At 32.8% G+C, this 104,918-nt stretch overlaps 6 protein-coding genes across 8 annotated transcripts in view; all 6 read left to right on the top strand.

The window, feature by feature from the left end:
* Positions 1–26,949, top strand: part of LOC134716833 (uncharacterized) — a 31,291-nt gene extending 4,342 nt beyond the window's left edge. Inside the window, exons 3-8 of the mRNA XM_063579845.1 lie at positions 3,374–3,462; positions 17,115–17,976; positions 19,991–20,293; positions 21,831–22,085; positions 24,563–24,799; positions 26,858–26,949. Coding sequence (XP_063435915.1) covers positions 3,374–3,462; positions 17,115–17,976; positions 19,991–20,293; positions 21,831–22,085; positions 24,563–24,799; positions 26,858–26,949 — 1,838 coding nt within the window. The remainder of the gene's footprint in view (positions 1–3,373; positions 3,463–17,114; positions 17,977–19,990; positions 20,294–21,830; positions 22,086–24,562; positions 24,800–26,857) is intronic.
* A 5,311-nt stretch (positions 26,950–32,260) lies between these two features.
* On the top strand, positions 32,261–33,769 carry LOC134716832 (uncharacterized). The gene has a single exon (XM_063579844.1). It carries the CDS (start codon positions 32,261–32,263, stop codon positions 33,767–33,769), a length of 1,509 nt encoding a protein of 502 aa, XP_063435914.1.
* A 7,927-nt stretch (positions 33,770–41,696) lies between these two features.
* On the top strand, positions 41,697–82,954 carry LOC134716831 (uncharacterized). Its single transcript, XM_063579843.1, has 8 exons — positions 41,697–41,810; positions 43,044–44,139; positions 44,871–45,056; positions 50,200–50,499; positions 75,447–75,698; positions 78,905–79,118; positions 79,444–79,475; positions 81,502–82,954. The coding sequence occupies exons 2-8, from the start codon at positions 43,890–43,892 to the stop codon at positions 82,698–82,700; spliced, it is 2,433 nt and encodes an 810-aa protein (XP_063435913.1). The 5' UTR covers positions 41,697–41,810; positions 43,044–43,889; the 3' UTR covers positions 82,701–82,954.
* Positions 57,337–59,837, top strand: LOC134716064 (uncharacterized). Of its 2 annotated transcripts, none has more exons than XM_063578791.1 (4): positions 57,337–58,282; positions 58,466–58,555; positions 58,751–58,823; positions 59,343–59,837. In XM_063578791.1, the coding sequence occupies exons 1-4, from the start codon at positions 57,959–57,961 to the stop codon at positions 59,507–59,509; spliced, it is 654 nt and encodes a 217-aa protein (XP_063434861.1). In that variant the 5' UTR covers positions 57,337–57,958; the 3' UTR covers positions 59,510–59,837. The 2 variants fall into 2 exon arrangements, with proteins under 2 accessions (XP_063434861.1, XP_063434860.1); XM_063578790.1 differs by having other exon boundaries at positions 57,340–58,282; positions 59,129–59,483.
* Positions 60,930–64,401, top strand: LOC134716065 (histone H3.v1-like). The gene is made up of 4 exons (XM_063578792.1): positions 60,930–61,332; positions 61,975–62,172; positions 62,375–62,556; positions 63,246–64,401. The coding sequence occupies exons 1-3, from the start codon at positions 61,102–61,104 to the stop codon at positions 62,543–62,545; spliced, it is 600 nt and encodes a 199-aa protein (XP_063434862.1). The 5' UTR covers positions 60,930–61,101; the 3' UTR covers positions 62,546–62,556; positions 63,246–64,401.
* Positions 82,955–85,561: 2,607 nt separating the features above from the next.
* LOC134716063 (uncharacterized) lies at positions 85,562–89,278 on the top strand. Of its 2 annotated transcripts, none has more exons than XM_063578788.1 (2): positions 85,562–88,589; positions 89,098–89,278. In XM_063578788.1, exon 1 carries the CDS (start codon positions 86,112–86,114, stop codon positions 88,188–88,190), a length of 2,079 nt encoding a protein of 692 aa, XP_063434858.1. In that variant the 5' UTR covers positions 85,562–86,111; the 3' UTR covers positions 88,191–88,589; positions 89,098–89,278. The 2 variants fall into 2 exon arrangements, with proteins under 2 accessions (XP_063434858.1, XP_063434859.1); XM_063578789.1 differs by having other exon boundaries at positions 85,562–86,486; positions 89,098–89,197.
* Positions 89,279–104,918: the final 15,640 nt, after the last annotated feature.

The following is a 104,918-nucleotide window of genomic DNA, read 5'->3' as shown; positions in this document are numbered from 1 at the left end:
AGAATATTAACCTGTTTTTTGTTTGTGAATTATTTTAGAAAAGAGGCAAAGACTGGCGTCCAGAATATGAACCTGTTTTTTGTTTGTGAATTATTTTAGAAAGGAGGCAAAGACTGGCGTCCAGAATATGAACCTGTTTTTTGTTTGTGAATTATTTTAGAAAGGAGGCAAAGACTGGAGTCCAGAATATGAACCTGTTTTTTGTTTGTGAATTATTTTAGAAAGGAGGCAAAGACTGGCGTCCAGAATATTAACCTGTTTTTTGTTTGTGAATCATTTTAGAAAGGAGGCAAAGACTGGAGTCCAGAATATTAACCTGTTTTTTGTTTGTGAATTATTTTAGAAAGGAGGCAAAGACTGGCGTCCAGAATATTAACCTGTTTTTTGTTTGTGAATTATTTTAGAAAGGAGGCAAAGACTGGAGTCCAGAATATTAACCTGTTTTTTGTTTGTGAATTATTTTAGAAAGGAGGCAAAGACTGGCGTCCAGAATATTAACCTGTTTTTTGTTTGTGAATTATTTTAGAAAGGAGGCAAAGACTGGAGTCCAGAATATGAACCTGTTTTTTGTTTGTGAATTATTTTAGAAAGGAGGCAAAGACTGGAGTCCAGAATATTAACCTGTTTTTTGTTTGTGAATTATTTTAGAAAGGAGGCAAAGACTGGAGTCCAGAATATTAACCTGTTTTTTGTTTGTGAATTATTTTAGAAAGGAGGCAAAGACTGGCGTCCAGAATATTAACCTGTTTTTTGTTTGTGAATTATTTTAGAAAGGAGGCAAAGACTGGCGTCCAGAATATTAACCTGTTTTTTGTTTGTGAATTATTTTAGAAAGGAGGCAAAGACTGGAGTCCAGAATATTAACCTGTTTTTTGTTTGTGAATTATTTTAGAAAGGAAGCAAAGACTGGCGTCCAGAATATTAACCTGTTTTTTGTTTGTGAATTATTTTAGAAAGGAGGCAAAGACTGGAGTCCAGAATATGAACCTGTTTTTTGTTTGTGAATTATTTTAGAAAGGAGGCAAAGACTGGAGTCCAGAATATGAACCTGTTTTTTGTTTGTGAATTATTTTAGAAAGGAGGCAAAGACTGGCGTCCAGAATATTAACCTGTTTTTTTGTTTGTGAATTATTTTAGAAAGGAGGCAAAGACTGGAGTCCAGAATATTAACCTGTTTTTTGTTTGTGAATTATTTTAGAAAGGAGGCAAAGACTGGAGTCCAGAATATGAACCTGTTTTTTGTTTGTGAATTATTTTAGAAAGGAAGCAAAGACTGGCGTCCAGAATATGAACCTGTTTTTTGTTTGTGAATTATTTTAGAAAGGAGGCAAAGACTGGAGTCCAGAATATGAACCTGTTTTTTGTTTGTGAATTATTTTAGAAAGGAGGCAAAGACTGGAGTCCAGAATATGAACCTGTTTTTTGTTTGTGAATTATTTTAGAAAGGAGGCAAAGACTGGCGTCCAGAATATTAACCTGTCTTGAGGAAACGATGATAGTCCGTCGGACGGGGACGATAAATGGCTGACCCGTGTTAAGAGAGAGCCATATCTCTTGCACGTTAAAGACACCCTTGTAGATTTCGGAAAAGAGTAGGCTAATGCCGCTACAAGGCAGTACTCGCACCCGCAAAGTGGAAAGGGATTAATATAAGTTGTAAAAACTTGTTTCCCAATCCACTATAAAACAAATATGTTTAAACTAAATATTAACCTGTTTTTTTGTTTGTGAATTATTTTAGAAAGGAGGCAAAGACTGGAGTCCAGAATATTAACCTGTTTTTTGTTTGTGAATTATTTTAGAAAGGAGGCAAAGACTGGAGTCCAGAATATGAACCTGATTTTTGTTTGTGAATTATTTTAGAAAGGAGGCAAAGACTGGCGTCCAGAATATTAACCTGTGTTTTGTTTGTGAATTATTTTAGAAAGGAGGCAAAGACTGGCGTCCAGAATATTAACCTGTTTACAAGAAACAAAATACAAGTGCTGGAATGAGTAATTGACAACAATTGGTGTTCACAAACTGTAATAATAGAAATTAACAGAAATAAAGGCAAATTCAAAAATTCAAAAATAATCATAAAATACGACAAACTTCTAGATGATGTTATCTGAAATTTTAATGGGTGCTAATGAAATATATACAACTACTCTTTCTTTTCATAAATATTGAAAATTTAAAAAAGGGACACATTCATAAATTATTTACATAACCAATTTTTTGTATGTTCACATTAATATGTATGTTTTTTTACCTTTTGAAATGAATGCAGATAACTCAAACATATGAGTAAAAAGTGAAATATAGAACAATGTCAAAGGACAACTACAAAATGAATATCCTTGGAAAATATGGCGTTACTCAAAATAACATACACCGATAAATTTAAGTATAATAATTTTGTTGTAAGGAGAACGGAAATATTTCTAACAGAATAAACTATTTTGTTATTCATAGTACGAGAAAAGAAGTGAAAATCAATCGTCAAACTAAATGCTTATCAAAGGTGGTACATATTAAAAATAGTGAGAAGAGATATGATACTAAATTAGTTAAATTGAATTTAAAAAAAAGCTGCATTACAAGATGTGTCAACAATATTATATTAAGCTGAGAGCTACTTGAAAGTCAAAATCAATTAGCGTCAGAGACTAAAATCATCTAAACCACATCCCAGGAATTTAGTGTTTTAACACCATAGACAGTCAAAGAAGACATGACTTGTGCAATGATAAAATCAAAGTATCAACAGCCAGTAAGATAGTTAGGATTTTACCTTATAATGAATATTATATATAGTAAAAGCAATTTATATATAAAAAATGAACGTGTGTTTATATATACATAAAAGAAAACATTCGAAAAGAGTACACATTTAGTTATGTTGTAATTTGTTGATGGCTAAATTGATATTAGTGCCAATGAAAACAGTATTCAAAGCTATTGATACAATATTATTTAAATAAGTACGTGTGTCTAAAGGTTAGATGAACTGACATGGATCACCTAGTGATTTCCGCTCCTTTAGTACAATGTTACCGTAAAATGTAGGTACAGCCACATTTATTTATTAAATCAAGCTGCGATATAAAGACACCGTATGATGGAATAAATAGAACATCGCCGTTCAAAACAACAGATTATAGAAAATGCAAAATGATTCTGTTGTGCTAAATGTTACCATGGAGTTTCCCTTTAGAAATTGAAATATCCAACTATAGAAAAGGATTACTACTGCTGTTCTAGATTTATTTATAGTAAGTTCTTCTTGGTAAATGTCGAAAGTATATTTAGAGAACTCCGGATTGATCAACGGAAACAATATCATGCTTGGTGTTATGATCCAGTAATCATTTATTTGTATTCTTTACAGAGAATGAAATCTGTAATGAACAGATGATAATGCACGTAGCAGATGATAACTGTCTTTTGAGACCTTATGGTAATGACAGGTTTCAGTTGGTAAGTCCAAAACACTATTTGAGATATTGTTGATCCAAAAAATGCGAACTAGATGTTGTGTAAAAAAGTACATAGTTATATCAATCTAAGTTTTGTTTTCTTCCAAAATTGTTTGTTTATGTGTTTCATATTTGTTTTTCGTTCATTTTTTTATATAAATAAGGCCGTTAGTTTTCTCGTTTGACTTGTCATTTCGGGGTCTTTTATGGCTCACTATGCGGTATGGGCTTTGCTCATTGTTGAATGCCATACGGTGACCTATAATTGTTACCTTCTGTGTCATTTTGATCTCTTGTGGAGAGTTCTCTCATTGGCCATCATACCCCATCTTCTTATATATATATATCACCATCATTGATAACATTGTTGGGTTGATGTTTAGACGAGTTGTATATATATGTTGGGTTGATGTTTAGACGAGTTGTATATACATATAACATTGTTGGGTTGATGTTTAGACGAGTTGTATATACATTATGTACACCGCCATGTATCACCATCATTGATGGCGATCCGATGGATACATCTGTTGTAGGGTTGTCACTGACTCAGACGTACTTATGAATATAATTATTTTCTGTGACTGTATCTTACATTAATTTGTAGGATCCTTTACTATAGATAATTTAGCTGATCTGTAACAATAACATCTTCATGCCTAATATATCATGTACTGTAGTACGCCGCTAGATTAAAACTGACGTGGAAAGGTAACATATGGCCACCGAAAGCTCTTTTTATGAGAGCCCAGGTGGTCGTGTGGTCTAGCGGGACGGCTGCAGTGCAGGCGATTTGGTGTCACGATATCACAGTAGCATGGGTTCGAATCCCGGCGAGGGAAGAACCAAAAATTTGCGAAAGCAAATTTACAGATCTAACATTGTTGGGTTGATGTTTAGACGAGTTGCATATATATATATATATATACAACTCGTCTAAACATCAACCCAACAATGTTAGATCTGTAAATTTGCTTTCGCAAATTTTTGGTTCTTCCCTCGCCGGGATTCGAACCCATGCTACTGTGATATCGTGACACCAAATCGCCTGCACTGCAGCCGTCCCGCTAGACCACACGACCACCTGGGCTCTCAAAAAAAGAGCTTTCGGTGGCCATATGTTACCTTTCCACGTCAGTTTTAATCTAGCGGCGTACTACAGTACATGATATATAAGGCATGAAGATGTTATTGTTACAGATCAGCTAAATTATCTATAGTAAAGGATCCTACAAATTAATGTAAGATACAGTCACAGAAAATAATTATATTCATAAGTACGTCTGAGTCAGTGACAACCCTACAACAGATGTATCCATCGGATCGCCATCGATGATGGTGATACATGGCTGTGTACATAATGTATATACAACTCGTCTAAACATCAACCCAACAATGTTAGATCTGTAAATTTGCTATCGCAAATTTTTGGTTCTTCCCTCGCCGGGATTCGAACCCATGCTACTGTGATATCGTGACACCAAATCGCCTGCACTGCAGCCGTCCCGCTAGACCACACGACCACCTGGGCTCTCAAAAAAAGAGCTTTCGGTGGCCATATGTTACCTTTCCACGTCAGTTTTAATCTAGCGGCGTACTACAGTACATGATATATAAGGCATGAAGATGTTATTGTTACAGATCAGCTAAATTATCTATAGTAAAGGATCCTACAAATTAATGTAAGATACAGTCACAGAAAATAATTATATTCATAAGTACGTCTGAGTCAGTGACAACCCTACAACAGATGTATCCATCGGATCGCCATCGATGATGGTGATACATGGCTGTGTACATAATGTATATACAACTCGTCTAAACATCAACCCAACAATGTTAGATCTGTAAATTTGCTTTCGCAAATTTTTGGTTCTTCCCTCGCCGGGATTCGAACCCATGCTACTGTGATATCGTGACACCAAATCGCCTGCACTGCAGCCGTCCCGCTAGACCACACGACCACCTGGGCTCTCAAAAAAAGAGCTTTCGGTGGCCATATGTTACCTTTCCACGTCAGTTTTAATCTAGCGGCGTACTACAGTACATGATATATAAGGCATGAAGATGTTATTGTTACAGATCAGCTAAATTATCTATAGTAAAGGATCCTACAAATTAATGTAAGATACAGTCACAGAAAATAATTATATTCATAAGTACGTCTGAGTCAGTGACAACCCTACAACAGATGTATCCATCGGATCGCCATCGATGATGGTGATACATGGCTGTGTACATAATGTATATACAACTCGTCTAAACATCAACCCAACAATGTTAGATCTGTAAATTTGCTATCGCAAATTTTTGGTTCTTCCCTCGCCGGGATTCGAACCCATGCTACTGTGATATCGTGACACCAAATCGCCTGCACTGCAGCCGTCCCGCTAGACCACACGACCACCTGGGCTCTCAAAAAAAGAGCTTTCGGTGGCCATATGTTACCTTTCCACGTCAGTTTTAATCTAGCGGCGTACTACAGTACATGATATATAAGGCATGAAGATGTTATTGTTACAGATCAGCTAAATTATCTATAGTAAAGGATCCTACAAATTAATGTAAGATACAGTCACAGAAAATAATTATATTCATAAGTACGTCTGAGTCAGTGACAACCCTACAACAGATGTATCCATCGGATCGCCATCGATGATGGTGATACATGGCTGTGTACATAATGTATATACAACTCGTCTAAACATCAACCCAACAATGTTAGATCTGTAAATTTGCTTTCGCAAATTTTTGGTTCTTCCCTCGCCGGGATTCGAACCCATGCTACTGTGATATCGTGACACCAAATCGCCTGCACTGCAGCCGTCCCGCTAGACCACACGACCACCTGGGCTCTCAAAAAAAGAGCTTACGGTGGGCATGTGTTACCTTTCCACGTCAGTTTTAATCTAGCGACGTACTACAGCACATGATATATAAGGCATGAAGATGTTATTGTTACAGATCAGGTAAATTATCTATAGTAAAGGATCCTACAAATTAATGTAAGATACAGTCACAGAAAATAATTATATTCATAAGTACGTCTGAGTCAGTGACAACCCTACAACAGATGTATCTATCGGATCGCCATCAATAATGGTGATACATGGCTGTGTACATTATGTATATACAACTCGTCTAAACATCAACCCAACAATGTTCACTGACTCAGACGTACTTATGAATATAATTATTTTCTGTGACTGTATCTTACATTAATTTGTAGGATCCTTTACTATAGATAATTTAGCTGATCTGTAACAATAACATCTTCATGCCTTATATATCATGTACTGTTGTACGCCGCTAGATTAAAACTGACGTGGAAAGGTAACACATGCCCACCGTAAGCTCTTTTTTTGAGAGCCCAGGTGGTCGTGTGGTCTAGCGGGACGGCTGCAGTGCAGGCGATTTGGTGTCACGATATCACAGTAGCATGGGTTCGAATCCCGGCGAGGGAAGAACCAAAAATTTGCGAAAACAAATTTACAGATCTAACATTGTTGGGTTTATGTTTAGACGAGTTGTATATACATAATGTACACAGCCATGTATCACCATCATTGATGGCGATCCGATGGATACATCTGTTGTAGGGTTGTCACTGACTCAGACGTATATATATACGTCTGAGTCAGTGACAACCCTACAACAGATGTTATTCAAGAGTTAATCTAAAAATGAGGGTACTTTCTCTAAAAATGAGGGTGCTTTTTATATGGCCTTCCAAATACCGTTTCGATCCCTAACATCACTGAAGAGACATTTATTGTCGAAATCCGGATATGGTGTACTAAAGTAATATTGACACCGAATGTTTGTGGCACAACATCCTGTCCACAAGTTAACAATTTTTTTTTTTCTGTGACGTATTAAATTTATAATAAGATCCATTTTGTTACAACCTGTGATCAATTTTATTTGGCAATCGCCAATGGCAGTCAGCAGGGTTAAAGAACACCAGTTGTTCGACCTGTTAGTCAAATGCGTTTTGTTTAAATATACTTTTTCACTCTTTTGGTCTTTTGGAAAATGTTGTTTGTGCTGTTTTCAGACCCATCTACAACGAAATTTGTTTGACATGCACACGTATAAAAATTGCGGTTTTTATCCAACGCAGTCATAGGTTTGAACGTAGTTTTCAATTTAGACTGGTTTATATTTTTTGTTTGGGCATGTATCATATTTTCCCTCCGGTTTATATGATCCGTTCATCCTATATATTGAATCTTAAAATTCAAGAGTTAATCTAAAAATGAGGGTACTTTCTCTAAAAATGAGGGTGCTTTTTATATGGCCTTCCAAATACCGTTTCGATCCCTAACATCACTGAAGAGACATTTATTGTCGAAATCCGGATATGGTGTACTAAAGAAATATTGACACCGAATGTTTGTGGCACAAGATCCTGTCCACAAGTTAACAAAAAAAAAATTTCTGTGACGTATTAAATTTATAATAAGATCCATTTTGTTACAACCTGTGATCAATTTTATTTGGCAATCGCCAATGGCAGTCAGCAGGGTTGAAGAACATCAGTTGTTCGACCTGTTAGTCAAATGCGTTTTGTTTAAACATACTTTTTCACTCTTTTGGTCTTTGGAAAATGTTGTTTGTGCTGTTTTTAGACCCTTCTACAACGAAATTTGTTTGACATGCACACGTATAAAAATTGCGGTTTTTATCCAACGCAGTCATAGGTTTGAACGTAGTTTTCAATTTAGACTCGTTTATATTTTTTGTTTGGGCATGTATCATATTTTCCCTCCGGTTTATATGATCCGTTCATCCTATATATTGACTCTTAAAATTCAAGAGTTAATCTAAAAATGAGGGTACTTTCTCTAAAAATGAGGGTGCTTTCTCTAAAAATGAGGGTGCTTTTTATATGGCCTTCCAAATACCGTTTCGATCTCTAACATCACTGAAGAGACATTTATTGTCGAAATCCGGATATGGTGTACTAAAGAAATATTGACACCGAATGTTTGTGGCACAACATCCTGTCCACAAGTTAACAAATTTTTTTTTCTGTGACGTATTAAATTTATAATAAGATCCATTTTGTTACAACCTGTGATCAATTTTATTTGGCAATCGCCAATGGCAGTCAGCAGGGTTAAAGAACATCAGTTGTTCGACCTGTTAGTCAAATGCGTTTTGTTTAAATATACTTTTTCACTCTTTTGGTCTTTTGGAAAATGTTGTTTGTGCTGTTTTTAGACCCTTCTACAACGAAATTTGTTTGACATGCACACGTATAAAAATTGCGGTTTTTATCCAACGCAGTCATAGGTTTGAACGTAGTTTTCAATTTAGACTCGTTTATATTTTTTGTTTGGGCATGTATCATATTTTCCCTCCGGTTTATATGATCCGTTCATCCTATATATTGACTCTTAAAATTCAAGAGTTACTCTAAAAATGAGGGTACTTTCTCTAAAAATGAGGGTGCTTTTTATATGGCCTTCCAAATACCGTTTCGATCCCTAACATCACCGAAGAGACATTTATTGTCGAAATCCGGATATGGTGTACTAAAGAAATATTGACACCTAATGTTTGTGGCACAACATCCTGTCCACAAGTTAACAAATTTTTTTTTCTGTGACGTATTTAATTTATAATAAGATCCATTTTGTTACAACCTGTGATCAATTTTATTTGGCAATCGCCAATGGCAGTCAGCAGGGTTAGAGAACATCAGTTGTTCGACCTGTTAGTCAAATGCGTTTTGTTTAAATATACTTTTTCACTCTTTTGGTCTTTTGGAAAATGTTGTTTGTGCTGTTTTTAGACCCTTCTACAACGAAATTTGTTTGACATGCACACGTATAAAAATTGCGGTTTTTATCCAACGCAGTCATAGGTTTGAACGTAGTTTTCAATTTAGACTCGTTTATATTTTTTGTTTGGGCATGTATCATATTTTCCCTCCGGTTCATATGATCCGTTCATCCTATATATTGACTCTTAAAATTCAAGAGTTAATCTAAAAATGAGGGTACTTTCTCTAAAAATGAGGGTGCTTTTTATATGGCCTTCCAAATACCGTTTCGATCCCTAACATCACTGAAGAGACATTTATTGTCGAAATCCGGATATGGTGTACTAAAGAAATATTGACACCGAATGTTTGTGGCACAACATCCTGTCCACAAGTTAACAAATTTTTTTTTCTGTGACGTATTAAATTTATAATAAGATCCATTTTGTTACAACCTGTGATCAATTTTATTTGGCAATCGCCAATGGCAGTCAGCAGGGTTAAAGAACATCAGTTGTTCGACCTGTTAGTCAAATGCGTTTTGTTTAAATATACTTTTTCACTCTTTTGGTCTTTTGGATAATATTGTTTGTGCTGTTTTTAGACCCTTCTACAACGAAATTTGTTTGACATGCACACGTATAAAAATTGCGGTTTTTATCCAACGCAGTCATAGGTTTGAACGTAGTTTTTAATTTAGACTCGTTTATATTTTTTGTTTGGGCATGTATCATATTTTCCCTCCGGTTTATATGATCCGTTCATCCTATATATTGACTCTTAAAATTCAAGAGTTAATCTAAAAATGAGGGTACTTCCTCTAAAAATGAGGGTGCTTTTTATATGGCCTTCCAAATACCGTTTCGATCCCTAACATCACTGAAGAGACATTTATTGTCGAAATCCGGATATGGTGTACTAAAGAAATATTGACACCGAATGTTTGTGGCACAACATCCTGTCCACAAGTTAACAATTTTTTTTTTCTGTGACGTATTAAATTTATAATAAGATCCATTTTGTTACAACCTGTGATCAATTTTATTTGGCAATCGCCAATGGCAGTCAGCAGGGTTAAAGAACATCAGTTGTTCGACCTGTTAGTCAAATGCGTTTTGTTTAAATATACTTTTTCACTCTTTTGGTCTTTTGGAAAATGTTGTTTGTGCTGTTTTTAGACCCTTCTACAACGAAATTTGTTTGACATGCACACGTATAAAAATTGCGGTTTTTATCCAACGCAGTCATAGGTTTGAACGTAGTTTTCAATTTAGACTCGTTTATATTTTTTGTTTGGGCATGTATCATATTTTCCCTCCGGTTTATATGATCCGTTCATCCTATATATTGACTCTTAAAATTCAAGAGTTAATCTAAAAATGAGGGTACTTTCTCTAAAAATGAGGGTGCTTTTTATATGGCCTTCCAAATACCGTTTCGATCCCTAACATCACTGAAGAGACATTTATTGTCGAAATCCGGATATGGTGTACTAAGAAATATTGACACCGAATGTTTGTGGCACAACATCCTGTCCACAAGTTAACAATTTTTTTTTTCTGTGACGTATTAAATTTATAATAAGATCCATTTTGTTACAACCTGTGATCAATTTTATTTGGCAATCGCCAATGGCAGTCAGCAGGGTTAAAGAACATCAGTTGTTCGACCTGTTAGTCAAATGCGTTTTGTTTAAATATACTTTTTCACTCTTTTGGTCTTTTGGAAAATGTTGTTTGTGCTGTTTTTAGACCCTTCTACAACGAAATTTGTTTGACATGCACACGTATAAAAATTGCGGTTTTTATCCAACGCAGTCATAGGTTTGAACGTAGTTTTCAATTTAGACTCGTTTATATTTTTTGTTTGGGCATGTATCATATTTTCCCTCCGGTTTATATGATCCGTTCATCCTATATATTGACTCTTAAAATTCAAGAGTTAATCTAAAAATGAGGGTACTTTCTCTAAAAATGAGGGTGCTTTTTATATGGCCTTCCAAATACCGTTTCGATCCCTAACATCACTGAAGAGACATTTATTGTCGAAATCCGGATATGGTGTACTAAGAAATATTGACACCGAATGTTTGTGGCACAACATCCTGTCCACAAGTTAACAATTTTTTTTTTCTGTGACGTATTAAATTTATAATAAGATCCATTTTGTTACAACCTGTGATCAATTTTATTTGGCAATCGCCAATGGCAGTCAGCAGGGTTAAAGAACATCAGTTGTTCGACCTGTTAGTCAAATGCGTTTTGTTTAAATATACTTTTTCACTCTTTTGGTCTTTTGGAAAATGTTGTTTGTGCTGTTTTTAGACCCTTCTACAACGAAATTTGTTTGACATGCACACGTATAAAAATTGCGGTTTTTATCCAACGCAGTCATAGGTTTGAACGTAGTTTTCAATTTAGACTCGTTTATATTTTTTGTTTGGGCATGTATCATATTTTCCCTCCGGTTTATATGATCCGTTCATCCTATATATTGACTCTTAAAATTCAAGAGTTAATCTAAAAATGAGGGTACTTTCTCTAAAAATGATGGTGCTCTTTATATGGCCTTCCAAATACCGTTTCGATCCCTAACATCACTGAAGAGACATTTATTGTCGAAATCCGGATATGGTGTACTAAAGAAATATTGACACCGAATGTTTGTGGCACAACATCCTGTCCACAAGTTAACAATTTTTTTTTCTGTGACGTATTAAATTTATAATAAGATCCATTTTGTTACAACCTGTGATCAATTTTATTTGGCAATCGCCAATGGCAGTCAGCAGGGTTAAAGAACATCAGTTGTTCGACCTGTTAGTCAAATGCGTTTTGTTTAAATATACTTTTTCACTCTTTTGGTCTTTTGGAAAATGTTGTTTGTGCTGTTTTTAGACCCTTCTACAACGAAATTTGTTTGACATGCACACGTATAAAAATTGCGGTTTTTATCCAACGCAGTCATAGGTTTGAACGTAGTTTTCAATTTAGACTCGTTTATATTTTTTGTTTGGGCATGTATCATATTTTCCCTCCGGCTTATATGATCCATTCATCCTATATATTGACTCTTAAAATTCAAGAGTTAATCTAAAAATGAGGGTACTTTCTCTAAAAATGAGGGTGCTTTTTATATGGCCTTCCAAATACCGTTTCGATCCCTGACATCACTGAAGAGACATTTATTGTCGAAATCCGGATATGGTGTACTAAAGAAATATTGACACCGAATGTTTGTGGCACAACATCCTGTCCACAAGTTAACAATTTTTTTCTTTCTGTGACGTATTAAATTTATAATAAGATCCATTTTGTTACAACCTGTGATCAATTTTATTTGGCAATCGCCAATGGCAGTCAGCAGGGTTAAAGAACATCAGTTGTTCGACTTGTTAGTCAAATGCGTTTTGTTTAAATATACTTTTTCACTCTTTTGGTCTTTTGGAAAATGTTGTTTGTGCTGTTTTTAGACCCTTCTACAACGAAATTTGTTTGACATGCACACGTATAAAAATTGCGGTTTTTATCCAACGCAGTCATAGGTTTGAACGTAGTTTTCAATTTAGACTCGTTTATATTTTTTGTTTGGGCATGTATCATATTTTCCCTCCGGTTTATATGATCCGTTCATCCTATATATTGACTCTTAAAATTCAAGAGTTAATCTAAAAATGAGGGTACTTTCTCTAAAAATGATGGTGCTCTTTATATGGCCTTCCAAATACCGTTTCGATCCCTAACATCACTGAAGAGACATTTATTGTCGAAATCCGGATATGGTGTACTAAAGAAATATTGACACCGAATGTTTGTGGCACAACATCCTGTCCACAAGTTAACAATTTTTTTTTTTCTGTGACGTATTAAATTTATAATAAGATCCATTTTGTTACAACCTGTGATCAATTTTATTTGGCAATCGCCAATGGCAGTCAGCAGGGTTAAAGAACATCAGTTGTTCGACCTGTTAGTCAAATGCGTTTTGTTTAAATATACTTTTTCACTCTTTTGGTCTTTTGGAAAATGTTGTTTGTGCTGTTTTTAGACCCTTCTACAACGAAATTTGTTTGACATGCACACGTATAAAAATTGCGGTTTTTATCCAACGCAGTCATAGGTTTGAACGTAGTTTTCAATTTAGACTCGTTTATATTTTTTGTTTGGGCATGTATCATATTTTCCCTCCGGTTTATATGATTCGTTCATCCTATATATTGACTCTTAGAATTCAAGAGTTAATCTAAAAATGAGGATACTTTCTCTAAAAATGAGGGTGCTTTTTATATGGCCTTCCAAATACCGTTTCGATCCCTAACATCACTGAAGAGACATTTATTGTCGAAATCCGGATATGGTTTACTAAAGAAATATTGACACCGAATGTTTGTGGCACAACATCCTGTCCACAAGTTAACAAATTTTTTTTTCTGTGACGTATTAAATTTATAATAAGATCCATTTTGTTACAACCTGTGATCAATTTTATTTGGCAACCGCCAATGGCAGTCAGCAGGGTTAAAGAACATCAGTTGTTCGACCTGTTAGTCAAATGCGTTTTGTTTAAATATACTTTTTCACTCTTTTGGTCTTTTGGAAAATGTTGTTTGTGCTGTTTTTAGACCCTTCTACAACGACATTTGTTTGACATGCACACGTATAAAAATTGCGGTTTTTATCCAACCCAGTCATAGGTTTGAACGTAGTTTTCAATTTAGACTCGTATATATATAGCGGGACGGCTGCAGTGCAGGCGATTTGGTGTAACGATATCACAGTAGCATGGGTTCGAATCCCGGCGAGGGAAGAACCAAAAATTTGCGAAAGCAAATTTACATATCTAACATTGTTGGGTTGATGTTTAGACGAGTTGTATATATATATATATATATATATAAACGCCTAAAAAGTGTACATAACAACACCAATAACACAAAAAAGAACTATAAATGTAATTATTTATAAATATTTCGGATAACAGATATCCTTCGTCAGTCAGATTCTGATGTTAAATGAATCATCTTTAAGTCTTCTTAGATTATAAACTTTTACTAAATCTTGAAATTTATACAATAAAAAAGGCAAACCGAACATCAGTTAAGACGCTTGCATCATTGCAAAAATATGTTGAATATGAAATAGGTTATATGACTAATTACATCAGAGAGTTCAAATAAATGTTTTAAATAAAAATAATAATGTGCGATATGAACTAGCACAATTCTAAAGCTTTAACAGTGTCGATAATTATGATGTTACAAGAAAGATTGTGTCAATAAGAATTCCAAATAAACAGCATTGAACGGTCTTATTTCTAAATAAACAGCACTGAACGGTCTTATTTCTAAATAAACAGCACTGAACGGTCTAAATTCCTAAATATTTCAGTGCTGTTTATTTAGAAATAAGACCGTTCAGTGCTGTTTATTTAGAAATAAGACCGTTCAATGCTGTTTATTTGGAATTCTTATTGACACAATCTTTCTTGTAACATCATAATTATCGACACTGTTAAAGCTTTAGAATTGTGCTAGTTCATATCGCACATTATTATTTTTATTTAAAACATTTATTTGAACTCTCTGATGTAATTAGTCATATAACCTATTTCATATTCAACATATTTTTGCAATGATGCAAGCGTCTTAACTGATGTTCGGTTTGCCTTTTTTATTGTATAAATTTCAAGATTTAGTAAAAGTTTATAATCTAAGAAGACTTAAAGATGATTCATTTAACATCAGAATCTATCTGACGAAGGATATCTGTTATCCGAAATATTTATAAATAATTACATTTATAGTTCTTTTTTGTGTTATTGGTGTTGTTATGTACACTTTTTAGGCGTTTATATAATTTATTGTATTGTGTACATGTATCGTTACTTGTAACGATCCAGCGCCCTCGTGGGAAAAATCGTTGACTATTATTCAGACGTTTTATATATATATATATATATACCTTTTATAAAAATTGTGGAATGTTCAATTGCATTTACATTCTATGATAACCTTTACTAAGTAACAAGACAGAAGAGAGTTCCCTTTTTCAGCCACATTTACCAATTTATAGGACACAGTCAATATGTGTATCCACATATCTACAACGTGTCCTTTTGAAATCATGTACATCACATTTGATTTTAACGAAAGAAATATCTGTATTACTGAAAAAAATATTACATTAGGATTTTCGATATCTCAAACTTGTCATAGCTTTTACTAATGTTATCATCAGTGCAAAGACAGCATTCGTAAAATTAAATCAACAAACGCACATCTTATACATTAAGGTATTTCACATCCCTTCTTTTATGGTATTCTACACAAAGCACAACAATGTCGACTTTCACCTCAAAACTAACCAAGCTTTCAAACAGAAGGGATATTGCGACGATATTGTTACCAAAACATTAAAGACATATTTAAAAAAAAAAAATCAATTCTTCCATAGAATATTTGCCTCAGAAATAAAATGTTAATTATATTTATCATTATTAATTTGCTTAGTTTCTTTTGTAACATATTATAACATCGGACTTTGACTTCTTTAAAACTGATTCTCTAAGTATCACTGTGTGTTTTTTTTTAATTCCACAGGTATAGGGGAAGGTTGAAATTTCACAAAAAAAAAGTTTAACAACACCTCCCAAGTTCGAAACCTCTAACCTTTTTTATTCATGAAGTTGTGTGTTTTTAATAAAATTTTGAATCATTTATATATGTTTTCGTGCTGTCCGTTTTGATGAACTAGTATACATTATGGCTTAAGGCTAGATGAAACCCGCCTCCGGTTGCGGGATTTTTTTCGCTGCTTTGAAAATCCATTGGTGTTTTTGACCCGATACATTTCCTTATCCTCAATTCTATATGTGGTAAGATTGAAAAATTAATCTGATATACACACATACCTTAATGTATGAAAAATCTAAGATAATGTTAAAATTGATTTTTTTTTGCAGACGTTATTTATTTTTAAATTTAAATTTTGGAATTTTTGATAACATCACAATTTACATAAAGGTAGATAGTTTCTTTGGTTGATGACTCGGTGTATACCCTTATAGCTTGATGGATTTTCTGTGAAATTGGGTTCTGTCTCATGGATGAAAATCCCTTATTGATTTATGGCGAATTGAAGAAAATAATGTGAAACGTTTATCAGGAAATAATAATAACGCAATCTGAAGCATCAGTTTGCATGATGATATTTAATCATTTCAAAACTATCCTCATCACTTTATCTTAAGAAGTGCCTGATAAAGTTATCAGAACATGGAACTAAATATACAAGCATGTATTAGTATACGTTATGGTTCAGGGACCAGCTCTTGGTGTTGGAGTTTCTCGCTGCATTGAGGACCCGTTGGTGGCTTCGGCTGTTGTCTGCTTTTGGTCGGGTGCCTGTCTCATTGACACATTCCCAATTTCCATTCTCAATTTAAGTATCACTTATCTGTTTGTCTTTTTCATTTTTTAGCCATGGCGTTGTCAGTTTGTTTTAGATTTATGAGTTTGACTGTCCCTTTGGTATCTTTCGTCCCTCTTTTATCCGGTAAAGCGATACTTGTGACCATCAAATCAAAAATTGATGCCAATAAATCTTCAAAAAAATACTGTTAGTTCCATAAAATGCCTCTGCAAGAATATAGACGTATATTTCAATAAGACACACGAAGTTTAGACTTGTGTGCACAACTTTAGGCAATCAATCGTTTTAACTTGTATACTGAAATTTGAAGGTTATTCAAACCTATTTAAGGTTGCACTAGAATTAAAATATTAAAATTCCGTTATATTACTAAGAATTTTTATTGTGAAATCATGGAGATCCAAATATTCTTTTTAATCAGTGCAATTATTTCAACGTAGATGTATATTATAGGAAGAAAGTTCTGGGGACTCTTTTGAGATAACAGGAGCAACAAACCAACCAGAGGGAGCAACAATCAAACCACCAAATTATGATGATATATCTCCTTGTGAAAGTATGCCAATGCCAGGACCAACGTTTCAACAGCAACTTAAAGGTGACCAAGGTCAGCAGCCATATGGACCATACCCAGGACCAGGATATCTTAATCATAATCCACATCACCTACCACCATATGGAGGACACTCAACACAAACTGAAATACACAGACCACCTTCTCATCCAGATGACAAGATACCAAAATCTGAGCATGCGATGAATAGACCACCTGGTGAAAAAATGCCCAAAATAGAATATCCATATGGACCTGGAGTCTACAATCCACATGTACCAGGTGAATACAATCAACATAAACCTGGAGAATACATACCACCTGGAGCCTACATGCCACCTGGGCATTGGCCATATCAATATTATAGATTTCAGGAACAAAATACATGTGAGAAAAAAGGTCCAGATGATGTTCAAGGTCCCTCCGTTCAACCTTATCATAATCATAAACCTGTCTTTCCTGGGAATCCTGGATATCCAGTCTATCAAAATTATCCTTATCCATATGCAGGTGATATAGGAATACAACGACCAGGACAGGAACAAACTTGGCAACCACCAGAATACCAGGAGCTTACTACTATTGAAAGTCCTGGTCAGAACATCAAAATGATTAAAGTCTCTAACATACCTTCTGGTACTGCAGAAGATGCCATAAGATTTTTCTTTGAAAACAAGCGAAAATCTGGTGGTGGTGAAATTGAAGATTTGGATTATGATGAAGACAGTTATTCTGCTATCATTTCATTTGAAGAGGATGACGGTGAGTACAGATTGGCAGAAATATTCTTCTAGGTACAATAGATATAAATGTTAAACGAAATTGATTAATTGCGTGATCAGTTCAGGGTGGTAAATTACTATGTGTTAGAATTCGTTTGATAACATAGACGTTACGCACGGTAATGCGTTCGGATTAAAATTACGATATAATATGATTTTATAACAGCAACCTTTCACCAACATGCATATATCTACAGAAAGATATGATTTTCTTATTTAAAGTCAATTCTTTAATTTTTTGCACCATACATTTATTTTGTTGATCACATAAATCTTGCTCTTACGTTAATAATTGCATGTCCGGCGTAGCATTTCAGATTGAACAAAATGCATTTTCCAAAGCACCGTTGAATTTTGCACATAAAATCTGCATAATTCCTACTAGATCTATAGTAAAACTTCATAGCCGTTATTTGGCGTTGGCTGAAATTTGAAGGAAGTCCTCAACGAAGTATGGCAGCAGAGGCACCTGTCTTTATGTGCTATGCGGAAACTTACTCAAATTTCGAATTTTCTTATTATCACTATAATATAATCAAATCATATTAAAACTATATTCAATAAAAAGTTCTGAAAACGATAAGCATTTTCAAAGTTTCAAATGTAAAAAAAAAAATTTCATGAAGCAGAATTTAAAGAAATCGCATGTCTAGCCACAATGTCCAAACGTTACTTTTTTCCATTTCTTAGGTGAAATGTGTAATAGAAATAGAAACTGTCACTTTATAATACAAAACTAACATGTTTAAAAGATATAAACCATAAGTTCATACACATAGCTAAATGATTCGTGTGTTTTCACAAACATCATACCCTTACATTTTTTTTCGGAAAGCATTCCCTATGTGTAGCCATTATGTTCAAGGGCGTCATTTAGACGTTTCTGCACACTTTTCCGTCTAGGCAGTTAACATAATTTCGGGAAATGTTCTTCCAAAAAAGGTCTGCTGAATCAAAATTACTCTCAGATTAAAATCACACACATAAAGAATAGACCCTTAATAGACACAGGGAAACAGGGGAGATGGGCTAGGGATAATTTCTTTTTGACAAAAGTTTTCACGCAAATCAAGTTCCTTTATAGTTCAATGTTCTTGTGAATTTCAAAAAAATATACAAAGACTTATTTGTAAAATAAAACCGTCAGTGCTACAAAAATGAGAAAAATCATTTCAAATAGTCTTAAAAGCTCACACAAACACATACAGATACATGTATTAATCAAAAGTGACTTCAATCTCAATCAATCATTTCTACTAAAATCGTTATATAAAGAAATATGCAAAAATTATTATTAACGATTTTATTGAAATAAATAACATAAGTCTTTATGTTTAATTTGTCAAAGATAGAATCCTGACATTTATTGGTTTTCGTTTAATGCTGTTTTACATAAAATCATTTTCATAACAGCGTGAACATGACAATTGCTTGGCGGGCTGAGGTTATCAAATGACTGGGCAAGATTATAAAAACGTTCGTCTGTTGCGCCCAGTTGTCATATACTATGTGTTATAGACATTTAAAATGTTTTCTGAAACACCTGAATCAAAACTAAACTAAACTAAAACTGAACTTTGTGTGTTAATTTTAAAACTCTCTTTTTTTCTTCTCGTGCACTTGCATGTTCTTTACTGTTTTCTTCTATTCAAATCATAATGAAGGGGTCTGCTCGAGGTCCTCTGACCAACTGAGTGAGCGTAACTTAAAGCAGTGTAATATCTATAGCCGATGACAAACAAGTTAAAGGTAAGTGTTTCAGTAATATTACCACATAAGTATCGCGATTTACCTCACTGTTATGAAAATGATTCTATTTGTTTTTCGATCATTATTTTGTACAGCTGACTATGCGGCATATGATTTGCTCATGAAATAATCATTGAAGTTGAACCAATGCATGCACCAATCAGTGTTTTCTAGATGTCGACAATAAATAGTGTTTACAAATACTACTAATTTAGTAATATTTCTTTATTTCTTTCTTGGACCAGTTGCTGAACGTGTTATAAGCCGAATGCCATTGCTGTTTGAGAAGACGAAGATCGATGTCGAGATATTTGTTCCACGTCCAGCAACACCATACGTAGAGGATGATGCACAAATATCAGGGGATGAAGATACGACAGACATGCCCACTGAGTTTGTTATAGAAGTAAGGGGAATGAAACCAACCACTTCTGAAGATACCATAAGATATTATTTTGAAAGCCGCAAAGTTGCAAATGCTGACGTTGTAAAGATGCAATTTATTGAAGAGAAAGAAATGTACATGATCTGGTTTGAGGAGGAAAGTGGTATGTTGTACATTTGAATTACGATATAAAATAAAGTGTCTGGAAGCAGCAAATAATTCGTTCTGTGCATGCTTCGATAACGAAAATAAAGAAATCAATAATATTGAAATATTACATTGGTGATTGGGCTAAATGATACATTGCCCTCAAATATTGTCTATAATTGTACACTTTAAAATAAAATGACACTTTTCTGAAATACTGGTCAAAACAAAATTTAAATTAACAAAATTAATGAACTTACAGAAAAATTCTAAACGAAAACGTAGACGTAAAGTCTCTAAGCAAATAACAAAATCAAAAGCTCAAATACACCAAATGTATGGATAACAACTCTCATATTCCTGACTTGTTTCAGGTATTTTCTTATGTAGAAAGTATTTTGCCTAATTTGACATGAGTATGTAGTATACTCAAGGTGTCACGCATAAGCTCGCTACCACACGGCCAACGAGAAGCAGTTTCAACAAAAAAAAATACTCGTAAATGAAAAGTACCTTTTTTAAATTAATGTTATATTTGTTTGTTTATACGAAAATAAGACAAGAAGTGTATTCTGTTGAAAGAGGTATAGGAAACAGATAATATAAAATAGTTATCAAAAGTACCTTGATTATAATTTTATTCGCCAGACGCGCGTTTCGTCTACAAAAGACTCATCAGTGACGCTCAGATCAAAATAGTTAAAAAGCCAAACAATTACAAAGTTGAAGAGCATTGAGGACCCAAAATTGCAAACAGTTGTGCCAAATACGGCTAAGGTAATCTACTCCTGGGGTAAGAAAATCCTTAGTTTTTCGAAAAATTCAAAGTTTTATAAACAGAAAATATATAAAAATGACCATATAATTGATATTCATGTCAACACCGAAGTGCTGACTACTGGGCTGGTGATACCATCGGGGACAAAACGTCCACCAGCAGTGGCATCGACCCAGTGGTGTAAATAGTTATCAAAAGTACCTCCAAAGTAAATGCTTATAACAGGAAGCATATAAAACAGGACAAAATCTTACGCTTGACTATATAAACGAAAGTAATTGTCATATAACTAACATAGTATCGGCATTTTCTGATGAAATCAGTGGCTCAACTTTTTTTCTATAGCTAGCTAAAACCCCCACTTGTATGACAATTGGTTATAGGTCCGTTGCAATGTCACAGTGACTGAGCAACTCGAACAGACATAATTGGAATCCAGCAGCCAAAACTGTGCGTGTACGTACAAATATACACCACGTATATACAAAGACAACAGAACTAAAAAGTGAACATTCATACAAGTAAATCTGACAAAGATATCTTACTGGTTTTAGAAGATAGGAAGATATTTCTGATGTTGACTGTATTTCAACAATATACCTAATACACTATACTTTGTAAACTATACGTAGATTTAATTTATATTCTTTGAAACTAATGCTGCTTATTATTTTGTCTGTATTTTCTTTTCAGTTTGGTACATTTATTTGTCACAAACTGTATAAAAAAAAGTCACGATGAAAAATAAAACTGTCTTCAATTTTCTACATTTTAGCCATTGACTCAGTAATGGGAAAAAGCCGCCTTCGAATTGATGGAAGTACTGTGAATGTTAAACGTCACATCCCACCACATCCATCAAAATATGTTTCTAAATATGACAATAAAGTATATATAACTTGCATCAGCCCTACAACCACTAAAAATGGACTGGAAAACTTTCTTCAATTTAAATCTAAATGTATTTCAGTAGACCTAATATATGGTGAGACAGAAGGGACTGCAATAGTTACATTTGCACAACCACCAGGTAAAATGAAATAAAGCAATATATATTATTCTAAAGTATGAAAATTTGAGCCTTAAACGACTTAGAATGGCACGTCATTTTTATATCAGTTACAATTTACACTAACCGTAAAAGTGAATCTTTAGAATGCGATTAAATTGGTTTTTTTTTATATTTGATTTGGCTCAAGAATGATAATATATCATACACAAAGACGCAACTCAAATGATGGTTTGAATAAAACAAATGTATTTAAAGTAAAAGAATAAGAATTAAAGCAACATTGGGCATTCATTGCTTGAAACAAGACAAAAACAAATTGCCCATATGCTTGCTGTTTTAAATGTATAGCCACTAATGGTGCATGCATTATCAGGGCATGAAGACGTTAAAGCAATAAATATATTCCATACATGGTATCGGATCCATATACTATGTCCAATTTTTCATGGTAATTCAGAAGTTAAAATTAAACAAAAAGACCAATTACCATAAAAAAAGTCTAAAGCATATTATTCTGATTTTGAGACAATAACGTTTGCCTATAAACCTATACAACAATACTAAGTTGTCTTGTATTAGATAACCGAATATCAATTTCAAAGAAATGTCTTATGCCAAGCCAAACATTGAACATCTTACCATCATACCACCCACGTAACTTCATTTAAACATTGACACTGATTTTAGATGAAATTGATTTTGTTCCTTACGTCACGCGAAACATGCAACGAATTTCATGCATCTGTCTTCAGACACTATTTATAAGGTTATTATTTGTTTTTATATTTAAACTGCTTTTGTATTTGATTTAAAACACATTTTATTCATAAATATATGAAAAGGATTGGGCAACACAGGCACAACAAAAAAGTTAAGAGGGACTCATATAAGTTGCGATAACTTGTTTCCAAATCCACCATATAATAAATAAATGTATTTAAACTAAACAGGCAAGGTTTTAATCAAGTATAAATAACTGTATTTTAAACAATCAATATTGAGAAAAATGCATGTTACAGTAAAAGAGGGACCAAAGATACCAAAGGGACAGTCAAACTCATATATTTAGCGAAAGTTAACTGACAACGCCGTAGCTAAAAATTAAAAAGACAAATAGACAAACAAAAGTTCACATGACACAACATAGAAAACTAAAGAATAAACAAGAGGAACCCACCAAAATCTCATGTACTCTGGAAGGGTACGCAGATCCTGCTCCAGATGTGGCACCCGTCGTGTTGCTTATGTGATAATAAATCCGGTAAATAGTCTAATTCGGTAGGTCAGATTCATGAAAGGGAAGGAGATTATGTTTACGACGTAAGGAACATATTCGATATCATTTGTGAAAAGGTTATTCTATAACGGTCAACCAACTCGTGATGGCTTCCGTAAAATGAACGAAGGGATGATTTCAACTTTGCCATTTGGATGTCTTGGCTTAAAAGCTTCTTGTGAGCGGTAACCCTCTATCTACAAAGTAATGATAGGAAATGCAAGCACGGATATCGTATAAATTGGGAGGTATATACTCCGTATGTAACTTATGAGCACATATTAGCAAATGCATATTAACAATGTTAATTACTAAATGTAAAGTGTTTTTAGGTATGTATTTATCATCATTTATTCAAGTACCTTAATTAGCCATGCAAATATCTTTATTAGTCATGAGATATATATATAGGGAAGACACTAAGATTACGTAGTAGGACAATTAGTTAATTTTGAAGGGATTCAGAAAAGGAATGCTAAAGTAAATACACAAAAACAAAAACTTAGTAAATAAATATATAAATAAATAATTAAATTAATTAATGAAAGATAACTAAAACAAAAATTAAGAAAATCTCTAACAAAACAGTGAGTGTTACGGATATATTTCTGAACAGATATAAAATAGCAGTATTCATATCATTTATAGTTTAACTAATCGCCGTATTTTCATATCTAAAAATAAGACAACGCGTGACCGAACGACGCATGGATTAAACGAGTGCGCATCACGAGTTTAATCCATAGCGTCCTTCGGTCACAAGTTGTCTTATTTTTGATATTCAAATACGGCGATTAGTTATACTTTTTATTACATAGTCAAATGGCTTTTTTTATGAAATTAATGTAGAAATTGTAAGGAACTATATGTTTTTCCTACGCATTTACAATTTGTTTTGATCCGACGTTATTGACGTCTTGACAACGTCTATTGTTATATGACGTCAGAGAGCGAAATAACCACGTTTATTTCACATGTGAAATTATCGGTTTTTATTCAACTGGGAAATCAATGTAATTCATTGCAACCAAAGTAATAAATAAAAATAATCTGTTTCCTAAGAGTAATAAGTCAATATTAAGGTCAACATTTCAACAGAATAGTAAGTCAAATCAAATACAATCTGTCTTACATCATTGTACTGTGGGCCGAAAAAAAACCAACTGGTTAAACTTATTAAAAACATATAGAAGTTATCGTGTGTTAAAAATCATAATAGATATAGAGAAGTTACAGACAGCCTGTATGAAGAGACAATTGGATGGCAGCCATCTAAGCATACACACAGTACCTATAACAGACTGTATTGTTGTCACTGGATACAAAGACAATACATCATCAGACACAATGGAGTACTACTTTAATAATAAAAGGCGATCAGGGGTCGAAGGTGTAAGGGAAGTGAAGCTAGTGGAGGATGAAGGGAGATGTGTGGTTTACTTCACTAATCCTGACAGTAAGTTTGTTTATTGTATGAAAGAAAATGCTCACAATAGAAAAATTGTTATTTTTTTCAATACTCTAGTTGTTCACCACATAAAAAGGTTATTTATTAAGTTCCTTCTTTTATATTTTTTTTTGCATGATATGATAGTTTACGTGGAATTTCACTATATTTTACTACTTTTATTTCCATAAAAAAAAATATTCCAATTTGCTCAGTGTCAACGTCAACGAATATTTGTTCCTCGCAGAAGTTCCTTTAGAAACTTTGAAAAATATAAAAATGCATGTATTTTTTTTAAAAATGACGGCATTCACCTTAAAAGCTTAACACACATTTGAACAGACACATTCAGAAGGAATATAGTTTCGTTACTGTTGTCGTGTCATTAAAGATGGCTTATGTTGGCTTTCACTTATAGGGTCTTTGCATCAGAAATAAACACATTTATTCTAAAACCAGCTGGCATGACACGGGTTATGTTCTTCTCATATACTAGTACTTAATGATTGTTTGATGCTAAACCCTAACCGGATAGAATGTGCTTGATAATCATATGATGAAGACATAATCTTTCAATCGGTTTAATTTAGGTCTGGAGCTGGCATGTCAGTAACTGCTAGCAGTCATCTGTTAATTTATGCGTCATTGTCATTTTGCTTAGTTTCTTTTGTGACCAATTCTGACATCGAACTCGGAATTCTCTTTAACAAATTTTTTGTATGTGGTTTGTTTTTCTACATTGGCTAGAGGTATAGGAGGGTTCAGAACTCACAAAATATGTTAAACACCGACTCATTTTTGCGCCTTTCCAAACGCAAGAGCCTCTGGCCTTTTTGAGTCTTTTATTATAATTTTTGTGTTTCTTTTGTATATTTCGGAGTTTAGTATGAAGTCAACTATCACTGAACTAGTACATTATTGGTTAGGGCCAGGAAATAGACGCCCCCCGTTGCGGAATTTTCTCGCTGTATTGAAGACCCGTTGGAGGCCATCGGCTATTTTCTGTCACTAAGTCGGGTCATTGTCTCTATGACACATTCCCCCATTTCCCCTTCTCAATTTTATGTATATTATATATATAAAACGTCTGATAGTAGTCAACCATTTTCCCCACGAGGGCGCTGGATCGTTACGAGTAACGATACATGTATACAATAAATAAACTATATAAACGCCTAAAAAGATTCTGTCTAATCTAGAGAAGTATAATCTAAGAAGACTTAAAGCTGATTTATTCAACACCAGAATCTGACTGAGGAAGGATGTCTGTTATCCGAAATATTTATAAATAATTACGTTTATAATTACCTTCTTTGTATTTGGAGTTGTTGTGTACACTTTTTTAGGCGTTTATACAACACGTCTAAATTGAAAACTACGTTCAAACCTAGGATTACGTTGGATGAAAACCGCAATTTTTATACGTGTGCATGTGAAACAAATTTCGTTGTAGAAGTATCTAAATACAGCACAAACAACAATTCCCAGAAGACCATACAAAAAAAAATGAAAAAGTATATTTAAACAAAATGCATTTGACTAACAGGTCGAACAACTGATGTTTCTTTAACCCTGTTGACTGCCATTGGAGATTGCCAAATAAAATTGATCATAAGATGTAACAAAATGGATCTTAATATAAATATAATACTAAACAGAAAACAATTAACTTGTGGCCACGATGTCATGCCACAAACATAAGGTGTCAATATTTTTTTCTACACCAGATCCGGATTTCGACAATAAATGTCTCTTCAGTGATGTTAGGGATCGAAATGGTATTTGGAAGGCGATATAAAATTTACCCTCATTTTTAGATAGACTCTTGAATTTTAAGAGTCATTATAGGATGAACGGATCATATAAACCGGAGGGAAAATATGATACAAGCGCAAACGAAAAAATATAAACAATCCTAAAATTGAATAAAATCTTATTTTTATCTTTATGATTAGTAACCCACACCACATATTGCATTTTTTCAATAGCTATTATTTACATTCAAATTATCATGTTATAACTATTACGTGAACCTCCATATTGACTTGTTATGTGTTTTTGTTTTAGGTGCAGTGCAGGTATGTAACAGGCAACATAATCTTGAAGGTCGAACTCTTTCCGTACAGTTGTATTATGAATGTCTTAATAAGGACGCATAGATGATGACTTGATATAATTCATATCATTTAATTAAATGTGATAAAAATTATAAATCAGAGAAAAATTATTTCCTTCTTAATTCTGACACATATAAAATTGCATTTGAGAAATAACTTTTACGCTACTATGCAGAAGGTTGAATAGTTAGTCATAAAAAAGATAAAGGCTTCACTTGAAAACGAATGTACTCAGGAAGTCGGAAAAATCAGAAAATTGGCCAATACATTGGATAAAACATTAACAACGGAAACTGAGTGATTTTCAACATGCTAATTAAAAGAAATTCACACCGTGCATGCAGATAAAGAGGATGTATCAAAAGATGTCTAATACTGAACGTGTTACCGTCAATATTAAAAAGGACTGTAAGATAGTGTATCGTAGACGATAGTTTCACTGTAGATGAGATAGTAAACATAGTTGACATTATCATCAAGGTTGTTTCTACTGACAAAATTAGTCGTTAATCATGTTAGCTTTAGTATTGGATTATCTTTGTAACATTTATTTTAATTAAATGAAATAGAAATTGGAAATTAGAAACAAAGGGTAATATCTTTGGTCGTAATAAAACGCCGGGATTCGAACCCATGCTACTGTGATATCGTGACACCAAATCGCCTACACTGCAGCCGTCCCGCTAGACCACACGACCACCTGGGCTCTCAATAAAAGAGCTTTCGCTGGCCATGTGTTACCTTTCCACGTCAGTTTTAATCTAGCGGCGTACTGCAGTACATGATATATAAGGCATGAAGATGTTATTGTTACAGATCAGCTAAATTATCTATAGTAAAGGATCCTACAAATTAATGTAAGATACAGTCACAGAAAATAATTATATTCATAAGTACGTCTGAGTCAGTGACAACCCTACAACAGATGTATCCATCGGATCGCCATTAATGATGGTGATACATGGATGTGTACATAATGTATATAAATATACATATGACTTTTATATTAAGTTTGATTACATGTATGACTTATATCTTTACACGATTACTCTATAATTGTTCAAAGAACATCTGAAAATCTTTCCCCGTGATAATATATAAGTGATTTTTTATGAAAAGAAAAAAGGCCTGTTTTTTTTTATTCTGAATCATTAACCTGGTTTTAAACATCTTTTATATGTCGGTATAGTTAAAGATCATTTCAACCAGGATAAAAGACATGTTTTAAATATTTCCAAAATGGTTTATGTCTGAAACATTTTTTCGTGCGTTGCGTTTTTTTATTTCTCCTATTTAACATGTTTATGGTTCATGTTCAGTTTGTTTCAAACAAGTAACTAGTTTGAGTATAAAAAAAAACCAGACCTTATATATAATTTTTTTTTAGTAAATGCTTCTAATATGTGAGAAAACTGGTAACCCCAACATAATCTTTTGAATCAATGTACATTTACATGAATTAATAGAAATAGTTAGTTACACAAAATTCATCTGAAGATATATATTCTGTTATAAGAAAAGAAATTTCACCCTTATTGAAAAAAACAACACATACTTGGTTGCTAGGGACTTCTCTGTGAAAAGAAGACGATGGCTAACATAACACTGTCTCCAAAAATAAATAGGTTCTTAGGTAGACCGATAGCTTCTTTTGGTTAACAAAGGGTCACTTCCGGTGTCAGTCGATACGTAACTGCATAATTGTCCTTAAAAAAAATTACGGTTACTTAGTTGTTTTCACAAAAGTGGAACAAATTTCGGTTTTCACACATTTACTTCCGATTGATGTTTTTAAAGATCATACGTCATCTTATACTGGAAAAGACCACATGACTTTTCCATGTGTCATTATGAAGTTATAATCAATTAACGTAAACATTTAACAAAAAATAGATAAAAAAAAAAATTGGAAGAAAAAAGGAAGTAAAACCAAATGTGCTATAACCGGTTTCACCATAAATTTTTCTATATTATTGTAATGTGCCACATTTGGTTTACCCGAAGTTACTACTGACAGACATCAAAGATCTCTTTCGCTAACATATCAATCAATTAAAAAGCGGTGGTACATGTAGATACATTTTTGTTACTCCTGTAAAATCCCACCATAATGCATCGCCCCAAAATGCACCAAAGCTTAATGAGGATACACAAAAAAAATTATAACAAAGTTTTAATTCATACAAAGAAATGTTTTCAGTATAGTAGTATCAAACAAAAAATAGCACTTAAATTGTACGACAAAATATAAGTAATAAGTAATTTCTACATATTGCAAAACAAAGAATTACGCAAGAACAAACACACAAGAATAGAATTTAATGAAAAACTAAATATAAGATTAGAACAAAATCAGAAGGAATTTTAAAGGAAAAGTGGTAAGACTGATTTGAACTCACGATGTATATCATGATCAATATTTTGTACTCCAGATGCGCGTTTTGTCTAGGAAAGACTAATTAGTTACGATCAAATATGAAATAAAAAAGAGACAATGATTATCAAAGGTACAAGGATTATAATTTAGTACGCCAGAAGCGAGTGTCGTCTATACTAGACCCATCAGTGACGCCAAATGATGTTAGAAGTTGAAGAGCATGACTGATCTAAAAATCAGAAATGTTTCGGCAAATACAACTAAAGTAAAATATTTCTGCGGTAGAAAATTCTAAGTATTTCGAAACATTTGAAGTTCAATAATCGGCTAATTTATTATTATCACCCTACCCTCGATACTCTCGAGAGAAAATCTCTTCCAGCATAGACTACGACCTGTGGATGTAAAGTAATTCATCATATAAACTAGAATCAAAGTCTTGTACTTTGAACTCATCAGTGATGCTCGAATAAAAATAGTGAAAATGGAAAAAAAGTTCAAAGTTGAAGAACATTTACATGTATATACATTTTTGTATATAATTAATCTACTTTTGGTATACATATATATAAGCCAGATTATATCCTAGTCCTATGATAAAAAAAAGCAAATCGTTGCTTCTCCATTTATCTTTTGCTGTCCAAAAAGAGTAATTACCGGCTTAGAACTATGATTTATGAAACATTCATAATTCCGGATACAACCTTTGACATAGGGAATGAATATTACAATATGACCTTCTGCTGTTGTTTTTTTCTATGATCGGGTTGTTGTCTCTTTGACACATTACATTTTCCATTCTCAATTTCATAATGTTTTAACTAAAAAATGAACTATTTTGCAAAAGAAGACAAACATCAGACTTCAAAACATATCATATAAAACTTAAGATTGAGGAACACGAATCCCACCAAAAACAGGGGGTGATCAAATAATATCCAGAAGCGTAAAAAATCTCAGATCTTGTATGACAACAGTTGTTTGTTCATTTATATGTTAAAAAAAATCCATTCGGTGAGGACACAATCACGGAAAAGGAAAGGGGATTTTGTAACGAAAGAAACAGATATTCCTCAAAGCGTCTAGTTTTAGGGATGACTTATTTGAAACAAAAAAAAAGGAAATAAAAATACCCCAGAAATTATAAATGATAAGACAGTGACAACATTAGATAGCATTTACGTCCTTTTAACTTAATCGAAGTGGAAGTAAATAAATGCAACAGTAGTATACCTCTGTTCAAAATCATAAATCCATGGACAAAAAAACTAAATCGGGGTAACAAACTAAAACTGAGGTAAACGCATTAAATATAAAAGGAGTACAACGACACAACATGCAAATGTAACACACACAGAACGGACTAAGCATTAGACAAAATCCTATGAGAATAACAAATATAACATCAAAACCAGGAAGGCTTGATGTCCCTTATCAGCAAGTCAAAAGAATATATCCACCACAGATACCAGGATTGAAATAAAATATATCAGTTTGACCATACCAACGATAATGTAGGAAGACTAGTTGCAATGGTTTTATTGTGAACAGCAATCCTCTATTAAAGTCATCAGGATAGGATTTTCTAACTGTTTGGGAGTTTATATCAACTAAAAATATATATATTAAAATAATCTATATTAAAGGACTTAAATGGAGTGTTGATTAACAGTCTCTTTTATGAAACAAATGTGAAGTCAATCTGTCTTTTAAGTCTAGAATGAAGAATACTTTGCAATCAATACAATCAAATTTTTTTAAACGTGTGCACAGAAGAGACTTAGTTTTTTTTTACAGATCTTAACTAAATACAACAAACATAATTGCCATATATTTATCTTCTTAGCATTTGGAATACTTTGACTATTTGCTTTTATTAACCTCATATCTATCACGCACATTATTCTAAGAAAGAAAAACATAACTGTCTGTTGTCATTGTAATAGTATAAATGGACGTCGTAACGTTGAAAAATTATGTTTTCTTCATTTTCTTTTTGCCTACCTTTTATATACTACTGTTACTTCTATAATTAGTAGAAGTCTTTTACAAAAACATCATCTTTTTTTGGAAATAGATAAATTTGACAATGGATAGGGGGAATGTACCAAAAAAACAACAACTCGACCAAAATCAGAAAACATTAGAAGGCCACCAATAGGTCCTCAACACAGAAGGGGATTCAGCTGGTCTCTAAACAAAAATGTGAACTAGTTCAGTGCAATTGGTCGTAATTCTAAACTGCAAACACATATTTTTGAACTAAAAGTACTAATAAAGGTTAGAGGCCAATGGCCTTAATCGCTTTTTATCTCCATGTGATGAATTTGTTTAAGAATTTACAAGGGTGAAACCATTGCGCATGCGTGGCTGAATGAATGAACGACTTTTTTGGCTGGAGAAAGAAATTGTTTCTCTTAGAAATTACGAAACATCTAAGTATAAAAATTGCTCACAGTTCAAAAATCTACATTAGTAAAACACCACTGAGCTCAAAATCTGTTTAAATATCTCACAAAAAGTTTAAACAAAATTTTTCTTGAAACAAAGACTACTGCATATTCCAATGACAACATATAAACATCCGGTATAGAAACTTCCGGTCTATTTCCTGGCATTACTTTATACTGTTTTGCTACCTATACTTCATATTACTAACAGGCTATCTATATCTTACCCAAGCTGTGACCCTGAGGAGCCCAGGGTACGAAGATTATACAACCCCAGGTATTTTATGTTATCTGATTAAGTTGCACACTTCCAAACTCGTGCACTCTGTATCTATATAAAAATTATATGCACAAAAATCAAAAGGTTATAACTTAGTAAACAACTATGAATTTGCATATCACAATCTATGTGTTGATTTCATTGATGATTAGCATAAATATTTATATTACACCACACACAAACAAGCACTCAAATGAAAACTGTAGTATTCAGCATACACAGATAACATCAACATACTCCATCAACATGAGACTTGTACTGGAGAAACTTAAATACAAAGATATCAAACATACAAATACATACCTGCTTATTCTGCTCATAACAATAGCAGGAGACACCGAATTAAATCCAGGTCCACGTGCACCTAGGTGGCCCTGCGGGACATGTAACAAAGCTGTCACGTGGAAACACAAAGCAATTTGTTGTGATACATGTCAGACATGGTATCATATAGATTGTCAAGGAATAAATTCTGGCATGTACTCTTGTATGGACTCATCAAACATTTCTTGGGATTGCATCCAATGTGGAATGCCAAATTTCTCATCATCTCTATTTAATATGTCATCAATAGAAACAAGTAATCGATTCTCAAGCCTAAGTGAACATTCATGCATGAGCCCTGGAGAACCAAAAGCAACTTCATCTCCGAAAAAGAAATGTTATAAACCAGGGAGAAAAACACCCAAACATACACCACTTAGAGTACTTAACATAAATTTCCAATCAATAAAAAACAAAAAACCTGAACTAGAAGAGATCTTAGACTCTGTTAAGCCAAATATTATATTTGGAACTGAAACTTGGCTAGATAAAGAAACATCCTCATATGATTACTTTCCAATATCCGACTACAATGTATACAGGAAAGATCGCCCACCAAATGAAAAAAATCAAAGTCATGGTGGTGTCCTAATTGCCATACCAAAAGACATCATATCTAATGAAATCTCAGAACTTCAAACAAACTGCGAAAATGTATGGGCTGAAGTAAATATAGCCAACTCCAGAAAATTAATTCTTGGTTGCTACTACAGACCACCTTCAGACACAGGTTCTTCACTTGAAGAACTTAATACATCTCTAAGCCGTACAAATGGGAACTCAAAAGCAACTATAATCTTAGGGGGGGATTTCAACCTTGGTCATATAGACTGGCAAATACCATCAGTAATTCCTGGAAAGCCAGATAACAAACAACACCAAATTTTAATTGACATAATAAATGACCACTCCCTGGAGCAAATAGTAGACAAACCAACAAGAGGTGAAAGAATACTAGATCTTATCTTAACAAATGCACCAAACATAAAAAATAAACTGGAATTAATGCCACCTATTGGTAATGCAGATCATGACATCGTATTCACTGAATGTTCAATATCACTGAAAAGGAACAAAAAACCAGTAAGACAAATTTGCCAATTCAAAAAAGCAAACTGGGAAAACATTAAATCAGACATACAAGTACTAGAAAGAAAGATTAAAACTATATACAATACAAGTAACACCAATGAACTTTGGCAAACATTCAAAGAAGACCTTATAAAGACAATCAGTACTAACATACCACAAAAACAAATAACACATACAATGAAATTGCCTTGGATCACAGACCAACTAAGAATCAAGATTAATAAAACTAAACGTCTGCACAAAAAATCAAAGAAAAATCATCATCTGCAAATTAGATACAAACATATGAAAAAAACATTGCAGGCAGATATGCGTTCAGCCTATTGGCATTATTATTGAAAACATGATCCTAGACCTCCCAACAGAAAGCACACACCAAAAAACTTGTTTTCATACATCAAGAGCATGAGCAATGATAATTCAGGTGTAGCTGCACTAAAAAAGGATGGATTGCTCGTAACAAACACCAAAGATAAGGCAAACATCCTCAACCAGCAATTTCAAAAGGCATTCTCTACTGAATCATCTGCAGATCCAATACCAGTAAAAAAAACTTATCATCACATCCACAAATGAATGAAATTAAAATATCAGAAAAGGGCGTCAACAAACTTCTTCACAACATTAATCCGAATAAAGCCACAGGCCCTGATGAACTATGTGGAAAGGTATTAAAGGAAATGAAAGATCATCTCAGTCCTATCATCACACTCATATTTCAAAAATCTATTAACACTCATAAAATACCTACAGACTGGAAACATGCAAATGTCTGTCCTGCATTCAAAAAAGGCGACAAAAACAATGCCATAAATTACAGGCCTATTTCACTAACATGTATACTTTGCAAAATAATGGAGCATATCATAGCTAGTCAAGTAATGGAACATCTTGAAAAAAACAATATTTTATATGATTTACAACATGGCTTCCGATCAAAACGTTCTTGTGAAACACAACTATTATCTTTCATTCAGGACCTTGCAAGAGACAACAATATTAACATACAAACTGATGTCGTTGTGATGGACTTTGCCAAAGCTTTTGACAAAGTCCCTCACAAAAGATTACTTTACAAATTAAAATACTACGGCATAGACAATAATACCTTGGAATGGATTGGTGACTTTTTAAACAACCGTACACAAACAGTCATGCTAGATGGAGAACAATCAGAAAAAATTGGGGTAACATCTGGGGTGCCACAAGGCACTGTCCTTGGCCCAATTTTATTCCTCATTTACATAAACGATTTCCCAGAATACTTACAACACAGCACCTTAAGATTATTTGCCGATGACAGCATCATCTATAGAAACATCAAAAACACAGATGATGCTGCCAAACTACAACAGGATTTAAATTCAGCGGCACAATGGGAAAAAGACTGGTTAATGTCATTCCATCCAGACAAATACTCCATACTAAGAATTACACAAAAAAAGAAACCAGTCAACCATGACTACATCCTACATGGTCACATTCTCCAAACTGAAACAGCTACAAAATATTTAGGCATAACCATCCAATCTGATCTAAAATGGAATAAACACATCAATAATGTAACAGCTAATGCAAACAGACAACTGAATTTTCACAAACGTAACCTTAAAGTTTCATCACAAAAAATCAAAGAAAGGGCATACATGTCTTTAGTTAGACCTAAGCTTGAGTACAGTTCTTGCGTCTGGGACCCTCACACAAAAAGTCAAATCAACCAAATTGAGATGGTCCAACGCAGAGCTGCTCGCTTCAAATGTAATAAATATCACAATACCAGCTCTGTCTCAAACATGATTGATCACCTACAGTGGCCTACATTAGAACTGAGACGTATGCAAACAAGACTAGTGGTATTCTATAAGATCATACACCAACACATAGCAATTTACCCTAAAGATCTTCTAGTTAAATCAGACAGTAGAACAAGATATAAACATACAAACCACTTTAAACAAATTCAAACAAATAAAGATTCATACAAGTTTTCATTTTATACACATACAATAGTACAATGGAACCTACTTCCTACATCAGCAATCCTTTGTACAACAGTCGACGGCTTCAAAGAGCAGATTTCTATATCTGCTCTTTCACAAATATTCTAAAAAATACATAACATAAACATAGTTTTAACAAGAAATATACATAGGATAACAATCCACAAAAAAAAATTTAAACCACTGTTATATTTTTACTTTAATTATTTTTTCTAAGTACCAATGCAATGTAACGTAATATTACTGCAACTTTATTTCTTTTTAATCGTAAATAAGCCACGCATGCAACGGCACGTAATAGTCAGAGTTGTGACTGAGTGCGGAAATATGAAGATAGATAGATAAAAGAACCACAAAACAGCACTACCGAATGTCGAATATATATATTTTCTTCTTATAGTTGACGTGTTTCCCTCAGTTTTAGTTTGTAACCCGGATTTGTTTTTGTCTTAATCGATTTATGACTTTCGAACAGCGGTATATTACTGTTGCCTTTATTTATATATCAGGATTGTTCGAGACATTTTCATGATCTCGACAATTTCTTTAAATATTTGTCTATGAATTTGATTTAACCAGAATCACAAAGACGGAGAGTCATTATGGTTCCAAGAAGTATTAATTCAAAAGCTCTCAAAGTGACCCATGTTTGTGAAAAAAATATAATAAGCGTTCAGCAAAAGAATTTAGTTTTTTCCTTGTGAAAGGGAATCAATGATAAAGATCCATCAACATTCCAATTCAGATAGACATTGATCATACAATATATTACCCCATATACAAGGCGTACAATACAGTATTCCTGACAAGTGTATTATGCACAAAACATATTCAGTCTTGCTCAAATCATAACCGTTGGTAAGTCTAATCTGTTTCGAAATTTAGGTGTTTTGCAATTTGTTAACTATAGATGTCAATTATTGTTCAAAAATAATAGGCAGACCGCTGACTTTAAAAAAATTAGTAAATAGTAATTCTATAACTGACAGAAAAACAGTCGTGTATCAAAGATATCATGATTATCATTCAGTACACTTTACGCAAGTTTTGTCTTCATATGAATAACCAGTTGCGCGCGAATAAATACAGTTCGGTGAAAATTTCAACTACAAAGTTGAGTATTTTAAAAAACCTAAATTTGATAATTTTTTAACAAATGTGTGACTATTGAATAATATATGCCCTATGTTTATAGTTTAAATTGTCAAAACAAATGCATCGTTTGACTTTAATGTGAAAAAGATTTCAATTCGAAATAAAAATCGTACCATTTCCATTTGATAATAATCTATGATGGCAACAATATCGATTTATACTATAAAAGATGAAAGATTATGTCAAACACGAAGATGTGGTTTTGCTCGCAAGATAACATCTCTCCACGAGACACGTTTTGATATAGAATTAAACAAGAATAGCTCACTGTGTGGCCATCAAGAATGATCTAAACCCATTCAGCATAGTAAGTCATCAAAAGCCTAGAAATTACAAATATAAAGCAATTCAAATGAGAATACTAATAGAATTATTTGTGTACACCACTTCAACAATAACTTAAATACTTAAAGTCGCTCTTCGAACCAAACTGAAAGACATGTTCCCTTAGTTTCAATAGCTATTATAAAATGTTATTAACATAGCGATATCCAACACTCTGTCATTTGTCTGTTGTGAGAAAGTGACTTTGAATATTGCTAAAATAGGCCGACAAAATAAAGAGCTTTATTAATTAGGATAGGTAGAATATGTCAATCATGGTTTGGATATCAAGTATGGACATATCTGGTATATGAGACAGCAATTCGAAAAATTTAAATAAAGCAAGCTTACCAATTGAATTAGCTTATATTTTCTAAATTACTGTGCTAACCAAATATACGGTATATGTGTGTTCCGTCATCCGCCCTATCATACTTTACAAACAAACAAAAACATCGTACAGAATTGAGAATCACTGAAAGGTTGTTCAAAGCAAATGGCAACTAACATGCTGTATCTTAGATGTAATATCAATCACTAAAAGAACCTGTGGTTCATATGACACTTCACATATTTCAAATATTATTTTTTACATTAAATCCAGGGAAGATTTCAGAGCGCACACAATCAATCTATAGTGTCTATCAAGGCTGGGCATTCGTCTTATTTTATTATTATGCAATGTACATTAGATAATATGTATATTACATTGTAGACAAGTATTTGCTACTTTGAGAAGAAAAAATATTATTATCATTATTGTTATTCTATAAATTGTCATTCAAATTTATTTTTTTACCGCTCGGACGCTAGCGCTGCTGATATCCCGTTGATATCATCAGTTTGATAGTCAGTGTTTCCGTATTGATATGAGTTTAAATTACACTTCTTGAAAATCTCCGTGAATAAAAACCAATAAAAGTAGAGGCTCTCAATAGCCTGTGTCGCTCGCCTGTATCTACTGTGTTTTGGGAAATCATCTAAAATGAGGTTAAAGTCCTAATATAAGATACCATAAGGATGATTGAGGTCAAGTTCGGTTTTGTCCAAGCAGTTTACTTCAAAAGCAGAAGCTATTGAAAACAAGTTTACATGAATTATTACCAACCAATTGCTGAAAATTACTTTATAGGACAACAGCTCCAGAGTGAGTTAGAAGGCAATTGAAAATTTTGATCATGAAAGACTTATTTGTACATCTCTCTTTGCTGAACATTATTCCTGTTTACATTTATCTCTATCTATGATAATATTAAAGATAATAACAAAAAAAGCAAAATTGTCTTAAAACTACAAATTCTGGGGCAGCAACCAACCAACAGGTTGTCTGAATCGTCCGAAACTTATTTTTTTGGGTCGACTCAGTGGACCTTTGTTTCACTTTTGCAGTTGAACCTCTAGTTATTACCTGAACATACAGATTATCTTCAATGGAGGTATTAAATAATACGTTTGCCTTTATATCAATCTAAATAAGGTTGAACTAATGTCCAGTATCAGTAAAGTGTTAGTTTTTATTTTACCATTTTGTACCAAACTGAATGCTTATAACACATGTTTACTATTTAATTTTAAATTGTATATGTTCTTAATACATATCATGCTTTCGAATCGTATAAAATGCCCCTTAAACAAAAATATATGTATTGGTATTGTCATTGACTGACAAATTTGAAAATTACATCAAACAAAAAATCTCTTGAAAATGGAAGCAAAAAAGTCAATATAAATCATATTTTTTAAATTGTAAAATAAAGTAAAACTAAACCTCGGAGTTAATAGAACGGATGTGATATCGGGTATCCATACATGCCACAAACTATTCTCAAGCTGATAAGATATTAAAACAAGGTTGTAGGCAAAATTATATATTGATTACCTCCCTTGAATTGGCTGTACGATATAAGGTTACTACGTGAGTATTATTGACTTTTGAATTTTTGAAGTATTGTTTCAGTTATTGGGTTATCTATCATTTCCTAATATATTTGTATATTTTTTAACAATCAAAAGAACACTGAACTCAGTAATTATTGAGACAGGAGAGATAAACAGTTTTAGAAAATGTACTTTCGTTTTAGGTATATCACCATACAAATTAATTTTATGTGTGTTACACGTTAATGTTATGTTTCTTTAGTGTGGTAGTTCTCCTCTCAAATTTGATGTGTTTCCCTCAGTTTTGGTAACCCGGATTTGATTATTATCAATCGATTTATGAATTTCGAACGGCGGTATATTACTGTTGCCTTTTTGTGGTTATGCTTTGATTCTTCCTTTCATAATTAATCGATAGACATCCAAGTAAAACAAAGGATACATATTAATATATGTAGGGTGTGGTGAGTTGCAACATTAAGTTGACCTGGTTGCTGGCTACTCTTTGAGCTCAATTTTGTTTAAAGGAATTGGGAATCATTTTAGTACACAAGCGGAATATTGTAATTTCGTTTGAAATTTCACGACGTTATTTAACACAACCAAACAAAATTTTATACACAAAATTCGTCAAAGATACCAGGCTTGAAATTTGCCTTTGCTCCATATTCGCGTTTTGTCTACAAAAGACTCATCAGTGACGCTCGAATTTTACAAGCTAATTAATCCAAACAAAATACGAAGTCAAAGAGCATTATTGACTACTGGGCTGGTGATACCTTCGGGGGCGAAACGTCCACTAGCTTTGGCATTGACCCAGTGGTGTAAATAGTTATCAAAGAAACTAAGATTATAATTTAGTACGACAGACGCGCGTTTCGTCTACAGAACAATCTTCCAAATATTTATAAAGCCAAACAAATTGAAGAGCATTGATGATCCACAACTCTAAAAAATAGTGTCAAATACGGCTAAGGTAATATATGCCTGGGATAAGAAAATCCTTAGTTTTCCAAAAAATGCTAAATTTTGTAACCAGGAAATTTATGAAAATGACGACATTATTGATATTCATGTCAACATCGAAGTGTTGACTACTTGGCTGGTGATACCCTCGGGGACGACACGTCCACCAGTAGTGGCATCGACCAACGTTTTGCAAAATATAGCTACGGTAAATAAAGGTAATCTATTCCTGAGGTAGAAAAGCATTAGTAATTCAAAAATTCAAAGTTTATTAAAAACATTTAATGTATACTATATCAATGATTATTCATGTCAACACAGAGGTGATGACTACTGGGTTGGTGATACCCTCGGAGAATTAAACCTCAATCAGCAGTAAAAACGAATTTTTGGATGTAAACAAACTAAACATAGATACCAGGAATAAAAAAATTATTTTGACGCCTACCAAAGACTAATCAGTGACGCTTGTATATATATATCAAAAAGTTCTTTAGGTCAAATAAAGTGCGAAGTTGAAGAGCACCGAGGACGACTAATTCCTGAACATAATGCCAAATACCGCGAAGGAAATAAACACTCGAGGCATAAAAGCCATAGTTTTTCAAAAAAGGTTTTTATCAGTTATAATTCTTGTCAACACATAAGCGCTGATTAATGGGCGGGTTATACCCTCGGCAAATTCCACCAGCAGTGAAAACGATCTATTGGTTGTAAATAAACTCATCGTAGATACCAGAATTGACATTTTGTATTTGCGCTGAGGTAGAAACGCCTTATCAAACCGAGGAAAACATCCTCTATAAGAGGAAAACAACAGTTTAACATTCACCAAAAACTACGACCAAAAAATAAAAAGAAGAGAAATTGCCATCTTGTTAGAAACGCACACCATCGCCTAATGTTAGAAAAAAAGTGATTATCCTTCTCCAATTTTATAGTATTTAAATGCTCTTTCCGTTTTATGTTAAATATGTAATATGCTTGTGGTAGTTGCTCACTTAAATAAGTCGGGAAAAAATCGATAGATAACGGCAACAGTGGTATACGGCTGTTGACTAAATATTTGTTTCAAAGGATTTATTTTTGACTTTTAAAAAATACTTCAAAATAAGCTGAAAAAATATCTTTGTTGAATATGGTGTTGCCGCCTATCTAATGAAAGATCATCAAGTCCAAATAACATATATCATACTTCCGGTCTCGAAAATGTAGGCAAATGGGGTTATCAAGGGTAAAAAGCGAAAACTCTCCTAAGGTATATATATTTATTAAAGTTATTGGTCACATGACGTTGTAACGGTCAAGTGATTGTTTACTATAAACACGTGTGTGTGTTTATATCTAGCACATGGTGTGTGTTTACGTTCAATTTGATTGGATGGCATATACCTGTAGTGCCGGTTTTACGGGTATATGCACTCATGATTTTCGTGAAAAGCATGATTAAGTATTACTTAAGGGGTTAGTTTGAGAAAATAAAGTTATTCGAAGTTTGTAAATAGTTCAAAGTAGCAGCATTCGTTATTATGTTTACCCACCCACCCACCCTTTTATTAGATGGTTATCGTTAATGGGAGTATATGCATCATTTATTACATTATATTAATATGAACTTTTCCTCTTTTGTAGATAGTTTTTGATTGTGTAACTGTATATTACTGTGCTATTGTATGATAGGATTGGTAGTGTGCCTGAATTAAAGTGAAGGACTTTAGTTTGAGAATTATATTGAATGTAAAGTTAATATTAAAGGCTGCTACAGCTGTAGGCACACTTATCCTATATATGTGTTGTTTTATTGATTAAATAATTTATATTCGTTTGAGCTGGCGAATTAGAATATAAGCTTGTTGTGTATTATATGCAAAGTCGTACAAATTACATTACTTTTACAGGAAAGACCTTACATGTAAATTTGTTTTACAATCGAGATACTAGTATTTAACTGTTATCATATTACAACAGTTTTTTCTTCATTAAAGTATTATGTCGAGACCTGTCACAGACAGTGATGCATGTGGCACGGATTGGCGAAAAATGGATACCCCAGAACGGTAAAATATATCTTAATTCATTATATTGCTGATAAGTTGATCGTGGTCGACATTGAACATAACAAGTTTATACCTAATCTTGTTCAGTATTAATGTATGTACAATAAATCTGAGACTAGTATCTAATAAATCAGATAATCGAGGGTGCTTATGTGCAGAAGAGGTATCTTACCATATAAGAACTTCGCACAATGATCCATAGAATACTGTGAAATATGCGTCTTTATAAGTATACAGATATCACAGAGAAATGAACATAGCAAAAAGTAAAAACACAAAAATACAGAACTCCGAGGAAAATTCAAAAAAGGAAAATCAAAAATCAAAAGGCAAAATCAAAAGTCCAAACACATCAAACGAATGGATAACAACTGTCATATTCCTGACTTGGTACAGGCATTTTCTAATGTAGAAAATGGTGGATTGAACCTGGTTTTATAGCTAGCTAAACCTCTCACTTGTATGACAGTCGCATCAAATTCCATTACATTGTCATCGATGTATGAACAAAACAAACATACTCAAAGAGTAAAAATGTCAAAAATAGGGGTACAGCAGTCAATATTGTGTTATCATCTTAATATCACTATAAAAACAACAAATGTAACGAAGAATCACAAAAAGGCATACATCAAATTTAACATACTCATTTTGCTTTTCTTGTACCACTTAATTTATGTATATAAAGTCTACCCGTAATGGAAAGAAGGTTATCATTGCTGGTGTAAAAATGCGCGTTTGAAATTCGTACAGGTAGACATAAAAATAATTTTGTCGTTAAAAGTATGAACAAAACAAACATACTTGCAGCACTATAAAAACAACAAATGTAACGAAGAATCACAAAAAGGCATATATCAAATTTAAAATACTCATTTTGCTTTTCTTGTACCACTTAATTTATGTATATAAAGTCTACAAGGTATATTTGCATTTTTAGACTTGTTGATAAAATAATATTGGAACAGTCCTACATTTACACACAAATTGTACATAAGTCGAACTAAAATACGGATTTATGACTCTTTTCATACTTTGACTGTGCATTGATTCTGTTATACATGACTAATGAGCAAAATCAGTATCAACACATGATTTTATTGAAGGTAATAATTGATATAGATATTTGTTTATCAGGTAAATACAAATTATATGTATATATAAATCCATAACCTAAGAAACTACATGAAATGAAAATACCAGTTTGTAAATGTTTGAATTTTGATATTATAGATTCTTCAAAAGGAAACTGTAATTTTTCTTGGAGGCCTCCATGGAAAAACTTTCGTATCAAGTTATGCTCTCAAGACAACGAAGTTTTAGAAAATACTTCAGGATACCTTGTTCCATTAAAAATGCAATTTCTAATGACGTACCACATGCCAACCGTACAGAAAATTGTTTGCAATTCAGCGAGTTTAACAGTGGAAAGCATAAACTCGACAGAAGAACTTTTAGAAATAAAAGTAAAATCGTTAGAAGGTAGAAATTTCTTTACAGACATTGAGAGAGCGTTAGCTAGTGAAATTGATGACATTGTTATGAAACCAGTTCAAAGACTGGAGTTCACGTCAGGCTTAGCAGAGGAGCTATTCAAACATGATTTAAAAGAGAAAAACATCGACCTTATGCGAGATGAAACAAATATATTCATAGTAGGGTTTGACACAATGAGGTCGATCATCAATAAAAATATTGAAGAGATCAATCGTGCTACTGCCAGCAAGGTAGTACAACTTGAAGAAAAGTGGAAAATGACAGCTTTTAAATATTTTGGATTTGCTGAAACGCTCACCAGAGATTTTTCTGGAATGGATTTTCGTCTAGAGGAACATAGTTCTAGTATTTATTTGAGAGGGAGTGACGTCACTATTATCAAAGCAGAAGAAGAAGTACACATGTATCTGTCGGAATTGTTTGACGAGCAATTTGAAGTTAACCCACTGATCCTTAAACTTTTAGGCTGCAAAGAGGCTGCCGAACTGTTCAAAGACATTCTTCAAAAACAACATCTCCAAGTCATCTGGACAATTGACAAAACTCATTTCCATTGCGTTAGCAAGACAAAAATCAACACAGATGCCATACAATCAGCTATATATGACAATTTTTTTGACAGCAGGGTTTATAACATCCTCTAATCATATAAATCAGTTTTGTAATAGCAACGCCTACATTGAAATAACAAAGAAAGAAAACAATAAGCTTCTTTTTCTTGAGGAAACGACATCAAGTGTCAATGTTGGAGGAACGAAAAGTCTAATATTTTATCTTCTTCATCAGGAAATAGTATTCTACAAAGGTGTTGGAAACACAAATGAATTACAGGGTACGTGTTTTCCTAATATAACTTTTTATTGTCCTTTGTTCAAGGTGTTACCTTTTTTCGGTATGTTTAATTGGCTGAAAGTTAACTAAATGTCATACTTAAAAATTCTGCAATAAACATAAATGATCATGTAACAACAATGATAACATAAGAACTTAACAACAAATATGAAAATATAAAAACAAAGTTGCAAAAGAACCAAAATCAACAAATTCAAAACGGCATCGAGTGTGAAAGATTTTCAACTATTTTAGTGTCCTTCATTAATACAGCAATTTACCGATGTTTATATTTCATAATATGTTTAAAAAAAGAGACAAATAAGGGTAACAAATAAAAATTGAGGGAAACACTTGATCCCAACCCAACAAAATGAAAAGAAAATCTATATAAAACAAAAGAACCAAGCGTCTCCTAATTTGTTGGCTGCACCGGAACGCTTATCCACATTTAGTCAAAATTGCACTATATGGATCAAAACTGCAAATTAGTCGAATATAGTGATATCGAAAGCTCTTTTACTGCTAAAAGGTGCCATTAATGAGTTGCGAAATCGATGTTTCTTCGTTCAATTTCCGGGCTCCAAGATGTCAACATTCGGTAGAGCTGTGAATGCATCTCAAAGGGACAATAAAAAAAAATCCTTTCTACACCAAAAAAACTTGTCGGAAAGAAATAGGATGTGAATAGAAAACTTGCCTCACTTATATCTTTCTAACACCCCTTTACAGAGCTGCTTGGAAATAGTCATCATAGTATGAATATGATAAAAGTCTCTAACATACCTTCTGGTTCCTCAGAAGATTCAATCAGATTTTTCTTTGAAAACAAGCGAAAGTCTGGAGGTGGTGACATTAATGATCTTGATTATGATGAAGACAGTCATACTGCTATTATAACATTTGAAGAAGGGGGTGGTAAGTAAACTTTATAACAAGTAATGAAAACATTTTTTACAATATTTGTGAGTTGACCTTGCTTAATTTAAACATAATTTAAAATTCAATATTTTCAATGAGAACATTTACAGCATTAATCATCTTATCACACCTCCAGTAAGTCTATTTAGCATATTAACCTTTTTTGTTAGAGAAAATGGTTTTAAATGAGTTTCAGCAAATATAATTACATTCAGATTTAACAAACAAAGTAAAGTAAAGTAAAGTAAGGTAAAGTAATCTTTATTTAAAGTCGGGTTGCATATATATACATAATAACAATGAACATGAGTTCTTAAGAGCTCTTTAACCGACTGATATTAATAAACATAACATACATGTAATAACATCAGACACACATACAACACAAACATGCAAACAGACAGCACATATATATATTAATACATAGATAGCACATGCAGAATAAAAGCTAAGCAAGATAGATTAAAACAAATGTCTAATATCAGCACATATACAGTAGCACATAGTATTTATATAACAGTAGCACATGCAAACTTAAACACTTTAAGCACAAACAAAAGACTGCATGCAGCTATAGCAAAGGTAATGCATAAGCAAAAGAAATAAATGGCTAAATAAAAAATAAAAATAACTGCAAAAAAATAAAACATTAAAAAAAACCCAAACAAACAGCAGGCTTCGAGATCAAGTTATGGGGCAGCAAGTAAGTACATTATTTACAAGAACTGCATGTACATTTTTCTGAAAAACACAAGGTGGAGATAAAATTTTTGAACTGGCCAAAAGTTGATAAGCTCCTTGCCTCATTTGGCAAGGAGTTCCAGAGTTTTGCTGCCTCATAACTAAAGTTTTTCTTACCATACCTTGTTGTATTTGGCCGTGGTATATCTGCTATGCCTTTGTACCTGAAGTAATATGAATTTTCTTTAATATTTACTAAATTATGTAGGAATTCTGGACTTGATTTATTTATTATTTTATATGTCTCTAATGCCATGGTTCTCAATCTTCTGATTTTTAGTGCTGGTAGCTTAGATTGTTCAAGAAGTGTATTGTAAGAATTTGTGTAGTCGTCATAAATAAATCTGAGTGCTCTTTCTTGTATTTTGTCTATTTTCTTTGTGTTTTGTTCACTGCAGAAGTGCCATGTAAGAGGACAGTAGCTGAGGTTTGACATGATAAATGAGTGGTATATTGTAAGTTTTGAAAGTCTGGTGAGATGAGTGCCAATTCTTTTTAGAACGTTTAGTTGTCGTGCAGCTTTTTTGCAAATATTTGATATGTGAGTGTTAAAATCCAGTTTAAAGTCTATTGTTACACCGAGAAGTTTCACTTCGTCGTCACATTTTATGTTGAATCCATTTAGGTTGAAAGTAATATTTTGAGTGTGTGTTTTTTTACCTATGGAAATTGCCTGGAATTTTTCTGGGTTTGCCTGCATTTTGTTGAAAGAGAACCATGAGATTAGGGAATTACTGTCTTCCTCTAAGGGTTTAATAACTGATTCCAAAGTAGTACCTGTTTTTGAGAGGGTGTTATCATCAGCATAGTTGTATAAATCACAGTGTTTGACAAAAAGAAAAATATCATTTATAAAAACATTAAATAATACAGGGCCTAGTATAGATCCCTGAGGAACACCTTTATATATATCTTGCATTTGACTGATACTCTGGCCTATTTTTACACACTGTTTTCTTGCAGTCAGATAGCTTTTGAGTAATTCCAGAGCAGATGGACTAAGGCCATATTTTTCCAATTTCAAAAGAAGTAAATCATGTGGAAGACAGTCAAAGGCTTTACTTAGGTCCATTAATATAGCCGCTAAATATTTATTGTTATCCAGTGCCTTTTTCCAATCTTCCAAAATTTTGAGTAATGTTGACTGGCAGCCATAACCAGCTCGAAATGCCGCAAGAAAATGGTCGAAAATATCATCAAAGTATTTAGTGAGTTGATTTTCTATGGCTGTTTCAAAAATTTTAGATATAGCAGGTAAAACACTAACTGGTCTATAATTACCCTTTTCAAGAACACTGTTTTTTTTTGTGAACAGGTGCCACTTGGGCAATTTTTAATGAGTCTGGAAAAATGGAAGTGGATAATGATAAATTTACAAGCTGTGTGATAGGTTTAATCACTACAGGTTTAGCAGCGTGTAAAATTTTTGGTGATATACCATCTATACCAGTAGCCTTTTTAACATTTATTTTACCAATTCTTTTAGAAACAAATTCCTCATTTATAGGCTGAAAAATAAGTTTATTTGATGTTGACCCGTTTGAGTATTTATTACTTATAGCTTCTATACTTGGGTGTTTGTCATTCACCTGTACGTTGTTGTCACCAATGTTTTTTGCAACATTAACAAAAAAGTCATTAAAAATTTCAGATATTTCTTGTTGGTTCGTGATGATTTTGTTGTTTTCCTGCAGTATGGTTTCTTTTTGGCTGGTGCATCCTTTGTTTGTAAGGAATGGCTTAACTGTTAGCCAGAAATCTTTCGACTTAGGACCACCTGTGCAGCGTTCTATGAAGTATCTATTTATGGATTGTTTTTTAAGTTTAGTGACAAAATTTCTTTGTGTTTTGTATGCATCCCATGTCTTGGTGTTATTCATTTTTTAAAATTTGTTGTAAAGCATTTTCTTTTTATAAATTGCAGATTTTAACTGTTTGTTCATGTATGGTATCTGTTTAGATAGTATTTTTCTTTCTTTAAAGGATGCATGTTTATTTGCTGTTTCAATAAACTTCTTGTTGAAGTTTTCATACTCAGTATTTATGTTATTATGAAGGTCAACATCCCAATTTAACTCATTCAAATCAGATAAAAAATCATTTACATCAAAATTTTTAAAACTTCTACATTTTCTGTATTTTGGTTTGATATTAGGTCGTTCACATTTTATTTGAACCCCAATCAGGTTGTGAACATCACTTAAGCCACATCCAAAATTACATCTTTTACCACATTTATTTTCTTGATTAGTTAAAATTACATCAAGAAGAGTTGGTTTCGAATTTCTATTATAACATGTTGCTTTATTAATAATGTTTTTAATACAGAAAATATCACAAGAATCATTTAAAGTTGAGCTTTTATTGTCATCAAGCATATTGAAGTTTAAATCACCCATTATCAAAACATTATCATACTTTTTAATGACTTTGTCTGTTGTTAAGTTAAAGTCAGTACTTAATTTACTGTCTGGCATGCTAGGTTGTTTATAGGCACCAATAAATAGCCACTTATTGCCTTCTGTTGTTACCTCAAGTGCAATTGATTCAATGTCCTGAAATTCAGCTTGTTTGTTTCTATCTCCTGCTAGGTCAGATCTCATGTAGGCTTTTTATTTAAATAGAAAAACTTTTGTTTGATTAGATTATGTTGAAGTGGAAAGTAAAATGAGGTCGAAATTTTTATATTTGCTCAAAATTCAGATTTGTGTCCGTATTTTCTTTTTCGAAAGAAAGACATAACTTTTTTGTTTTAAAAGATAAACACAAATTGTTTTTTGTTAAATAATCGATAATTTCTGAATTTTATTAGTATTATTAAAAATTATGCAATTTTCATTCAGAAATAACTCATATCTATCAAATATTCACGAATAGAAAAAAAACGTCATTTTTTGGCTGCATGTTTATCAAAATTTAAAAAAAATTGCGCTGTTTACAGTTTTATAAATAAATTTGGTGTATTTACTGTTTTCTGATGGTTAAAATTATTAGTTTTATTTTCAATGTTGTCAATTTCAATGGCGACACGCCCACTCTGACGTTGAGTATTCATACGCAAACACGTGTGTACGTTGTTTTTGTTAATATAAATTATATAAAAAGTTCTTTGCGCCTTATTTTTGATAGAAATTTATTTATAATGAATGGCAATAATTTATTTTGATTTTATTGAACCATAAAAATAATTTTTGACTCTTCACATTTTACATAATCCGCTTCGCGGATTATTCAATGTGAAGAGTCAAAAATTAGTTTTATGGTTCAATAAATTCAAAATAAATAATAGCCATTCATTAAATAAAATTTGGGTCACATAATCTCCTTGCAGAATGAAACAAATTGCTGTTTTCAAAAATAGGGGTCCATGCACTCGTTTTCAAATTAAATCAGTTTGAATGATAAAAATCAGTCGAATAATGCATCTTTTCCCGATATGTCATAGTTTGACGTCGCGAAAATATCATATATCATTACCTTCCCTGTAAGTGTATCGTATGCTCTTAAGGATGTACACCTCTGAGTAGCCAAAAATTTCTAGAATTAAACTTTTTTTCTTAACCTGATTTTTGGGTTATTATAATGAATATAAAAAAAAATTGATGAAGAAAAAAATCACATGGTGGTGCACTTCTTTTTTTGCTACAGTTCTTTAAAAGTTCCCGTTGATGATTTTCCCATTTTTCATCAGTTTTTACCTATTTTTGGGCTATGATCGTACTTACAATAAAGATGAATTGGAACAATCTGAATAAATTTAAATGAACAACACCTACAGGTAAGTGTTGATACATATAGGAAAGTTTTATCATATTTTTAAATTTTTAAAATTTGTGATTTCTCTTTGTTTTAAGAACACAATGGGTATTTTTTCAACTTCTTTGTTATAATTGGTTGAACAAATACATATCTAAGTAATTTGAAAATAAAAAAGGGATTAGGATATACATGTTTGTAGTAAAATCATTTCTTGTATCCCTCACCTTTTTTCTCAAAAATTTGAGTAAAAGACGGACTTGATTGGTAATTAAATTTGAAAAATTGATTACTTATACACTACTAAATGAAAATACACAATATTTTCACACAGCTAGGTCTGATTATAAATTTTTTTGAATTAATTGATATTTTCCACTTTTATCACATATTTTGGAAACATTCCACAACGAGATTTCAACGAGACTGAAACGTCATAAGAATACATCTTTAAATGAAATACTGACAAGATTTTGACAATATCCAAATCAAAAGATTACTGATTTCAATATTTACATAATCAGTTAGGATCTTCAACAAAGACCTAAATGTCACGCCTTACTGCAAACCAAAGACAGTTCCTATGATTTATTTGGATATAATTCTTTGTTGACACCACTGCATCAATAAATATGTTTTCTAGTTGCTGAATGTGTTATAAGTCGACTTCCATTGCTGTTCGAGAAGGAAAGGATTGCTGTTGAAATATTTATACCGTGTCAACCTACATCAATCGTAGTTGAAGATGGTAAAGCAACAGTGAATGACGTTACGAGAGCCATGCCCACAGAATTTGCTATAGAAGTAAGGGGAGTAAAACCATCCACTTCTGCAGATACCATTAGATTATATTTTGAAAGCCGTAAAGGTGCAAATGCTGATGTTGTAAAGATGGAATTTAAAGCAAAAGGAATGTACATTATTTGGTTTAATAAGGAAAGTGGTATGTTATTAATTAGTTACAATAAAATTTCAAATTAAGACGTCAATAATTTTGAAAGTTCACATGGCCCAATTCACAATGATCACATATGCTGGAAAAGATCTATAATAAAGTCATGATAAATCGACTTTTAAATGGAATTTTAGAAAGTATATTACAGTTTAGATCTATATTTAAGTATAATTGCCGAAATCGTCATACGAGTGTTGTTGATTTTTTTTACATTTGTTTTATTAGTCAGTTCCCTTCAACTTCATAACTAATTTGATTTGATTTGCTCTTTTAGCTATTTATTTGTGGAATTTTCTTTAGACGAAATCGACGTCTGGAGTACCAAAGTATATTTCTGGTTTACTTTATGATATAACAAAGAAGATGTGGTGTAGTTGCCAATGTGCTAACTGTATACAAAAGACCAAATGAAACAACAGAAATTAACCACTATATGTCACTATACGGCCTACAACTATTAGCAAATCCCATACCGCATAGCCAGCTGTAAAAGGCATCGTTTGAAATGTTTTACATTGTTTTATCCGGGCCTTTTATAGCTGACTATGCGGTATGTGCTGTGCTCATTGTTGAAGGTCGTACGGTGACCTATATCTGTTAATGTCTGTGTCATTTTGGTCCTTGTGGACAGTTGTCTCATTGGCAATCATGCCACATTTTTTTTTTTTTTTTTATATCGAAAGGACAATTTTAAAACAATTCAAACGAAAAACTAATGGCCTAATTTATATACAAAAACATAAACTAAAAGTAAATGTGTAACACTGCAACAAACGACAACCAATACATTACAGGCTTCTGACTTTGGACAGGCACATACATACCGACAGGAAAAACTGAAGTACATAGATTACGTTCGTTAAAATAAAAAAAAACGTCACAACAGACACAGACATAGCGAACGAGTTCTAAAATTTAAATACCGGAAGATGGTGCCAAAGGAACATCAACTTCCAAAAATGAAAAATTTACAATACGGAACGAAAAATCGTATTTCTTGTCGTTTATCTTTGTAGGGAGTTTCCCGTGTTAAACCGAAATCAATCTATATAAGAAAAAAAATTGCCGTTTACATTTGATTTATTTAAAAGTAAGTTCCTTTGGGTAAATAACGGCAGTATATTTAGAACAATTCTTGATTATTAACGAAAATTATCATCAAGATAACGATAAGTCTTGTTGAGTTTGTCAATTAGATGCAATTTGGCTGGGTTCTGACTGATTTTGGTCATAAAATGTGAGTTTTACAGCACAAAAAAAAAAAATCCAATTTGTATCTTTCGCGAGGTGAAATTCGACCGAGTCTTTCAAGACTGCTTCCCAATTCTACCAAATGTAATCCGACAGAGATCAGACAGTGACCAGACAGTGAACTGATGCTGACGGAAGTAATCCGTTCAAAAACTGCCGGCATACTCGGGGTGATCAGGTACTGTCAGAACGTAATCCTATGACGATCCGCTCAATCGCAATGCAACCGGATTTCCCAGGTCTCAGTCGTATTGTATTCAGGAATTTTCAGGACTATGACGTGGGTATCATTGACGAATTTCGTATTAATAACGGGACTGTTCCGGAACGGTTTCAGCAAAAAACGGTTCGCGATCGACAAGATCTGGATGCAATCTGGACTCAATCGGCAGAAAAACAGCAAAGAAAATTTTCTCCAGACCATTCCCGTTCCACAGGACACCGTCCAGAATACACAGAACATTGTTCGGAATTTTGTCCGATACAGCAGAATCTGTCACGACATAGGCACGATTATAATCCGACTAGACAAAATCAGCTAAGTTTCCAGAATTTTACAGACGCACCTAAATGTCGGGTGCTTCGCCGAACTATTCGGACCCTTTCCGACCCGTAGAAATCTGTTACGAACTTAAACGACTGCGTTCAGACAATGATAGGACATTCCAGATAATGGAGGATAGTAATCCAACTTTTTCACTTCACTGTCTGATCTCAAACGCGAGTAATTATCGGCAATGTGTAAACCCCACATTATACCTGTAAAAATCCTCTTTGACAATATCTATTTACATTTCGTCATAAAGTTTTATCGAAAGGTTGTATGTATTTCTTCCATGTGCACCAATTACGCAATTTTATCACCAGACTTAGTAATGAACCTTCTTATATCAATACATTGATGATATTTTAGCGTACAATAATCAAGAACTATATGAATGTACAGCTAAATAAATTCATATGTTTTTGTTTCATATCGAAAAGCTACATACTAGTAAATAATTAGACACAACTGACTATTCTACATTTTCATTGTTTTTTTTAATACGTTGATGTGATTTTGTTCAATCTAAAGGTGTTTATATATTTCAACTTCCTCGCTATGTGCTAGTCTGTAGCAACGTTTTATATGTCAATGAACGGAGTCTGTGTATTACTGGTAGGTTACTAATTCAGGGATTTCGTTACCAAAATTTATAGGCCTAAAGAATTGGTTTGGAAATAAGTGTGTTAACGTAGAGATTTTTAGAAACGGGGTATCTAATCCTAATATTTACGATAATATTGTTTATAGAAACCGCTAATTCAGATAAGATAAGATACGATCCATGTAAGCGTATCGATTTGCTGATAAAACTTATTATCGCTATTTTGTTCATTTTTCCTTTGATCTTTTTTTGTGATAATTTTCATATCATGCTTCTCGCTTGATATGGAAAAAAATATCGCTTGAAACTAAGGAGGCCACGTGGTGTTGCTAACGAAATTGACATTGAAATTGACAACTTCGTCATAGGTAAAATAGCGATAAACAGATTATCATTGGTCATCTCAACTCGATTGCTTTTCTCACTTTCGCTGTACCAGCTCAAGCGAGAAAATCAATCTCGTTGAGATAGTCAACGATAATCTATAAGTATTCGTGTTATCAGATTTACCATTTTTACTGCACCAGATATGCATTTCGACATCAAATTCCTCTCCCGTGATGCTCTAAGACATAACAAAATCAAACTTCATACACAAATTTAAGAAAAGAAGAAAAAGTTAAGCCAAACCCGGAATGGAGTCTGTATATAAAAACATACATTTAAGCCTTTTTATGACTGTAATATTTTTTCTGTCTATGAAGAATTAACATTAAAAAATGTGGTGCACACTGAATAACGAGCATAGCGAGCTATTTAACAGTGTGTACCACATTTTTTTTATGTTATTTGGAATAGCGGAAAAAATTTTCTGAAGGATTCTACATGGAATTTTCCTATTTTGTATTTTAGCCAGAAAAATCGTACGGTGACCCTGTCTTTTCTTTTGATATTCTAAAAGCATTGTGTGAACGCTATCTTTTCCTTAAGTATTTAACAATTCTATCATTTTATTTCTTTTCTAATAACAAAATGGTGTTTTCCCTGTATAATCCATACAAAATGTGTCATTTTGTGACGTCCTGTAGCTTGAGAAAATGCGCGGTGACCTATCATTTTTATTACATTTTTCAACACATATCAATAGATACTACGTTTTGGCAAAGTATGAACAAATTCTTTCATTTTTATTTTAGACTCCCATACCACCTTAAACCGTAGAAAACCCTTAAAAAAACATTGATGACGTCACGGTTATATGACTAAATTATGTCCATGGGCTCATAACAAAATAATGTCAGCCAATCAGAAGACACGTTACATCCAATATTAAATTATTCATTAATATATAATAATCAAAAAGTATATAACAGCGATTTTAAATAAATTAGTAACCAGTTTTTCCTGCCAGTTCCGATGTCCAGGTAATTGGGCTGATGACACCCTATGGGTATTATAGTCCGCTAGCAGATGTATTGGTCAAGTGGTAGAACTATCATTACAAACGGTACCAATTTTACCAGATAAACATCTCGACAATAAATGACTCTTCATCTTCACAATCGTAGAAATGGAAGCCATTGTAGGGATGACGAGCTGCCAATTTTGCTCTTGAAAACCGATAAATTTGTCCGCAAAGCACCATTCCTGTCCTTATATATGTCAGTTGTACTTTAAAAGACAAATGTATCTTCTAGCTTATGAACATCAGTTAATTATTTTGTTTGCATTAATTCGACTAAAAACAATTGTCTAATTCGGCTGTCAGGATGAATTTTTGAAAATTCCTAAACATTTAAACAAAAAATCTAATTAAATATTTCGTGGAAGGGCAGACTAGATTTTGTTTAATGGTTGAAGACTTTAAACCTTAGTTATCACACACAATTTTTTTTTCTCGAAGATATACATTTTCATCATCCAACTTGAAAGACTGTCATAAAGTTCTTTTTAGTAAAAAAAATAGCTATTCGAACACACCTACTCTGCTTTTATGATTCACTAGATCGGTATTTCACTTGAAAAGAACTGCAATGTTTTTCTTATAAAGTCAACCTGTAGCTTTGACATATAAACATGATAGAATCTGAAGCGAGATGATGTATCAAATATTCTTGCTTTGTACGTTTTAAAGACAAAATATTCAACTCAAACACGCCCTAACATAAAAAGGTGCACTCGATTTTCGTTTCGATATAATCTTTACCCATTATGTAGAATTGTTTCTTGAGTCACATAATGGAAGGGCAGACACAACAATTACTGAACTAATAGATTGATATGTTCTCCGTCCGTGGTAAAAAAAAATTTAAAACCGGAGGTTACGCATTTTCTAAATCTTGATAGATACCCATGTTATCGTCTTGATAACTAATTTTTCTGCTTAAATATGTAATAGATAAATTGAAACCTTGTGCAAACGGTGTTTTTAAAATAGAGCACTTCGTAATTTAGAAAAAAACTGAGATTTTATTTGTTTCTATTAACTTTTAAATTTTTTGTTGCTACAGTAAACATTACAGTAAGCATTTATCGCCTTCTCTAACAAAGAGCTTCGATTCTTTTGTTCTATTTCAACCGGGTTTCCGCCTGTGTTATAAATAAACAAAACGCAAAAAAATAAATATTACCAAACAGTTATGAACACTCACGATCTACACCCTGTCGATACGCATATTTTGGCATTGCTTAGTGTGGTTTCTCAGACTACTAATGACGTATCAACACTAAATTTATTGAATGATTAATTGAATCAAATCAAGGAAATATGCTTAAGCTAATAGTAACTGCACGAGTACCCGTAGATCGGTATTTTGTGTCTTTATGTGTATTGTTAGTTCTTTTTTGCTTTGAGTCGATTCGATGAGTTAAACGGTTTTGAACTTATTTTTCATATTTTGTATTTACACCACTGTCCAAGGTTACGGGTAGGTTGAATGCCAATTTATATGTTTAAGGTAGATGGGGTGTCTAAATTATATAGAATTCCATAGAATTTTTTAATGATTTGCCCAAATGTAGTTTATATCATGCTTTTAAAAATAATAATAAAAGGATTGGTCACGGGGCTTATTTGCACGCTACGCAGTATTAAAAATTGAGGGATTTTGTATAGATTATGCATAGAAACCCCAATTTTCTGCAATAAAGCGTAAACTACACATAGAATATGAGATAACATATGAGAAGATATATTTAATAGTACCCGTTTTCTTGCTACATGATAAAATAGGTAAATTCCTAACACGTTCTATTGTAAAAGTACCTTTATCTGAAATATCTGCCGTTGCATTTGAGTTGCCTCCCCTAATGTGGCAAAGTTGGAAAAAAGGTAGTGTGTTTTTGGTAAAATACAACCATAAATATGATAACACATGTCATTTTCTAAATTGAAATGAAAGTTCTTACACATGAATTTCCTACTACTCTCAACATTTGCACATTCTATTAAAGATCTGGTATTTCCAATTCCAAGATGTCGGGAAGACACCCTATCTACCTTAAACCCTGTGCATGTCCGAGGAAAGGATACTGCTTACTATACGCTATGGGTTTTGCCAATGATTGAATGTTTTACGGCCATATACTATTATACTTCTTACACATGTGTTATTTGAACTCTGACTTTGTCTCATTAGCGATCATACTATGTAATAAGCACCCATTTAAACATCTATACTATTAAACGATTTTGGGTGTCGCTTCTCTTCTTTCCACAATAAATTAATCAACACACCTATGTGTCCTATTTGTACAGTGCATAGTGCCATTTGTCATCCATTCATATGATTATTCAGATTGAGTTATTTTTGGAGAAAAACGAGAAAAAAAGGCATCCGGATATTGTCCCGTCATCGGACGAAATTTTAAGTCAGATTAGATTTTCGGTTTGCGTTTTCCTGTATACTTTGAGGTGGCACGGTAGTATTTCCTGGGCCATAAGGGATAATGATAGCCTTTTTAGAATTTTCGCCACTTTCTAACACTGCAAAAAAATCTACATTCACAGTTAACTGAAGTACTTTCATTTTACCATTCAGAAATGAATTTGAATATGTATCATGACCGTTTACTTTTTTTGCTATTTTTAAAATCCTAAGGCCACTATTACTTTTGGGTCTTTTATGGTGCAGTGAATGCAAAATTAAAAAAAAATATCAAAAATTCATTTTCATCTGTATGTAAAATTATTTCATATTTTTCTACACCTGATTCATCACTCAGTTTGGCAAAGTATGTTCAGTTGATACTGTATTTTTTGTCCAATCACACTGTTTAGATACATTTACCTAAGTAGGGTACACAAAAGAGCAACCTTAATTCTGGAAAGCAAATACTACCGTGCCACCTTGAACATACATATACAAAAAATAAAGTGCATTTTCAGAATTCTATCTGCTATCATTTTCAAGTTTACTATCCTCGGCAGTCACAGAGTTTATTAAATAGAAAGGGTCTGTATACTATATCAGTAGTATATATTGTGTGGCAGCAGCAAATATTTTTGCCACGTTGACAAAAATTTGTTCCCGCTAGCAAAATTGTATAATATATTTGTTGAATAATATCAAAATATTGGATTTTAAAATTTGTAGAAATATAAAAGACTGTTTTGATTTTTTCACACGTTGAATTTTGCAGACGTCAAGAAAATTACATAATATAACTGTTGTATAATATTAAATGAAAATTTTGTTTTTTCACTTATAAAAGAATGTTTTGATTTATTTTCCATCGCATTTAACATATAGACAATTTAAATTGTTAATATTTTGGATAAAGAAGTTAAAAGTAAAACTGAAAAAATAGAAGATTAAATGACTTCGCGTTGAGAGAAGAAATTTTATAAAACTTTTAAGTTTCATTTGTAACAAAAAATGAATAAGAATTGAAAATATATTAATTAACCCTAACCCTAGCGTATATTGTAAAAACTATTATTATTATTTATTAAAACAATCCATACTCAAACATTAATTAAACCTTATCCATCTACCACTCTTATCCCAACCATATATCACGGAATTAATTACCCCTAATTCATTCCCTAATTAGACTATTGTTTTTATTTCTCATCCGGGTATTTAATTCCTCAAAATATTTGCAAAATGCCACCCATCAACACCATGTTTATATTCATCATCATTTGTTTCACAATGTCAGCTGTTTCATGCTCGCATGAATTGAGAGATGTATGCACAGTGGAGGGGGATACTCTCCATTGCAGATGGACTGGAGCAGGGCTCTACAACACCAGAATCCGACTAGATGTAAAGAAAGTCGTATTCGAAAGATTTTTTGTTGCCGGACAATTGGACCTTGCAAATAATAGAGACCTGCATTCAATTGAGATCAAACAAGGAAATTCTAAATGCAGCAATGTTTTAGCAGCACCAGAAACAATAACAATTGTTAATGGTATACATTGTGATGTAAGTATATAGGAAATTAGAAAAGAATAACAGAATAATAAGAGCTTTAAAGTAATCACGTAGTATTGTCTCTATATGTAAAGTGACTAGAAACAACCTAAACTATGAGCAGATCTTATATATTATTTATTAATTTTATTGTGTAAAACATTTCTTACATTATGTATATTTTTTTTTTTACAGAATGGAGTCATAGCTTCTACAACAACAACAGCAGCAACAAGAGTAACACCAGGATCCACATTGTCAATCGGCACCACTGATAAACAACTGGTAAGCATTTATCTGATATTTTTTTAATTAAAACGTCCGTTTTGTTTTCTATTTTTATTAGGAAATACATGTACATGAACGAGTCAATTTGTATTCTCTATAGTATAGTGCTTAAAAACAAATTAAAATGTGAAGGATAAGATTTTTTAATATCAACATTTTCATGAAATACATGATTTTATTTCTTTATTTCAGAAGTCAACACCACATGCACAGGAGGAAGACAAGGGTCTAGATAATATTAAGATCATTCTTATAATGATTTTTGGTAAGTATCTAAATTTAATTTATTTATTTGATTGACAAACAATATAAAAATAAAATAAATAAATAAAATAAAAATATATACATGTTCTAATAAAAACACTTATTTATAAATAAGAAAAAGATGCGGTATGAGTGCCAATGTATTATAGATCAAAGTATGACCTTCAACACAGAGCAAAAGCTCACACCAAACAGTAAGCTATAAAGACAATTCAAACAGAAAAACCAATGGTCTAATCTATTTATATATATCAATATATTTTATAATTTTTAAAGTAAGTGACATATTCAAATTTATCTTTACAGCATCTCTAGCATGTGTTATGCTCTTGTCGCTGATGTTATTTTGCATCTGCAAAAAGAAGAGAACTGCAAAAACCAATTTCCGCCAACACCAATTCTCCTTCAATGTCGATGCAGATTCACTATCCGAAATAGAAATTGCAGATTTTGTTAATACACCAAAAAAAACTGTTTAAGTTAATATCTATCTCTGTATTTACTACTTTTTAATTTGTAGAATATATCCTCATCGCAATTTATGAAAGGCTTCAAGAAATTATAAATTATTTTTTTCCACCACGTGAAAATAACAGACGAGTAGCCCCAGCACAACAACAACCACCAAGAATATTGAGAAGATCAAACAGGATATCTATTCGGCCACAGAGACTAACCTATGATTAATTTTCTAAACTTTTAAATTTTATGAAATTTTTTAAATTTTTTTTCTAAATTTTATATTTTTTTTATTTTTTTTTTTCTAAATTTTATAATCTTTTTTCTAAATTTTATAAACTTATTTATACACTGTTATCTAAATTTTAATAATCACTGATGAGGATGTATTCTACAAATCTACTTATATTATGAAAAATTATATCACCAAAACTTTTCAATTTTCTTTCATTTGATTTATTTGGATTAGTTACACTTTATTTTAATTAAAGAAAAGATTTTGATTATACTCGCATTTCTCTACTCTCATTTTATTATATTGTAAATAGTAGTATACATGTAGTTTGTTTTTATAAATTCACCTTAGTTTATATGTTTCATGTTCATTCAAACCATAAATTTCATTATAAATCTATTCTTTTCATTAAATAATCTACTTTCTCTGGTATTAAAGTTCATTATTAATCTATTCCTTTCATTAAATTATTCTTTTTAGTTTTCCATTTACATATGTTTAGTTTTGTAAAATAAATTAAATTAAAAAACAAATTTGATTGGTATTATTGTATATATGTAAATAATATATATATGTATATAATGTTTGGAGAACTTTTTGTTTTTATGTTTACTTTATCATCATTTTCATCTTTGGAATTTTTTCATATGAGAATTTACAGCATCCAAATTTAATTACAACATATTATCGCATATTTTATCATATTGTGTTTGCTTAAACTTTTTTTCTTTTGTTTTTATTACTTTTTATAGTGCTATATGATTAAGTTAAACCTAGAGATAAATATATAAAAATTCTTGATTTGTAACCGCTGTCATGGTGCTTTCTATAACATGTTTTATGTGAAAAAAATGGTGCATTACAAATGATGTAAGTTTTTTATAACCAAATTTCATTTGATAGTTCTCTTGTTTATATTATTTACAATTGTTATATAAATAGTGCAGAAAACTTGATTTGTTTTGAAACTTACTATGTTGTTTCATGGAATAAAGTATTTGTATTTGATATGTGTTAATAAATTAGACTTTTCTTAAACTTTTCCCACTGCATTGCTACCCCAATCAATGTGGATGATTACCAGTTGACACCATTTGTATATCATCTAGAAATTTGCAAACAAAAACTTTGCTTAATTAATTTTTATCTACTTTAAATTTATTAATTATAAAAGAAATATGATTTAATTGCTGATGAGACAACTCTTCAAAGAGGTCAAACCACAAGCTTCAATCTCAAATCTTGTCAAGAAAATGAAATATTTACACAGGAAAAAAGAAGCTAGCTGAAAAAAAAGTCATGAACAAAACAAGATTCACCATTTACAATGATCCAAAGAAAAGAAAGTGTATTATCCAAATACTGCCGCAATATTGGAGATAAATCTGACATGAAAAATCGCGATCGGGACAGATCTACACTGAAATTACATATGAATTAATAAAATGGTGTAACATGGATAATGGAAGGTTGGCGAGCCTTTAGGAGTAAATAAGTGTTGGAAACTATTATTCAAATTTAATGAAACGGAAGCTTTATTCCTTTATTAACGCGGTACACTCAATTCTATCATAAAGCGATAAAAATGATGAACCAGGTTGAGTACATGAGGGGATTTGGTGGAGAAGTAGAGCGGGCTGAGTTGAATTTTGGAAGAAAGAAGAACATTGCGGTTACACCGTACAAGGGATATGTTTATATCCACATAGGCAGTTTAACAAGTAGCAGAAGCATAACTCTTGGGACTGATGAGTTTAAAGAGCTATGCAATCTGAAGCCAGTTCTTTTAAAAGCTGAGGCAGAAATAAAAAAACAGGTTAGTGATTTCTAATATTTAGCAGTAAATATTTACATGAACATATAGCTAAATTATTATCGTTCAGCAGCAAATAGTTGAGCGTGATATATATTTTATTCTCTAAGAAATAGGAGCGATCTACAAAATTATTTTAAAGTAAGATATTGCGAGTGTTTAATAAAAGCACCAGCTGCAGATGTTTCACCTTATATGTTTTTTCGTAAATTTCACTACTGCTAGTAAGTACACATAATTTTCAAAGTTATTGAAAGCGAGTAAAAACTATATGATAAACGTTCTAATTATCCTTCAACAGCAAATAATTGAACATAAATATATACTTTATAGGTTTAATATACAACAAACGTTTTAGTTAAAAGTAAGTTATTGATAGAGAGTATTTACAAGCGGCTTGCGTTCAGCTGCAGATATTTCACTTGTTTCTGGGTTGATTTCACCACTGTTAGTATTAATTTTCAAAGTTATTGATAGCAAGTAAAAAATGTTTTGATAAACGTTCAGTTGCAGATATTTCAACATTTTTGTTTCTAGGTAAATTTCTCAACCGCTAATAAATACGAATTTCTTTCCCACAGCAAACGTTGATTTATATGATTTCTTACACGTTCAATTGTTTTTATTATATATTAATTTTTTTAGCTGCAAAAACCTAGCAGGAAAAAGAAGGTTATAGTTGTTGAAGAGGAAGAAGAAGAAGAAGAAGAAGAAGAAGAAGAAGAAGAAGAAGAAGAAGAAGAAGAAGAAGAAGAAGAAGAAGAAGAAGAAGAAGAAGAAGAAGAAGAAGAAGAAGAAGAAGTAGAAGAAGAAGAAGTAAAAAAAGTTACTTTGAAAAGAAAGGTAAAACAACTTTTGTTTTTTTTTTTTTCTATGTAAATCAAAATAAGTAGTTATAATTTTCAAGTTTATGAATTTAAAGTAATTATCCAATTAAATGTACCATAAAAAGAAAAAAAAAAAAAAAAAAAAAAAAAAATTGAAAACATTGAAATAACTTTAAAATTTTAAGATGATTTTCTATATTATGATATTCTTATTTTAGAGAAAGGTGATTGCTATCAGCGATAGCGATGAGGAGGCGGGAGTGTCAGAGTCGGACGTCAGAAAGGTGATTGTTGCAGCAGAATCTGGCCCGTTCAAGGGGCTAAAGAAGAAAAAGAAAACAGCTGGAGCTGGATTCATACTTTCTGAAGCAGTTGAAGATGGCGAGTGAAGATAACACCAGTAAGTGATCAAATTTTTATTCTGTTTCTAATATGTTCTTATATACAATAGTTAGGATAGAAATCATTCATAACTTAGCAACATTTTTCCAATCAAAGATTGATTTATCAATATGTGAAATACTCGCTTTAAGATAAAACCATTGCCTTTGATTTAAAGCGATCTCATTTCTAAGAGGATCATTTCTCAATAATACAAACAGTTCACTATTCAATATACATGTATTTACAAAAATATCTTCAGATAAAGCAAAAGTGTCCATTTTATTACAAAATAAATCGTTTCCGCTACTGTTTCGTTTAACATCATCAGATATGAATGGAGGATCATTTTCACTGTTTAATGGCCCATTTATTAATATAACTGCTAGAGTTATCGAACAGAATAACAATCCGACAATTTTCATCTTTGCACCAAGCCTGTGCAGTTGTGGAAACTGGTCACTGATTTCAGCTGTATCCATATTGATAAAATTGTAATCATGCTCATCTGTCATTTTAAGTGAATATTCTTCCACATTTGCACTACTCAATTCATCCTTTTCATTTATTTTAGAAATCTCCATTATGAAATCCAATTTCTTAATACAGGTGTCGCACTTTGTTCATTTGTTTTCATGCATGTATCTGTAGATTTATGATGTGAAAACTATTTTACTAGAGTTTATGTATCTTATTTATTTCTTTTAGCCAATCAGAACAGAAAAAGGACAATGGGAGAAGAAGTAGAAAAAAAGACACTGAGTGAAAAACGAAAGCGGTCAGCTCCACCTTCATTAAGAACTTTATCTGTTGCATGTATTTATAATAAATTAACAACAAAATGTGATATTCAAATGAGAGATTTTTTTTGTAAAATTCCCTCACCAATTTTAATTATTTTTATGGATTATGCAGACTTTCAATTTGTTTTAAATCCTGGATTTGCCGAATTAGATGTGTTTAATGCTGCCGAGGAAATTTTTGATCAAAGATATCAATTAAATAAAATGATAAGGGAATGCAGCCATTTCACATCTGAAGAGATATTCATTCATTTAAAGAACGTCCCAGGGTCTGTTTTAAATTCACTCGGACTTTCGTTCAATAGGGAGAACTTTTCCGATATTTTAAGGAAAATATTAAACATGCGATTTTCACGTGTTTAATTTACCAAAGAATATGTCTCATATATTTTAATCTAAAATTTAAGAAATTTATTTGTAATATTTTCATCGTGTTTGAAGGTCTTTTTCCCCATTGCACAATGTATTTCACTGGTGCGTTTGAAGGTGTAATTCCCCATTTTCATAATTGTGTTTAATTTACCAAAGAATATGTCTCTTATATTTTAATCTAAAATTTATTTGTAATATTTTCATCGTGTTTGAAGGTGTTATTCCCCATTGTCCAATGTATTTCACTGGTGTGTTTGAAGGTGTTATTCCCCATTTGAAGGTGTTATTCCCCATTGACATAATGTTTGAAGGTGTTATTCCCCATTGTTCTAATGTTTGAAGGTGCTATTCCCCATTGTTCTAATGTTCGAAGGTGTTATTTCACATTGTCCTATGTTTGAAGGTGTTATTCCCCATTGTCCTATTGCCTTAATGTTTGAAGGTGTTATTCCCCATTGTCCTATTGTCATTATGTTTGAAGTTTGTTTGAAGGTCCATTTGGGTTTTAAAGTTATGTATTTTCATTGGGGTTTTTAAGTTAAAGTCGCCATTTTACCATGCTACTCCCCATTGCCCTATGTATTTCACTTCCCCAGGTTGATAGCAAACGGATAAAACTTAAATATGTTGATATATTTTATTATAAAATCATATATTTATTTACATGAAATAAAATATTATATAATTATTGTACAGTGTGTTTTCTTTTTCTTGAATTTATTACGGATATGGATTTTTTTTTCAATTTACAATTGTATTAATGTTTTTCTTTTAATTTTCTATGAAAATATGCTAGCGAATGCACATTATCATCCAGCAAGTGTCTCTTGTCATCATATGGTGATAGTCCACTTTTCACAACCTTCACCATGTGAATCTGATGGTTGAAACTTCTCAAAGTGTACATATGCGAGAGTAGTGGAGAACAATTGAACAAGGTGTTTTTATATTGTTCGAATCTAACATTTCGGGTTTTAATACCCTTTGCTACTACAGTTTCCTTGTCGTCTGCGGTGATAAAACTATACATTTTTGCTCTTAGTCCGATATATTCCACCATTTGAATGGACTTGCATTCATCTTTGAATAAACCAATAATCGATTTCCTGTCTTTGGTGTAAAGAGGGTGATCAGCTGGATAATTTGAAAAGTCATATAGCTCACTGTTTAACGACATGTCTCTATATATGTCATCAGTTCTCACATGCATAATGAAACTGTCAGTATCTGTGTAACATAATGTTACATTCTCCTTGTATAGTTTTTTCATGTGGTTGTAGTAGTAATCAACCATGTGCGCCTTTGACAGATCGAGAATCATTTGTCCTAGGTAAATTGGTTTGTTGAAGAAAATTTTTGTTTTGGTTTGTAGCACGCCGCACAAGTGGTCGTTGAATATCTTAAAGCTTTTAAATGATGATTTTGCAGTAAGTTTTTGAAACTTATCCCACCTATGACAGAGAGAGAAGTTGATATGTTTCCGCAACGATTCCATTGATTTACCGAAAATAGCATTGTTGCCATTTTTAAAAAGTTTTTGCTCGAAATTGCTAGTAGCCTTTTTCCTCATTTCGGTATTGAAGTCAATATACTGTTTCAACCATGGACGCTGTTCAAATGAAACTATATTGTGAATCTTCTTCAAAACCAAACCTAGTTTGAGGTATAACTTTAGATTCACATAGTGCAAGATGTAATGCTTTTTATCTTTCAAAGTAGCTAGCAATTTGGTGCTCGGTTGGTATTCTTTCCCATCATCATTTGCTTGCTCATACAGATGACGTGAATGAGGTGAAAGCATTTCATTTGTTATCACTCCTTTTTCAACTGCAAGAGGAAAATCATTGTGAAGATCGTGTAAGTTATCTGGGTAATCCAAATCGCATTCAATGACATATCCGATGTCAGCGTTATTGGATACATTTAAGACATTGAAATCGTTTATTTCCTCTTCTGACAACCACTGGAATTTCCCCACAGCTAATGGCATGCTCATGCTTAAACCGTATAAATTGTTCGCATCTACATACATCAAGTATGAAGTTGGTAAAGCTGGATCATAATTGCTCAAGTAGGGATTGTTTGCTTTTGCATGTCTGCAGCTCACCATTGTTAAACCTCCTCGTATACTCTGCTCAAAGAAGAGCCACATTGTAGGATCTGTCAATAGCTCAAGTCTCACACCAGTCATTTTCAATGCAGATTGCCAGGAAAGCCCTGGAAGAGTGTAATAATTTGCAGGGTCGAGGGAATAGTTCGTTATCCACTTCTTCCTGAAAGTTTCAAATACATCAGCTAATAATAGAACGTCAGTTTTTAGATAAAGATCGTGATATTCGCCTATATTCTTAATATTCATTTGATTCCATACCCGTTGCGCATGTTCATACTCGGTTTGACTAATTGTTTTCTCTGATAAATTGCTGTAGAATTTGTCTATAGAGGGTAATTCAGTTTCATTGAACCTTGCTGCATTGTCAATGTATTCGTAAGGATATGTTCCTTTTTTCAACAAAAGAGCAATCCGCTTATCATCATCAAATTCTTTTGTAAAATGTTTAAATGTTTCTTTCGGATTCTCCTTAGACATTGACGATACCAATTCCTCTAGTGAACAATTCAAAAACTGGTATGAATCGATAAAGCGCAGATTGGATAGGTTGAAACTGATGTACTTTTCTGCATTCGTGGCTATGCAGCCAATTTCTTCACTCTTGAAAATACCTATCGAGGAACAGATTAAATGTGCATCAAACTGTTTCAGGTTATGAAATATAACTGGCACGAATGTGTGTTCTTTAAAATTAAGATTGCAATCTCTGCATGAAGCGCCACGAAATTTACCTGAAACATGTGCATGGTCTCGAACGCGGATAGTGGAATCTGTAAATTCTTCCATGCAAATGTGGCAATGTGTACTTGATTGAAAATCTTCCTCATCTTCAACAGTCATGCACAAGGGTTCAGGATTGTTCAAAATAGCCTTTATACGTTTATTTTCGTCAAGAAGACTATGAAGGAAGTGTTCACTAACATTTTCACCTCTATATATTTTAGGTGGTTGAGTGTATCTGTCATCGATGCAAACAACTTGATAACCGTACCCGCATGGTATCAACTTTGTTAATTTCGTTGTGCTGGTTCGATTATCTTCTGGCTCTTCAGTAACCATAGGTTCGCAAAATGTTTCCATGTCAGCATAAATAACAAATGATGTTTGTAACTGTTTGGCGTGATCTTGAAATGTTAGTATATCGTCTACCCCCTTGGTGGGATATGTCACATGTTGAGCTTCAAATTTTGAGCAGTATTTTATATGTTTCTCTAAAGTATGTTCACTGGTGAAACCTGATAAACAGAATCTGCAATACTTATGACTGCGTCCCAAGCATTTTGTTCGATATAAAAGTCTATTGAGATCTGTAATCAAACACCAGTGACTTTTATTCCCACTTTTCAAATACAATAAGTCAACTTCATGATGAGCTTCTCTTAGACCTGTTACATGGAGGGGGAAAAATTCACCCTCTTCAAATCCTAACACCATTACTGAAATGTTATTCTGCCTTTCAAATTTACTCACAAATGATGGTGCAACGGGCAATTGTATACCTTCCATGTTCAATTCATGTTCATATGGGATGTAGTGATGCACTTTAGAAGGGTCACCTGAACACGTAGGATGTATGGATGCTATAATAGCATATACAAAACATTTTTCATCTAAGTTTCTTATGTTGAGTAACGCTCTGGTTGCAGCAAGAGTTCTTGGTAGGGGTATATACGATCCACCGCCTAAAGGTTTATATTTAGCTGTATTAATCTCAATGTGTTTAATATGATCTAATGACCAACCGCTCCCATTTCGTATATACTCATCAAAACTTTTGAATATTTTTTGATATGTCACATTAATATCATGTTCATCATCTATATTTGCTCTATCAACTAGATTCGATGTCTTCGAGATAAAATGTGCATTATTCTTTAAATCATTACCACCTTCACCTCCATTCGGCTTGATCATTTGCACAAGACAATTCATATACCACTTAATATGACCGAGTTCAACACACATCTCTTGTAAATGAGTTTTTACCTCATGCTTAATTCCAGATAAAAATGCTAGAAGATCATACTTTTCCCCATTATCCTCATTCGGATAAATGAAACGAGCTCGTGCTATTCCCAAGAGAGCAGACTTATCCACACTTTTATGTTTGATTGTAGTATGTGAATTTGAATCAGTGTTTCCTGAACCAGTCTGATAAGTTGTATGATCGATGTTGCTATGTTTAAACAAATTTTCCGCTGAATCAAAATGTCTATCACATTGTCGACATGGAAATGTACAACTGTTTCTCTGGTGTCTCTTCAGTTTGGAAGGGTGATCAAACAGAAGTTTACAATAATAACATGAATAGACCTTAACCGTAAGATTTGATCTGTTGTCATTATCAACACTCAATCGATCATTTAACTCTCGCAACTGCTGTTGATATTGAGGGTTACTGTCAGGATAAAGACGCAATAAATCCTCGCAGAAATGATCATCAGCCATGACAATTGTGATATCAATAGCACTTTCAACGTTTTATATATACTACGCGATCGTGGACTAGAACTAATAGGCGAACATATGTTATCTAAATATTTATTTTATTAATTAAATTTAAAGGTACACAGTGTAAATATACAAATAGACAATATATTATATACATATATAAATATAGACAAATTTAAAGAAAAATACAAGTGATTGATTGAAGTCTCCAATAGTTTTAAATAATCCACTTCTTCATTACAAATGAAATGATAACCATTTACTCTTTAATCTTTTGCGATTTTGCGATTTTTCCACATTTCTTAAGAATTTTTCAGGAGACATCTTGATAGCTTTACCCTCTGCTGCACCATCATATTCATCAACATCCATCCTATTTTCCTCTTGATTGTCTGATTTTGATCGATCTACAGTTTCTTTTAAATTTTTCAATTCTGTTTTTTGCAAAACCTGACCACTACCATGTTGTTTGGTTACATCTTCTTCTAGGTTTATTTCTGTTTTTATACTGTCACTATCTTTACCATCATATTCCTTTTCTTTTTCTTTCACATTAACAATTTCACATTGGTTGGACATATTCATCAATCTTTCATATTTCTCCTTGGGTAATAGTATTAACTCCCGAGTCATAGTATTTGAAAAAAGATGATATCAATGTTGGAATAATAACAATTATCTTCAGTAAACGTTTTCTCCTCAACTGAGGTGTTATATTATTAACTACCACAGCACGAATGAACTTTGCAAAAGTTGAAAGATTCCTTTTAACCCTCTCAGACAATGGTATGACGCTTTTTAGACAGTTGAATACTATTTCTACTAATAGTTGTAATTGTCTGTGGTCCGTGCTTTTTATGATTTGAGCAGATTGTTCAGGTGTAGTGTTCGCCAATAATTTAAGGAAGCTTCTACTTGATTCTTTTAAAATCATTTTGGTTGATAAACAATCGTGTCCTCCCCCGGAAAAGGATTTGCGCGCAACTGATATTCAGGGTTTGAACCTGTTGCTATATCCACTATCAAGCAATTGTATGGTCTGCTAATTGCACGTTGGTAAACGTCCATGAAAAAGCGAACTTGACCTGGAAACATTTGTCGAGCTAAAGATTGTATTTGCAGTGAATCTCTACCATTTTTGAAAAGAAAAAAGACGTGAGAATTCAAACTGATTGATCGCATAACCTTCCCCTTCTGATATAAATTTTGTAGTATAAAAATAATTGATGTTAAGGTGTGATGACTTAAAACGCAATAAATCTTCTGCATCAGTTTACAGTCCACTACTTCATCCATTTTATCATCAATGATCCATAATGTGTGTATATCCTTATCAACAAGAAAATCACTTTCATCAGGCAGTTCCAGTTGAAATGAAATGTTGGAGACAGTTTTTTTCAATTCATCGAAGACATCTTGCCATATGCTGTAACAGTAGTATATCTTCTGAGGTGGTATTGTAAACATTTCCTGAGCGTTCTCTAATAATCTTTTAATGTATGTAGTTTTTCCTGAACCCGTTGGACCGACACATATTGAAGTCATGGGTGTTTGAAATTTCACCAAACTCATGATGATCACCTCTTGCTCGAATGATGATTGTTACCATGTGTCTCATCATTTTAAACACTTTTTCATATGCAGTGTGAATAGGTTTTACCAATCACATTGAAAACAAAGATGTCGTTTGCTTGATGATTATCACTGAAAAAATCGTGAATGCTAGTTAGATCATACTCTCTACATAAGAGTGATAAGATGAAAATGCAATATTGACCGCATACTGATGAATTCTCACTCTGTAATCGTTTTTTATTTATTTCCAGAGATATCGCATTGTGTTCAAAGAATTTTAAGAAGTGACGTGAATAATAATCGGGAGAGTGTGCGAAGCTGTCGAAAAATATCCCTCTTCGTTCCTCATTTATGAAAAAGGCGATCCAGTGTGCACCATTCTCAAAATGATTTTCAGTGTTACAAATAAATCCCATGGGTCGATTTCTCACTATCTTAGGTATCTGATCTGCTGCAAATATACCAACAATTTTATCCTTCATTAGTTCATCACAATTAATCATACACTCCAATTGCATAGTGTTCATTCTTGAATTATGATGTCTCGAGTTTGAGTTATTTCAAAATATCCACTAAATTCACTATAAATGATTATAGTTGTTGGTTCAGTGAGGGGAGAATCAAATGTGCATTCCAAATTGACACGTTCATTCCTTTTCAATGTTAAATAATCTAAACCTTCAAAAATTGGTTCCAGTTGAAAGGCATACAAGGCATATCCTTCAGAAAAACTGTCTCTGTTTAATCCATTACCACAGTCTTGCAGAGTTTTCCCAGCAACCTCAAATAGATTGCGAAATGCAACAATGGATGATTCTCCACTTGACGAGTCAAATTTTACTCTGACAGGATTCCCGGAAACTGGCACTCCCTCAACTTTAAGATTTATTTCACTTAGGTGGCAATGTTTGAATGTCCACGGACATAGTGAGTAGTCACCTGCTATGTTTTGACTCCCCGTAAAGGCTATCAATACCTTATTGGGTCTATTATTCTGGAATATGTTGTTGAAGTTAAAACTTATTTGACCAGCTGGAAGTGAAATTGTGCGAACATCATTTTGCACAATGGGATATTTAGCGTTTACTGTCCTGAGTATAGAATCGTGGCCATATACAATGCCGGGGTGAACGTGGATCTTTGCTATTGATAGATACATATCTTCAATCTCAAGGTAATAATCAGCATCTTCATCAACTGACATTAGATAAAATTCTGGTCTCGATCTGTAGAATTTCACAGTAACTCCTACTTGATTTAATATGTAACGATTCATTGAAAACAGGGGATGGAAAATGTTTCCTTCAAGATCAACAGTTTTACCATTTTTTATGTATGCTGTTCTTCTGTAGAGCCCAAGATTTGATCCTGTGTTACAATCTGCATCATCCAATGTTCCTTGATGATCGTCTATCCATAATTGACTTGAGAGCTGCGATTCTTTAGCTTCTTTCCCATATTTCAATAAAGTTTGCATATAAGCTTTGTAAGGGTAAAATCCTGTTGAAGATGTGACAATTTTATTTTGAATTAAAACATCTATTTGATTAAATAATGCATGCAAAACATAGTTCACAGGCCCGCAATTAACGTCACTGCTATCTGCTATGGTTCCATCTCCTCTTTTAAGTCTTAGACGTACATGCATTGTTGATTTACTTAAGTCTAGATACTCTGTTCCACCAGATATGTGAAACTCTATTGGCGATGTCTTTGTAAAAGTTGCAGCTGGTCGAATATGTTCATATGTGATTCTTGTGACTGCAGTTTGATGACCTGGTAGATTGAATAAAGACAACTGACTTGGTTGCAGCTCATGAAATGTTTCAGGATTTATTTTAGCCATTTTGAATTTTACTGGAAAATATCCTTTTCAATTAGCTGATTCTTTAATCTTTTTTTCACACTCTGTACACTTCCTTTCTTACTGTTTGTTTTATTTTTCCTTCCTCCTTTCTTTGTCTTTTTCGTTTTCTTCTGCTCCCCTCTATGGCTTTTTCTATTACTGTTTTGTAACTTCCCACGTTTGCGTTTTATCTTTTTCACAGCTCGACTAATTTCCGACTTAGCATTTTCCACCTGCTGCTGTGCATGTGTTACAAGTTTAATGGGTGATTGCGCATGTGGTTTACTTTGTGGTAATGTGATTGGTTCCATGAAGCTAGCTGCTGAATTAGTGAGGGAACCACCACTCTGGATAGTTCTTCTGTATGAATTATTAAGATATGAATTGTGATGTTTGTCATTCGCTAGATTTTCATAGTACATTATCCATGTCCTAGGGTCTAGCACATATTGAGAATTGTTCAATTCCATGATTATCATGCAAAGTATGGATACGACCTGAAGTGCAGTGTAATCGACACTGGATTTTTAAAAAATGATGCATGACTCCCTTGCATGTCAGTAATAAAGAATTCAATGTCTCTTATTTCACTTTTCACCACTGGAATGTATGCAAGTTGATCAAAGTGGTAGTATTCAGTTTGAGAGCAGCAACATATTCGCTTCAATAAGGGTTGTTTGTTACCATCGACTATTACATCACCGCATATGTTTGCATATATATATAGATCATTATTTGATGATAATTTAATATCAACTAATGCGACTTTCCATTTTGATTTCATCACTATTGGCGTCTGAAGATATGTACGGAATTTGTGTGGTCTGTTATGTGGGTAAATGTCTAAATTTTTGTTACTGTTAATGACCATGTAAAAGCTCATTTTATAAGTCAACAATATCTCTCTCAGGAATCCACTGACAAAAACGTTTATCCCAATCCAGGAATTTTACATAACCCTCACGTTGACCATTCCGCCTTCGCCATTTAAGCACTTTCTCAACAAACCACAATGCGTCAGCCTCCTTTTTCACACGCTGCAACTCTGTATAATTGAAATTGCCTACAACTTCCTTGTCCAAAAAATCTTGTACTTTATAAAAGATTTTCCCATGTATTAGAAATCGTCTATATATTTTAAATATTTCGGAGGTCCACTGTTGCTGATAAGCTCTTTGAAACGGTTTCTTCAAATGGCTCAGTCTTACCATGTCATTGATTTTAAAATGAAACTGTTTCCCTCTTTTACGTTGTACTTTTAATGTTTCTTTCTTTTCTCTGATTCGTTTTTCTTTGGGTGGAGTTTTAATATACATATATGCCCACAAATCATATTTGTTTTTCTCATTCACATCTTTTGGAGCTGTATTATTTAAACTTCTATGTGGCGTTGCATTATAACTTGCTACCAAATTTTGTAGAACATTGAGATAGCTATAAGTTCTATGCTTTGTAAAATATCGGAACATCATCCTCCGAAATGTCAAATTGACCCTCTCTGCTATTGACGCTTTACTACTGTCGGAATTTAAATAGACATGATGGTAAATGTCATATTTTTTAAACACACGTTTCAAATCTTTGTTTTTGAATTCAGTTCCCGCATCTGTGGAAACCTTCAAAGGGATTTTACCATGTTTGAAGATTTTTTCAAATGCATCAGCTACTGTCTTCCCAAACTTGTTTTTTAATGGATAAATCCATAAAAACCGTGTGAAAATATCGATAACAACCAACAGGAAACGTGTCTTATTGTTATATTTCTGTATGTTGGATACATCCATAAGGTCAGCATCGTATTGCTCATACGGTTCCGATACAATTATTTTCACTCTTTTAATTCTACGTTTTACAGGTTTTTGTAAATTGTAGTCGTCTATTTTTTCCATCCATTTCCTGATCTTGTATACGCTTGGTACATTTCCATCTCTTGATGTCTTCAACGTTTGATAAATTTTTTCAGCACTTAGGTATGCTCCCCCATTTGCTGTATTGTAATATACATTCCTAAGTTTTTCATCTAAATCATCATTTTCCATTGTTAAAAATAGGTTCCAAATCTATCATTTTTTCAACTTTATCTATTATGCGAGATGCTCTGTGCGGTGTTTTCAATATAGTATTTTTCCAATCTGTTGATTGTAAAAATGTAAGTTGATAGTAGACTCTCACATTATCTGGAATATTTGATTGTCTGACTAAATTAACAAAATCGGTGTACACTTTATCTGTTTCTACTTGATAAAAAAAATCCCATGCATTTCCTCCACTTATGTGTTCCACTTGATTTTCCTTCTTCAGAATGTCAAAAACTGACTTTGCATATATTATATCGAATATGTTATCAAGTCTGGCTATATTTTCACATGATTCTATCTCATCCATGTTTTATTAATAATAATAATAATTTATAATGTATGATATTTTTGTTTGGGTTAGGGTTAGGGTTAGGGTTAGGGTTAGGGTTAGGGTTAATTATTATATTTACCAATTAAACTTTTATCAAATTAAAGCTCTCAAATTGTTTTAAATGTTCCTTTTACTACTTCCATATCCAGCATATCAACAATTTAAATGATTGGTAATGCGTTAAATTGTTTAATGAAATGAAATTTTTTTTTAAATGTTCAATTTACTTTTACTACTTCCATATCCAGCATATCAACAATGTTAAATTGATTGGTAATGCATTAAAATTGTTTAATGCAGTGAAAAAAAAATAAAAACATTCTTTTATATTTTACAAATTAAAAATCAATATTTTGATATTATCCAACAAATATATTATGCAATTTTTGCTGACGGGGGCAAAATTTTTGTCAACGTGGCAAAAATATTTGCTGCTGCCACACAATATATACTACTTATATCAATGACCACTATGGATCGATTAGTAAACTTCGAATTCCAGTAAATACACTATATTTATATAGTAATGAATGTTCATAATATACAGATAAGCGCTAAAAATATTCATGTGAACTTTTGATACCTTTTCTTAAATTCTTCAGTCATTAAATCTTTTACAAAATTCATTGACAAAAATAAAAGAAGATGTGGTATGATTGCCATGTTGAGACAACTCTCCACAAGAGACCAATATGACACAGATATTAACAACTATAGGTTACCGTACGACCTTCAACAACGAGCAAAGCCCATACCGCATACTTAGCTTTAAAAGGACCCGAACTGACAATGTAAAACAATTCAAACCAGAAAACTAGCGGCCTTATTTATGTACAAAAAATTGAACGAAAAACAAATATGTAAAACTATTCAAATCAGAAAACTAGCGAAAAAAATTGAACGAAAAACAAATATGTAACACATAAACAAACAACAACCACCGCAATACAGGCTCCTTACTTGAATGTTCATAACATACTAAATGAATGTTCATATTGAAATTGATAGAAAACCAAAAAATGGGAATATTGGAAATAAAGGAGGGGGGATAAAAAAAAAAAGCATTTTCCTGTCCCCAATAATCTATGACTTATGATACTTTTGTTGAAATTCTCCAGTCATTCAATATTTTACAAAGTTCTTCCCACAACACTTTACATACTTTAAACTACGCTCTGAATGCCCGCGATTTCGCGGGTGTGTTCTAGTATTCTATAAGCTGGACAGTCGGGTCTTATTGAAAATATTAAAGTTTTAATTAATAACACATTATTTTTAATGTATGACAGATTTGTCTCAATGAATTTCAAATCATGTTTCATTTTCTTTGTTTCTCTTAGCTATTGAGGCATCGATGAATAAAGACGTAATAGTTGATTCACAAATACTGAATATAAAACGTTACATCCAACCAACTTTTCATAAACATGTTCGAAAGTATGACAATAAAGTGTTCATTACTAATATCGATTCTACAACCACTAAAGACGGACTGGAGAATTTCCTGGAAGCTAAGTCTAAAGGTATTCCAGAGGAGATTATATTCGGGGAGGCAGAAGGAACAGCATTAGTTACATTTGAACAACCACCAGGTAAAAATGAATAAAAGCATCTTTTAACATGTAGTATGTAGTTTTACGGACAAACAAGAGAGATGAACACAAAGTATCCAGATAACGAACTAATTTAGATATAAACATATTTTTGAAAGTTCGTTGGGTGATATTTTGACAATGTACTCGTTTCAATGTTCCCAAATAAGAGTAATTGATTGATGACTGTTTTAGAATATAGAATGGAAACAGTTTCACGCATACTCCGGTCGAGGACATGTTAATGGGACATACCTATAACTTGCTTTTAACGACATCGACTGGACAATGTATGATAAGTGTATTTTCGTGCCCCTTTCAGAAGTAGTACATATTCATACAATCAATAACAATTAGCCAAAAACTTCAAAAATGTTATTATTGTTCATGTGACTTATTGGTTGCCTAGCAACTGATTCATGAAATCCAATTGCAATGTCTGATATTCGTCTGAAAAGCTCTTTTCATTGATATTTGATGGTATATTACGTTCATTAAAATATATCGTCAATTCTAATGATTTACGGTTTGTACCGTTCTTTTTTATTGGATAAATATATCATAAATTCTAATGCAATACCGTTTGACTGTACCGTTCTGTTTGATTGGATAACGTCACTAATTTCAATGGCATCGTTTGACAATTGATATTATTATACTTCACGTTAAAATGCCATATTTTGATTGGCTAAGACGAGGGTGTCAATTTTCTCTATCACATGGCTGAGCGGGTGACAATTTTTTTTAATGTTACCCTCTCGGTTAGACCAATCAGAAATCGATAATTCAAAGAACAATGAATTGAATTTACATCAAGGAATTAAATACAATGCTTAAGTTCTACGTTTTGGTTCAAATTTTATTATCGACTGTTAAAATAAATAAAATAAAACATCTTGCTCGACTTTTTTTCTTCTTCTAATGCTCGTAACGTTGTTATGAACGTGACGTCATAGAAAATACTTTTAAAATAAAAGTAATCTGTAAAAGCCAGTAATGATGGGACATTCAGTATAATAAATTAAATAACACATAGCTGAGAGGGTGATAGAGCAGATTGGAACCCCTCGAAAAGGCATTGTCAACCTTAGCTTCGCTGCGGTTGACAATGTTTTCTCGGGGTACCAATCTGCTCTATCACCCTCTCAGCTATGTGTTATTTATATACTATGAAACCTTACGAGCAAGCGCAGCTCTAGACAACGTATATCATATTTTGAATGCATGTTTACCGTTGTTTTCTGTCAGTTTCTTTAGAATGGAGATAGCAATATTGTATGTTCAGCTCCGACGGCATCAATGGGTGATTTAATGGTCGCAAATACCCGCGGGTATCACCAGCCTAGTGGTCAACACTTCGGTGTTGACATGCATATCAATAATGTGGTCATTTTATAAATTTAATGTTAACAAAACTTTGATTTTTTTTTTTAGAAAATAATGATTTTCTTATCCCAGGCATAGATAACCTTAGCCGTATTTGACACAACTTTTTGGAACTTCGGTACTCAATGAACTTCAACTTTGTATTTGTTTGGCTTTATAAATGTTTCGAAAAGAGCGTTACTGGTGAATCTTATGTACACGAAACACGTGTCTGGCGTACTAAATTATAATTCGGGTATCTTTGATAACTATTTACACCACTGGGTCGATGCTACTGCTGGTGGACGTTTCGTTCCCGAGGATATCACCAACCCAGTAGCGAACACTGCGGTGTTGACATGAATATTAATAATGTGGTAATTTTATAAATTTCCTGTTAACAGAAGAAAAAAAATCTTTCGGAAACTACGGATTTTCTTATCCCAGGAATTGATTACATTAGCTGTATTTGGCACAACTATTTGAAACCTTGGTACTCAATGCTCTTCAACTTTGTACTTGTTTGCATTTGGCTTTATAAATATTTTGATATGAGCGTCACTGATGAGTCTTATGTAGACGAAACGCGCGTCTGGCGTACTGAATTATAATCCTGGTACCTTTGATAACTATTTACACCAACGGGTCGATGCCACTACTGGTGGACGTTTTGTCCCCGAGGGTATCACCAACCCTGTAGTCAACACTTCGGTGTTGACATGAATATCAATAATGTAGTGATTTTATAAATTTCCTGTTAACAATTTTTTTTTTTTTTTTCGGAAACTTAGGATTTTCTTATCCCAGGAAAAGATAACCCTAGCCGTATTTGGCAAAACTTTTTGGAACTTTGGTACTCAATGCTCTTCAACTTTGTACTTGTTTGGCTTTATAAATATTTTGATATAAGCGTCACCGATGAGTCTTATGTAGACGAAACGGTCGTCTGGCGTACTAAATTATAACGCATCGCCAAATCGTAAATTTAATTTGCGACCATCAATTCACCAATTCATGCCGTCGGAGCTTAAAATACATTAAATTTATCTTCTTGTAAGCCTTAGATTATCTGTCATATTCTCTTCTGGCATATTTCCCCTCATCTATATTGATTAATTTTCTCTTACTACTAAAAGATGTGTTTACGGCTTGGAAGAGAAGTAGAAAATATCAATTCAAAAGTCTTACGTTTCAGCCATTCTATTATTGAACAGCTTTCAAACAAGGCAGTTCCATAAAAAGGTTACTTATGATAATAATTGATTGTTAGATAATGTATTGCTTCGGACGGGATGTGGTACATAATATATTGACACACTAGTCAATCTAATATACATCCTTAGCGTGAGAATTTTGCTTAAGTTGTTTTATGTTGGTTAGTTTTATTCAGACGAGGACCTTTCAATGCGATAGTTTCACTATTATGCCACTGCTGGTGGACGTTTCGTCCCCGAGAGTATCACCAGCCCCGTAGTCAGCACTGCGGTGTCGAAATGAATATCACTTGTGTCGTGGAATTTATTTCAAATTCCTGTTACAAAACTTTTAATTTTTCGAAAACTAACTTAAAGGATTTTTTTATCCCAGGAATAAATTGCCTTAGCCGTATTTTGCACACAACTTTTTGGAATTTTGGGTCCTCAATGCTATTCAACTTTGTACTTGTTTGGCTTTACAACTATTTTGATCTGAGCGTCACTGATGAGTCTTATATAGATGAAACGCGCGTCTGGCGTGTTAAATTATAATCCTGGTACCTGATAACAATTGTTTTACATAATGATTTTATCCTAAATTATGAGCATCGGTATATTCATACTGTTAAAAAACTTATATTGTAGATATTGGCCTACTACATACAGCATGTTTGCAGAGACGTTTGAATGGCAGCCATCTTGGCTTACACACAGTACCTATAACAGACTGTATAGTTGTCACTGGATACAAAGACCATACGTCATCAGACACAATGGAATACTACTTTGACAATAAAAGGCGTTCAGGGGTCGAAGGTGTAAGGGAAGTGAAGTTAGTGGAAGATGAAGGGAAATTTCTGTACTTCATTGCACAGGCGCTTGGGTCTATGATACAGATTTTTTTTTTTTTTTTTTTTTTTTTTTATTAAAATATTCAATTTTCTATATTTATAATACATATCTATCACTTCTGTGCATGTTTCACCTAGTTTCGAGTGATTTAAACGACCCAGAGAAAATACCCAATTTAACTATCCATAAAATTGGGTATTTTCTCTGGGTCGTTTAAATCACTCGAAACTAGGTGAAACATGCACAGAAGTGATAGATATGTATTATAAATATAGAAAATTGAATATTTTAATTAAAATAAAAAAAAAAAAAAAAAAAAATCTGTATCATAGACCCAAGCGCCTGTGCTTCATTGACCCTGATAGTAAGTTTGTTGTTAAGCTAGCATTTATTGATCCTTTGTTTAATTATGTAATCCTGGCGTCTGTTTAAAGTTGCAGACACGTGTGCATATACAATAGTAGCGAGCATATAAACAGTAAATTTGTTTCTAAATTGTATTCGTATCTGTACGAAATCTTTGGGTCCATATGGTTGTAACAAATTGAAATCGTGTGAGGATAAAACTGCTCCAAACACAGTGCATAATATTATAAACGTTCTGATTTCAAGTTTTTCAAAGCAAACAAAAGTAAGACCATCACTGTGATTTTTTTTTTCATAGGGTCTGGATGAGAGTCCTTAATTTTTTTTTTTTTTTTTATTTTTAGGCCATTTTTTTTTATTATTGTAATACATTGTGCTTTGCCTCAGGGTGTTTTGATGTACTACAGTATGTTCTCTAATTCTCTATTTTAGCCAGTTTATACCTATCCTGAAATACTAAAATTCTAGGCATAATAAATAATTTAATTTCTGATAAAATGCGTCTTCTGATTGGCTGAAGTCGTGTTTTTTTATCAGCTCATAGACATAGTTTTGTCATGTGACCGTGACGTCATCAACGTTTTTTCATGGTTTACGCAGGTTTAAAACGGAATTTAGAATTAAATTATAAGAAATAAGAAAACTTGATTCTGTCTATTCGAAATAACATAACAAATGTGGTGCACACTTTAGCTCTGATTCCTTTCACGGATTTGGCTATACTTTTTGGAACTTTTGGATTATAGCTCTTCATCTTTTATATAAGCTTTGGATTCAAAATAATTTCGCCACGTGCATCACTGAGGAGACATGTATTGTCGAAATGCGCATCTGGTGCAAGAAAATTGGTACCGTAAATTTTATCAGAATAACCACTACGCAGGTTATTTAGTGTGCACCACATTTTTTGTTATTTCTGTCCACCATACGGACTCTATTCGTGTATCCACTAACCTTATGACGAGATTTTAAAAACCGGCCATGTCTTATGACGTCACATTGAAAGAACATATATTTTTGCAAATCATTTGAAAAGAAGAATTATTGCGAACCCAATGAAAGTGTTCCACAATGCCATCGTCATGTGACGCATTCCTTTTGCAGACGTTAACTTACTGTAACTTTTTCCCAGATATATATGTCGAATTGTGAGGTCTGATGGGGACACTGACGTGCTTTGGTCTCTCTGAAATGCGATGGTCTATACGCTGATGTGCGATGTTCTATTTGACGTATGATTTGTTAGTTTAAATTTTACAGACCTGCAAGTATCATGAGAAGTAGATTTTTCAACTGTTTATAAATTTACGTTCACTATTGGGTATGGCTGTCATTAACAGGCACATACTTCATGAAAGAAAGTCATCTTTGATTTTCTATATGTGGACAGCCGACCTTGCAAGGGCTGTATAGCCAGTCAAGGTCGTAAAACTTCCATTTGTTGATATGTGAACATAATTCTGCATCAGCATTTTACCTTTACCTTGGTTTTTTTCGTGAGTTTCTCGTTGACTTATTATTATACTGAAGAGGGTCTGTCTGCAAACTGTTTACATTTAGAGTATTCAAGATATATCATACGTAAATCAAAAAGTTTTGTAAATTTTGAAAAAAGAAAAAAAATTGCTAAAGATAATGTTTTCCCCATTTTCAGAACAAGCCATTATCAGCATAAAACATCTTAAACTACTATAACATACAATTGAAACGTGTAGTGTGTGTAGACCATCAAACTTTAGCGTAACTATCAACAAGATAGCATCACAATGCCACCATCGCACTTCAGCGTCAAGACAAAGCACAGCAGCGTAACCATCGAAGTTAGGAGAACCAACGCATGTCAAATAGTTATATACACATATATATATATGAATTGTACTGTGACATAATTATATGATCCTTAGGTCCGAAAGATTTATCGTTGGCTATTTTTAGTCATTATGTATATATATAATGGTATATATGCTGTGATACTATCTTATCATAACATTCACCGTTAATCAAAATTGTTATTTTTGGTACAGGTGCACTTGAGGTATGTAAAAGATGTCATACAGTTGAGGGTCATATTCTTAAAGTAGAAGTGTACTATGAATGTCTTGGACAATCTGCATTTAATGATGATGGATCTCAATACAAGCCTTTGTCAACTGTGATACGAAATATTCATCCATATAAAAAAGAATTTCTACTAAATTCAGACAAAAATAAGAATGCTTTTGAGAAACAGCTTTTACAGCACAATGCAACAGTTGAACCGCCGCACCTTAAAAAGATGAAGGAATCACTTGTGGTTTATTGTACTTTAAACAAGGGGGCTACGAACTACAGAAAATTAACCAAGAAGTGGGCTAAAACAGTTTCAACGGAAGTTAACACATTTTTCAACATATTGACAGTGAAAGTTATCCAAACCTTGCCGGAAGCTTGGGAGGATGTGATGAAACATCTAAGAGAACTCAACATTTCAAATCCTGAAAGTGTAGCCACCAGAGTTGTCAAAGAGGAATGTAAGATAGTAATCACAGGTCATAAGATTCCTGTCGAAGAGGTAGCAGAAAAAGTTGAGAGTAGCATAAAAGTTACTGAAGAAGTTAATCTTAAACACTTTCAACTTCTTGTATTGCTGTATTTACATTTTTTGGATAAGATGAAAAAGGAATTTGAAGGACTTAGTGTTAACGTAAATATGAAAAAGCATATAATGATTTTCACAGGAATGTCAAGTCATGTTAATGCGGCTAAGGTTAAGATGTTTGAACAGATTCAGGAAATAACTTTTGTAACTGCTGGGAAATATTCGGTTGAATATATAGAATTTTTGAAAATTCCAGAGGTTAAATCATATGTAGGTCAGCAAATTAAGCAAAAGGGAGTTTTAGGGGTTTGGAATGTTGAAGAAGGCAATGTTATTACCATGTATTCCTTGTCAGATGAGGGTGCTGTGACCGCTTGTGATGTGCTGAAGAAATCAATCATTGAAGCTCCAATAAGTCTTGATGACAAAATGAGTTTGATAGGGTCTGACGTGTGGAATGAGGAAATCAAGGCTGTTCAAATGGAATACCAGGAAGCTTTGGTTAAAATTGTCGTGGCTGATTCAAAAACTGTTGTTATATATATGACTTCAACAGGAGATGAAGGTCTCGTGAAAGAAAGAGTCACGGATATATTTTATCGTTATGGATATGGAAGTTCAAGATACAGGGGCCGTTGGAGTTGAGATCAATATCATCACAATCATACAAATTATCTTGATAAACATAATTCCATGAAAATCTGAAATACCGTCAACGCAATTTGCGTTTTTTTTTTTACCAAAATTCACTTCTAAGAAGTAGGTCCAGTTTCCCCTGAATTTATTTCACATTAGGGCGATGTTCAAAATGTCTTTTAATCTTTAACTTGATTTCATAGTATCATAGTCCACTGTGCATACATCAACGGTATAACAATATTAAAGCTTTCTTGTAATCAGATCATCAAATTATAAACGAATTAGGAGCTTTCGTGACAACCAAAAATCTTCATTTTTAAGGATTTTTATAGAAACCTATAGAAATCACTATCAATGCTTTGAATTAAATAATTGTAAAGGCAGAATAAAAATCCTTTACACTATCTATTGGTAATGGCTGGAGTAGTCACGTTTTGAAGATCTGAACAGAAAGACCGATAAAATATTTATCTCGCTGTATTTATTATCTCGTGCAAGTTAGCAAGAAAAAAATATTGCCTATTTAAAAAAAAAACGTGTGCAATTAGATTTTCGTAGGGAATTCGATGTTTTCTGTTCCATGCTTCACGTACACGCACTCAATTCAAAAACCACTGAAATAATCTGGTGGAATGTTTTTGAAGTTTTTTAAGACATTGTTTTGATTTGTTTTGATAGTAATGAGTAAGTTATATATAAAGTAAATATTTTTTTAGTTTTAAAACCCAAACGTTTTTTTACTTGAAGAATGTATTTTATGAAAGATAAAAAAAAAACTGTGTCAATATAGCCATAAAGTTTTGTTTTAAATTCTGTTAAATATATTTGTTGATAATTGTTTTGTAGCATTTGCAACAAATTGTATTAAAAGTCTGACATATTCCTTATACGTAATTTTATAAATAGTCACGGTGGGTTATGTTGTCTGAAATAAGAACGATCTGTGCTGGTGATTTGATTGTGCCATGTACTAGTGGGTCTTTATTATGTCCTGTTGGGATTGTTTACTCAAAAGCAGAACGGCTTAAACAACCGCTCTGTTTCTGACCTTTTCATTGATACGTCATTCTTACTTTGCGAGGTATCAAAACGATGTTTTTTTATTGCAAAAGTTGTGCGTATTTGCAAAATGAATGTGTCCCAATGCGTGCTTCTTCAGAAATTTGACAAAAAACAAGAAAATCAAAGAAGCCAGGTCATTTGACTTCACATTCAAACATAATGTTGATATTCTTTCCAATAACAATACAAAACTTTTAGAATTGGATTCCATAAATATATACCCCAGAATAAGAACGTGAAGAAACAACAGACACGGCTTCCTCCTCCTAATTTTTAGACCTGTTCCTCGAATTTTACATACTCAGTCATCTGAGTACTGGAATCTATGATAAACGAGACGGTTTTGATTTTTCCGACGTAGTCGGTATAGTTTCGGTCTGTGCACTTTGAACCTAAGGACGCTTCACTATGGCAACAGACTACGCATGCTCGAAAATCCTTTCTGTGATTGGACAAAATGCCGTCATGGTGGGTGATTTGGTTGTGTTTGAAAAAACGTCTCGAAAATTCTATCATGATGGAAAGCAAGTGAAAAACTATAAATATTTGAACTAGATCTTACAAAGATTTATATTTTTATTAAAAGAAATGTTTCTCCAATAGCTATTTGCATCCATGACAGCTGTTTATTCGGGACAATTATATAATTATATAATTTTTAATGTAAATTTTGTTGTACGAACGTACATAACTTTTAGAACGCACCTACGCATGTGAGATTTCCGTGGGGTTTTGGTGAATGTAAACAGAAAGATACTACTTATACTACCAATAGTTTCTAGCTTTACTAACCATGAATAAGGTTTAATGTACACAGAAGTAAATGTATATTTGTTTCTTTTTATTTGCCAATTTTGACAAATAAAATTTTAAGGTGTCATCACAATATTCTTATATATTATTGCCTTAATATAAAAAGACTTAGTAAAGAATTTCTTGTAGTTACATTCAGATGGACATTTTATCAAATTTAAATACGTCGGATATCTTTTTTAAAGATAGTTTTTGTTAAATTATCAATTTCCCCCACTTAAGTAGCAATATACCAACTTTACCTGCATATGGGATATACATTTCCCAATTTATTCGATATTCAAGAGCATGCAGCAACTACTCAGACTCTGAAAAACGTCACCAATGTCTGTGCAGAAAGTAAATGAACTAGAAGTATTGTCAAAGAAAAATTCATCGGGAGGTGCCAAGACCTTGTTGATACATATTCCGGATCACAAATAATACACGATGGTCTGGAAGTATGTATTATTAGTACTGACGTTGTTTCCCGTCTTAATAAAGTGTTATAGTATTATTTTATGTTCTTATTCATAACTTCAAGCGAACATAAAATATTTACAAAATAAACTCAACACCTTTATATGGGATCAGCTCGGCTGTCAGCGTGCAGCAAAGCTTTACTTTTATTAAAGACAAATGCAACGTAAAATTGTTCATCAGTGTTACTGTCTGCCTAAGTCGCTGCAGGTAACAAACACAAAAACCAATCTACAAAAATAAAAACAATTTTCATTATGTACGAAAATACATATTATGAATTAAAGATTCTGTTCTTACACACATTATTATTCACATTAATAAAAAATAACACAAATAAAATACATTAAGTCGGGTCGGAGGGTTGGAAACTTTACTGCACCAAAAGCGAACCTCGAATGACAACATCTTTAATTTACTCGACCAATGAAAAACATTTAACCTATTATATACTTTCAAACACGTGTAATTCTATAAACAAATGTTTACATACCGGTGTACATAACTTCAAGTGAACATAGATTATTTACATAAAATTTAGTTCGTCGTACGTAAGTAGTTCATGAATATTCATGACATGTGACCATTTGTCCGCACTTAAAACCCGTGCGGTCATCTTTCTGACCATCGACTCTCGCTATAGCCTAAAGTAGACACGTGTATTATGTCCGAAGAAGAAATTTCTGCCGTGGAGCCAATGGACGAAAGTCAACTCTTAAAAGACGACGAAAGTGATCTTACTACAGCTGATGCAGTTTCCTTATTTAACAGTTCAGAGACAGAAAAGTGAGATTTTATCGGAGTTCAAAAAGACCCAAGTAAGCTCTGTCAATACAAACACACACACGTTAGTCAGTGGTCAACCCTCTACAATTGCTTCCCAGTCTCCGTCATTTGAATTCAGACAGGAAGGGATTAAAATACAGTTTAATTTTAACACCGATCGTATTTCTTCATTAAGAAGAATTGAACATTTGCTAACTTCCGAGTCACTTGACCAAACTCTTGACCTACAGTCTATTGTTAAAACTGAGCTTGACACTTTGAACCAGCGAAACAAAATTCTGAAAATCGCTGATCGCCATGGGTGGGATACCGTTCACGAATATCTGGACGATCCTCTTGCTGACAATGTTGAAGATGCTTCAAAGTTACGCACTGCCGTTTTCAGAGCTAACCGTAAACGTACAGCTAACAAGCCTTACAGCAGAGGTGGTGGCAGAGGAGGTTTCAATGCTAGAGAATTTTTTCGTGGCTTCAGCAAAGAATCTGGACCCAGAAATGACAACTACAGTCAACAAAACAACTCCCAGCAGCAGTACAACGACGGACTGTGCTTTTACTGCAAAAGACCAGGACACACTGCCCGTTTCTGTCCCTTCAAAGCACGTGCCTTCAGTAGTACCAAGTCAGCACCAGCCACTATTACAAGTGCTCCATCCCTGTCTTAATGAAAAAGTTGAGTATGATATAGAATTTGATAGTTATGAATATACCGATGGCAATAAGACTGTAAAAAATCGATTAAAAGATCATATTCAGTTTTGGGAAGATAGTTTAAAACCTTCTGAATTAGTTTTAAGCACTGTAAAATTTGGTTACGTTATTCCTTTTATTCAAGAACCTCCATCAGTTTATTTGAATAATAACAGATCAGCATTTAATAATTCCTCCTTTGTTTTGAAAGCTATTACAGAATTAAAACTGAATGGTTGTATTACTGAAGTTTCAAATAAACCTTATGTAATAAATCCTCTAACTGTAGCCATCAGTGATTCGAAGAAAGAGAGATTAGTTTTAGATCTGAGTCATGTTAACAAATATGTACAAAAACAGAAAATAAAATTTGAAGGGGTTAAAGAGGCCAAACAATACGCAAAAAAGGGTTTTTTCATGCTAAAGTTCGATTTACGTCATGGTTATCATCATATTAATATACACCCAGAACATCAGAAATTTCTAGGTTTTTCCTGGGTAATTGATGGACAAGAAAGATATTTTATTTTCTCAGTTTTACCTTTTGGGCTATCTTCAGCTGGACATATTTTTACTAAAGTTGTTCGTACATTAGTTAACTTTTGGAGATCACAAAGTTTCCCGATTATTGTGTATTTGGACGACGGATGGGCTTGTGACAGTAGGGAAAGATGTGTACGCATGTCCAAATCTGTTTTACATACTTTATTGAAATCTGGGTTTTTACCAAATTTTGAGAAATCAATTTTTTCACCAGTGCAAAAATTAGACTGGTTAGGTTTTTCATGGAATCTGGTATCTGGCGTTATTGAAGTTCCCAGAAAGAAAATTGAAAAAATACAGTTAAAAATTGAAAAAATTCTTTCAGATAATCGTTCAACTGCTAGAAACTTGGCATGTGTTCTTGGTAAAATCATATCTTTGATCCCAGCTTTTGGTCAGATTTGCCAATTGATGACACGTAATTTATGCGTGTCTGTTTGCCAGAGAAATACTTGGGACTCATATTTTGAAATTTCCACCCAAGTCAAAACCGAACTTGAGTTTTGGAAAAGAAATTGTAAATCTATACCTAATTTATTGGTATGTCCTATACACAAGATTCCAGAACGTATTATTTTTTCCGACGCCAGTATGTATGCTGGAGCAGGTTTTGTCGATGGTAATGTTTTACAAATTGCTCATTATATGTTTAGCGAACAAGAAAGACTAAAGAGCTCCACATGGAGAGAGTTGAAATCTGTCGAGTTTATATTAAAAAGTATGTTTGCACAGTTAGCAGGAAAACTTGTAAAAATTTATACTGACAATCAAAATGTCGTGCATATTTGTCGAGTTGGCAGCATGAAGCCTGATTTACATGAACTTGCTATGAATATTTATACAACTTGCATAGTTAATAGTATCACGATTGAGGTTGAGTGGATCCCTCGATCCGAAAATGTACAAGCAGATTACTTAAGTAGAATTTTTGATTTTGATGATTGGGCTGTGGACGACAGCGTTTTTCTTATGTTTAAAATAACAGATGGGGGAAATTTACGTTTGACAGATTTGCAGACGATAAAAATCATAAAATTGCACGGTTTAATTCAAAGTTTTGGGTTCCAGGAACTACAGGAGTCGACGCTTTCGCTTTCGACTGGTCAGGAGAAAACAACTGGATTGTGCCTCCAGTCTGCTTAGTTTGCCGAGTTTTAAATCATATGTTAACTTGTCGCGCAAAAGGTGTATTGGTAGTTCCTAAATGGAAGTCTGCTCTATTTTGGCCTATGGTTTGGAACAACACAGAAAATAAATTTAACGATTTTATCACAGATGTTGTTGAATTTGATCGTCCTAAACATTTCTTTTTATCTGGTTCAGACAGAGACAGTGTTTTTGCTAATTCCCCATTCATCAGTAGCGTCCTTGTTTTTAAACTTGATTGTTCATCGTAGGAGGTCACATTCCTTTGTACGGTTCAATGCACAATTTTACTATCGGGTGTAAATTTTTACTACACGGTAAAATACACGTATCAAAATAGGTAATTACTACGGAATGGACCCACACGCTTACATATGTATACATTATTAGTTCAAAGTATATTAGCTTTAAAGAATTAAGATGCACCTTGTGCGGTTATAATTTGAGTAGCACCTTGTGCAGTATATAATTTAGATGCACCTTTTTGCAGTTTATTTTTGAGATGCACCTTGTGCAGTATATAATTGAGAAGCACTTTGTGCAGTTTATAATTGAGATGCACCTTGTGCAGTTTGTAATTGCGAAGCACCTTGTGCAATATATAATTGAGAAGCACCTTGTGCAGTTTATAATTGAGAGGCACCTTGTGCAGTATAAAATCACAAAGCACCTTGTGCAGTTTAAATGCAAAAATGCACCTTGTGCAGACTTTAATTGAGAATTACATTATGCGGTTCCAGTACAAAAAGATTTAAGATAAGAGATGCACTGAGTGCGCTTTAAAATATGCTCCTTGTACAGGTGTTTAAGATGCACTTTGCATGATTGTTCCGTTAAAGTGATATATTTATATTTATCATTAAGCTAAGTTGTGCTTAGTTTTATTTATGTTTCATTATTACAGGACAGTGCAACATGGAGGAAAATTTCTCAGTTTGCGAATTCAAATCAAGAGTTTACCGGATGTGAAAAAAGCATTTTCAATATTGTGAGAAGCAGTAAAGCAGTTTCTACAAATAAAAAGTATGATGTGTATTTCAAAAAATTTAAAGAATGGTGTATTTCATATAAAGTTATTCCGTTACCTGCAAGTGTATCCTCCGTTGCAGTTTATATTAGTGGCCTTGTGCAGCGATCCGTATCTGAGTCTGTTTTATTAGCTCATTTTTATAGCATAAAGTGGTATCATGATTTCAGTTTAGTGTGCAATCCGTGTGAAGACGAGCTTATTCAGATGATGATTGAAGGAGCTAAGAGAATTCTAAGTAAACCAGTTTTGAAAAAAGAGCCAATTACAGCAGATCATTTACAGAAGATAGTGGACAAAATTGGTAGTGATCGTGCTCATTTGCCGAATGTTAGACTTTGTGCTATAATGTTAGTTGGTTATGCAGGATTTTTACGCTACAGTGAGATAGCAAATTTAAAAATGTGTAACATAAAAAATTTTGACACTTATGTTTCTTTGAATATTGAAACTGGGAAAACTGATGTATATAGAAGGGGTAATAATGTTATAATTTCTAAAACAAATTTGCCTACCTGTCCAGTAGTTTGGTTATTGACATACATTAATTTAGCTAAATTGGCTTTGGATTCTAATCAATATGTGTTTCGTTCTGTTAGATTTTTTAAGTCAATAAATTCTTATAAGTTAGCAGAGGTTAATCGTCCGTTATCTTATACTAGAGCTAGGGAGTTACTTTTGGGCACATTAACTGCGATTGGTCTTGATTGTAAACTTTTTTGTCTTCATAGTTTGCGCAGGGGTGGTGCAACTGCTGCTGCAAGAAATGACGTTTCTGATCGTTTAATTAAAGAGCATGGAAGGTGGCGTACCGAATTTGCTAAAGATGGTTATATCAAAGATTCTGTTAAAAAGCAACTAACGGTTTCGTCAAATCTTGGTATATAACAGGTTATAGATATTTAACAATTTTGGTGATATTATTCAGCTCAATTATACTATGAATTTGCTATTTTTTCCCTTTGTCTCGAGGTTATAGCGAGTAGCACACCTACTTTATGTCGTTTGTTCTTTATTAAGGCCATAGAATATTAATTACTTTATATTCGGACGAACGTAGTGAGGGAGAATATAAATAAAATTTAGTTCATCGTACGTAAGTAGTTCATGAATATTCATGACATGTGACCATTTGTCCGCACTTAAAACCCGTGCGGTCATCTTTCTGACCATCGACTCTCGCTATAGCCTAAAGTAGACACGTGTATTCACGGTTGATTAAATGTGAATTTGTAATTGGAATTATGATATTATTGTTATTATGTTTGTATGTGGTACATACATTGTTGTATTATATAGAATTAAAGGTTATAGCGAGTAGCACACCTACTTTATGTCGTTTGTTCTTTGTTAAGGCCATAGAATATTAATTACTTTATATTCGGACGAACGTAGTGAGGGAGAATATAAAAAATAAACTCAACTCCTTTGTATGGGATCAGCTCGCCTGACAGTGTGCAGCAAAGCTTCGAAATATAAAGAAAGGGTAAAGAAAAAATAAACGAAAAAACACATAATTAAATTCCAATATTATTTATTACAGATAGTCTATCCTTCAAAGACTCTTTAACATAACCGTCTTTTGCCGTGTCACTTTGCCACCGATCATGCTTTTTGAACAATCTGTCCTCTACACAAGCCGCTACAGCAGCCGATGCCCCTCCTGAACGGAGACTATGCAGTCTAAATTTTTTACTTTCTAAGCCTATACTCTGTAAACTTGAAAGTAGTATTTCCCGAGCTCTCGTGAATTATAACGGACCTGTACTTCTAAGTTTATAAGAATTATCAGACTTACAAAAGTTAACGGATCTAAAAACAAATTCATCAGAACTTGATGTTATACTAGGTAATTTAAGATATCGTTCTAGCATGTAGACAGGACAAGTTACAAGATTAGTTCTAGAAATAACCACATCCCTCCCTTCTCTGTAAATATCTGTGAAATGTGAATCAAATTTAGAGAAACTGTATAATCAGATGAAGGTAATGGAGTAATATTATGTATTTTAGTCCACTTACAGAAAGCATTAAAGGTATTTTGGTACTTTTTACGAGTGTTCAGAGAACGTGAGCTCAAGCAGTACTCTGGTAATCTAGCTTTCAGTGTAGAAATATCATCCGAAATATCTGAATTCTGTTTCCATCTACCAACTTGAAAAATATCTGAAAAATGTGCAATCGTGATACAAACATTATAAAATGTCAAAGTATTGAAAACTTATATAAAAGTGAACCATGCCACTGTAAACATAACAGGGCCTTGTCCAATATTAATTTGACCATTCCAGCTACAATGCTATATACATTAGGGCCGTGTTCAACAACCATGCTTTCTACAATGTATATACACACTAGGGCCTTATCAACAACAACCGTGCCTTCTACAATACATATTCATGTACTAGGGCCTCGTTACTTTAACCTCGCCAGCTACAATACACATTCTTGTACTAGGGACTCGCCACTTTAACCTCGCCATTTACAATACACATTCGTGTACTAGGACCTGGCAACTTTTATGTCGCCAGCTACAATACACATTAGTGCACTAGGGCCTTGTTATCCTTGTCGCATCTAACTTCACTGCCAATACTGGAGCAATAAAAGGCTCCGTGCCAAAAATAGATTTTCTATTAGAACCACTGACAAAAATACCACTTGTATTTTTAAATTCAATAACATCAGATATGTAATCTCTGTAATTCATATTATTATCAACAAAAGAAAGGCCAATAGGTCGCAGATATCCATTTTGGTACAATAAAAGTACCCTTAGCTTTACAAGCAATAACATGTTTTATAGCTCCCATTACTAGGTAAATAGGGTGTACAATCTAATTGTTTTCACTAGACCAATTCTGAGGAAAACAGTCTACAGATTCTGTATTTACATTCCAGAATAAAGAGTTAAATATTTCCATTTTTTTGTTACGAGAACTAGCAAAACGATCGACTGTATAAGGACCCCAAATTTCATTAATAAAAGTATAGAAAAATTCTGAAACTCCCCAATCTTCTTAATCAATGATTTTACTGATATAATCAGCTTTATATGCGAATTTTCACCTCTCGGAATCCATTGTATGTTAATACAGATCAAATGGAAAAAATGGAAATTGCTATATCTTGCAGTTTTTCTTTCATGCTTCCTGCTTGAACAATTCTGACACAATTTTGATTATCAGTTATCCATTTTAAGGATTTTCCAGCAAATGCATGTTGATAAGACATCAACGCCAATTCTATGGCCTTTAGTTCCCTCCACGTGGAACTCTCTAACTTTTCAGTGGATTTCCACATAGTGTGAAATTTTTTACTTTCCAACTCTACTGTACATGCTCCGCTGCTTTGCTGCTAGCATCAGAATATACCATTACATGTGACTGAATATATTGATTTAATGTCTTAAAATTTACATTTGCAATGTTATCAAGCCAGAACTTAAATTCTGATATCACAAAACTTTTACTTTCTTAAACTAAATAACTATCCCAAGACATTCTACTTTTTAAATAGACATAAAGCAATATCTAGTCATTATTCTAGTAATATTTCCGATTACAGGAGACGGTCATACTTATAATTCTACCCGTTACCTGGGCTAAATTTCTGGCAGAAATATATGGAATTTCTCTGAAAACATTATGAATAGATTGTAATAAGTCGTCAATTCTCCTTTGAGGAATGCATAAAGTGCAATTACATGAATCCCAAATGATTCCCAACCACTCCAACTTCTGTACAGGAGTAAAAACTGATTTTTCTTCGTTTAGAAGAAAATCCGCACTCAAAAGGGATTGTTTCACAAATTTAGCATCTTTGATGCATCCATTATTTTCGTTATTCATACCAAATCCATCATCAAGATATAAAACTGTTTTTTATTCCATTTGTTCTCCAATACTTGACCAATGGTCTGAGACACTTTGTAAATATATAAGGTCCCGTTGAAAGACCAAATGCTAAAACAGTGAAGCAATAAAACTAGATATGTATGCTGCTGTGGACATATATCCAAATGAAAATAACCAGATTTTAAATCAAATTTATACAGATTATAATTTTTCTGAAAGTATTGCACAGCTATTTTCCAATCTTTAAATTGAATCTTTTCCTTTTCACTGATAAATTTTAAGTGCTCAAATCTCAGTAAAATTAGACGCCTTTTCCCAGACTTTTGAGTAGCTACACTGAGCGGATTGACAATGTAAGGTAAAAATGGGTACTCTATGACGCAACCTGAAAGAACAAGTTCATTTACAGATTTGCTTACAAAACCATCGTTCTTAAGAGCAGATTTGTTATTTCTCTTGTACATGCTCGAAGAAGTATCAATATTGGGAATAAGATAACCATTTTTCAGTGGGTCTATAATAAATGAATTAGCACCAATATGCTCCCAGTACTGAATACTTTTAGCTAACCTTCCCTTTACACCAGAGAAAATACCCGTGTTAGAATTAAAATTTTCAAAAAATCTTACTTGTCTAAGCAAAATCTCAATATCATGATTTAAACAATTATCACTATCAAATTCAAAAAATAAATATAAATACTTATCTTTAACTAACTGTTCATTGTTATTTGTTCTGTTGTGTATTGTTGAAGTTGAACTTGTTGCGTTTGAAAAGGGGACAGTTCTTCCTCCAGTGGCCAAATTGTTTACAGGCATGTCACGCGGTCACGCCGCCCGCTGTCAGCTCGAAAGGGCGGCGGGTTCTGACGCTGATACTGATTGGAATAATAAGGATTAGGAGTAGTTTCAACAAGAGCCGGTCTAGAAGTTGTCTTGTAGGGATTTGGCCGTCGCATGGCGCTGGACTCCGACTGGCGGATTTTTTTTTATCTTCAGAGTCTGAAGCGATAACATTTGGTTCATACTCTCTGACAGTAGCCCAACCACCGGCTGAAGTATCTGCTATGCGTATCAGTTTGTTTCTGCCCTTAACCTTATCTATGAGTTCTATGATGATATGTGACAATTGGTTTTTGAACGGGGAACAAAGATATAAACCTTGTTTAACTCGGTAATAGTTTGCTCGTTAAATTTGAATTGTGTTTTGTTTCCCTCGTGCTTGAATTTAAGGGAAACCTCCCTCTTCTTTAAACTTGTTGGAATGACGTCCTGTTCACAGACCAAATCAGATTTTAGATCTACTAGCTTATTGTCAAAATACACTTTAAAAAGTTAAAAGTATCAGCTACATCACGGCGCTCTTCTTCTATGTGGTTGCTACTTTGTGATTTACCGGTTGAAAAGTGTGAATGCTCAGTCTCACGTTAGGACATAGGACTTCCTTCACTATTCTCAGACATAATCAGACATAAGCACAAGCTTACAATTTTACTGCACCAAAAGCGAACCTCGAATGACAATATCTTTAATTTACAAAACCGCCAAAAGTATAGCACGAAATATTTAAAATGACCTTATTCAAATATTATAGTCAGTTCTAACTCGACCAATGAAAAACATTTAACCTATTATATACTTTCAAACACGTGTTATTTTATAAACACATACACGTGGTTAATATGTTTACATACCGGTGTACATAACTTTAATACATAATTTTTTTTGTATTGACGAATATTACTTTTACTGTTTACTCTACTTCTTGTGGTACCCATTTGACGTGGCTCTGTTCTTACACATCCCGTTATTTGGTTTTGTTCTATGATAATTTTTGTATTCTTGTATTTCATTTTTGCTAGTATGCTTTTCCTATAGGCCATTTTGTGTTTTGTTCTTGAATACGACGTGGCTCTGTACTTGAACATCCCGTTACTGTGTTATTTTGCCATAGTTAATGTTTGTTGATATATTTGTTTGTTTCTAAAGTGATTTGACCTATTGTGTCTGTTAATTGTGTTCACACATTGTTTGTCATTATCTTGGAATTTTATTCGACTGTCATACAAGTGAGAGGTTTAGCAAGCTATAAAACCAGATTTTATCCACCCTATTCTACATAAGAAAATGCCTGTATCAGGTCAGGAATATGACAGTTGTTATATAAAATTTAGTTCGTCGTACGTAAGTAGTTCATGAATATTCATGACATGTGACCATTTGTCCGCACTTAAAACCCGTGCGGTCATCTTTCTGACCATCGACTCTCGCTATAGCCTAAAGTAGACACGTGTATTCACGGTTGATTAAATGTGAATTTGTAATTGGAATTATGATATTATTGTTATTATGTTTGTATGTGGTACATACATTGTTGTATTATATAGAATTAAAGGTTATAGCGAGTAGCACACCTACTTTATGTCGTTTGTTCTTTGTTAAGGCCATAGAATATTAATTACTTTATATTCGGACGAACGTAACAAAAGTCACGTGATGTCTTACTTAGTTGGATATGATTCTAATTTATGACACATTCACGACAAAATAAAACTGTCTGTCAAAATGGTTCAACATTATGAGCAGTATGTCAGAATATCCAGTTTCAAAAGTACATAGTTATTACAAAACAACAAAAGGCAGATTGCTTCTCGACATTTCAATGACATAAAAAATGTAAACAAACCCGATTTTTTTCACAAATTCGACTAGATAAACTACGTTTATCAGAATAAGGACATTGTATTTGAATTAATTAAACGGTTCTCATATTTATTTTGTATAAATATATTCTGAAACTTGGCAAATAAAGAACTATTTCCACAAAATAGATTTTTTGGATCGTGAAAGATCACGTAGAGCATTTTTGAATATTGTGAAAAGGATCGTGAAAGATCTGATGCTACGAAGACGTTCAAATTATTCTTCCATTATATGATAATTGATATTTCTTATTGGTATTGAGAAAGGCTATTTAGGTCAACATCCTCAATAGGTTTAAGTATTTCAAGACCAGTAGATGATTGTCGGATGAAGTTTTTTATTGTCATGTGACATGTGTGAAGTACTCACTTTTCTTGAGTTATATGATACCCATATTTTGTATATTGGATCCTATAAACTAAATGTTCGTCATACGGGATTCACCTGACCCAGAATTTGCCTCATTTCATGGATGAAGATTCATTTTAGTGGTCAAATCCGTATCGAGGATTAGTTAAGTTTTAGGATAACTGTCTGTTGTTATGATTGTAAGGTGTATATTTTCGACTTGTGCAAGGTTTCAACTAACATTGAACTTATTATCATGCATCATTCGACAATGTTTGTTTTATGTTGTTTGGCCTTTTGAATATATACCTGTATGCTCTAGCGACAAGGTGTTTCTGTAACAAAGTTAATTGGATCATCACTATATGCGTCAGCAAATTTATAATATGTCCAGTGATTAATATCTATTCATATAGACTTATACTTACATCGAGGATGTCAGTCAAAAAATGGAACAATAATTTATCTACTTACCTTGTGATCTTACAAATGTACAATACATTGTGTTAAGAAACAATAGAAACAATAGAACGCAACACATGTTGCTGATGTCAGCCGAGTGTTTCGATATATAAACTGTGTTGTTTTCTAACCAGGGTGCGACTTCTCCGATGCCACTATACGCACGGTGTCTCTCACATACATTGTAAAATAAGGTAATAAAAGTTTGTCAAATTATCTAGTGTTAGTGTTACATTTCGTGTATGGTGTACATGTCTGTCTGCATGTTTCTTAAATGACCATGATGACTTCAATTGTGTTTGATTTATAGTAAATGATAGTAAGATGTCTATGTCTGGCTGTCGGTCAGGGTTCATATACTTTTGACCTTATGTTCCGAATTAATTGGTCAAGCCTAACTTTTACATTTGTCAGTTTCTAAGGCACTGTTAGGATCAAAACACATTTATTTGGTGTACGGGATATTTGTAGAGATCTGTATGGCATGGTTCATCTGACCTTGACCTTTTTTATGAAACATTGACAATCTTAAGCGCATTTGACACTTCAAGTAAAACCCATGATATTATAGAAGTTCAACAAATATACTATCATAAGTAAAGCAAACAAGACACCACAGCATTTGCGCATTGGTTTTCTATAGTATGTACTATATAGTTAAATCAATCCTTATCTGCGTTGTTTATAAAGAACTTTAAAAGTTCTGTTGCATAAAATGTTAGTTATCGTTCAATCCAAAATTACACATGAAATGTGCTGTTTTTGCTATGATTTTTTGTTTGATGGATAACATTTTGGTTTAAACGTTGCATATCCATATTATTGGCTAACTAGTGTCGGTCTGCCTCAAGTGCACTAGACCGATTCACAGAGCTGAATCTTTCCCACTTATTTAGACACGTTATTATTTTATTTTTTTTTAACTTTCGAGGTAATGTGTTGAATAGAAAAAAAGATAATAGCTTTAATGTTCATCCTTATCAAAATAGTTACAGCCTTTAACCACTTGCAGATTTATCAAATGGTAAAAGAAAAACTGATTTCTGATTACTAGTATTAAGTCTGGTCACGCATTTTATTTCACGATCGAAATAATACGTTGCCTGATCTTTCACGATCAAGTTTGATGGAAATTCAACAAATTCAAGGTCTTCATAAACAAATTAACGCTTTTAATGGAAGAACATACTTTAATTTTACTGTACTATCAGATACACCAAAAATAAAATTTCAAATATATCATGATATTCTGAAATATGACCATTATAGGTACAAAAAGCGTGTTATTTGTAATTAATTTCATAGACACGCATTGCGCCTTTTGTGTTTTTTCAAAAAGTACTTCATATTTTCTTTATCTTCTTTCACAGTTATGTTGAGGAGGTTAAACCATTTTGACAGACATATTTTTTTGTTCGGATTTGTTCCGCGTTTTGAAAATTAAGCAATTTTTTCATAGATTCTGAACTAGAATGTACATTAAATGTCTTTCACGATCCGTTACCAGAACTTTCACGATCGTCTCTCAATACTTGACTGCCGTTAGATGTTCTTTCACGATCATTTCCCTCGATAAACCGAATGACACCCGTGGTTTTTATCCACTTGTGATATATACGTTATGCGTTTTAAGGCAAGTAAAATATCATAAGATAAGAATGCGGAGTATGTGTGTTATAATTATAGAAACCACATAGTAAAACAAGAATTTACATAATGTATCATTTACTAGATATTAATCAGTAAAAGCACCTTTTTTTCTTATGACTCTTCACGTATTTAAGTTTTCATACATACATGAAACGTAGAGAAGAGTTCAGTGTGCACACATTTATAAATTAAGCACTTAGACGATACCGCTGCTGATGGTATACCGAGAATATCATCAGTTTGTTAGTCAGGTCTTACTAATTGATGCGAGTTTCAACATACTTTTTTTTTAAATCTCCATGGAAGAATACTAATAAAAAAATTGGGTTACAAAACAAAAAAAAAATTAAATGAAAGTAAAGATGATGAGGGAGATTTTAGTTTGAATATTGATAGTATTTGTGAAAATCCTGTATATGATGAGTTATTAAATGGAAAAATAACAGAATTAGAAATATCTGATGCAATAAAGGAGCTGAAAAATAACAAAGCTCCAGGTACAGATAAAATTTTAAATGAATATTTGAAATATTCAACTCCATTGTTAATTTCTATATACTGTGAGCTTTTTAATTTAGTGTTAGATACTGGTATTATTCCAGAAAGCTGGACCAGTGGAACTATAAAACCTGTTTTTAAAAACAAGGGTAACCCGTCTGACCCTGATAATTTCAGGGCAACTTATCAGTTGCCTAGGGAAGTTATTTACGTCTGTTATAAATTCTAGATTAAATATTTTTGCTAACGAGTTGAGTCTCATCTCCGAAAACCAAGCTGGTTTCAGGAAAGGATATTCAACAGTTGACAACATTTTTGTATTGCATACTCTAATTGAGTTATATTTTTCGTTTGGCAAGAAGCTTTATTGTACTTTCGTCGACTTTCGGAAGGCGTTCGACACTGTCTGGCGATCGGGGCTATGGACAAAATTACAAAATTGTGAGATTAAAGGTAAATGTTTTAAGGTTATCTTTAACATGTACCATGATATTAAATCTTGCGTTCAGTATAATGGTGACCAGTCTGAATTTTTCCCTTGTCTTACTGGTGTAAGGCAGGGGGAAAATTTATCACCGTTTCTTTTTTCTATATTTCTTAATGATCTAGAAAGTTATTTCAGCCAGTTAGACGGTGAACCTCTTAATATTATTAAAGAGAAGCTCGAAAGTGAATTGCACATTTTTTATAAATTATTTGTTATTTTATATGCAGATGACACTGTCATTCTGTCTGAAAGTATGGAAGGTATGCAAAGAGCTCTAGACATTTTTCAATCATATTGTGATATATGGAAACTACAGGTTAATGTTAATAAAACTAAAGTTATGATTTTTTGTAAAAGAAAAACGAGACAGAATTTTATTTTTACTTTGCAAGATTGTAACCTTGAAATTGTTGATACATATTCATACCTAGGTGTTATTTTCAAATATAATGGAACGTTTATTAACACAAGGAAAAAACTTGTTGAGCAAGCACAAAAAGCGTTATATTGCATTTACAAACTATTTCGTAATGAATCAATACCTATAGATATACAATTAAAAATGTTTGATTCTATGATTGAACCAATTTTATTGTACGGTTCAGAAGTGTGGGGTTTTGAAAACCTTAAAATTATTGAACAAATCCACTTGAAATTCTGTAAGAGAATTTTGAAAGTTCGAAATTCAACTGCATCATTTATGGTTTATGGAGAACTTGGGAGGTATCCACTCGAAATTCGGGTCAAATTGAGGATGATTTCTTTTTGGAGTAAATTAGTATTAAATGAAAATAAACTAAGCAGTACCTTATACAAGTTAATGCTATGTTTAAAAAACAACCATGGTGTGAATTTCAAGTGGATAAACCACATAGAATCTATATTTAATGAGCTAGGCATGAGCTTTATTTTTTTAAACCAGTTTGCTGTATACGAAAAGGCTTTAGTAAAACAAATTTTGTGTGACCAGTTCATACAAAAATGGTATAGTGATTTAAACACCACATCACGTGGACAATTTTATTCCATGTTCAAAAAGAGTTTTGAAATAGAAAGATACCTTATTAATTTACCAGAGTCATCTAGAATTTGGATTTCAAAATTTAGAACTGCAAACTTACGATTGCCTATAGAAACTGGTAGATGGTACAATATACCAAAATCAGAAAGAAAATGTAATTTATGCAAAGAGAATATTGGTGATGAGTATCATGTATTATTTATTTGTAAAAATGCAGAGATAGTAGATTTGAGAAACAGATATTTACCACAGTATTATAGAAATAATCCAAACATTGTAAAAATGGAAGGTCTCTTGTCACTTTGCAATATTGAATTATATAAGAAATTGTCAATGTTTATCAGAAAACTGTCTTCTCTTCTTTAAATTTTGTCTGTATTAATTTGTTAATCACTTGTTCATTTCTGTCATATTTAATGTATATATGTTATCAATAATGACCTCTTGTAACACATTGTAAATGTGTCTGAGTGTTTTCCTAATAAATCTTGAAATCTTGAAACCATTATTTTATTTACTTCCTTAAGGAATGCCTCAAATTAACATTTTAAAGGCTTGATTGTCAAAATCAATAGAAACGAAGGAGCTCTAATACCAAAAAGGAACATAAAAACCCAAAGGTATCGAAGGCCAACTTTAGCTTCGTGATTTGGTGCCATGGTTTCTAAATTTTGTAAGCTTATCAACATGTAACTTTAAAATATTTCTTATGAATCATGTTAGTATCAAAGCAATGACTACTGAGTTTATGATAGTATCAGTGCCTAACAGTCGACATGCAGTGCTTTAGACCTGGTGCTAAATAATAACAATTTCATCAATTTCATGCATTTGACCCCGTATATGAATATTTTTTTTGTTGGTCGACTCTTGTTATTACCTGAACCTATACATAATCTTCAACTGAGGTAAATTATAAGTTCGCATTCATATGAATCTAAAAAGGCTATTATCTTGCATGAGTAAAGTGTGTGTGCCTATTTCAACCATGTTGTACCAAAATGAAAGCTTATAATGAAATTTTTAATATATATAGTTTTTGATTCTTGAATATGCACTAAAACATAAATCATTCTTTCGAATCGAATTTAATGTCACTAAGAAAAAAGATACTAGAAGATGTACGCGAAATCGCGGTACAAATCGAAAGGCGTTGAACAAAAGGTGTTTTAATTTCGCGGGCAGTACTTCGACTGAACATGCACAAAAGAGTATAAAATGCGGTTTCCTAATAGGGTTATTTTTTTCAATATTTGCGTTTTTTGTGGAAATCTGAAATACTGAACTTCGAGAAAAATTCAAAACGGATAGTCCCTAATAAAATGGCAAAATCAAAAGTGCAAACACAACACACAAATCATATCCAACTTGGTACAGCATTTTCTTATGTAGAAAAAGATTGTTTCAAAGACGATGTTATATTTGTTATATTTGTTATTCCCATAGGATTTTGTCTAATGCTTAGTCCATTTCTGCTTGTATTACATTTTAATGTTGTGTCTTTGTCCTCTTATATTTAATGCGTTTCCCTCAGTTTTAGTTTGTTACTCCGATTATTTTTTTTTGTCCATGGATTTATGAGTTTTCAACAGCGGTATACGACTGTTGCCTTTATTTATTGTTGATGTACAAATGTTACCTATTTTTTGGATTTTTTTCTTCAGTCACATAATGGAGGGCAGACACGAAAATTACTGAACTAATAGATTGATATGTTTTCCGTCCGTGGTAATTTTTTCAAAAAAATCGGAGGTTATGCATTTTCGTCATCCAACTTGAAAGATACACATGTCGTCGACTTGATATCTAATTGTTCTGCTTAACTATGTACTAGATAAATTGAAAACTTATGCAAATGGTGTTTTTGAAATAAAACACCTCGTTTTTGAAAAGAAAAATGCAGTTTTGTTTGTTTCTATTAACTTTTAAAAAAAAATGGTCACTATAGTAAACAATACAGTAAACCTTTATCGCCTTCTCTAATCAAGAGCTTCGATTCTTTTGTTCTATTTCAACCTGGTTTCCGACTGTGTCATTGACAGATAAACTATAAAGATTTTATCAAACAAAAAATCTCTTTTAAATGGAAGCAAAGAAGTTGATATAATACAGTAGTTTGTTTTAATTAAAATCAAAACTACACCTCGAACTAAATAAAAAAGAAATCCATGACACATACTGATGAGATAATAAAGCTGGATTGTAAGCAAAATTCAATATTGATTATCTCCCTTTAATGACATTTACGATATATAAGGTAAATACGTAAGTACTATTGAATTTTGAATAATAAAAGGCTAAGTATTGTTTTAATTATTTGGGTTTCTATCACTTCTTTGTATCTTTATATATATATATATTTATAACTATCAAAATAACACTGACCGAAGTAAATATTTTGAATTAACGAAGAGAATGATAGTTTTAGAAAATGTACTTTCGTTTTAGGTATATCACCATACAAAGTTTGGGGTAATGTTTTGAATCTTCATTTTATAATTAATCAATACACATCGCAGTGAAACCTTTGATACATAGTGATATTTAAAGGAAGTGATGAGATGCAACATGAAGATGAAGAACTTGAACTGGTTGCTTGCTTCTCTGGAGGCTCAATTTTATATATATGGAAATCTGAAATATGTTTAGGTACACCATGTTCACATTGGAAAATATTGAAATTTTAATTGAAATTTCACAATATTATGTTCTTACAAATGTACACGCAAACATAACTGAACATAATAATTTTAGTCAATAAAACGCAACACATAGATATAGGAAGATGTGATGTGAGTGCCAATGAGACAACTCTCCATCAAAATAACAATTTATAAAAAAAAATATTTTATAGGTCAATGTACGGCTTTCAACACGGAGCCTTGTCTCAAACCGAACAACAAGCTATAAAGGGGGCCAAAATTACTAGTGTAAAACCATTCAAACGGGAAAAACAATGATATAATCAATATAAAAAACGAGAAACGAGAAACGCGTATAAATTACATAAAAAACGACAACTACTGTACATCAGAATCCTGACTCAGGACAGGTGCAGAATATTGCAGCGGGATTAAACGTTTTAATGATACCAAACCTTCTGCCTTTTTCTGAAACAATAGTAAACATCACAACATAGAAAAACACACGATAATATATCAATTGGAAGGCTTTAATCAATAAAAAACGTAAATAAACACACTGAACGAATAAATTTCATCTGCGATACCTGAATGCAAATACATAGTTAATAAAATATTAGAGATATACAAAATACTTGAGTTACTTATAGGCTGTTCTTTTAAGTAGCCTACCTCAATACATATTCATTCAAACAATATACTAAAAACATCCAACCATATCATATCATCATTTTTATTTGCATGTCCCTTTATCTAATATCGCATGTGGAGCAGGATCTGCTTACCCTAAGCTTCCGGAGCACCTGAGATCACCCCTAGTTTTTGGTGGGGTTCGTGTTGTATATTCTTTAGTTTTCTATGTTGTGTCATGTGTACTATTGTTTTTTCTGTTTGTCTTTTTCATTTTTAGCCATTCCGTTGTCAGTTTGTTTTAGATTTATGAGTTTGACTGTCCCTTTGGTATCTTTCGTCCCTCTTTTATAATGTTTTATAATCCAACAGACCACACGTTTAACTTTCATTTGAAAAAAAAATGTTTCAAAAGATGGAATTTGAACCTTTTAATACATATTTTTAAATAAGTTGAATAATAGGAACAACAATGTACATAACGTATTATTTACAGACTATCTGCCATTCGAATTGCAAATGTTTTTACCCCATGTCTGATTTTGGCCGTATGAATAAAATAAATATTGGAAAAGTTGGTCTTTATTCTTAATGGATTGGATAGTTCGGAAACTTTTTTAATGAAAAATAACTTGCATTGGTCATTGTTGGTTGACGATGAGCATATATTTTCAACAAAAACACTCTTAATTGTAAGAATTTAAGTACAACGAGCTAGCTGATAAATACAATAAGGTCAGTTAACGAATTGTTTGTTTCTTTATTGTTCTTTTAAGATAGTACACTCATACAGACATAATGTCAGGATCTGTCAACGACAGTGATGCATGTGGCACAGATTGGGAAAAATGGATACCTCAGACCGGTGAGACAAAAGTTAATTGATATCTATAGAAATTATATATATATATAGAGTCTATGAGTTCATGTTGATGAGAAATGATAATAAGGAAATGGAAATTGTTGATAATTTTACTTACCTTGGTGTATTTTAAAATTTTAATAGCAAGTATAATATGTTACATCAGAAATTGTCAGAACAAGGTAGAAAAGCAAGCTTAATATTCCTTTAAAACACAACGTAATTAAAACGTTAAGCTGATTTTACAGAGTTCTCTCCCTGTAGTGTTAGGGACCACCTTAAAAAAAGGGGGAGGGTTAATTTTTTTTTATGTGAGTCAGATTTTTTTTTTCGCGCGTACGTTTTTATTCCTTTTTTTCGATGCTGGTGATCAAATACTTTTTTTTTCAATATTTAACACTATAATGTATGGGGAAACTCTTTATTCAGAATAATTTTTTTTATCATCTGTATGATCATTTTTTTTTATCAAATTGGGGATTGGAATATTTCCATTCCCACCCCCAAGTCAAATGGTTGTTCCCTTACCGGTAATTTTT

This window comes from Mytilus trossulus, chromosome 4 (genome assembly GCF_036588685.1).
Source record: "Mytilus trossulus isolate FHL-02 chromosome 4, PNRI_Mtr1.1.1.hap1, whole genome shotgun sequence".
Taxonomy (NCBI): domain Eukaryota; kingdom Metazoa; phylum Mollusca; class Bivalvia; order Mytilida; family Mytilidae; genus Mytilus; species Mytilus trossulus.
Note: the sequence above shows the minus strand (reverse complement) of the source record. Positions and strands in the feature narration are given on the sequence as shown.

What these genes read in the sequence shown, in the direction of transcription:
- LOC134716832 (XM_063579844.1), top strand. Translation starts at nt 32,261, where the DNA reads ATGAGACTTGTACTGGAGAAACTTAAATACAAAGATATCAAACATACA.
- LOC134716831 (XM_063579843.1), top strand. Translation starts at nt 43,890, where the DNA reads ATGCCATACAATCAGCTATATATGACAATTTTTTTGACAGCAGGGTTT. An exon ending in AACATTTGAAGAAGGGGGTG is followed by an intron (nt 45,057 to 50,199) that starts GTAAGTAAACTT and finishes TATGTTTTCTAG; the next exon opens with TTGCTGAATGTGTTATAAGT. An exon ending in GTGCTTCATTGACCCTGATA is followed by an intron (nt 79,476 to 81,501) that starts GTAAGTTTGTTG and finishes TTTTTGGTACAG; the next exon opens with GTGCACTTGAGGTATGTAAA.
- LOC134716064 (XM_063578790.1), top strand. Translation starts at nt 57,959, where the DNA reads ATGCCACCCATCAACACCATGTTTATATTCATCATCATTTGTTTCACA. An exon ending in TTAATGGTATACATTGTGAT is followed by an intron (nt 58,283 to 58,465) that starts GTAAGTATATAG and finishes TTTTTTTTACAG; the next exon opens with AATGGAGTCATAGCTTCTAC. An exon ending in CATTCTTATAATGATTTTTG is followed by an intron (nt 58,824 to 59,128) that starts GTAAGTATCTAA and finishes TTATCTTTACAG; the next exon opens with CATCTCTAGCATGTGTTATG.
- LOC134716065 (XM_063578792.1), top strand. Translation starts at nt 61,102, where the DNA reads ATGATGAACCAGGTTGAGTACATGAGGGGATTTGGTGGAGAAGTAGAG. An exon ending in AGGCAGAAATAAAAAAACAG is followed by an intron (nt 61,333 to 61,974) that starts GTTAGTGATTTC and finishes TAATTTTTTTAG; the next exon opens with CTGCAAAAACCTAGCAGGAA. An exon ending in AAGTTACTTTGAAAAGAAAG is followed by an intron (nt 62,173 to 62,374) that starts GTAAAACAACTT and finishes TTCTTATTTTAG; the next exon opens with AGAAAGGTGATTGCTATCAG.
- LOC134716063 (XM_063578788.1), top strand. Translation starts at nt 86,112, where the DNA reads ATGGGTGGGATACCGTTCACGAATATCTGGACGATCCTCTTGCTGACA.